This window comes from Nothobranchius furzeri, chromosome 17 (genome assembly GCF_043380555.1).
Source record: "Nothobranchius furzeri strain GRZ-AD chromosome 17, NfurGRZ-RIMD1, whole genome shotgun sequence".
Lineage (NCBI taxonomy): Eukaryota > Metazoa > Chordata > Actinopteri > Cyprinodontiformes > Nothobranchiidae > Nothobranchius > Nothobranchius furzeri.
Genome location: NC_091757.1, coordinates 33936759 through 34060244, shown reverse-complemented (window position 1 = coordinate 34060244; position 123486 = coordinate 33936759). Strand labels below are relative to the sequence as shown.

The 123486-nt window shown below is 41.5% G+C and overlaps 4 protein-coding genes across 7 annotated transcripts; 2 read left to right on the top strand and 2 right to left on the bottom strand.

Annotated features, from left to right (window-relative positions):
• Positions 1–3929: 3929 nt before the first annotated feature.
• neflb (neurofilament light chain b) lies at positions 3930–6416 on the top strand. The gene is made up of 4 exons (XM_015972068.3): positions 3930–5056; positions 5198–5322; positions 5427–5833; positions 5907–6416. The coding sequence occupies exons 1-4, from the start codon at positions 3995–3997 to the stop codon at positions 6095–6097; spliced, it is 1785 nt and encodes a 594-aa protein (XP_015827554.3). The 5' UTR covers positions 3930–3994; the 3' UTR covers positions 6098–6416.
• Positions 6417–17515: 11099 nt separating this feature from the next.
• On the top strand, positions 17516–101486 carry dock5 (dedicator of cytokinesis 5). 3 transcript variants are annotated; one of them, XM_070546521.1, is made up of 51 exons: positions 17516–17684; positions 48037–48120; positions 48326–48366; positions 48451–48506; positions 48775–48871; positions 49031–49179; positions 49298–49433; positions 49539–49696; positions 52863–52944; positions 53387–53516; positions 54110–54182; positions 68759–68838; positions 69006–69131; positions 69266–69390; positions 72442–72540; positions 72708–72780; positions 72870–72973; positions 73187–73367; positions 73682–73779; positions 77441–77530; positions 78318–78418; positions 78540–78674; positions 78764–78875; positions 81112–81182; positions 81390–81496; positions 81673–81809; positions 82916–83011; positions 83154–83252; positions 83575–83745; positions 85316–85416; positions 85502–85560; positions 85787–85941; positions 86013–86098; positions 86344–86500; positions 86891–86931; positions 87008–87098; positions 87199–87318; positions 90583–90672; positions 90953–91057; positions 91353–91494; positions 91734–91815; positions 91982–92066; positions 92238–92324; positions 92411–92587; positions 98881–98964; positions 99044–99181; positions 99411–99571; positions 99733–99868; positions 100695–100854; positions 101061–101179; positions 101308–101486. In XM_070546521.1, exons 1-51 carry the CDS (start codon positions 17642–17644, stop codon positions 101392–101394), a joined length of 5517 nt encoding a protein of 1838 aa, XP_070402622.1. In that variant the 5' UTR covers positions 17516–17641; the 3' UTR covers positions 101395–101486. The 3 variants fall into 3 exon arrangements, with proteins under 3 accessions (XP_070402622.1, XP_070402621.1, XP_054587287.2); XM_070546520.1 differs by having other exon boundaries at positions 68696–68838; XM_054731312.2 differs by having other exon boundaries at positions 68696–68838; positions 99733–99856; positions 101308–101485.
• A 5447-nt stretch (positions 101487–106933) lies between these two features.
• Positions 106934–108551, bottom strand: tas2r202 (taste receptor, type 2, member 202). Its single transcript, XM_015972066.3, has 2 exons — positions 107578–108551; positions 106934–107171 (listed from the first exon to the last, which is right to left on the bottom strand). Exons 1-2 carry the CDS (start codon positions 108549–108551, stop codon positions 106934–106936), a joined length of 1212 nt encoding a protein of 403 aa, XP_015827552.3.
• Positions 108552–115993: 7442 nt separating this feature from the next.
• vsig8b (V-set and immunoglobulin domain containing 8b) lies at positions 115994–120265 on the bottom strand. 2 transcript variants are annotated; one of them, XM_015972065.3, is made up of 8 exons: positions 120180–120265; positions 119842–119921; positions 118287–118453; positions 117901–118099; positions 117567–117719; positions 117371–117493; positions 117138–117276; positions 115994–117006 (listed from the first exon to the last, which is right to left on the bottom strand). In XM_015972065.3, exons 2-8 carry the CDS (start codon positions 119912–119914, stop codon positions 116781–116783), a joined length of 1080 nt encoding a protein of 359 aa, XP_015827551.3. In that variant the 5' UTR covers positions 119915–119921; positions 120180–120265; the 3' UTR covers positions 115994–116780. The 2 variants fall into 2 exon arrangements, with proteins under 2 accessions (XP_015827551.3, XP_015827550.3); XM_015972064.3 differs by having other exon boundaries at positions 120083–120228.
• Positions 120266–123486: the final 3221 nt, after the last annotated feature.

The window sequence follows — 123486 nt, the reverse complement described above, 5'->3', positions numbered from 1 at the left end:
ACAACGTCAATAACTCAGACCAATGTAGGAGAAACTTGACTATATAATACTGCTACAGCTTTGGCAACCTTCTCCTTTATATAACTTATATGTGATTTCCAAGTGAGTCTCTCATCAGTCGTGACTCCAAGAAATTTGGTTTCTTTTACTCTTTGAATTTCCATTCCATCTATCGTTAAAGATACATCACAGCTTCTTTTGTTGTTAAACCATGGACGTAATTTTGGGGGGGGGACAGGGGGGACATCCCCCCCCCCCACACTTTTTCCAAAGTCAAGTTTTGACCCCTGCACTTTTTACCATCCAAAATCAACATTATGCTATATTAAATTGACACTGGTTGAGCTCTAGGACCAAGCGGAAAACAAACGTTTGTGTTGAAGCCCGTTTCCCATTAGAGCATACTGTAAAGATTACCCCCCCCCCCCCGTGTCCCCCTCACTTCTAAAGGGAAAATTATGTCCATGTGTTAAACAGTATAAAGTTTGTTTTATTCAGGTTCAATGACTATAGTTTATTAATATCAAACCATTTTTTAACTTTAATCAGTTCACTGTTCATTACTTGAGTTACTTCATGTATGTTTAATCCTGAATAAAACAATGTGGTATCATCTGCAAATAAAACTGTACCAAGTAGATGAGATACATTTACAAGGTCATTAATAGACAATATGAACAGTTTAGGTCCACTCTTTTCATGTGTTTTTCCTTGAGTGTGTGTTTGTGTGTGTGTTGTGTGTGTGTGTGTTTCTTTTTTCTTTGTAGTTAGGATTATATTAGATCTGTTATTTAGTTGGAAATAATTATTGTGTTCTGTTTCTGTGATTGTTTTGTTTTTATGAAGCGAAACACTTTGGGCTTAATAAATCTACTCTTCTACGAAGGGTTGTGGCTATAGGTGGGCTTGGGAGGGCTAGGGCCCACTCAATCAAAGAGCTTCCTTAAAAACTATATGTACATTTGTTTTGTTTTTGAGAGGTTTCATTCCAGCTCATCATAAAGGGAAATGAAACATAATAAATTTTAAATTAACAGTATTTCTGATATATATAGAGATGTATAAGTTGAAACAAAAGTGGAATTTCCAAATCAACATTGTTTTCAATGACATTTATTTGGCCCACCCATTTTTACATCTGGCCCAGCCAAAAAGCTGTTTCTGGCTACGCTGCTGCCCCACACAACCATCGTGTTTACCTCTTTCGCATACATATAATTTGATTTGTGTTTTTAGCTAACTGCAAAGAGAAAAAGACTGTTAGAGCAAGACCCTGTTGCTAACGCCAAATCGCTGTAGTTTTTTATTTTGAAAGACTTACAGGAAGTGTTTCTACTACCCATTGTATTTTTATAAGCATAGTTCCCAATTCTCCATCTCCTTTAATCCTCCTCCTCCTCATTCTTCTCCTTATTAATATTCATAAGAGGACAAAACAGTAGGATTTTTTCCTGCTTCGTTTTGACAAAGAGGATAAAAAAATCTCTAAAGCTTTAAATAGGACCAGAGTGCAGTTCTAGCTTAGCTCCACTAGAGGACATCAACTCTGCATCAATTAAAACTGCTGTTGCCAGGGGAGTGTGAACAGTGGCCTGACGCAGTGGCGTGAGAAATTTAGATTGTGAATTATATTTTATGTCTTTGTCTATTTGATTATTTCAAATAGTAAATTTTGGCAAAAAATATGTTGCAAACAAGTTTATATAGTGTTGAATCGTTAGTGGATATTTTTTATTTGCACCTAATAAACATTTTCTCCTCCAAGAGCTCCAGCTTCCTTGTTGTAGCAAGAGTTTCGTTTATTTTGTTGGCATCATAGTAGTGCATGGAAGTAATGAGAGTAATATCTCTGTAGGTGAAGCAAAGAACTAAAACCAGAGTGAACATCGGCATGGCTTATGCTAGTTTTAAGGAGCTGAAGGAGGCCACAAAATCATGGACAGATTGTGTCTTGGACCCTCATTCATCAGCCGTACTTACGCACAGATCCGTGTGATTTCCATGCACAGGAATTATTTTATGCATTGTGTGGCATTTTGTACTTAAGCATAAAAATGTTTCTGACCATGCCGGGTCGTACAACGGGGGAACCACAGTACTCAAGGTCTCAGACGTGGGTTCCTCATCCACAAATTATTTTTTACCCTCAGTCATTATGTCGGTGGAGAAAGAGCTTTTGCTGCATAACTGGTGTTAGAACATATGACACACACCGTGACTAATGGAAGCCGGACTTTGTAACATGGCTGATCTTGCTTTAGTGGAGGATTTGGAAGGGCGGGAGGGAACGCATCTTCCCAGATCACACTGGTGAGAATACAAAGTTAGGCTTTTTTTTATTGTTGCATTCCAGTGAAAAGATGACATTTGCAAAACATTTATGGATCCTTTATGAATGAATGAACATCAAACACATCTCTTCCAGAGTAACTCGAGCTATAGGTGACTGTGAGCTCCCTCTTTGGCGAACGACATTTTCTCAGAATATTCTGTCATTCCAGGGCTCGAATGTTTGGAACAGCATTCCTACTCAAGTGAGAGGAAGCTCGTTTTGTTACTTTCAAAAGATAATTGAAACTGTGGCTACAGGAAACTCAAAGATGCAATCATGATGACACTTTAATTTGTTTTTACTCTTGTCTTTTTTGTAAAATATGTTCCTAACTGTTTTTTCTAAATGTATATTGTTGTCTGTCTTACCTCTTTTAACATGAACCTGCCAGAGGACTACAGATGGAAATTAGCCTAAAGCTACAATCTGGCATATTTGCAGTTGTATTACTGTTCATAAATATGCATTGTCCTCTCTTTAAACAATTTAAGTAAAAAAAAAAACATCACACATGATGTTCATGTATTTCAATATAAGCTCAACCAAAATCAACAAAGGTTTAATGAAAATGTATGTTAACACTTTCCATAAAGGGTCCCTTTCATTAATGTTAGTGCATTATTAAGCATTAATAAACCATTAAATAAAGTAAGTATTACATTTCTAAGCAGACCTCCCCTCCTCCCACCCTTTGTTCTTACCTAATAGACACTTAATATTTAACATTATTGGAACATTAATAAAGGAATCATAATAATCCACTAAGAAACGTTAATAAAGGGAAAGTGTTACTAGATTTGTTAACTTTAACAAACCCAGTTCAAGAAATAAACACCGTTTTTGAAGAAAACACTAGTCGGATTATGTAGATAAGATAAAGCTGTTCTTCCACAAAATGTAGCTACGAGGACAGGATTGCAACCACCAAGATAAAACTAGATTTGTTTTTATGCTTTAATGAAATTTAATGAAATGTACTAAATGCAGAATATCAGGCCTTTGAATGATGCTTATTTTCAGTCTTTCTGAATGTGCCACTTGCAAAGAAAAGGGACAACCACCAGAGAGCAATTTTTTATCTTCTTACAAGATATTTCCATGATGTTGGAAAAAGGGCTCTTAACACATTTTTCATAATGTATTTTTTCTTCTCTTTGTTTGTTTGCTTTTACTGTTTCATTCATCTTAAAGTGCAGTTCTCAAGAACATTTTCTCCAACCCATCTGTCAAATGCAAAGAGTTGCAAAGCTGCATCATTTCAAAGCAAATATGTCCTTCACCTTCTATCGAGCAGTGCTACACCCACGTGACAAACACACTCTGCCTTTATGCATTGATGGTGACAAATTGTATTCCTCCCTGCAGCTTTTAGCGGTAGTAAGCTGTGTTGTCCTTGTTGACCCTGTCTGTTGCAGCCCCTTTTTGCTCCATGGCTGCTTATCCCCGCCTCCTTCACCCCCACACTCACCCACAACCCTCCCCATCCCTTCTTGGCTGAGACTGGCTGGGACCATAATCAATCCTTTCTGTCAGCAAAGGTTGCAAAAAAAAAAGGCTTACGTCACGGTCATTACTGGCTCTATAAAAACCAGAGTAATGCAGATTCACTGTGCAGTCAGCCCAGCTACAATCCCTGAAACAAAGCAGCCCATCTCTCAACTCATGGCTTCGACAGGCTTCAGCCCTTTCCTGCCGTCTTCCTACAAGAGGAGAGTAGTTGTGCGCAGTGCAGGATATGGAGCAGGAGGAAGTATTGGATCCAGGTCTGCCTACTCCACCCACTCTGCCCCAGTAACTTCTTATGTGTCTTCACGCAGAAGTTATCCTGCATCCACCCGAGCCGCTTCAAGCTACTCCACCCTACTTTCTGCTGCAGCAGCTCCTGAGCTCCGCCTTGACCAAGCCACCCAAGTTAGCGCTGAGTTTAAAGTCTTAAGGACACAAGAAAAGGCTGAGCTCCAGGACCTGAATGATCGCTTCGTGAGTTTCATTGAGAGGGTTCATGAGTTGGAACAGCAGAACAAGTTGCTGGAGACGGAGCTGCTGCTGCTCAGGCAAAAGCAGACAGAGCCGTCAAACTTCCGGGCACTGTACGAGCATGAGATCCGTCAGCTCCGTGCTGTTGTTGAAGAGGCCCGCCATGAGAAGCAAGCGGCCCAGGACCACAGGGATGAGATGGAGGATGTGCTGAAGAACCTTCAAAAACACTATGAGGATGAAGTTCTAGGCAGAGAGGGAGCAGAGGGACGTCTGATGGAGGCCAGAAAAGGAAGGGATAAAGCCGCACTGGGCCAAGCTGAGCTTGAGAAAAGAATCGGGAGCCTTCTGGATGAGCTGGCCTTCCTGAAGCGCATCTGTGAGAGTGAGATTGCAGAGCTGCAGGCCCAAGTCCAGTACAGTGTAGAGGTGTCAGTGGAGATGGAGGTCTCCAAACCTGACCTTTCCACGGCTCTTCGAGAAATCCGAGGGCAGTATGAGAATCTGGCTCAACGCAACCTTCAAGCAGCTGAAGAATGGTTCTGCAACAAGATGAGTGTGATGACCGTGAGCGCTCCTCGCAGCACAGAGAGCACTCGCAGCGCCAAAGATGAAGCTGGAGAGCATCGACGACTGCTTAAAGCCAGAACGCTGGACATAGAAGCCGGCCGTGAGACCATCCAAGCTCTGGAAAACCAACTACAGGAAGTGGAGGAGAAACAGAGTGCCGAGATCTCAGCGTTGCAGGTAAACACAATAAAGATACAACAAGAAAGGGTCAATTTTCAAATATTAGTGAGAAGCAGAGAAACCGGGTTGGAGTCTGTCAGAGAGAAATCAACTGTTTTTGCATTTTTTATTGTGTCACTTTGCTTTCTCTTTATTCAGGACACAATAGGCCAACTGGAGGATGAATTAAGGGCCAGTAAGAACGACATGGCTCGCTACTTAAAGGACTACCAGGACCTTCTGAATGTAAAGATGGCTCTGGATATAGAAATTGCAGCTTACAGGTCCTTATTTACTAAGATCCATCTTAGTGGGTTTTTTATTTTATTTTTATAATTGTTGGATTTAAAAGATTAATTTTCTTGCAATGTGCATTTCATTCCACCAGGAAACTCCTTGAAGGAGAGGAGGATCGTTTGAATGTTGAAAGACCGAGTTCTTTCATGGTTTACTCCCAAGCCATGGGCATTGCTCCGGGCTACGGGAGAGCACAGATCTCCACTCTCCCTCAAATGAGTGCCGCTGCTCCGTACCTGCTGAGCTCTCGCTTCTATTCATCATCGGTTTCCACAGAGCAGCCAATATCTGCAAGCCATGCACAGCAGGCCGAAGCCAGCCCCCCTCAGGAGGAGGATGAAGAAGAGGGAGAACAGGTAGAAGAGGAAGAGAAGGAGCAGGAAGAGGAAGAAGGTGAGAAGGAGGATGTAGAGGAGGAGGAGGGGGATCAGGGGGAGGAAGAGGAAGAAAAGGAGGAGGAAAAACAGGAAGAGGAGGCGGAAGAAGCAAACGAAGAGGGTCAGTAGTGTTACTTCAGGGACGTTTGGGCTTAATGAAAAACGTGTCTCTAACCAGTCCTGCTTTTCCACAGATGAAGCAGTTCAAGCAGAAGATGGAAGCAAAGAGGACGAGGAAGAATGTGAAGAGGACAACCAACCTCAAAAGGAAGAGGAGCAAATAGGAGAAGATGATGATGGAGGTAAGAAGGAGGATGAAGCTGCAAAAGAAGAAGAGGAGAAAACTGAAGAGAAACCTGGAAAAACAGTTGATGAAAAAGTTTAAATGAACTTGTCAAAGTTCTCTGGTGCTCAGTATGCAGAAATGCCTAATTAAACCCAAATGAAAACCTCGTGAAGTCAGTAATGTTTGACTCACTTGACTAACTAACAGCATGTTTGCTCCTGTGCACACGGCAAAAGCAAGAAATGGAAATGATCTGGAGAATTGTTTGTGGATGCTTCACTGTCACCAGATTGTGCTGATACAGATGTTTTATGTGCAATACACAGTTTAAAATAACTTACTTCTTCAAGTCCCCACTGAGAGCTTTAAGTCCCGTCATGTGCTGCATCCAACGCTAATAAAGTCTTGTCAACCTAAAGCTGGCTTTACTGTGTGTGTTTATTTAGACAACCTGCTACAACACAGTCAAATCAAATCATTTTAATACACACACACACACACACACACACACACACGCACGCACGCACGCACGCGCACGCACGCACGCACGCACACACACACACACACACACAATGCAAAACAGAAAATTACATTTAATGTCCAGTTTGTGTGACTCATAAACAAAGAAAATGACTTTCTGTGCTTTTAGCCCGGAGCTCCTTTTTTATTCAGAACTTGACGCAACGAGCTTCTTCCTCAACCGGATGTCAATGGAGGTTAATGGAAAAAGAGTGTAAGACCTTCCTTTGGATCCATTATGATAAGCTGCTGACAGGAAGGGAATGCTGCAGCTTACCGACACAGTCAGCAAGTCAGTCAAAAGAGATGAGACAAAAAAACAACGCTGGTTTATCGGACATGACAGAGCTTCATGGTTTCTCCTCTGACACCAAAAACCCCACAAATTTATTCAGTTTTTCAGAGAATCGACGTCCAGCGTCAGAGGAGAGTTACAGTAGCCATGTTTTCATCTTTATCTGAAGTCAGCAGATATTCTCCAACTTGACATGTGTCTCAGTGATCAGCAAGCTGATGCCAGTGTTTCTCCCCCTGCTCCACCCACCCCCACCCACATCACTGTCCATAAATCTGGGCACTGAAACCTTTATGACTCAGCTTCTGCTGCACCGTTGAATCTGGCCAAGTGTCGATTCAGGCAGACGAAGAGAGGGAGGGCGGGGTGTCGTTATTTCATTAGGGAAGGATAGAGAGGGGAAGTGAAGATGTAGCTCACCGCTCTAAACCTTGACAGAGGACGGACTGTTTATTATTCAGAGGCGAGGAAGGAGAACCAGGGGCATCTTGGAGAGGTTTGCAGAGATGCAGTTTCAATCACTTAAGAGAACCAGAGGCTCGTGCACCCTGACCATCTGTCCTTTCTTCTCACATACAAACTTTATACAAACATACACATTTTAATGGGGGGAACCTCTGTTTTAAATGCCCTGTGAAATACTGAAGGAACATAAACACAATATTGCACCTTTGACACATGCAAGATAGGTTTTTGCATGTTGTATTTGCACACAACACCTGTCCCCTCCCTCTCTCAGTGCCCGTGGCTCACAGAGCTACAAACCAACGCCAGTCCAAAAGACCACTCACTTTAATTGTTGCACATCAGTACTTTGCTCTGTGCACACAATTCACCACTCAAACAGACAGTGGTACTGTAAATGCTTTCTTACTGGATTAAAAAAGCAACAATGATGGTGATGAAGCTCCTCACAAAAGGGACAGTAAACCACCCTCCCACTTGTCTGGTAAACAGAAGCAGCGTGTGAATGCTTGTCTAGCAGGGCAGAATGGGAACCAAATCCCTGTAAATGCAGCATATCAAAGCACTGCTGTAGTACGATTTTTTTTCATCATATTTCATCCTTCAGATGTTACTTTTCCACCCGTGTTTCACCTGCCACGTTTGGGCCGTCAGCTGACTGCAACACAAACCTGATGGCTCTTCGCCTCCTCAGGGCATTCACTGTGTTGGAGGAAGGGGGCCCCATCTGTGGAGGTCCTTGGCGATCTCAAAAACGTAGAACGGTTTAATGAATAACAAAACAAAACAAACAAACAAGCAAATAAAACAGAAGGTGCATCAGGAGACATCAAGAGAAACAGGATTTACTGTGAAACAGGAAGGTAGACCTGTTTGTGCTGCACAGTCACCCAAAAACAGAAAGAAAAAAGTTGCGGTGAATTTTGTTTCAGAGGTAAACTTCATTTTGTTCATGTCAGTCTTAAAAAGGCAAAAGAGAAAAGGACATCAGACAGGAGTATGCAGACAGGAGGAGGACAAAAGAAAACTTGTCACCCTCAAACTTTACTGTAGTTTGAGAAACGATGCAGTTGTACATGTTTTTGTTGTTTTGGTAAAATGTGACCTCACAAGTATATATGTATACACACATGCACACACACACACACACACACACACAGACACAAACACACATGCATGCACACACATGCACGCACACACGCACACTCACACACTCACTCACACACACACACACACACACACACACACACACGCACACACGCATGCAATGGTGCATGCACACACACGCACACGCACACACACACACACACACACACACACACACACACACACACACACACACACACACACACACACACACACACACACACACACACACACACACACACACACACACACACACGCACACACGCATGCAATGGTGCATGCACACACACGCACACGCACACACACACACACACACACACACACACACACACACACACACACACACACACACACACACACACACACACACACACACACACACACACACACGCACACTCACATCAAATCAAATCGCTTTTATTGTCAGATGCATCAATTAATTGCACACACATGCATGCACACACGCACACTCACACACTCATTCACTCACTCACACACACACACACACACACACACACACACACACACACACACACACACACACACACACACACACACGCACGCACGCACACACACATGCAATGGTGCACACACACACATGCATGCACACTCACACACTCACACACTCACTCACACACACACAGACACACACACACGCACACATGCATGCAATGGTGCACGCACACACATGCATGCACACTCACACACTCACACACTCTCTCACACACACAGGCACACACACACACACGCACGCACGCACGCACGCACACACGCATGCAATGGTGCACGCACGCACACACACACACACACACACGCACACACGCACACACACACACACACACACACACACACACACACACACACACACACACACACACACACACACACACACACACACACACACACACATTTTCCAGTGGGTCCTTTTTCAAATACATCAAAAAAGAGAAGATAAAGTACAAACCAGGTGTAGGTAACTTAGTGTTACTCACACATTCCATCATTCACACAATGCTCTAACTGCTAACCTAAGAAAATATTCCAGTTATGTTCAGCACATATCACTGAAACATTCAGTAACAGCTGAACAATCAGAAAGCTGTGGCTGTCCCTTTATTCATGGGAGATTATTCCAGTGGGGCTTTAACGTTACTGGAAAACCAGTTCCCACCATCTTTCCTGAACCGAGGAACAACAAAGGAATGCTGGTCCCTTAGCTGAATTTTGTAATGAGACCTAAAGGACACCAATTACATTTTTAAATAAGCTGGGAATTCAAAGTGTACACGTATAAAAACATTTGCTTAAAGTTTCTGAAGTCAGATTTGATCTTTTTAATTATTCTCTTCAATCTTAAACTGATGTAGAGTTTTGCAGAGATTTTTACTTATTAGCTTTAAATTAACCGCAAAGATTTTTGGCCTGGCTGGCCTCAGTAATGTCTTCATAAATACGTTTCACAACAAACTCGACACAGATCACAGCAGTGCATAAAGAACGTCGACACATTAACTCAAACAGCTAAAAAGACAAATCTACGAAGCAGACAACCAGTCCCACTAGCTGTTAAAACTGCAGTAAAATGCACCACCTAAATGCATGCAAGCTAAGTATGGCTTGTATTCTGTTACGTAATAAACATTAGCAACAGGAAAGGTTAAAAACTGCAGGTGATCTTTAGTTTTTGAATAGACAGTGAGTGAAAGAAGTGGTTCTCATTCAGATAATGGTGTTTAAATTCTGAGCGGTAGTGTGCAGCTCTCTCTGAGGCTCGTACCCAGACAGTGATTGCAGTCATGCTGCAGTCTGACGTTTTAGATATCACTCAGCTACTCTTGGTCTGCACCAAGAAAAGGAAATCTAGATAAGAGCTGGGGCTCCGTCTGCTGAGCTGAGGCAATCACCTAATTAAAACCCTCAGAAAGAGCCGTTGCCTTAACCTGGAGGACAGAGAACTTTCACTTTATACTTAAAACATGATGTTTCTTGTGCTGGTGTGAATAAATGTTCAAACTTCATGCACTCATCATCATCGTGCTGAGACTTGTGGCCTCAGGGTGAAATCCTTTGTCTGGTAATGATACAACCTGGAAATGAGACATGGATTAAATAGTGCTAAAACTTCTGTGTGCCTGTGTGAGTGCATGTGTGCTGAAATTGTGCAATCACGTGCATTCGTCTTTATGTTTCTGCTGTCACCTCACTTTTCCTTCACACTAGTTGGCACTTTAAACCTCACTGTGCTAAATACCACCATTATGCTTGCATCATTACGCAATAATCGTAATGACACACACATCCTACCTCACACGGTTATTACGGGAAACAGACACTTTTGAAGATGCCGCGGAGATCCTTTCAATAACAGCTAACGTCAGGACCAACCTCTCCCCCGGGATGGTGGGTTCTAGCGCACGATCCTGAAAAAACTGCCGGGTTGAGCTTTTACCTGAATCTGCAGCTAGACACCCAGGATGCTTGACCCCTCTTTGCTTCTGGTCAGGCGGTTCTGACTGTGGACCCGTAAATCCATTAAGCCTTTGTGTATGTGTGTGTGTGTGTGTGTGTGTGTGAGCCTGCGACTCAGGAGCAGAACTCCCCTGAGTGGAGGCTGTACTGCTGTGTGTTTAGAGTCTTCTCTGATCCCGCTGCCTGTCTCCCAGGCTTTGTGGTTCTGCGCTCCATAAAGGAAATTACAGCTCACTGGGTTTAGTAATGTCAGCCACTGATGGAGTCAAGTCAGGTCAAGCTTTATTTATGCTCTACATTTCATACATATGGATGCTTTATGTCCTTCATCTCTATGCGGCCCATGAAAATAAAACACTTGCGCAGGCACAGGCACTCAAGCAAATGTGCACACAAATAAAATGCAGTGGAATGCAGGGAAGAGGACGGTAGACGGAGAGCATATTTATTAGTCTGTCCGTCGCTGTAGATTTTCATTCATCTGCTTGGTAACACACAGAGAAGGCCATAGGCAAAGTAAACAGACAGTACATACCAATGTGAGGACAAAAACAGTACCTCCATCTCTGCGTTCAATCTACAGTGACTACAGCCTGTGCCCACCGAGTTTTCCTCCAGTCTTTTCATGCTGAAAATGAGCACAAGCAGTCTTTTCATGTTCCGCCCTCCAGTCACAAGTACACCTGTTTCCATTTACCACATGTGGTCATGGGAGGACAGCAGATTTAGATATATTAAACTCACTTGGGGAATTTGTGGCACCTCGTTTAGAGAGCAAGTCAAAAACATACATTTAACTTATTTTAATCTGGTTTACTCTTAATTTATATAGCATATAATGCCAAATAAGCAACTGTGTCTCAGCCTGTTGCTAGTAAAGAGTCCAGTTCAGCTCTGTTTACCAATGTGTTGATTCTCTTGGTCAGACGCAGTTTGCAGCAGCGTGCAATAACATTAAACAAACAGGGGATGGCAATGTTGCATTCCCTTTTGAAACTTTGACCTTTTTCCTAAATGTATTATTTTAATAGTCTCAAAGCATCACTTCCTTGTTTTTGCTAAACATGTTAGGATGAATGAAAGGTGAGATGTGCATGAGCAAAAATGAGCCCTGACCCCCTCCCCATTGCACTAGGCTCAGGTAGATATAGGTCAACAAACACTTTCCCTTTTACTTGATTCATTAAAACCGAATCATTTACCTGCTTAAGACAGCAACGAAAAGGAAAACGTGAATCACAAGTTAACACCTTTGTGCAACTTTGCTTCATGCAGTGATTAAAAAGGCGGCGGTTTGAAAAGGAAGAAGAAGCGAGAGCTCCCATTTTATACTGTAAAAGAGCTTCAAGCAAAGCTGTTAATGCTGTTTATTGTTCAGTAGCCCTGCGTGGTGTTTGCAAAATTAAAACATTCAATAAAAACTTCCAGTCAGATGGTGGTGTTAGTTGAAAACCACCAGAAGCTGTCTTGAAGCAGCCATATCACAATAGATGGGGGAGATATCGATTATCCCTGAATGACAAAGGCAGCGAGAGGGCGGCTAAACACTACTGACAGCACCATTTGGTTGACTGGTGGCAGCAGGAATATAAACACACATGATGGGCAAACAAAAGGCTGAGTGGACTACCAAATCTCTGAGCCAACAGCTGTAAATGACTTTGCTGGGATGCTGTTTTTGTGAGTCGCGTCGCATTGATGGACAAGCCACCAGATGCATCAATTAATTGCAAGGCTTGTGTGAAACACTCGGTTGCGTTAAATCAAATGAAACCCGTGTGAGGATGTCTGGTCCATTTATGCTCACCCAGAATAGAGAAGGTCTCATTTTAAGGACTCAGCGAGAGTCGCAGCATCACAATTCATCCAGCTTTAATTAAAAACAATAACCGGGTAATCATTTATTTATGTCACATCGGTGATTTATAAGACAGTTTCGATTAATTATTCTCCCCGCGGAAAGCCAAATTGTGTGCAGATAAAGACTAAAACAAAACTACTGACAGTAAAAAGAGTCCTTGAGGCAAAACAATGTAATGTGTTTCATTCAATCTGAGCTCATTATGAGGAACAGTTGCAGTTATTGAGTGATGGATGTCTGGAGAAGAGTGGAGCAGGAAAAATGCTGCAACTTCCAACCAGGGGGTCTAAAATCTGCCGATCTGAGGGCCACAAGTGACTCCTCGGTTCTTCTGCAGAGGCTCTTTTATTTTCAACTGAAATTATAACAGAAAGGAGTAATTCCTTTTTCATGACCACCACATAAAGGCTAGTTTCACCCTTTTTCCTGTCAGTGCTTTATGCAAATTTAAATCTCCGTGACAGCTAGATACTGATCACAGGCATGGATGTAATTTTCACTTTAGAAGTGTGTGTGTGTGTGTGTGTGTGTGTGTGTGTGTGGGGGGGGGGGGGTGATCTTTACAGTATGCTCTAATGGGAAACAGGCTTCAACACAAATGGTTGTTTTCTGCTTGGTCCTAGAGCTCAACTAGTGTCAATTTAATATAGCGTAATATTGTTTTTGGATGGTAAAAAGTGCAGGGGTCAAACCTTGACTTTGGAAAAAGTGGGGGGAACATGTCCCCCCTGTCCCCCCCAAAATTACGTTCATGATCACAGGAAGTGGTTAAATTAATTGATTTGTTAAACTGTTTGCTAATAAAACTTCTGGCCAGGTGGAATGATCATTATCTCAGATCCATCTCATGAATTAAGCTTTTTAAACATAAACAGGGATAATCACATCCACAGAGAAGGCAAAGCGTGAGAGAGGCCATTTTTCCGAAGAGGCCACTGTGCTTGAACTGCTGCTTTTGTCTTATAGATCTTGAGTGGCTGCTACCTTTGTCAGGTTTTCTGATGTCAAGGAAACTTCCTGGTTTAATACACATATTAAACAAAGTTGGTAGAGGAACTAATGAGCAGTTTTGCTCACAAATGAATGAGCAATCTGACACAAAATAGTAGGGATGTCCAACTTTTCACTTCCGATACAATACCGATATTGCAGCCTTCAGTATTGACTGATACGATATCAATCCGATACGATATCGGCACAAATCATACATACTTTTACCTATTTTGTACTTTGGCGGGATGGATGGAAGGCTTGACCAAGCGATTTTACTCAACTGGAGAACAAGAGCCAGCATAGGCATCATTTTAACCGGGGACGCCGGGGACATGTCCCCGGCAAAATTTGTGATTGGCAGCTGTGTCCCCCCCACTTTCAAAAAAGCCTGCTGCTGAGGATTTTTGTTTTACCAGCTCAGATCTTATACCAGGGGTCGGCAACCTGTTCCCATTAAAGAGCCATTATTACCCGTTTCCCACAGTAAAGAAAACACTGGGAGCCGCAGCGTTGTGGGCGGGGCCTACCCTCAGACAGCAGAGAGCTGCTCACAACCAGGTGACAGCAGCCGGTACCGCATGGGCGTCGCACCCGTGGGGGATTCAACACCCACACTTTTCCAGCTGTTTCGCTCACCTCCACACCAGTCTGGTTTCTTTAGTCGCACTCACTCTGTTTGCCTCATCTCCTTCTTCACCTCCCGCTTCTGACAGCCGATGTCGGGTTTCCAGGAGAGCAGGAGAGGGAGGGACGGAAGAGCTCGACTGAATTCATAATTTTACATCTTGACATTAGCTGTACAAAGTCTGAGTTTGATAAAGTGAAGAACAATAATTTGCAGAGGTTTATAACTGGCGCAGCGCCAGGTTTTCATTTTTGGGTGGGCCACGGTAATTCTGGACGGACCTTAATAAGCAGTGACTAAAGTGAAGCAGGCAGGACGCGCTAGAAAATTTAGTTTAAAAAGACGTCATGAATGTGTTCCCCGTCATTTTTATTTCTAAAATATGAAGTAAAAACTCCCAATTTAATTTTCATTCATTTGTCATTAATATGTAGTCTACACCCGTGCGTTAAGTGGACCATCTTCCAGTAAAAGCAAAGCATCCGGCCCACCTCTCCAAATGCGTAAAATGTGCACCACAGCCGTTTTGGCGCGCAGCGCGCACCGTCAGCTACATCAGTCCAGACAAGAGCAGAGCATATAGAGAAAGAATAGAGGATAATTCTGTCTGGATGTGGATGGAGATTACATTTTACAGCAGCCTGATCATCATTTAAATACGTAAACCATCACCTGTCTTCTAGTCCACGCTTGGTGTGTGTGTGTGTGTGTGTGTGTTTTCCACTTCAAACACTGGTCTAACCAACCAGACCAGCGTGTCCAGTAACATATTACTGTTACAATTAAACAGTTTCACTTCATGTAGGCTAGGAATATTTCACCTGCCGTGGCCCGACCGCTTCTGCTCCACATAAACTTTGTGTCTAATCAAATGTCTCTACAGGTGCTTTCTGAGCTGCTGTTCTGCCTCAGACTGGATGCGTCATGCGTCTCCATATTAGAGACGGGAACAAGCGCGGTTCAGCCAAAGTTTCATAATTTCATAAAAAGAACATTTTTCCAAGTGACACATCCCTCAGAGAGACCGGGTTTCCAGATCGCTTTAGTGGGAGGAAATCTCATTGCATGCACCGTGGTTCTGCGCTGCGCTGCGCTGCAAACCCCTCTACAGATCTTCAGCTCACTGTCCACCGTGGGCACTCCGAGCCGCGCTGAACACAGTGTCCAGTATAAAGCTCTGATGTTCTGATGGGAATCAAGTTACCTCTGCGATGTGCGTATTAAAATGTCAGCTCATCCATGCGCATCAGTGTGCGTCGGGGTAATTCTTTCAAAACAGCCAAATCCTTGAGTTTATCTGTCAAAATAAACAGTCAAATGGAAATATCTGTAACCTGCCATTTAACTGTTTTGCCTTCTTGTGAAGATTGTTGCAAAGAGAAACAATTAAACTTGATTAACCCCAGAGCCACGCGCACTGCGCTGTACTTTGTGACTGTAAATGAGGGGGAAACGATTTAATCGGATCCTTTTCTTTTCAACATGGTTTAATGTAAAGTTTCATTCAGTACAAACTTTAGTTACACCAATCTAACGAGACAGAGCCTGGATTTGTATTCTGAACAGTTTAAACATGTTTAAAACGGAGACATGCGTGACGCGTCTAAAATTCGCACCTGCTCCGCTATTATGGAAATTAAACTAACAAGATGAATAACATGAACTTATTTTAGGCACAGAAGACATCCCCCACACTTTTGAAAATCTTGCAACGCGCCTGGTCGCTCGTGTACGTCAAAGTTATCTTTCATAAGACGATAATCAATAAAACGATTTATATAAAATGGATCCAGAAGTTGTAGCCCGTCTCTGCCTACAATATTTTGATATTTTTCACCCTGTTGGTGGTTTTACTGAGCAGGTGCCACTTTTGTCACACGTTTCTTTTAAAAATATGTTTAGACTGTTCAGAATACAAATCCAGGCTCTCAGAACCAGAGCGCATGTGGAAGGTTCCTCCCATTGAAGCGAGTGTTTTCCAAACCCTGTCTCTCAGAGACTTGTCACTTAGAAAATGCTCCCTGATTATGAAACTTTGGCTGAATAGTGCTTGTTCCTGTCTTCAATGTGGCGACGCATCCAGGAGCCGTCTGAGGAGAATCCCAGAATGCGGTATCTCGGTCAGAAACCTCACATCCTCCAGCTCAGGAAGCGCATATGATTACGCACAAGCGTGACGCGTCAACCCGGTCTCACAGTAAGACCGGGTTGGAACTGTTCAGGTTTACGCAGACAATCAGTAAAATATAAAGCATTTTATTTAAATATCAATTCATTATTTTACAAGCACAGAGAGCCGCATCAGATGGATGGAAGAGCCGCATGCGGCTACCTAGCCGCCGACCCCTGTGCTAGCCTACTTTATTGTCCCCAGCAATTTTTAAACCCCACTCAAGTGTATGGTTATTGTCCCCAGCAATTCTGAAAACAAACTGAGGCCCTTGAGAGCCAGTAACAGTAAGTATGAAAAAAAAAAGACAATTATTTTTCAACCATTGGTTGCAAAAATGTGAACTTTGACAGACTGCTTATATCGGAGATTTTGATGCAGTCCGATATAATCCGATACCGTGTTTTGGGCCGATATCGAATAACTTCCGACATCAGAACGAGACAACCCTACAAAATAGCATTAATTCATTTTGAAAACAGAACTAAAAATATTTTTAGATAAAAACTTTAAATTAATGCATGTACATGACTGCATCTCAGTACAATTAAATGATCAGCAATGTGGTTTACTGTTAACGTTCATCTGAGTTGGTAGATGTAGGAGGATTAGTTTCCCACAAAATAGAAAGGATGAAAGGCGTTTACATCTTCTAAAAAGGATGTTCAACAAGATTTTCGGAGCTCCTTTCAACAAGTTTGTCCATTTACTTTGTTTTGACATGAAGATACGAAGGTAATATTCAGGTGATAAATTCTGAAAAATAATGCGGAAATTAAAAAAAAAGGGGGAAACAAGGTTTCCAAGAGTTTTAGAAAGACGAGTAGGACTCCTAGTGAGTTTTATTTGAACTTTTATGACATTTTAGTGAGAGGAAGGAGGACATAAAGGTCGCAGACCCCTGGAGTTGTGCCCTCTGACCTCCTCCCCCGTACTCTCCCCGTCGCGCGCAGGGACCCCTCCCCTCCCTCCCCGTTTACAAGTCATGATGGCGGAACTGTGGTAGACTTCAGAGCGAGCTAGAGAGCACCGCCCGTGTTCGCCGAGCAAGTGTACAAAGTAATTTATTTATTCAGACAACTTTACGCGCTTCCCCCGCCATGACCCGCTGGATTCCCACTAAAAAGGAGAAGTACGGAGTCGGTAAGTAGCGGCTCTTGCTCGTTAGCGTGTGTTTGTTTTGGTAAATCTGGAGACCTCGCCTAGCCAACAACTCCCCAACAGCTTCAAAAGAAACAAACGGGACTCCTCAAAAGTTCTGGGAACCAGTGTTTCCCACCTCGAGGCAGCGGGTCCTAAAGTTTGTGTCTCCAGCATTTTTTTATTTCACACAAGAAACTTCGTCTTTCAGCCTCCTGGTTTTTATGTGTGGGTTTTTATCAAGGAGGGCACTGTGGAAAAATGGAAGAGAGCCAAAGTTTCTCTGAGCATACCAGTCATTCTTCAGCTAAAGCACACAGAGAAGACTTTTGAAGTTAAAGTAAACCGAAATTATTTGGTCAAAGGTCGTTTATTGTCCCCCTGGAGGACTCCTGCAGAGAGAATGCAGCACTTGGGGGTTTGTAGTGTATGAGACGTAAAAGATAAATGCATTTAAACACCTGGAAAGCTGTTTTCAGGTGTGTAAACACGTGTATTTAGCTTACATGTTAACCGTGTCTAAGTTGTGAGCCATAACCATGTAGTTGTCCCTTGCACAAAAGGTCATTTGGACCTATGTTTTACAACAAGGTGTGGCTCAATTACCTGGTTTCTGAGTGATTATTTCCAGTCTACTATCTGAGACTCATCCACACCCACAAAGTAAATCTGCACAACATTCTCTAGAAGAGAAATCTCTTGTCTGCTGTTCTGTAATGATTTTATAACTTCACACTTTGGCTGATCTGGTGGCTCTTTCATCTTGGTCTACAGAAAAAGTGTTTCTTGTGAACAGAACGTGAACAAATGATTGTCACCTAAATAACCTTTAACCTTGTGCTCAGTTGTGGTTGTGACTGAGAATATTTCAGTCGACAATCTCATTTTGGAGCTTCGCAGAACAAATCGTCTCGTCTTGGCTCTGTGTGACCTTGTTCCTGCTTTGGAGATTCAGGGATTCTTTTATGATAATCCCATCGATCTCAGCGGGGTGTTTGAACCTATCGGCCTACTTGATTGTGTGATTGTGCCCTTCCCTTGCTGTCCACCTCTGAAACAGAGCAGAAGTCACTGACACTGTACTTAATCCTTAAAATGCCATCAAACCCCGTACAAGGGCTTACATTTTTAATCCGATTAGGTAACCTTGACTGCGCTTAAGTACAGGCAGGGACATTTTTCTGTGAAAGAAGAACGTTCAAGTTTTCTGATAATATCAGTCATATATCATGCTTGCTAACAGGGACGTGTTGATAATGGGGTGCTTAAAATATCACAGTCTTGTACGGCGAATGTGTGACAAAATCATAATAGGATAGATTTCTAATTTTACATCCTGAAAAGAAGCTTTGCACTGGAGGCTCCTTTATAAACTATTGAAATCATCCTGTCTTGGAACAGGAAATTCACATGCAGCAACAGAAGGAGCTCGGTTAAGACATATGAATCACCTCAGGTGATGTCAGTGTAGTTGGCTGCAGCTGGCTTTTTAGGTCGGTAAAAGAAATGCCTCTGGAGCTGTGGACCAGGAAGGAATCAGGTTTATTATGTTTGTGCTCCTCATTTGTGCCAGAAGTTAAATGTTTGTGACCACATTACTCACATAACATAACCAGTGTACACTATGTAAGCATTTCACAACTGTACACACGCCTGAACCCATTACACACACCTGAGTGGAAGACTTCAGTAGTTTTTCAGACCTTTTCTATAATTGTTGTTTGACTCAATTCTGCAGTCCATGCAGATTAGAGTTCAATATAATAAATTGCAAATGAACCACAAGTGATACATTCTCTCTAACCTTTTGAACTTTTTAATGGTGGATGCATGAATTAATCACATTAATGTGATAAGATTGTTTTTTATGGGATTTATTTTTTTTTATTATTGGGTCGTATACATTTCTAACTCTTGTACAGATGTGACTTGCTAAATCAAATTTATTTCAAATAAAGAACAGAACCTGTCCATCCATCCGTTTTTGTCCCCTTACCTTATTCTGGGTTGATGGGGTAACAGCCCCAGCAGAGACGCCCAAACTCCTTTCCCCTTTTCAACATCCACCGGCTCTACTGGTGGGATCCCCAGAACTTCCCAGGATAGCATGATGATATAATCCCTTCATACGTCCTGGGTTGACCCACAGGCCTTGGACCCAATGGGACATGCTTAGAACACCTTTCCTGGGAGGCCTCCAAGGAGGCTTTTTAACCAAAAGCGAAACCACCTCAGCTGGCTCCTCTCAATGTGGAGGAGCAGCGGCTCAACTTTTGGCAAGTTTGCGCGTACAAGTAAAGAAGTTTTCCTTTTAAACGTCTCCCTTTCTGTGCAAGTGTTGTAAAGCAATTATCTTCCAGGACAGCAGAGACCGTAGCGCTTTTCTGGGCTATCCTGCCATCAATGCAGTCATGTTTCTAGTGTATTTACAGTGGGGCAAAAACGTATTTAGTCAGCCACCGATTGTGCAAGTTCTCCCACTTAAAATGATGACAGAGGTCAGTAATTTACATCATAGGTACACTTCAACTGTGAGAGACAGAATGTGAAAAAATAATCCATGAATTCACATGGTAGGATTTTTAAAGAATTTATTTGTAAATCAGGGTGGAAAATAAGTATTTGGTCACTTCAAACAAGGAAAATCTCTGGCTCTCACAGACCTGTAACGTCTTCTTTAAGAAGCTTTTCTGTCCTCCACTCGTTACCTGTATTAATGGCACCTATTTGAACTCATTATCTGTATAAAAGACACCTGTCCACAGCCTCAAACAGTCAGACTCCAAACTCCACTATGGCCAAGACCAAAGAGCTTTCGAAGGACACCAGGAAAAGAATTGTAGAACTGCACCAGACTGGGAAGAGTAAATCTACAATAGGCAAGCAGCTTGGTGTAAAAAAATCAACTGTGGGAGCAATTATCAGAAAATGGAAGACATACAAGACCGCTGATAATCTCCCTCGATCTGGGGCTCCACACAAGATCTCATCCCGTGGGGTCAAATTGATCATGAGAATGGTGAGCAAGAATCCCAGAACCACACGGGGGTACCTGGTGAATGACCTGCAGAGAGCTGGGGCCACAGTAACAAAGGTCACCATCAGTAACACACTACAACGGCAGGGAATCAAATCCTGCAGTGCCAGACGTGTTCCGCTGCTGAAGCCAGTGCATGTCCAGGCCCGTCTGAAGTTTGCCAGAGAGCACATGGATGATACAGCAGAGGATTGGGAGAATGTCATGTGGTCAGATGAAACCAAAGTAGAACTTTTTGGTATAAACTCAACTCGTCGTGTTTGGAGGAAGAAGAATACTGAGTTGCATCCCAAGAACACCATACCTACTGTGAAGCATGGGGGTGGGAACATCATGCTTTGGGGCTGTTTTTCTGCTAAGGGGACAGGACGACTGATCCGTGTTAAGGAAAGAATGAATGGGGCCATGTATCGTGAGATTCTGAACCAAAACCTCCTTCCATCAGTGAGAGCTTTGAAGATGAAACGTGGCTGGGTCTTCCAACACGACAATGATCCCAAATAGGGCTGCAACTAACAATTATTTTCATAATCGATTAATCTGTCGATTATTTTTTCGATTAATCGATTAATCGTTTTGTTATTGTTTAGCTATTTAACCTATACAAGTGATGAATACATTTCAGTTAAGAAAAAGAAAAACATAAGAGAATTGTGCAGTTGACTGCAATCTATTTTATTGCACATGAACACAGTCAGCGGTGTAAAATGAGCTAAACAGTGCAAAATATCAGTCCAGAATAATTTTTTGGCATCAAAATATAAGAGGTAAATTCCATAAAAAATAATGTAGAATCTAGAATAGAGTTTGTAAGTGGTATGCATTGCTGGGGGTGAGTGTCTTGTTCCCCATGTAGTTGTCCATCGTTGCTTGTTTTTTTCTGCATAAGAAACACAAATAAACTGAATTAAGTACACATATAAAATAAAGCAGCACACACACTACAACACTAAGTCAATATCACATTATTTGAATTAATTAACAATATACAGTGATCATTTATTTTGACAAAAATGTGTTGTGAGGCGTTTTACAGCGTTAGATAGTAAAACAGCCTTTTAATAGTTAAAAAAATGACTTTCTGAATTTCTCCTGTATTTAAAAATTGAAAGCGTACAACTATGCCGCGTTATATTCACCTGGACACAGCTCGTCTGTATATTTTTCTCAGCGGAGTTGTCCTTTTTTGAATGAGGAACACAGTTATGTGTTTGTGCCGTTTTTCTCTTAACGAGAACATTCTTATAAACAGACGTGCTAAATTTGGCAAGCGCATGATTCACAACACGGAGGAGATTCACGATTGCATCTAGTCAATCAGAAGTAGAACACCGTAAACTGACGCGGCAAAAAACATGTTTAACATCCACTATAACGAACTCAGCTAACACTAAGTCCCAAATGTGATCTGCGTTAGCTTGTTTATTTTCTGTTACTTACCGGACATTCCTCTGCTGCATCAGCCCCCACGTTTTCGTCTCAAATGTTCACTTAGGGACGTCGTGCTTCCGTCGTGCCATGGTTTTTGCATATTTTGCAGGTCACCGGTCTTTTCAAGGCATCTAGTGAAGTGCTCCCATACTCGTGAGGATTTTGTCCGGGGTTTCTCTTGTTTTGTCGCTTCTATTTTTCTTCCTTATTTCTTGTTGATCCGCCATCTCTCACAGCAAGATGAGCGTCAGTAACGTGATACGTCATGAAAACCGAGGGCACTTATTGGCTCATTTCTTCTCCTACGGCTCCACTGGTAGATCAGTGGCTCATTACTGCCACACACTGGCGGCAAATTTAACAGATTGTAAGCGATGTCAGATTGGGGTAAAAAATAGACTTTATGCGGTAAAATATGATTATTAAACAACTAATCGATGACTAAAAAAGTTGTTAACTATTTTAATAATCGATTATAATCGATTAAATCGATTAGTTGTTTCAGCTCTAATCCCAAACACACCGCCCGGGCAACAAAGGAGTGGCTCCGTAAGAAGCATTTGAAAGTCCTGGAGTGGCCTAGCCAGTCTCTAGACCTCAACCCCATAGAAAATCTGTGGAGGGAATTGAAAGTCCGTGTTGCTCGGCGACAGCCCCAAAACATCACTGCTCTCGAGAAGATCTGCATGGAGGAATGGGCCAAAATACCAGCTACTGTGTGTGCAAACCTGGTAAAGACCTATAGTAATCGTTTGACCTCTGTTATTGCCAACAAAGGTTATGTTACAAAGTATTGAGTTGAATTTTTGTTATTGACAAAATACTTATTTTCCACCCTGATTTACAAATAAATTCTTTAAAAATCCTGCCATGTGAATTCATGGATTTTTTTTCACATTCTGTCTCTCACAGTTGAAGTGTACCTATGATGAAAATTACTGACCTCTGTCATCATTTTAAGTGGGAGGACTTGCACAATCGGTGGCTGACTAAATACTTTTTTGCCCCACTGTATATATGACGCTTACACATTAGCGTCGATTTGGTCCCTTACGGTCTGGGTTGGCCTACTTCTGGGACCGGAATTTGGTTTCACACACAGGTCAGATTTGCGTTTTTGGTTCCGAGGAGAGTCTTTTTAAAAATGTCTTTTTTTTCACCGACTATTGAAATGATTAGTCGACTAATCAGATAATTATTAAATTTTTCTAGCATGAGATTGCTTTAATTGTGTGAAAAATGATAATAAACACAAGAAAGATGGGTACGTCAATGGAAAATGCATACTTTATTGCACTTTGCTGCTGATAGGCCAATTCATACTAAAAGTAAATGAAAATGCCCTGTCTAACTACCAATTAGGCACAGTGCCCAGTCAGTACAGACATAAATAGTCAGGCACAGTCGGGCATAACATTAAATCTCTCTTTTTTTAAAGCAAAAATACGTTTAAAAAATGTACAATGTAGATCCAAAGCAAAACATATTGGCTTTTGTGTTATTTAAATCTTACTGAGGAGAGTCAGACTCTGTTTCATTCAACTGTCCGACGTGCTTTCTCGCTAAGTGTTCATACATCATTGAGGTGCTGCCGTGATACGCAAGGACTGCTTTGCAAATAAAGCAGGTAATCTTTCTATTCGCTGAATCCAGGCTAGAATGCTCTCAAACTTTAGATGTTTTGGTACGTGTAGTTGCTGTGTTGGACGCCGCCATTTCTGTTAGCTGGCACTCAGCAGAGAAGCTATTGCGCGTGTGCAACTCTCGGCAGAAATTGTATTGAAGTGAGAGGCTATACTCGGTCGGAAAAAACACGTCTGGCGACAACGTCGACAATGAAATTCATAGAGAAGAAGGGATGATGATATGTATTTTTTCTGTTTGTGGTATTTAAAAAAAAATTATGTATGTTTTCTTTGTTTGAAATAAACTAAACTAATTTTAAAACTAATTGTCGACTTTTTATTGCCGATATTTGTCGACAACGTCGACTAATTGTTGCAGCCCTATTTAATATTCATCAGGCAAAATACATGAGTTTGCTTTATGTTCACAATAAAACCCCAACAAGTTCACAAATGATCATTAAATGAACTTGTTCAAGTACAACACCACTGTGTTTTCCCTTCTCAAATGTACCTTGGTTTGGTGCAGGTTGTGTTTTTGTTTCTTCTTGTTCATTAGGCCCGAGCAGCGAAAGCGCTGCGAAGGCCTCTTGTTTTTGCTCTGATTATTATTAGGCCCGAGCAGCGAAAGCGCTGCGAAGGCCTCTTGTTTTTGCTCTGATTATTATTATTTTTTGTTATTCCGTGCCCCCTTTGAACAGCTTTTTGGGGACCTTAACATACCCCAAAACTCACAATATTTTGCACACTTGTCAGGCCTGGTGAAAAATTTGATATTTTAAAGGTCCCAAAAAAATCGCAAAGAAAATGGCTGAACAGCGCCCCCTACAAAGTGAAAAAAAACCCTCTCCATAAAGCTTAGTTTATCGTACAGTTATGAAATTTGGTACACTTGTAGTACTCAACAGTCCGCACAGAAAAGTCTCTTGCAACCATGGTCAATATCAAACAGGAAGTCGGCCATTTTGGGTTGAAATGGCGATTTTTTGCCGTTTTTGCCGTTTTTAGGGTCCGTTTCTGATTGGATTGCTCGATCATTTTTCGCACGATCGTCTCAAAAATTGTGTAAAATTGCTCAGAAGGGATGGGCGAACAAAATGAGATAAGGATTCTGAGTTTTCGTATATGTTGAAGGGGCGGAGCCAGGCCTCGAAGTTTGACTACTCGCCAAAAATATTTAAATTGCTATAACTTCATAACTGAATGGAATAGAGTTACCAAACTTTCTGTGGTCATTCGTCATCCACCCATAAAGTAAATTGAAAGGTCGGATGATGACATCACACAAGCCCCGCCCCCTCAGGACCAAAAAGATCAAGTTTTACTGTGAAAGGTCCCAAATTGCCCCATTTCACTTAATCACCACAAATTTGTAGCTGGTAACTCAAGACAAGTGGGGGTTGCTTGGCGTCACTTTATGGGAGTTTTCGGCAGAGGGCGGGGCTGTGGTGGCGCGGCGAATTCAGGCGTACCGCCTTGGCCTTACGTTTGCCTCCCATTTCGTCATTTCCAAAGATATCGTCACGAAACTTCTTGTGAGTGATCCTAGTCCGGCCCCCCAAAAGATCTGATGTGAACATCTGGTGGGCGTGGCCTATTTTCTGAAATAGCGCCCCCTAGGACCATTAAAACTATTAGCCCCAAGCCATGCTTTGACTGAGGATTACGAAATTTGGTACACTAATGTGGTGTCTCAGGACCTACAAAAAAGTCTCTTGGAGTCAAGTTCAAAGTCGCACAGGAAGTCGGCCATTTTGGATCAAGTACGCGATTTAGTGGTTTTCGCACACGTTGTTTGGAGAGTGATGCTCCGTCGCCCTTTTCACCAATCTCCTTCAAACTTCTGCTATATACCCTTAAGACATAGGGGAAAAAATTCAACCGTCGGATTTTTCAAAAGTTGAAAGGTGTGGGCGTGGCTAAGCCTCAAACTTTGACCTGTCGCTACGCTACTCTTTTTTTCACAGCTCCCTACTGGACTCCTTTTACCCAATCACCAGGATTCTGTGGCAAACAGCAGTAGACAAGTTGAGGTTACTTGGTCTCCAGTACTGGCAGGTTTTGAAAAAAGGCGGGGCTTTGGGACCATGGCGAAAATCGCCATCACGCCATGGAAATACGTTTGTCTCTCATTTCTTCAGTTATCGTGATATTGCTACGAAACTTCTGGTGAGTGATCCTAGTCTGAGCTCCAAGAGAAATAGACAGCTGAATTTTGTGGGCGTGGCCTATGTTTTGAAATAGCGCCCCCTAGGACCATTTAAACTATTAGCCCCAAGCCATGCTTTGACTGAGGATTACGAAATTTGGTACACTAATGTGGTGTCTCAGGACCTACAAAAAAGTCTCTTGGAGTCAAGTTCAAAGTCGCACAGGAAGTCGGCCATTTTGGATCAAGTACGCGATTTAGTGGTTTTCGCACACGTTGTTTGGAGAGTGATGCTCCGTCGCCCTTTTCACCAATCTCCTTCAAACTTCTGCTATATACCCTTAAGACATAGGGGAAAAAATTTAACCGTCGGATTTTTCAAAAGTTGAAAGGTGTGGGCGTGGCTAAGCCTCAAACTTTGACCTGTCGCCACGCTACTCTTTTTTTCACAGCTCCCTACTGGACTCCTTTTACCCAATCACCAGGATTCTGTGGCAAACAGCAGTAGACAAGTTGAGGTTACTTGGTCTCCAGTACTGGCAGGTTTTGAAAAAAGGCGGGGCTTTGGGACCATGGCGAAAATCGCCATCACGCCATGGAAATACGTTTGTCTCATTTCTTCAGTTATCGTGATATTGCTACGAAACTTCTGGTGAGTGATCCTAGTCTGAGCTCCAAGAGAAATAGACAGCTGAAGTTTGTGGGCGTGGCCTATATTTTTAAATAGCGCCCCCTAGAGCCATTAAAACTTTCAGCCCCAAGCCATGCTTTGACTGAGGATTACGAAATTTGGTACACTAATGTGGGGTCTCAGGACCTACAAAAAAGTCTCTTGGAGCCAAGCGTAAAGTCGCACAGGAAGTCGGCCATTTTGGTGCAAGTACGTGATTTAGTGGTTTTCGCACACATTGTTTGGAGAGTGATGCTCCGTCGCCCTTTTCACCAATCACCTTCAAACTTCTGCAATACACTCTTAAGACATAGGGGAAAAAATTCAACCGTCGGATTTTTCAAAAGTTGAAAGGTGTGGGCGTGGCTAAGCCTCAAACGTTGACCTTTCGCCATTACTTTACTTGACTTAATAACTCCCATGTGCATGATCAGATCTTTTTCGAACTTTGTCTGTGTGATCATTGACCATATCTGTAAACAATGACAATGTGGACAGCTGACATCACCTAAGCCCCGCCCCCTGACTACAGGAATTTATTTTTTATGCTGAAATGCCCATATTTGTCCCCTCTAATTTAGTCAACATGACCCTAAGGTCATGCACTGTCTTCATGATGCTGTAATGACCATTCAGATCTGATAGCTTTCCAGAAAGGGAGGGGCTTTGATGCCATGGCGAATTCTGGCGTAACGCCGTAATCTTAATATTCAATTTAATGGTGAGCTCAGAGGGGATGCTGAGTCAGGGTGAGGTGCAGACTAGGAGGCCATTCGCGGTTTCTGGTGTCGGGGTGGTTGACGTTTCTGTTCTGTCAGACGTGCACTGGTGCGACGGCAGACCGGAGCGGCGCGGAGCTGCGAGGGCCGAACGACGCTGCTTGCAGCTTTAATTATTTTTTGTTATTCCGTGCCCCCTTTGAACAGCTTTTTGGGGACCTTAACATACCCCAAAACTCACAATATTTTGCACACTTGTCAGGCCTGGTGAAAAATTTGATATTTTAAAGGTCCCAAAAAAATCGCAAAGAAAATGGCTGAACAGCGCCCCCTACAAAGTGAAAAAAAACCCTCTCCATAAAGCTTAGTTTATCGTACAGTTATGAAATTTGGTACACTTGTAGTACTCAACAGTCCGCACAGAAAAGTCTCTTGCAACCATGGTCAATATCAAACAGGAAGTCGGCCATTTTGGGTTGAAATGGCAATTTTTTGCCGTTTTTGCCGTTTTTAGGGTCCGTCTCTGATTGGATTGCTCGATCATTTTTCGCACGATCGTCTCAAAAATTGTGTAAAATTGCTCAGAAGGGATGGGCGAACAAAATGAGATAAGGATTCTGAGTTTTCGTATATGTTGAAGGGGCGGAGCCAGGCCTCAAAGTTTGACTACTCGCCAAAAAAATTTAAATTGCTATAACTTCATAATTGAATGGAATAGAGTTACCAAACTTTCTGTGGTCATTTGTTATCGACCCACAAAGTAAATTGAATGGTCGGTTGATGACATCACACAAGCCCCGCCCCCTCAGGACCAAAAAGGTCAAGTTTTACTGTGAAAGATCCCAAATTGCCCCATTTCACTTAATCACCACAAATTTGGAGCTGGTAATTCAAGGCAAGTGGGGGTTGCTTGGCGTCACTTTATGGGAGTTTTCGGCAGAGGGCGGGGCTGTGGCGGCGCGGCGAAGTAAGGCGTACCGCCGTGGCCTTACGTTTGCCTCCCATTTCTTTATTTCTAAAGATGTCGTCACGAAACTTCTTGTGAGTGATCCTAGTCTGGCCCCCCAAAAAATCTGACGTGAACATCCGGTGGGCGTGGCCAATTTTCTGAAATAGCGCCCCCTAGGACCATTAAAACTGTCAGCCCCAAGCCATGCTTTGACTGAGGATTACGAAATTTGGTACACTAATGTGGTGTCTCAGGACCTACAAAAAAGTCTCTTGGAGCCAAGTGCAAAGTCGCACAGGAAGTCGGCCATTTTGGTCCAAGTGCGCGATTTAGTGGTTTTCACACACGTTGTTTGGAGAGTGATACTCCGTCACCCTTTTCACCAATCACTTTCAAACTTCTGCTATATAGTCTTAAGACATAGAGGAAAAAATTCAACCGTCGGATTTTAAATAAGTATAAAGGTGTGGGCGTGGCTAAGCCTCAAACTTTGACCTTTCGCCACGCCACTCTTTTTTTCACAGCTCCTTATTGGACTCCTTTTACCCAATCACCAGGAATCTCTGGTAAATAGCAGCAGGCAAGTTGAGGTCACTTGGTCTCCAGTACTGGAAGGTTTTGAAAAAAGGCGGGGCTTTGGGAGCATGGCGAAATTCGCCATCACGCCATGGATATACGTTTGCCTCTCATTTCTTCATTTATCGTGATATCACCTCGACCATTGTTGTGAGTGATCCTAGTCTGACCCCCAATAGAAAAGGTCAGCTTAAGTTTGTGGGCGTGGCCTATTTTCTGTATTAGCACCCCCTAGGACCATTAAAACTGTCAGCCCCAAGCCATGCTTTGACTGAGGATTACGAAATTTGGTACAATAATGTGGTGTCTCAGGACCTACAAAAAAGTCTCTTGGAGCCAAGTGCAAAGTCGCACAGGAAGTCGGCCATTTTGGTCCAAGTGCGCGATTTAGTGGTTTTCACACACGTTGTTTGGAGAGTGATGCTCCGTCGCCCTTTTCACCAATCGCCTTCGAGCTTCTGCTATATACTCTTAAGACATAGAGGAAAAAATTCAACCGTCGGATTTTAAATAAGTATAAAGGTGTGGGTGTGGCTAAGCCTCAAACTTTGACCTTTCGCCACGCCACTCTTTTTTTCACAGCTCCCTATTGGACTCCTTTTACCCAATCACCTGGAATCTCTGGTAAATAGCAGCTGACAAGTTGAGGTCACTTGGTCTACAGTACTGGCAGGTTTTGAAAAAAGGCGAGGCTTTGGGAGCATGGCGAAATTCGCCATCACGTCATGGCAATACGTTTGCCTCTCATTTCTTCAATTATCGTGACATCGCCACAAAATGTCTGGTGAGTGATCCTAGTCTAACCCCCAATAGAAATGGGCATCTGAGATTTGTGGGCGTGGCCTATATTCTGAAATAGCGCCCCCTAGGACCATTAAAACTGTCAGCCCAAAGACAAGGTTTGACTGAGGATTACGAAAATTGGTACACTCATGTAGGGTCTCTGGCCCTACAAAAAAGTCTCTTGGAGCCAAGCGCAATTTCGCACAGGAGGTCGGCCATTTTGGTCCAAGTACTCGATTTAGTGGTTTTCGCACACGTTGTTTGGACATTGATGGCCCGTTGCCCTTTACACCGATCACCTTCAAACTTATGCTATGTACTTTTAAGTCAAAGGGGAAAAAATTCAACCGTCGGATTTTAAATAAGTATAAAGGTGTGGGCGTGGCTAAGCCTCAAACTTTGACCTTTCGCCATGACATTACTTGACTTAATAACTCCCATGTGCATGATCAGATCTAATTCAAACTTTGTCTGTGTGATCACTGACCACATCTCAAGATAACGACAATGTGGACAGCTGACATCACCTAAGCCCCGCCCCCTGACAACAGGAAGTCTATTGTTTTATGGTGAAATGCCTATATTTGTCCCCTCTAATTTAATGAAAATGACACTCAGGTCATACAGTGTCTTCATGATGTTTTAAAGACCATTCAGATCTGATAGCTTTCCAGAAAGGGAGGGGCTTTGATGCCATGGTGAATGCTGGCGTGACGCCATGACCTTACATTTGACTGTAACTTCCACAAACGGCCTCCGATTTGCCCGAAACTGAATATGGCAATGAACAATCATGCCCTTTAGCCAATGAGGCACAAACGGTTGGTGAATGTTATATAATGTCACCAAAGCTGACCTCAATGGGACTTTTCTGTAGTTGGTCACAGCGCCACCTAGATAACGTTATCCTTCGATAACTTTAAAAAACATGGTCAGAATAGCATTAAAGTTGGTCACTGTCATCACACCACCAGTGTGGTAAAGATAGAGGATTCCCTAGTGGTGAGACATAAAATATAATGGTGGGCTCAAAGGGGATGCTGAGTCAGGGTGAGTTGCGGACAAGGTGGCCGTTAGCAGTTTCTGGTGTTGGGGTGGTCGACGTTTGTGTTCTGCGGACGTGCCCTGGTGCCCCGGGCTGCCGGCCAGGCCGGAGCGGCGCGGAGCTGCGAGGGCCGAACGACGCTGCTTGCAGCTTTAATTTGTTTTTCTTTTCTGTTAAAGGTTAAAAATAGGACTGCAGCTATTGGATATTTTGGCATTTGAATATTCTATTGAATCTTACGATGAATCGAGTATTCCTTTTGACAATGTTTCAAGTGAGATGAGCCCGTGGTCTGCTGCTAAAAATATGAAGTAAAACAACACAATTATGAGGCCTTGCAGGGTTTCCCCCAGAAAATGAGTAAAGCCTGGCGGCTTCGGCCGTCGGGGGGTCGTGCGAGATCCGTCCCGCAGTGCTCCTTCGTGAGAGCGGGGGTGGGGGTGGGGGTGTTGCACACGTTCCGCTGCTGTTTCTCACCAGTATCAGCTGATGAGGGCCTCTGGTTTCGCTGCGCCGTTCTGTCAGCGGACATGGTAGGGTCGGGGAGGGGGGCAGGGCATGATGCTTAGCCTGGCGGGTGGCCAAGCAAAGCCTGGCGGGCCGCCAGGCTTATGAAGCGCTAGGGGAAACCCTGCCTTGGTTCTAAACCCACGTTTTCTGTTGTTTCCTGACAAGAATAAAACGTTTGCTGCACATATCTGTACACCTTCAGTCACGGGTATATTAACGTTTTATATTTGTTTACTTTTTCCGGAAGACGTTCTTCAATCCTCTCTGTGACTATAGCTAAATATGTTCGACTCGTTTTGTTTTTTTTGAGGAGGAATAGCGGTGCTGTTGACGAAGGTCACGGAAGCGACTTCCTGACCAATTACAGGCTTGCGGTCACTTTCAGCTGATATTTAGAAAAATGGACTCCACTCATCCATCCGTGCAAGCCTCTTGGAGAGCCCTTGCAATGACAGATAATGGAGTTGCGTATCTCCGTACTGATGCAGACGATGAAGTATAAATTAGCCTTAAAGGTATATTTCGTCCAAAAATAAAAATTTGCCTGACATTTTTCCCAGAGTAAGATAAGTGGGAAAAAAATAATTTGTAACCAGCCCAGTCATTCTCCTGACCCGGCTGTACTCCTTTCACTTTAGCTTAGCATAACACACAGTAAGTGAATTGATCCAACTAGCATTGTGAGAAAGAAAAGTCCTTAACATCACCCAGTAGTGATCCTAATTCTGCTTGGTGACCTAAATAATCATACTGACTGCAAGTAAAAATAATTAGTAACAGAAAGGACTCACAGGCAACATTTTAGACATGGGACTACTTTATGACAAAGCACAGCTGTAAATCTCTGCCAAAAGGTACAAGGCAGCCCCAAAGACACCTCCTTCTGTAAACACAGATGCACATGTATTTTATGAACAACTATAAAAACACACAGAAAAGCTCGTTGTCCTCACTGCAAATAGCCATGTGTAGCTAGACAGCTAGCAGACCACTAAGACAAAAACAGGAGTCTTCACTCAAAGCTTGCTTTTCTTATCTAAAGATCTTTATAAATGTTTTATCACCATTGCTTTAATATAGAGAAAAGAAGAGCATCAAAGAGCATTTGCAAGGATTATCCCAGGGAGAACGTGATTCTGCTGCTATAGGAGACAAATGACACTTTTTCCTATTTACTAACTTAAAGAGACTTTTCGGAGTTTTGAATTTTTATGCTTGCGATTGCCCCCTCAGGCCAACAGCATAACGGCAGCTTCAATAGTAGGCTCGTGCACGAGGCGCGCATGCTGTACGTGCACACTCCTTTATGAAATTAACAGCTGACACAGTCCCTTGTGTGTCTGTGTGCGTGTGTGTGCGTGTGCGTGTGCGCGTGTGTGTGTGTGTGTGTGTGTCCCAGAGGACAGGAGAACGCACAGCTAATTAATGAAATAATTTGGTTCTGTACCTTTCTCTTCAGCACAGCCGACAAAGGTTTATGATGGGTCAGTCCTCCTGCATGCTCAGATCATTCCCTTCCCTTGCTTGAAAAATTGTTCCAAAATGAAAGTTGAACCCACATTTTTTTTATCTGTGAATTCAATGCCGTTCGGCGAGTCTCAAATAAAAATGTGGGCATCTTACTGTAAAAAAATATACCATTAATGTAGAAAATAAATTCTAAAACAACCATGTTCACATTCAGAATCGAACCCGGACTTCCACACGAAAGTCCGACGTCTTACTAGGCGAGCTAAAGCGCCAGTGACGTCCTTTGTGTCTGTACCATTTATATCCTTGATGACAGCTGACACAATGTTCAAAGAACGGTTCGGAGCGAAAATAGCTATTTTGTTTCTAATTTGCAGGAAATATCTAGAAGAAAGTTCCACAGAAAGTAGCTAAGGGTCATCAGAAATGTAGCTAGTTTTGTCACTAGGCATTAGGAACAGCGACAAAGTGGCAATGCCTCTCTCTCTGCTGCTAAAGCTACGGATAGCAAATGCTACGGGCTATGCCTGAGTGTGAATGCGCATGAAGCAGCCTGCTCGACCCGAGCAGCTCAGCTCAACTCTCTTTTTCTGTGATTTTACAGAAAAACAGGCAATTACAGTAACAATGCCAGAGCTCATTCTACAGGACCAGGGCATTGCAGGAGAATGTATGAAGAAGAAATTTATTATTTCTATATGTTTTGGCTGTCAAATTTCCATAATGCCCCTTTAAATTGAAGTAGTCATTTTACACAGATAATGTTTAAGTGTGTATGATAGGAAAAATGTTATGTTAGCAACCAAAAATTATTTAGTTTATTAGTGTGTGTGTGTGTGTGTGTGTGTGTGTGTGTGCGTGTGTGTTATGTTAGGATTCTTTAGTGCAAAAAGACAAGACTTTTTCTGTTTGCTTATTTTCCGTGAACTATCAAAGAAGGTGACAATCATGCAATAATAACCCTGTTATTATAATTGAATAACAGGGACATCACCAAGTTGGCTGAAAGCATTAAAGGTGTGGTTGACTGTAAAAACGTTGTTTAAAATGTTTTTTTCTAAATACCATCAGTCACTCAGAGTTTTTCATACAGGCTAAACATGAAACTAGTCTCTTACACCTATCTCCTGCATTAGCTTCTGACAGAAAATAGATGGTGGAAATGTAGGATTTGAAAATCCAGACAGATCTACGCCACACTGTGAATTAGCATTTAGGGACTCGCCAATTTTATCTAAAGTTGAAGAATGCTGTTGTTGTTTAAGGTCTGGTAATCATTTCATTACCTGTCCAATCTGAGCTCAGCCTAGTGTTTACTGTGGTCTTTTAATGTGTTATGTGGACAAGTGTGTGAGTGTGCGTGCGTGCGTGTGTGTGTGTGTGTGTGTGTGTGTGTGTGTGTGTGTGTGTGTGTGTGTGTGTGCGTGCGTGCGTGTGTGTGTGTGCCTGGGAATGTTTTGTGGATTGGGGGTGAAACTGTCAGAATTGTTTTAAGTGTGGGAAAGGGAGGGAATGTGGGTTCTATGGGTCATTTTAATCTGTTAAGCACTTTGTGTTGCATCTAGGGCTGAAATGATTCCTCGAGTACCTCGAATAATTCAAGTACAAAAAAGCCTTGAGTCAAATTCTCTGCCTCGAGGATTCGTTTAATTTATGTTTAATTAATTCATGGCTTTGCAATCGCCCGGGGTCATGTTTCACCCGGACCAAAATAAGTGACGCACATACACACTGCACTGAATGCACACGCAAGTAGCGAACAGTGGCGGATTTAGCAATTTGGGGGCCCAAGGCGAACACGGACATGGGGCCCCTTTACACTAAATTTTCAACAATCTTATCTTTAACTGGATTTGTGAAACTCTACCCTCTTCTGACATAAGTTATTTTCACTTTTTATTAGTCCTCCTCTTTTTTCCTGTCTTTCTCTCTCTTTGAGTGCTTTCAACATTTGCTCTGCTTTCTTCTCCTGTGCTTTTGCCTTTCTTTTTTCTTCTATTTTCCATTTTGGTCTATGTTTTCCTCCCTTTAAACATTTTCCATTTTCTTTCCTTTTCTGCTTCATTTTGAGGTTTACATTGAAAACGATGTCACTTTTGGAAGTGAAGATAAAAGCTTTTTTAAAGCAAGCTGCTTCTTTCTCTTATTGGAGCCACTAGAGTAACTCCATTTCATGCTTAATGTTTTGACTATTGCTTCGAGTTTGTTACGAACGCACCTGCCTATCTTCTGCTTTTTCTGCTTTCTCTTCTTCTTATTTGTGGTCTTATGGCACTTGGCAAACAACAATTTGGTGCATTACTGCCACCAACTGGATTGGACTGGAATGACTACCATTCACTTCCTGTTTGTGCATTGGCGTCTTAAAGGAATAGTCCATTGTGGCATTGACAGAGGGGTGCCATCGTCTTAGTTGTTCCTCTCCATCGCCTCATCCCGCCCACCAAACCGATAAAGCGCTGTGATTGGCATAATAGCAAACTACTCAGGCCAATGACACAGGCCTGCTGAGGCTCCCATGAAGCGTGGCTCGACTGACATGCAGGGAAAAATCATTTTGGTTTTGCTATTGTTTAAAGTTAAAGTGTCAGTACCAATCACCAATATAGTGTGATACCAGCTGAATATTCACCAAGCCCCCACAATGCTGCTCAAAAATTGAGGCCAACCCGGAAGTACCAAAAATTGCAGTTCCACCCTCATCCACTGGGGGCTGGTATCAAGCAAATCCTCATTGACTCCCATGTTAAAAATACCAATTTCACCGCAGAAATAAACATGTTTACAGCCTGGTACCAAAACATGTTTTTGGTTTAAATGATCTAGTTTACACTCATGACAGCTCTGAGGGGGATGGATTTTTTTTCTCACTCTTCTGTTTAAGTGTAATAAAAGCCTAAAATTCTGTATAATTACTGAGCATCCTACCCACGTGACCGCCGCCTCAGATCCACGTGACCACAGAGCTAGCTCCATGGAAAGGCCTCAGTAGAGCCTCGGTCTGGCTTGGAAACTGCTCCGGCATTTTGAGTCTCTGTGTTTGTGTATTCTTTTTTTGATATTATTTGTGCAATTGTTGGACAAAATGACTTGCTGTGGCATTAATTGCACTAATAGAGCGCCCAATGAGTCTCCACTTCATTTTTTTCAGTAAGTAAAATTATATTTATGTATTTTAGGTCACTGCCAGCTGAGCTTATATTTTAACATGTACTGTTTAACCATGAAATTTAAATGTAATAGGGTAAAACCCAGTGCATTTAACATAATGCTGCACTTTAGAAAATGGGTTGAAATATAACATGTTGGTGGAGCTGGGTTCCGACTATCGGCTTGTGGAGCTCTCGGACGACCTCTGTTTTTCACCTGTTTCTCCCCTCCCCGCATCTCTGTCTGATCGCGGCTTCTGTCTGCTGCGCGGGGCTGCCTGCTTTCAGCAGCTTTCCTCTGTGTTCCACCCGGTTTTACCCAGCGGTCAGCCCAGCATATCTCTGACTCAGAAGTTCCGGTGTTGTGCACAGTTAACTCCGGTTGTAGCTAGGTTGCTACCTCCATTAGCTTAGCTCCCACCTCTGCTTTAGCTTTGGGTTAGCTTTAGGTTAGCTTGTAGCTAGTTCGACCGGGTGTCATCAGTTGATCCCAGCCTTACAGCCCCACCCTCAGCTCCACCTCTCTTCCCTTTTGTGGAATTGTCTGGGCTTGACGGAACCTGTGACACGGCCAAAATGGCGGTGGTGGCCACCTCCCATTTTGGCACAAAAACGTGTTATTGGAGCCTATGGAAATGAATTCCAGTATATATGTTGATTATATTCACATATATTCTTACAATTTTGTGTCAAATGAGTTGGCAACAAAATGAGATTCTGGCTAATATTACCTTTTACCAATAAATATGTAACAGTACCAGTTATCCAGTCATACTGCAAGTGCTTGGTCTGGTTAAGTTTCAGGCATTTATTTGTCTTTAGGATGCATATAACATTTATACTAAAACGTTTTTTTGGAAACAGTTTTACAGAAAGATATAATTATTTTGTGTTCAAAATGTAATTTCAAGGTAAGAGCTGAAGAATTTTCTCAGACAGCTAAGAGTCTTAAGTATAATAATTCATTAGCAAATAATTGGTTTGTTCTTGAGGCGATCTCACCTGTAACTGTGTGGGTGTAGGACATATCTGATACATTGCCAGTTAGATGTTTTAAAGGAATAAAAAACAAAAAATGATCACATACATTACTTTCTAATTTAACGTGTTAAAAATAAATGTAATTCTCTGGAGATTATCATCTCATCAATTAATCACATCTCTAATTGTTCACTTTCCAATGTCATATCTGATTGCTGGAGGCGATTCAGAGATAATTGCCATGCTTGTTCCCAATATTGATGGGATCTGTAGAAGGGATCACTCATGACTTTTGTAACACAAAATCAGATGAACTGTTGTAACTCGTCACCATCCTGCTGCAGTGTTCTCTTTAGATTCTGTAATCTTCTCTCTGCTAAATGTCATAGCACGATTTTAAACCCGAATTACGAGAGGAAGCTCACACAGATCTAATTTTGTTCCTTTTTGCACTATTAGCTCTGAACTTTAGAGTTAACTCTCTGATTTATTGGTAACTTATGAGAACTTATCTGGAGCACAGTTTTAAGAGTCACAGATCATTTCTGGCTGTCTTGCCAGAAAGTGGGAGGCACAAATCTTTTCAACTGAGCCCTTTATTTTTTGAGACACATTGCATGTGGAGAATTGGCTCAAGCACAAATTTATGTTTACCAGCAGATTTCAGTACTCTTTACAAGGGGTGCAAACCAGGTACTCTGCGATATTATATAGTGGTGTGTCATATAGCAGAAATATTATATTGCAATAATTTTCACACTAAAATCACAATCACAGTTTTAGCATAGTTTTTACTATGAATTAACCATGTTGCAAGTTATCAGACAGCACAGCTAAACATACTACAATTTCCTATATAAAAACATTGCCCTAAAATAAGTACAGAGAACAATATCTTTAGGTAAAAAGGATTTAATCAGTTTTGCAATGGAATATTGGATAGAGTGGTCCTTTAGACACATTCGCTATCTTGAATGTAACTGGTCCATGAATCATAACAAAGGTTTGGGGGGCATTCCCATAGGTGAGGTAGTCACTGTGAGGTGTCATCAGGGATTTATAAAGCTTGGAACGCTGCACTTCTCCGTTGGAATTGAAATGTTTTCCCTATAAGAAGCAAAAGTTCTTCAAATACAAAAGTAAAAGTCCAGTCACCTGTTACAGAAGGTTAGTAAGTACTTTTTAAAATGCATATCTCTCTGCTTTGGCATACTGGAAAGATATTTAAATTCTTTGGCATCTTAATGTCGTGTTTATTGTTTGATAATAATATCACAAATAAAATGCTATTGCAGTAGCTTAATGATAAGGTTAACAACAGTGTTGGATGAACTGTAACCTTAAACACAAGACCAAAGTGAATTAAAGTTGGTCTTGGTTTGGTGGGAAAGGCCAGTGGGTTTTTGCTTTTGTCTGTCTGTTTGTTAGCAAATGTTGAAAGAACCATTGGACATTTTTAATGAAACTCTCAGAAAGTAATTATTAGATGTTCATCTAGAACTGATTCATCTTTGAAGTCAACACCATTACCATTGACCTTCACATTGGCAAGCACAAAAAGGACTTTTAATTAAGTTCACTTTTGTATTTATTGAGCTGAAGTTCAGTGTTCGTAGCACAGTCACCCATCACAGACTATTTGTGTGACATAATGTGAAACACCTTTAGACAAATTAGATTCGATTTAAATGAAAATCTCACAAAGTAATCTTTGAATGCACGACTGCCATTTAGGTTTGCCACCACAGTTTTAGGAAACACAAACATGGTTAAAACCCAGTCAGTTTAATTCCCTTTAGCCACCATCTCACGTGTTAGCTGAGCCTAATCCACTACACATACCCTGATTGCTAAATGATGGTGTGAAATGTAGTGAAATTGTACGAGATCTTACAAAACCTGCTATACCTCCCAACATTTCACAACATTGGAGGAACTTTGTTTAAAACTGGCATGAATGGGCATCTGAATGGCTTGAGAGAATGCCTGTCATGTATTCTTAAACGTTAAACACATATTGTCAAGATTTACTTTATTTATAGGTCCAGCAGAACTGTAAAAAGCATATAACATATAATTAGATAAATGATTTCTTATTTAATAGATTCATTCAAGTGAAAATAGGGCATAGCACTTCAAATAGTTATACGGTTGACAATGGTACACCTCAAGGTAGTGTAATTAGTCCAGTGTTGTTTTCTGTTATGATTAATGATGTGTTTGATGATTTAGGATTAGATATTGGTAAAGCTTTGTTTGCGGATGATGGTGTTATATGGAAAAGGGGACGAAATATTAAATACGTACAGAAGAAACTACAGGAGGCAATAATGAGGGTAGAAAATTGGTCTTTTGACTGGGACTTTAAATTTTCAGTTGATAAGTCTAAAAGTATGGTTTTTACAAATAAAAGGTATGTCAAAATTGAACTCAAATTGTATGAAACTTTACTAGAGCAGGTTCATAGTTTCAAGTATTTGGGAGTCATATTTGATGAGAAATTAATTTGGAAAGAGCATATAAATAAAATTGAAGAAAAATGTAAGAAAGTGCTTAATTAATGAGATGTTTGAAGGGGAATCATTGGGGAGCTAGTTCTAACGCCGGGGACACACCAGCCGCGGAAGCGCCGAGAAGCGAATCGCTCACGAAATTCGGCCGCTGCTCGCCGCTCCTCAGTTCAGATCAGACGCGCTCCAGTCGAGGTGCGCCTCGGCTCAGCTGTAGTTTTTCTTTTAAACACTTGGTGTCCTCCATTTCCTCTCTGCCTTTTCTCAGCTATTTTCCTCTACGTGTGTGTGTGTGCGCGCGTGTGTGTGAGTGAACCTATGGTATGAGTTGTTTCTGCCAGTTGAATCTCTTGGAACCCGCTCCAATTCTGCAGCTGTATCCTAGCAGTTTCTTCCGACATGGGTACGTAAATAACCAGGTTTTTCGGGGGTCGTACAGCTCCTTGTGTTTCTCAACTTTCATAGTTAATTTAAAGTCATCCATCCTAACTGCTTGCCTCAGACTTTCTACCTCTCTGTCCTGTTTGCTCCGGTGAAAAGACACCCAAAACCACACACCCCTTCACGTGGTCACACACGCACACAAGTTCGATGTGTGTGTGCGTGTTCGTGCGGTTTTTCTGCAGTGTCTGATTACGAACACATTTGACTATTGCGGAATTTTATTTTGAAATGCTTTATTTTGTTAACTTTACCGGCCTGCCTCTTATGTCTAGGTTTGACTTCCTGCAAGAATTGATGCGATTCACCCGCGGCTCGCGAAAAAAATAGAGCCGACGCCGAAATGATCGCTGCACGGCGCGGGCTGGGGCGCCGGCGCGCGCAGGCGCGAGGCGATTCGCAGCGCTTCAGCGGCCCATGTGGTCTATAGAATAGCTTAACAAGGGTGCCGAATGAAGGCGGCCCCATTTTCGCGGCGCTTCCGCGGCCGGTGTGTCCCCGGCATCAGGCATTAAAGAAAATATATGTGGTAATGATTAGGTCAATTATTGATTATGGCAGCATAGTTTATGGTTCAGCGAGTAAAACTTTACTTGGAAAGATAGAAGTAATGCAGAATCAGGCTTTAAGATTATGCTGTGGTGCAATGAAAACTACTCCGATAGTTTCTTTACAGGTTGAAATTTGGGAGATGCCTTTACAATTAAGATTGAATTGTTGAAACTTAATTATTGGGCGAGTGTGTAGGGAAGTGAAGGGAATGAACATATGTTAAAAGAAGAGATGATACTAGGTGGACCTTATGGTACTAGGAAATATGAGAGTGCAATAGGGAAATTGTGTACATTAGTGGAGGAACTGAAGTTGTATGATAAAGTAATGGTTAATAAATTCTTATACTCAGTTACTCCTGTTTGGCTGTTTCCGAAAGTTTATGTAGATTTCTTTATTCTGAATGAATATTTCTAATTTCAAGACTGAGAATGGGGCATACGGGTTTAAACAGTACACTCTTCATTAGGGCTGCACGATATTAGGAAAACCTGCGATTTTCGATAATAATGATTAATATTGCGATGACGATGCTACTTGCGATAAATAAAAACTTAACTCGGGAACAAAAATAATCAAAAACAAAAAATCATAAAAATGAGACAAGCAAAAAGTAGTGAGGAAAGGCAAAAAGAAAATGAACAAGAAAAGGCTATCAGTGGATCCCGGGAAAAGCAGAATCAGCAAAAAGAGCAGAACAGAGCTAACTCAGATGTTTGCTAACCATCAAAATTAAGTTCCATCTGCTGCAGGGGCGGGCATCTAAGCTATGAGAACCAACCCATTTGGCCAAATGGGTGAAGAGCTCTGTTTGATTTGTTAAAAAAATCATGTTTCCGTTTGACAGAATGAATTATGTGTAGCAAACATTTGAGCTGACCATTCATTGCGATATTTATCTGTTCTTTGCGATATGCGAATTGTGCATGCTGATATCGCGATAACGATATATTTACGATATACTGTGCAGCCCTACTCTTTATGATAGGAAAACACAATACAGGAATGTGTGGTTGTGGAAAGGATAGAGAAACGGTTGAACATGTATTGTGTAAATGTGGCAAATATATAAAGAATAGGAAAATATTATCTAGACAATTAAAGATGAAAGATAATGAAAAGTTGAATTTGAGGAATATATTGGCTGTGTCTCAATTCAGGGTCTGCATCCTTCGAAGGACCCAGCCCACCCGTCCGACGTGGGCTGCGTCCTCCGTCGGCCGGGTAGACCGGATGTTAACGGCTGTGAATTTGGACAGGCCTAGCCTTCACGAACTCCCTCGGCGAACGTTCCGTCGCCTAGCAACCGTGGAACCGCTGGGCAGAAGGGAGACGGAACTTTAAATGATGGAGCTCGACGTTTTATTTAGCTTTTTAACCCCCAGAAACCCAAATTTAGAAAACAACTGCAAAATCTTTTTTTAACCTTTCACATGTTGTTCTAGGAGGCCAGATAAACGGGCGTATTTACACATTTTAACAGCCAATAGTGTTGCAGAACTGAACAATAGGACCTATTAGCAATGTAAATGTGGTTTTAAAAAGAAAAAAATGGGGAAGGTTTATTTTTGTAGACTTAAATCTGATGTTGTAATATTACAACCGTGGGTCTCTGGGGGTTAATCATTTCCTTGACTGTTGGAGAGCTAATTCAGAGAAAATACTTTAGACAAGCTGAGCCTGAGCAAAGATGTGATAATAGTTTTTAATACTTTCTAAGGGTCTTAATTTGACCAAAACCGATTTATCACCTTTTAAGACTTTTCAAGACCCAGCGGATACCCTCTAGTAAACAATTCTCATTTGTAAACAAAAATAAAATCCAAGAGTTTAATGCAGAACTGATTTTATTTAGATATTTTTTATATGTACATGTTTAATCTTCCTTAACCATTTCTTTCTAGCAAAGTAAAAAGCTGTCAAAAGTTCTTCCTTCTCTCCTGTGCCCCCTGCAGCCTCATGTCCTCCCAGATCAGCTCCAGGAGCTGGTCATCGCTGGCACCTTCCCCTGGATGCCCATTTTCTCCAGAATAGTCCTAACAAACATGTACGAAAAAAAAAACAGATAGAGAAAAGAGGACAACGGGTTATTCCTTTCATGTTTTCGCAGAAAAAAATAAACTCAAACGAGTTTTTTAAAAGATGAGATGTTATTGTACCTCCATGCCACAGCCGCCGAATACTTTGCTCCGGTGATGATGTGGTCCATCTCCACCCTAAGCTTAATAAATTCCCTGGTTTTCTCTTTTGTTCCTAAAATACAAACTTCTATTAAAATCAGGGGGGAAAACGTAGCGGGAGAAGTACGACACCGAGCGGCCGAACATACGAGCCGAGACCGCAATACAAGCACTTTTACTGTAACATTTCTAACTAAAATAACATTTGTGTATCACCAAAAGTCCTTAACCTAACAGTTTTCAAGTTTATACTGACATTTATATGCGCAATCCTCTCCGACAGCTCCCGCTTCACTGTCCGCCATTGTTTTTAAGTTTTTCTGCCGGCCGGCCCGCAAGGCATCTTGGGAAATGCTACCTATTGAAGGATACACCGGACCCATCCTTCATTCAGGCGAAAAGAAGGCCGCATTCGTCGACCGCATTTGAAGGAGTCTTCGAATTGGGACAGGCCTAGTCGCGGCGCTGTGACGTAACCGGCCGACGAATCCGGCCGACGTCAAGTGGTGCTCGCTGCAGAACCACAAAGGCGGAGCTGCACCAGAAGGTGGAGCTGCACCAGAGTCAGCCCCGCCCATTCCAGAATCAGCCCCGTCCATTCCATCAGAGTCAGTACAATTCCTTCCAGTTGTCAGACTTAATAGCATTCTGGAACCAAAGAGGGTTTTATAGCTAAAAATGCAAGATTGAGGACGGAAGTGAGAAGTTAACTGAACAGTTTTTGTAAAGGTTCCATATAATAAAAAATCTAACTTTTGGAACTTTTAATCATGTTATATTGTCATTTCCTCATAAGAAACACGCCAAAGCCATTTTTGGCCTCATTCATGCATTTTTCTCCCATCTCAGCTTCAATTTGGTCTCCTCCCCTGAAGTGGGTCTGGTCTTGGTTCTCAAATCTGGATATTCTGTGAATTTTCTGACAAATTATTTCTGAAATGACTTCTACTGAGACACCGCCAATAAACCATACATCTTATCTCCAAAGACACACTGGATAGCACAATTAGATGTAACGCCACTTACTTTATATCAGATGTGGTAGGGTAGAGGCTATAGAGGCAGGTTTGTATGTAGTTTTGCGCAGGTTCGCCTCCCAGTAGCAGAAATGTTAGGTAGTTTACAACCCCTTTTCTTAATTTCTAGCTACACTTGCCAGTACTATGTTTACAACAATTTACTGGTATACCGTTTACAATATAATGACTAATGTGTTTATTTATTTATTTATTCGTTTATTTAGCCAGTGTGAGTCCATTTGTGAGCAGAGTTTCAACTAAAATGCTGTTTAGGAACGACCAAATTCAAAGAAATTTTAGAGACATAAATATTTTGCTGAAAATAAACATTACAACTATAATATAAACAAATTAAATGTTTCAGCTGGCTAAAAGATTGATGCCGACCCCACCGAGAATCGAACCAGCATCAGCTGAGGGGAAAGCAAAATTTAATTCCGACAATCTTACCACTGGACTACCAGAGTACATTTGATAGTCACTCATGCTGTTGTACCACATTTTTGCTAGAGCGGCTGTGGGCAGATATCTGCTAAAAGAAATCATTTCATTTCAAGATATATTCAGGCTTTGTCATGTAGCAAGTTATATTTATCTTGTTTAATTGGAGCATAGAACATAGCATTAACATTTGTAAAGTAGTAACAGCCATAATTCATGTGGGTCAGGTTAGTTTGCGATGAAGTTGGAAAACAAAAACGGAAGTCAGTGGGCTAGGCTGAGTTTGCGTGAATGGGCGGGGCTGACCCTGGTGCAGCTCCACCTTATGGTGCAGCTCCGCCTTTGTGGTTCTGCAGCGAGCACCCTCTCGCCGACGTAGGATGCAGACCCTGAATTGAGACACAGCCATTAATTGGAGGATTAGATGTTTATAAATTGCTAATTTAATTTTTAAAGACTAGTAATTTAATAAATAGAATTTAATTAGCACAGTTTCTCCCTATTGTGACTCCTACTCCCACACAGAAGGTGGCGGAAATGCACCTAGAAGTTGGTTGCCACCCGCCAATAAACAAGAAGAAGAAGAAGCTTAGAACCAGGAGAATGGGAGAAATGTTGTTTCATTGAATTGATATGGATTGTACTCTTCACAAGTATGTGCATTTTACACAGGATGAAACAACTGATCACTGAAGGCAAAGCTTTATTTAATTTTCAACTCCCTTTTACGTATGGTTTAGTCAAAACTGGTCTTTTCACCAGGATTATTTTTATTTTCCAGATAAATCAGAACATTCGGCTTTGCACAAAAACGTACCGTTTCTAATTTTTGTACATCAGACACGCGCTGCAGCCAAACTTAAGCCCGTCTCATTACCAACTTTACCTCCCCCATCCAAAAAAGTTTAACTTAAGGTTTTAAGCAGATGATGAGCTGGAATGTAGATGGAGTATAGTTGAATGCACATGGATTTGCTAAAGTATTTAGCAGCATTTTGGTTGGGCCTTTTGGCTCAAGTTTAATTTTTAATTTATTATTTATTTTTTATATAAAGTTTAGAAGATGGACTCCATATTGCGTATTTTTCTTTGTCTCTGAGTAAAGGCTGAGAACAATAGAGTCTCATTGTGCTGTGTTAACTTTGATGGACTGCCAGCTGCTGCTCAAATTGCTCAGTCACGGTGTTCTTTAATTGTCTTGTAATCTACTTTATGCTAAATCATTTAGATTGAACCAGGCTGACTTTGATGTAAAATTAGTATGCACACAGACTTGAACTTGAGCCAATAAAGCTTTATACGAATTTAAAGGCGCAGCTACAAGCACTGTTTTTGAAGTTTCTGAGGGCGTGTGTGTGTGTGTGTGTGTGTGTGTGTGTGTGTGTGACTAGTGTTACAGACGAGCTGTGCTGCCGAAAGCTCAGAGTGATGTCTTTTTGTTTAAACTGTGTGGCATCGCAGCTTGTTTTTCTGGGCTCCTCCCACTGGCTCACTGCCCTGCTGTCGTCAGGCCCAGGCGCTGTGTCAAGTCGGTAAATGGACCATTGTCACTTCTGGCGTGACTAGAGGCAGATGTCTTTTCTCCAGTCCTTGTGATTCATACGATTGTCTGTCTTTGAGAGAATCGTTTCTGGCACTCATCTCTTTTCATTACAAGTGGAAAAAGCAAGAAATATGCAATTATTTTAATCTAATTTATAGAATGTGTTTATCTTTTCTTGATGACTTCTGAGGAGATTTCACAATTACACACACACGCACACACACACACACACTGCTGAAGATCAATGTAATAAGGTAAAAAATAACAGTGAATTAAGTGGGGAGCAGTAACTGCACAAATTTTATTTTATTTCTAGCTAGTTCAAAACTTTAATTTCAAAAAATTTTGTTCGTCAGCATACAGATGGTCTGCATATTTCCAGAAACTTTGATTTCATGTGTTTTCCTGTCATTTCTTGTGATCAAATTTCTTAAATTATTTTGTTTTTTATCATAAAACTATGGCTTCACATTATTTCTTACCTAACTTTACTTGATTAGTTGGTTGAATGGGACCCATTTCTGTGGTCTTCTTCCTGACTGTTGCTGTTTTTACCCTGGATGAATGGCCACCACAAATTCAGACCGCAAGCCAACAGACCCTTGTATGTTGAAGTCCCCAAGTACGTGAGAAAGGTTGAATGGTAAATGTAGCAAGGAGGAACTGTAAAGTAGAGCTGGCAGAAAATTACACACAGAAATTCACATTTAGCAATGCCAAAGAGCTGCCTGCAGGGAATGGACCAGTTTAGCACTTAACTCACTCGGTGCGTTTACATGCACATGTAAGTCCATCTAAAGTAATAGACTGGGACCCTTTATCCTAGTTTACATGCACTTTAGAAAACCAAACTCTCTAATGAAGTGTGTTTCACTCCTGTACAGTAGGAGGTGACATGCGCCCTTTGCATTCCTCCGGTTAGCTTATGGCTACACAGATAGTGAACATACACGCTGGCGGGAGTGAATCAGAAACATTTAGAACAGGATATGCACAATGGCTGAAGGAAATGGCAACAACAACGCTGCAGCTTGTTTGGTACGTACTGTACTGTTTGATGGTGTTAAACGTGTTACTTTGCGGCGATGATATCAGAAGACCGCTTCTGCGGTTTCGTCACTTCTGGAAGTTACCGGTATCATCTCGACTGAGCCGTTTACATGTAGCTGAAGTCAGGTACCCACTCCATTTTCTGGGTGCTTCAGCATGATTAGAACCAGTTCACCCTCTGCCAGACTAACACGCACATTTACATGCATTTAAAAAAATAGTAATGTCAGTCTACAAAGGGCAAAGTTCATTTTTCTGATGCACATGTAAATGCACTGACTGAGATTAGGCAAGGCACAGCCAGCCAGTATTTTTTAGGACCTAAACGTACATTTGATCCAAACTTAAATGTTTCAGGAAATGATAAAACATTTGAATGCTGAAACCAGACTTTTCTCGTAACTAGCTTACAGTAAGGTCTAGCCTGTTGCAGGCATGTTCTATTACAGAATAATCTGTTCATCCATAATAGATAGTCCCTTAAGAACATGTAAATCAAACACAGTCTTAGGTAGAAAACTGTTCCTGTAGGGAGATTTTTGATCAGTTTATTTTAGAATGCATACTTGCATTTAATGAAAACCCTCTTCTGAGAGGAAAGTCGTGGAGAGGGACATGAAGTCACATTCAGTGATCTGTCAAGTTTTCGTATTCAGTGAGGTGCTATAAGCTGAGCCAGTTGAAGCGTGCTGTGAAATCTGGCCTCCAGTAACGAGCATTATCACCATGCAAGTCAGGGCAGAGCTCCGCTCATAGTTTCTTTATCTCCCTGCCAGAGTAAGTGGCTCCGTGTGCTCTTGCAGCTTCCTCAAGTCATGACAAAGACCTGTGATATAGTACTGTTGGCCAATGTTCTTCTTTTGCAACATCTCTTTGATATGTGTTTGTATGCTTTTGTTAACATCAAATGGCTCTGCCCATAAATAAGTAAGCCAAAAATAGGTGTCACTTTGAAAGTGAAGGTTGAAGTGGCACAAGGAAGAAACAGCACAGGTGTGCCATTTGGCTGAAACAGATCCTAAACTGTAACTATTGATGTAATTCCACACGTGTGTGATGACAGAGGATCAGATCCCAGCAAGTTACAGCAGTGCAGCTGCCTGCTCCATCGCAGCACCTTCAGTGGAGCTCTAAACACAGCCTCCAGGCATCAGATTCAATTAAAAACAGGTAAAATGCTTCTGAGGTCTGACTCACACAGGCTTGCTGCACCAGCACTCAGCCTGCTGTAGAAACCAGCAGTAAGATGAGGGATAAATCAAAGCTCAAGATCCTCTGTGGTGTAAGTTTTAAGTCCTGCAACAACAAGACAGAATCAGCTCTATTTTCACAGGAGAAACTGCTAACCTCTCACGCAGAACGTTTCTCAAGCAGACTTGTAGGAAGTGACTGGGAAGGGATTTTATTTTTTAACTCCAGTGGTTCTTAAGAAGGAGCAAAGCTTGTCAATCACTGTCAACTGAAACTATTTTTGCTAACATATTCTCCTTCTCACATAATGAGACAGCTTTGTTTTGCTCCTCAGCAATATACAATTATGATCCCCGGGGTGAGCAGGAGCTGTGTCTACAGGTGGGGGACACGGTGCACATACTTGAGCGATTGGAAGGTGAGTTTGAGCACACAACAGGCTGTGATGCATCCCCTTCCTTCCTCTGAAGCATGCAAACACAGCAGCTTTAAAAAGATGAGCTAACTGGTGTGTGATGTGCATATTAATGTATGTGTGTCCACCACCTTTTCCTTCCTTCTGTCTTGTCCAATTTTCTCATCCTCTCTGCATTGCCCCTACTCCTATCAATTTCTATCCTCAGGCTGGTATAGGGGCTACACTCTCAGAAAGAAATCACAGAAGGTACGGGCATCGTCTCAGCTTTATTATGCTATAACTAACACTGATGTGTATGTATGTACTAATGCTTCTTGATTGTCTCTCCAGGGCTTATTCCCTGCTTCCTACATCCACTTAAAGGAGGCTACGGTTGAGGGAATTGGGTGAGATCACATATCAGTAAACATTTCATTTTGATGATAATCCACTTTGCTTTTGGGTTTCGGCTCTGCCCCGTCATTTGCCAATAGCACAGCACTACACTTATAATTATAAGTAAGAATCAGTATTGCGATTCCTGACTGCAAGGCAACCATCCAGCTACTTCTAATGTATAGAAATACACTTGAGTCATTCCAGATTATGTGACATGATCTGTGAGTGATGAGCCACTTTTCCAATATCTCATTACTCTCTCCTTCTGACTCATAGCCAACAGGAAATAATTATTCCAGCAGATTTACCCCTAGTGCAGGAGATAGGGGCCACCCTGAGGGAATGGGTGCAGATATGGCAGAAGCTCTATGTGGTACGTGCAGATTACCTTTCTTTATTTACCGCTCTGTTACTAGAACACTCAGTTCTGAACTCCTCTCACTGCTTAGATGGAGTTTTGTTAAGAAGTTGCACTGCTGTTGCGTTCCTCTGAAGGTACAATAATTTATAACAAAGCATGTTTATCTGACAGGCGAACAAGATAAGCCTGTTCAGGAGTGTGCAGCAGATGGCCTACAGCCTCATCGAATATCGATCTCAGATAGTGTCAGGAACACTGCCCAAAGATGACCTTGTGGAACTTAAAAAGAAAGTCACAGCGAAGATTGATTATGGAAACCGGTAGGCATCCCCGACTGCAATGAAAACCCTCCATTGTAAAAACATGACTGTAAAATTTCATATGCTTGAGTCACATCTCCGAGATTGCCTTCTCTGATGCTGCTGCTGTGTTTATCAGGATCCTGGGATTGGACCTGGTGGTGCGAGATGAAGCAGGGAACATGCTGGATCCCGACCGGACCAGTACAGTCACTCTGTTTCGGGCGCACGAGACAGCTTCTCGCAGTGTTGATGACAGGATACAAGAAGAAAAGGCATGATTCTCATGTGTTGAAGCTAATTATTTAAAAAAAAATTTTATGTTTTGGTTGCAAGATAAATTTCTTCTTTACCTCAGTTTGTTTCCTTTTGTCTTGCAGACGCGGCTTCAAAACCTAGAAATGAGGCGTCAGACCCTCTTCAGCTCTGTGCATACATACAGCCTCCTCATGAACCTGAAAAACTTTGTGTGCAACATTGGAGAAGATGCTGAGCTGCTCATGTCTCTGTATGACCCTGAGCAGTCAGAGTTTATCAGGTCTGTAAACAGAAAAATATATCCTAATAGAAGCAGTTGCCCTGCGTAAGGTATTTACTATACATCTGTTTAATTAACACTTAACTGTTCTAAAACTTTGTGCTACAACCCAGAGGTCGCACTATACATTTTTGTTGTTTTTCATTTTGACCAAAAGGATAAAAAAAAACTACTGTTATTGGAGATGTGTATTTGTGAAATTTTGGCGATACGATGCATATCACGATACAGGGGAGATGATACGATATATATTGCGATACATTCAGGCAGACAATATTAGCGATTATTTTTTGACTGAATTTATTGTAGAAAAGTTCGTTAAACAGTCCAAACTGATACTTAACATGTTTAAAATGAGGTATCTGAACCATATTAGAGGGATTTACATTTCAGTGGTGGAAAAAAACAGTGCACACTGCTGCCAACTAGGGTTGTGGTAACCGGTGTAGCGGTAAACCCCGGTAAAAAAGTTGACAATAATAATAACCATCTTGTTTAAAAAAAAAACTATACTATCTCGGTGGATTACCGTGGCTGCGGTGTAGGCGCGGTGACCCTTACCAGCCACCGTATCATCTGCTGAAGTTGCCGGCGGCACATGCGCACTTTGTTGTTTACAACCAAAACTTTCTTGAAGCTAAAGCTGAAATAATGGCCAAAGGAGGAGATGACAGCGCACAGGACATTTATTATCCCTCCAAGAAAACAAAGTCGGAAGTACGGGCATTTTTGGGATATTTGAAGAATGCCGAGGGACAATTGATAGAAGACGGCTATCCTGTTTGCAGCACGTGCAGAAAAAGTGTCTGTGAAAGGCAGCAACGCTTCAAATCTCATGACACATCTGCGTGACCATCACCCACAACTCTACAGTCAACGCAAGGCAAGTTAACGTTAGCGTTTTAGCAAAAATGCGTGATCCGAGGATTTGGGTTGAGGGAGAATGCAACGAGTCGCTATATAAAGCAGCTGCAGCGCCGCTACCTGCATATAAACCGTGTCGCGGACACCCCCATGTTGAAATGACGCTATGCATTACGGGGCTCCCAGGGGCAGATAAGAGTTGGTCTCTCTCCGAGAATAATTATGAATTTAACAATTATTACTGCCTGATGACATTTTCCCAGATCTGCAAAGCTCACTGGAAGGACACAAACCGAGGACAATATTTTCCTGATATAGGGTTTATTACTCAAGTAAGGGTAAAAAAAAGTATCTGATTAGAAGGTTACTTGAGTACTGAGTATCATCTGATCTAATATGTTTAAAATGATGACACCAAACAGACAAAAAATAAGAAGTTATGGGCAAATATTGGTATTTTAAAGACTAAAGGGGAAAAATATAAACAAATAAACAACATAATTACAAAATAACACATTTTAGGCAAAATTTAGACACAAACTGAGGACAATATTTTCCTGATATACAGGGTTTATTTAGTTGTCTGAAAATGTAACACGTTTAAAAAATACCGCGATTTTACCAAAAACCGTGATAATTTTGGTCACAATAACCGTGAGGTAAAATTTTCACACCGTGACAACCCTACTGCCAACTAGCAGTTGGCGTTTGAATTGCACCAAAAGAAAAGAAAATACACAAATGTTTGCATGTAAATCCTTCAAAAAGTTCGATACACTGCTTTTGAATATGGATATAATATCGCAGTGAAAAAAAATCACGATATATTGCCATATTGATATTTTCTTACGCCCCTAATCATTATTTTTTCCCCATCACCTTCATTTTTAAAATAAATATTCATCATTTTATTTTCTTTCATTTTTAATCCATATTTTGTCCAAACAAGCTGACCAGAGTGCCCCAGCATCAAATTAACTTTACAATTCAATAATTTAATCTAAAGTAGGACCATTTCACCTGCTGTGCCCCGAACGATAAGTCTCACACACATTCCTTCTGCTCTGTGTAAACCTAAGTTGTGCACCTGTTTGTGCATAATCAAACGCTCTAGGGGGCTTGCTGAAGAGGCTGTAGTCATGAGGTTCTGGACTTTTGCCTCAGACAGACTCGTGTTGTTCTGGATGAATTTGTCCCACTTCAGATGGGAATAACAAGCTCTACTTCTGCCATGGTTTTAAAAATCGGGGAACATTTCTCCAAATTAAATTACCTGAAGTCTACAAGACTCTCTGAAAGACGGGTTTCCAGAGCTGGAAATCACTCGCCTCAATGGGAGGAAATCTTCCTACAAGCGCTGTTGTGGTTCTGCTGGAATGGTCTGTGAGCCAAGCTCAAAGATGCAGTCTGAGCTCCTGTCCACAGCATTTCAGCGTGCTTCCACTTGCACAGGTGCATTCAACAGTGAAATGCATTGAGAATGATGTCAAAGTGTGAGATGATGCTCTGATGGGAATCTGTTCACAATTGATTTAGTTAATGTGACCCCTGCTAGAACCTCACATAAAAAGCCAGTTATATAAACCTCTACTTATAAAGAACTGGCCATGTGATTATTAGTTTATAAGAACTCGAGGTTTTGCATTAGTGCTTTAAACTGCAAAACAAAATTAGCTTTAAAAGCACAGCCCCCACCCCCACCCCCACCCCCGTCCACGTTCTCCTGATATGGGAATGCGAATTGCCACAGCGCAAAACATTAGGCGCCGTTTTCCCAGGTCCAAAACTTTTGTGTTTTTTCTGCAAATTCAAATGGTGTTTTACTTTTTGGAACCCTGGTAGTTTGTCCTAAAGTACAAGTGGTAGCAGCCAGCTGTTTCTCCTTCTCTGATGTTACTGAGTGGAGAAGCTTTCATACCAGTGGTTTTCTGTTGCTAAATGCGCAAAACCGCACTTAACGGTTTTGCGAGTGTACAGCAGGTAAAGATCTCTCCACACTGAGCACCTACCTGCTCCAGAAAACTACTAAGTGTGGTTTTTGGTCAGCAAAGGGCTGCAGAGTGGTGTCAGATAGGAAACTGGTCAAGTTTCTAACTTAACAATCCCCGAGATCAATGTTAAAGCTCACTGCAGCAATGCTTGTGATTTGATTTTCAGTAGTGTGTCAGCCCTAATCGCAATATACAATCACACCAGGCTCATTTTTACACTGATTCTCTGAAAGGAACAAAAATGATGCAGCATTTACTTGATTTACCCCAGCTTTTATATTTCTCTTGATGTCTGTCTCCTGTTTGAACAGTGAGAACTTCCTGGTGCGTTGGGACAGTATGGGAATGCCTAAGGAAATTGAAAAACTCAACAACCTGCCAGCCTTGTTCACGGTAACAGGATCCTGATTTGCTAAATTGTACTCATTCTGTTCTAGCTTTCACAAGCACTGCGTGTAATCTCTTATTATGAAGAAAATTGCCTCTTATTTACTAAAATTTTCACTGAATGTTTCCCTTTCATGGCACATCACTGAATGGATTTTCCGTCATTATGCCATTTGTTTTAAAAATCAGCCATCTCCCAAACAACTCAAAAACAATTAGTGATTTTTTCCTGTGGCAGATATTTTGTTTTTATAACCAAACACAGAATAAAAAAACATAATTGTGATGTTTTTTGACACTCGCAGCTGCTTTTATCCTAATATTTGCTGTCTGCACTGCATCTGTTGCCTTGTGAATGATAATAAACTGCTGATGACAGAAAAAGGTCACTGCCTTTTGTGTCTAATGTCTCATGTCATTTCAACTAATCTTTGTTTTCTATATCCAGGACTTGAGCAGCAGTGACTTGATGAGGCAGCGGCTTTACCTGGTGTGTCAGATCATCCGAGTGGGTAGCATGGAGCTGAAAGAGGGCAAGAAACAAACCTTTGGGTTGAGGAGACCTTTTGGTGTGGCTGGTGAGCAGCTTCTCTGATGTCCCAACATTTATGTAGCAAAATACAAACTAATTCCAACAAAAGCCCTTCTGTGGTGGCACCATTCATTTTGTTCAGGTGCTAAAATGAAGGATCCATGTGTCAAACAAACTAGGAACACCTGCTTCCCGACCCAGAAAATTTCCTCTGTCTTCCTTGGCAGAAGGAGTTTGTGGAAATTGATTAAGAAGCAGTCGTTTTGATTTTGGCAGATTTGTGGGGAAAATGAAAAATGGTTTCCCCTAGTGCCAATACACTAAAACCAGAGTCTGAAACAATACTGAAGTCACATTATTCTTAGCCAGGAGAAACACACACACGCACAGACATGCACACTCATTCTGGCAAAAGAACAATGTGGAGTTTATTAGCTGGAGATCAAGAACCTTCAGTCTGTGAAAATATGCTGGTTGTTGCAGCAGTTGAGTCTTGCCTAAGTTCCTTTAGTAAAAGTTAGAAAATCTCATTTCTAGAGAGATTTAGAATTTTGAGCCAGTAAAAAGAAGAAAATCCTAATTTTCTTTTAGAATTTGGAAATCAGAGCTGTCTTAATTCCACTGTATTCATTATTGCAGCTATGGACATCACAGATATCGCCCACGGCAAAATCGATGATGAGGACAAACAGCATTTCATTCCCTTTCATCAGTGAGTCTTTTGATGCTCTGATACTTCAGCTCATAACAGACTTGATTGTACTTTTTATGCCACCCAAAGTGAGAATGACTCAAGTCTGACTTAAGCTTTGTCCACATGAAAATGCAGTTTTCTCCAAATAGTCTTTTATTTTTCAATTCTATAAATGTTCACACAAAAATACAGAAAACTTCTAAAATTATTTTTCAGGGCTGAGCGATATCGACCAAAACTTTTTAATATATTTTAGCTGAAGTCAGGTATGCGATATACAACTTGAAAATTTTCATCCACTGAAGTACCGTAAATCCTCTAATACAGGCCCGGGCCTGTATTTGACTCAAGCTCATCAAGATCCAGGCCTTTATTGGAAGGAGGGCCAGTATTAGAGGCAGGCCTCTATTTCTATTTGAGCAAAATGAACTAATGGTTTGCTGGAGTTTTTGACAATTAAAATTGCGCCCACATTTTCAAAGTTAAACACATTTCTTTTAACAACGGTAGTTTCTGCTTCAACCCTCTCCCCCCTCCCCCTGCACAGCAGCCGCAAACTCACTGATGCGCCTGCAGCCTCTCGGAGTTCCTGCTGCTCTAAACATTAAAATAATTATTTCATTTTCTGTTCCTCACTTCTAATTACCTTCAATGGTGTCTGTTTGTTGCAACCACCAGGTACAAAAACTAACTTGTTTATATTTGACTGTTTTTCTGTCCTGCCTGTTTATTATCTTTCTGCATCTCCTCTCAATCCTAAAGAAAAGCTGCTGCCTGGGTTCATATATATTCACCTTATGAGTTACCTTTGAACTGCAGTTCTAAAAGATCTACCGACCGCAAAAACAGCGGAGCGCTTGCTGTTTGGCGGCCATATCAGTGATCAGTGCGTCGGAGAACAAGGTGATGCCCGCAGCGCCCCGCTCCACAGCATGCAGCGAAACGCATCAGGCGCAAATAAAAGACAGAAAACATTAAAGGAAATGAACTGACATGAACGATCGCGTGTTAAATTAGTTTTTGAGGTGGTGACACCTGATTGTTACTGTGGCCGTGCTCAGGAGGCAGATCTACCGACGGCGAAAACAGCTGAGCGCTCCCTGCTTGCCGGCCGCATCAGTGATCTGTGCGTCGGAGGACAAGTTGATGCGCCCCGCTCCACAGCAGCGATACACATCAGGCGCAAATAAAAGACAGAAAACATTAAAGGAAATGAACCGACATGAACGATCGCGTGTCAGTACCTACGGGAGCGTGGTTTCACAGACGCGGAAGTGATAGCGTCGGTGAAACGCCGGCTGCTCTAGGAAACCCCCGAGCGTTCGAGCGTCAACGAAGTGACACGGAAATGCCGGGCTTTCCAGAAGTAAGTAAGATAACCTACTATGAGCTGATAGTTCGTTGGATTGATCGGTAGGTTGGAAACTCTGATCGTGAATCTGAAGAAACGATGACTGAGCTGTAAAGGCGACTTCCGTTTATAGCCGCGGTTTGTGACGTAGGTGCGACGTGGAGGGAATCCCCGCGAGGGGCATGCTGGGAGTCCCTACTTCGCGGATTTTCACCTATCGCGGCCAGGTCTGGAACGCATCTACCGCGATAAACGAGGGATTACTGTAGTTCATACACCCCCTACTGCTGCTCTCCAGAGTGTTCTGCAGCATAATCAGCACGTTCTCTTTGAACTTGATAGTGTAATGACCTGGCTGGGGTTGTAAGCCAGGTGCATTCTGGGTATTGTGTTATATGTGTTTCCTATCGTTCTGCTAGTTCCTATGTGCTGATTTGCGTGTTGTGCGAGTGTTATGTAAGCCACAGGGAAGGTGATGTGTGTTCTGTGGAGCGGGTTGAATTAGCATGGTTAACTGACACCGTGACTCTGTGTGGTAGGAGCGTGATAGAGGATCGTGTCTGAAGCGTTACAAAGCTTGAAGAAAAAGCCTAATAAAGGTCTGCGCGAACCCCTACTGCCTCCTGCTGGTTGATTTGGGGACTATAACCCTGCCGCTGGGACTCTCGTACTTGCTTGTTACCACATTCCATCCGGCCACAATAAGAGACCGGCCATTATTTACCTCCGCTGACTCCGACACCGGCCAAAATTGGAGACCCGGCCTTTAATTGAACAGGGTGTCCGCGGGGTTTTAAAAAGTATTAAAAAGTGATAAATAAAAATAGTCAAATTTAAGGCCATTAAAAGTGTTAAATTTGGTCTCAGAGGTATTTTTTCCAAATTAGGTATTATTTTTTTCAGACTATCAGATGTCGTATTCTGAACATCGACATAGAACTATATTCCGAATGAAATGTTTTGAACGATTATAAAAACAAAACAAGCCGATTATTTGCTCCTCCCACTTGCGCTGCCTTGAGTTGCAAATGAAGCGCTCCTCCCAGTGTTGCCAAGTTAACTTAGCTACTTTGACGCTATTTCTAACAGCTTCTCAGACCCGCTTCTTGACTTTTTAAATCTTAAAAGTACCTGGCGAACACCTCAGAAACATCTCTGGTAACCCTTAGCTTCTTTCTGGATAACTGTCGTCAACATTTCTTGCAGGTTAGCTAAACACTCCGCCTGCACTCCGGACCGTTCTTCAGGACATTATAGGAAAGGGAATGATGTAGTGATGTGTCAGTTGCTAAAGACAGCTCTCGGAGCCGACTCCCTGTTGGATTAACCAGAGTGAGTGACACACACACAACGCACCTGCGGACTCCTGAGCCGCTAAAAACGGCTAAATGTGCGCGTGCGGCGTGCTAAACACGTGCAGCTTGCTCCTGATTGCTGTGAGACCGGGTTGGGGGTGGGGGTGCAGCTGTGGTTGGGGCAATTATTACATTAACGGATGGACTTGTAAATAAATAGTTTATAAATAAGGTAGAAATAAGTTCCTCACGCTGATAAATAATAACTAATCTCTCTGAGGACACGGTGCTAGTGCACTCTCCTACAGCACCTGTACATGACTAAATAAATGCTACGCAACATTTAGTGAACATCAATTTGCATGTATTTGTTATAAATGCCACTGTATAATTCTTGCTGTCAGTATTTGCAAGATGTTGGTATTTGGGTCTGTACTGGTTAGACTTAAATGAGTTAAACCAAGGTCTATAGCCCTTGGGTCATAAACTATGAGCTATAAGTATATTGGTCTTTTTATACTGGAAATCAGGAGTTATTTTAGTGATCATCTTGTTTCTTGTTTATTTTTGCCCTGATTGTTCCCTGAGCAGTTTTATGACTGAATAAAAAAAAAATCTACATAAATTGAAAAATCGTCTTAAATAATCGAGATCTCAATTTCAGTCAAAATAATCATGATTATTGTTTTTGCCATAATCGAGCAGCCCTACTTTAGCATATCCGGTCACATAATGATGACGTCATATTCAGTGGTCGTTGTGCATCATTTCAGGCCTCGTGGTCAACTGTCTGAACCGCTGAACAGAAGTGCCTGGCTTATTTTCTAAGTAAAATAAATACGTGCAATACGTTGTCAACATCAGTGAGTCTCTAAGTATTCTTTTTGTATGTTATATATGTTAAAATATGTGTAAATAGGTCGCTGATTAACACTTGCAATTTAGTGTTGTGATGGTTTTAAAAAAAATTCTGAAGGTAGTAAAAAAAAGTATTAAAAAGTAGTAAATTTTACTTAAGGATTGCTGTATATACCCTGTTGAATACCGGCCTGTATTAGAGGATTTACGGTATTTACACTTTTTATTTTGAATATATTTCTAATCTTTAACAATAAAATATGTTTGATTATTTAAATCCCATATTTAGCAACTAGGGGTGGGTCATAACAGTGATATACAAATTTTTTCTTGCTTGTAGGGCTTGGCAATATAGAAAATACTCCTAACACGATATACATTGTCATATCAGTCATTATTACTATATATATATAAAAATATATATATTTATATATTAGGGTTGTCACGGTGTTAAAATTTAACCTCACAGTTATTGTGACCAAAATTAGCACGGTTTTCGGTATTAACGCGGTATTTTTTTAAAGTGTTACATTTTCAGACAACTAAATAAACCCTGTATATGAGTTAAATTTTGTCCTCAGTTTGTGTCTAAATTTTGCCTAAAATTTGTTATTTAGTAATTATGTTTATTTGTTTACATTTTTCCCTTTTAGTCTTTAAAATACCAATATTTGCCCATAACTTCTTATTTTTTGTCTGTTTAATGTCATCATTTTAAAAATATTAGATCAGATGATACTCAGTACTCAAGTCGCCTTCTAATCAGATACTTTTTTTTACCCTTACTTGAGTAATAAACCCTATATCAGGAAAATATCGTCCTCGGTTTGTGTCCTTCCAGTGAGCTTTGCAGATGTGGGAAAATGTCATCAGGCAGTAATCATTGTTAAATTCATAATGATTCTCGGAGAGAGACCAACTCTTATCTGCCCCTGGGAGCCCCATAATGCATAGCGTCATTTCAACATGGGGGTGTCCACGACACGGTTTATATGCAGGTAGTGGCGCTGCGGCTGCTTCATATAGCGACTCGTTGCATTCTCCCTCAACCCAAATCCTCGGATCACGCATTTTAGCTAAAACGCTAAAGCTAACTTGCCTTGCGTTGACTGTAGAGTTGTGGGTGATGGTCACTTAGATGTGTCATGAGATTTGAAGCGTTGCTGCCTTTCACAAACACTTTTTCTGCATGTGCTGCAAACAGGATAGTCGTCTTCTATCAACTGTCCCTCGGCATTCTTCAAATATCAAAAAAAAAAAGCCCGTATTTCCCACTTTGTCTTCTTTGAGGGATAAAAAAATGTCCTCCTGAGTGCTGCCGTCTCCTCCTTTGACCATTATTTCAGCTTTAGCTTCAAGACTACATACCCTTGTGGAGACCTCCGTTGCAGATCCTGAATGCCAGGTTCTCGAACCCCCTTTTGGTACCAAAGCCGGTGAAATAGCGTACGGTATGACAGACTAGTCTTGGAATGTTTCCAGGTAAGCGGCAGTTGGTTGACAGCGTCAGCGGGACTCTGAAGGGTCAGTGAGTTCAGCTTTTACTCTGAAGGAGCGTTGTGTCAGGAGGAGCTTGCAACAGGTTTTATTATCCAGCTTGTCGAGGTTCTTTATGGTTAAAACGTTACGAGTGGCTGGCTCGCAACTCTAGAACATTTGAACTGAGTTAAGGGTGACGTGGGAGTTAGTTTTATAATTCAGATGTTTTGATTATGGTCGAATCAAAATTGGACACAAATATAAACACTGCACATATCATGCCACGCATCAGAAAGGAAAGCTCTGATCGGAGAGACAAAGAAATGTGTCATGTGATTTAACATTACGTGTGATCAGTCTAGTGTGTAGTTTAAAAGTTATATTACTTATTAAAATACTATCATAGGATTATAATATCAAGTAATTAATATTCTCATTTCACAGATTGATTTAACATTGAGCTTTACATGATTATTTGGACTAACACAGGTATTTGGCCATTATTTAATACAAAAGAGTTCTGATCTTTCTTTTGAGCTGTAGGGGGAGGCAAATAGCTAGTTAAAACAGTTTAGATGCAAAGACATCAAAAGGCCTTGAGCATATATATATGAAGAAGATCAGTTCTTCCTCAGGAGAAAGGAAAACAGTCCCTTCATGATGCTACAGACCCCCCTTTTCAAGGGCACGGTGGTCCAATCAGAGACCACCTGGCATTGAACAACTAGAGTCCTGAAGGACCCCCTCGAGATATCAATGTATAATATCCCAGGCAGAGTTTAATTTCCCTTAAAAGCACACAATTCATCAGCCGATCATTAATATATCCACGTGGAGGGAATAATTTGAAGCAGAAGTAGTAGCACTTTGTATATCCATGGGTAGAATAATTCCAAAGTATTTTGATCTTTGTAATTGCACTTAGCGTAATCCAAAGTGGCAGGAAAACGAGCAGCAACAGGTCAGATCCCAGCGAGCGAAGCATCCCAGCAGCCAAAACCGGAACCCACAGACGCCCAGGTCCAACGAGCCGGAACACCAAGCAGCAGTAGAATCCAAAGACAAATCATAGGCCAACCCCAGGAATCGAGGATCATCGATGAAACTCAGCAGAGGAGAGAAAGCACAACACAGGGCACTTCAATGTAGACACAACAAGATGGCGCCTGATGCAAATCAATAAAGAAAAAGAAACCTGTCAATATGTGTACCTGTATGTACTATGTGAAGCAAATTATGTGAACAGAGTTCAAGTGAAGAAATGAATGCAATACACTACGTGTACTGGAAAAAGTGGTGTAAAAAGAATAAAGTAACAAAACCCAGTACTATATGTATGGGAGAAATAGAATCACACTACTAAGCAAAAATTTTATCGAAATAACGGCAAAAAATGGTTGTAGCCCATTACTGGTAAATTAACAATGTCAATCATAAAGTTTCAAAACTTAATCAACTGTAAGTAAAATAATATAAAAAGATAGACAAATGAGTGTCAAAGAACACTAAAAATGTAAATCAGTGAAGTTAGTAATCAACCTATATGTGAATGTACCCATAAGGAATTAAGATTAGTGAAAATAAAAACAAATTTGGATAACAGCAATATGTGGAATAAACCCTTTTACTGTTAACTTACTGATTACCTGACTTCAGGAACCCACAGCATGACCATCTCAAATCGCCCAAGTCTGCACGTCATGCATAAACAGGAAAGACAACCATGCACACACACAAACATAGACAAACTTGTGTAACTCGAAATAGAGAACTATGGAACCGACGAGTCTGGGCAATAGAAATCACTCCACTTTCGAAGTTCTAACTGAAGGCGCAGGAGGTGCAAGTGGAGGAACAGGACCGGTCGGCACAGGCGGTGCGAGGGCCCGAGATAGGTGGCTCCCGACGCTGCGGACCGAGTCCCCTAGAAAGGTCAACCATGCGGAGAAGTGACGGAACAGGAAAAATGACAAACCCCACGACAGGCAGAGGTTTAGGCATGCAGTGAATATCACGACAGAATCAGCGGAGGACCAGGAGTAAGACACTGGTTGAAACCTGAGACCGGGATCTGCCGACAACTCATGCAGCACCCTGTTCACCACACCAACCTGAACCATGGTCGGACCATTGAATGTAACATGCTCCACTGTAGCTGGAGAAAGAGAAAAGGAGATGTTATCATAAAAAGGAGAAAACTCCACTTTAGACGTATGCTCACCAGGATCCAAGTAATATAGAGAGGCCTCACCCACATGGACCGTAGTACTACGTGGAACTGTCACCCAAAGAGTTTGAGAAGGAAGCACAACACGTGTGGACACACCATGACGCTCATAGAAAACATCAGCATCACGGGCAGGGGTATTAACTAACCAACGGTCACCAGCAACAACAGCAGTAGTTTGAACAACATGCGCCCAATGGGGTCACAGTCATAGGGCATTTTGAATCACCTGACAACTCATCAATGCCACACACACCAGTGGCATCGCCATGCAGAAAAGGTGTACCTGGACACAAGATGTGTAGGCCACATGTGAGAGAACACACGCGCAGGTCTGGGACTAACCAGTCACTTTCAGTGAAACCATTATGAATGGCTTATTTTGAAAAAAAAAAAAATCTTAATTTTTGGCCTGCTAATGTTAGAATTAATGCATTAGTACTAAGCTCTTAATAAGAGCTTAATAATGACTAGCGCAGACTTAGCAGTCCACCAATATGCATATTAATGGCCAGCTAATTAATGGTTAATTTGTGTTCCCTAAAGTGTTACCAAAAAGAAATAAGAAAACAGTATTTTTCCGTCAGTGAAAATTTAAGCAGCTTTCAAAGAAAAAAATCAAAACAATAAAATAGACATTGTCTATGCTCAGAAAGAAACTACGTTTAAATTATTTGACTCTAGTGTGTTGCTGTAGCAATCTATTGTGCTGGGATTGATTAGTTTAAAATGCGTGTGTGTGTTTGGTCTTGACATTCTCTTGGTTGTGAAGCACGTCATGTAGAGAAGATGTGAAATGTATGTGGCGTGCACGGTGCTTAAAGTAAATCTCTTCAAATTTGCTCTCATCTGGGATTATAAAGTTTTACTTCTAGCTGTAGAACGCTTCTACCAGCGGGTGGAGCTGGTTCAGGAGCTCAAAAAGATCTGTGTTGTTCCCTTGCAGCGCCGGCCCAGCTACAGCGTTAATGAGCCAAACTGCCCTTATTTTCAGCATCATTTTCCGTGTCTTCTGTCCTTTTTTCCAGTTTGGGACGTTCATTTTTTTCTATTTTTACCAGTCATGTCCTACCTGTTACCTGCAGAAAGAGGCTGGAGCTACACAAGCAATATCTGCCTGGCTATAACTGAGCTGAGTGGCTTTATTCTTTATATCGAGGTGCTATTGACTCGTTCTCACGTCCAAAGAGGAAAATTTATTTAAAAAAATATGTATATTGCTATTGTTCACGATGTGAAAAAATCCACTACGCAGCTGATGATGGTCACATGAGTCATGTAGCACAGGTATTAAGGTTGAAAAGGCAGTATTCACCCATATACGCAAATAGTGAAAGATACACTGTAGTTTCTGAGTCATTTTGGCTGTTGCAGCCAAAATATACTGGATACCTGTTACCTGGTTACATGGGGTGTTCAGCTTGCAAAGTGAGATGGAGAAGCAGCAAGCTAGCAGGAGCCAGGCGCACCTGCTAACTCTAGAAGTCCGTTTGTCATCATATATTTATATCGATGTGAAATTTACTGGGTCATCTTGTGTCTAGTTAGAAAATATCTTGAGATTTTTAAAATCTCAAGATATTATCCAGTTCTACATTCCTCTCATAAAACCACCAAAGAGTGTGTTTATGGCCCAGAGAACGTCTGTGCTATTGGAGTCAGACCATTAAATCTACAGTAAGAAAATCAACCTGAGACCGATATAGTCAAAATCTCTACTGTTGGCTAAATTTGTAATATTTCTACTGTGTACTCTTAATGCCCCCCACTACCATTGCTGTAGCCATATTGCCAGGCCTGTGTGTGGTGCGGTAATGCTGCCATGGCTCATAGGTTAAGTTATTAAAAGGCTAAATACAACATCATTGTTTTCTAAAGATTCTGTTTTGGCTGTCTGCACAAAAACACAATGATAGGGTCTGAGAAATGTGAAACTCAACTTGTTTTTAAAAATTATCTTCTTGGGACTCCTTAAGTGTGCTGACATGAAAAAACAAAAACTTTGACATTCTCTCAAAATGCCTTTCCCGTGTGGACGATACCTTAAGTCAGACAGGACCTTCTCTGTTTATCAGTATCTTTTTTTCATGGGAGCAATGTGACTTTGCCTTTGTTGCATTTCAAGGACTTATAAATGAAGAGAAAAATCCTCTACAAACTTGTGCTGTTCTCAAAGGCAGGCATCAAGACCATGCTTTCATTGCATCTGCACGGTAGGGGGGATCAGGATGTTGAATTTTCTTGGATGGAAGAGCCTCAAATATCCCTACTGATCCTTGTTATGTAAACCCTTACTTTGCTTGTGTAAGAGCATGTTTCTCTTCACTGGTTCATAAACTGTTGTCCTCTTGAGGACCAACGGATAAACAAACAACATATTATAAAGACTCAATAGTAATTGGGATGCATGTGATGTTTGCAGGATTATTTTAAGTATTAAATCACACCTCTGAACTCTTTCTGTCCTGACTAATGAATTCAGTTTCAGTAACACCAAATTACCTTTTTGGCTCTTCTAACAATGCATAGGATAAATGGAAAATAGGAAAACAAAAGATCAACCTATAAGAATTTTAAAAGAGCTAAAGATGAAAGTAACAGCAGCAGAACATAGATATTTACTACGTTCAGCTGCTCCAGCATCCTGGAACACTGTTGTGGATATTCAGTGCTCCAAACAGCAGGGAATCTCGTTTCTCTTGCCAATCGGGTGGCTGTTTACTGCTTGTTATGCTGCCAGTCTTTCCACAAAGACTGTATAGATATTTTTAGTATTATAAATCTACCCTCTGGATCTGAAACTGTGTCCAATACTGTGAAATTGATGTTTTTGTGTATTAAAATAGCTACATCTCTTTGCCTAGAGTTATAGCAGGCAGAGAACATGCTGGGAAACTCAGATGTTTTAAGTTCATTTGCAGATGTGGCAGATCTATGGGTCTCTTGTTATAATATTACGTCTGCTTGCACTGTTTTTAAATGATCAAATTTTTTAATCTCTTCTCTCTGGAGCCAGCTCCATGTATGTTCCATGAGACAAACCTTAGTGCACCCATAGATGTGTGTGTGAGTAGCTAGAATATGACGCCTTCATGTGTAGGAGATAAAATAAGTAATTAAACGCATACATTAATCTGATAGTAAATAATAGAGAGTAAGTAATAAGGGCATCATTATAATCATTATCATTTGCAATATTAACAGATGTTGAAAGAGTACTAAAATTTCCTACTCAAGTACGAGTACCAATACTTTGATAATTTTTTACTCAAGTACAAGTACTTGCTTACATTTTTACTCAAGTAAAAGTAAAAGTAATCGTAAATAAAATGTACTCAAAGTAAAAGTTACTTAGTTACATTTTTGTCGGCGTAAAGATGGCTACATCAGTGCAAAACCACAACACCAGTTCACAACACGCTCGCATGTGCACGCGCACACACAGTTTGATGGAGGGATTTCTATCCAATCAGTGAGAACAGGACGTGCACATTGATTGGACGAGGTTTTTCTAGGATTGTAGGTTTCAATTGTGATTAAAATTGTTCTTTATTTTGAGAAAAAAATTGTTAATTTTTAGATGCCATCAGTGTGTGAGGTATCTCAATGTTCTCTTGACAAAACTCTAACATGGGACTGTGCTCTAACCTGTCGCATAACAAGCTAAATGAAAGTCAAACATTTCTAATGTACCATATGACAGCTGTTAACGCTGGCCTTGCCCTGCTTTACCTCTACATTACAGTTCCTTTATCCATGTCCATCCTAGAGCTCCTCTCTGACCTTCATGCTTATTTAGAGCAGCTGATTTTTAAAGTTAGCAGAGTTCATCCTTGGTAGTGGGTTCACTCACTCATTTAACCCTTCACCACTGAAATCAGTTTGTTCATTCCAATCCTCCTAAATAATCCTCCAATCACCCAACTGGAATCCTTAAGGGTCCCGTAACGTCCATCCTGTCAGAACAGGCCTTGGGAGCCCAGGTGTTACTAGAACTAATGGTGTCTCCTCACCAGCGTGAGCCTCCAAACTGTGAAGGTTGGTCTCCAAACATGTACTTCAAATTCATCCATCTCTTCTTGTAACACTTTAACATGTTTTAAAAGGCTTGTATCATGATAAGTTCCACCTCCCAGACCAAAGATAGGTACAATATAAAATAAAATATCATCATAAACACTGCAGAGACGTCATTATTTATGAAGTTTATGTTATTTTCCTGAGCCATTACTTCAGCCAAGATATAGGATGCATGGATTTGATGAAACCATGCTGTCTCATTCAGTCCTACATGTGTAGCACACACACACACACACACACACACACACACACACACACACACACACGTCATGACTAATTTAACTACATTGAACTGCTTTTGTAATAATTTAATTTCTTATTCTGGAGTAAAATAAAGAAACAAGCTAAATCATCACATATCTGTGAAATCAAGAAGCATCTTCTGAGTTCAAACACAGGGATGGAGCACAATGTTTACACCTGAAACAGTATTAGGATGTTTTGACTCACAGAGGCCTGCAGGTCTTCTGTTTTATGAGCAAAGCGCTGGAAATCCGCTTGTTATGAGTGCTAAACGTTATTTTGCCGCTTCCGTGCGGAGCGGTGAAACACATTTCAAACACGGAACCGAGTCTGGCTACCGAACCGAGCAGAATTCTGATGACGTAACACCAGTGCGCGAAGGTGCATCTTCCAACCCAGGAGAGGAGGTAAACAGCGAGTGGATCACTGGGACTGATGTTTTTGAGCAAAAGTGTACACCCACACCCCCCACGGTTTAGACGCGGTGCTCATGCAGGTGTCTCTTTCTGTTCCGACGCTGCTACATGCAATATTTTTTATTTATTAAGTCAACAATTTATTTTTACTCAGTTACAGATATGATTTAAAATGTAGCAAATTACAATTATTTTTTAAAAACTTACTCAAGTAAAAGTAAAAGTACAGCTTTTAAAAACGACTTAAAAAGTAGAAATATACAAAAAAGCTACTCAATTACAGTAACGTGAGTAAATGTAATTCGTTACTTTCCACCTCTGAATATTAATAATAAATAATAGTAGCAGCAATATTGAAAATAATGATCATATTTTAACAATATTAATATAAAGATATTAATGCTGATAATGATTAAGTATAAATAATAAGAAGAATAATAAGACAAGCCCAACAGTGTTTTTAAAACGCCTTATGCTACTTATCGTGTGTGACTGTGCATATGGATTCTATATATGTATGTGTGTGTGTCTGCGAGCACGCACGTGTGCGTGTTGCTGCAGTGTAGAAAAAAGAAAAAAGCTAATTGTGCCATGCAGATGTAAAGATCCAGAAGCAGATAAAACAGGGAAAGAGAGGAATTATAAAGGTTAAGAAAAGGAAAAAAGAAGAAAGAACAAAAAGTGGTGTGGGTGTGAGGTGGTGAGGGAACAGGTGAACATATCTAAACAGATCTAGCAGCTATAAATCCTGACGTGTTCAAACCCAGTGAATGCTGTCAATAATAATAATAAAGTTGTACCTGATATTTGTGTAATAAAGCCAGTCTGTTACTCCTCGTTCTTTGTAGATCTTACTGTCCACAGTTTATCTACGGAGATCTCAGCCCTATTTTTAAACGTAGCACTGGTGCAACATCTTTGAATTACTATTTTCTCCAGAACTTTATTGAACAAAAGTAAGTTACGTGTAAGAAAAATGCTTTTTACTGGCGCACAGTGTGGTAATCTGGATGCAGTGGAGGAAAATAAAGGAACCAGCAAAGGCACAAAGGCAGAACCGGTCCAAAGTTTGGGATCAAAAGTGCAGCTACACGCAGATTGGCTAATGCTAAAGCTAACGGTTAGCAGTCTCACGATCAAGTGGCTCACAGAAAAATATAACTCACAAACGCTTCTATATTTGAACATAATTTTAACCGAATTATTGCCAACCCGTACATAATTGACATGCCACCATTACATTGTTAGCAGCAGAAATTAAATGTTATTAGCATTTCCAACACAAATGCATGTTAATGAAATGCATTATATTTTACTGGATATATTTATATGTTATTTTTACTAAGATGAGTGTTATTAATACAAACCTAAAATGTTACTGAAATGTAGGTCAAATATTTAAAAATATTTTAACTGTAAATATCAGATGGGAAAAAGGGAACTAAACACCAATCTAATGCATATTATTGAGTCTTTCATAATAAGAGTGTGTTATTTCAGTCTGATAATTTTGTTGTTTTATTTCATATTTTTTAGCAGCAAACCAGTTTTGTTTCACTTGAAACGTTGTCAAATGGAATATTCTATTAATCAACAGAAGCTTAGATTAGAACACTTAATGAAAAAATATGTTGCCTTTAAAAAAGTGAGGCAGTTGAATGCACAGAGTATGCATGTGCTGGCGCATGGTCGGGATGGTACCACCTCTGTCTCAATTTGAGCCAGGAAAAACCCTGTGATAGGATGGGACACACCTTCTAGAACATTCTAAAATACCACTAAATGATTTCTAAAAATCTATTGATCATCAGTGTGTCTTTGATTAATGTGAGATGGGCTGTTATGTTGTTTTTGGTCTACAGTTTGACCTTAGAACTTTCCCATGGATGTAAGTTTGATCCCTGCATTTTACAGCTGAACCACCTTTGACTTTAACCTGAACCAAGTGAGGTCTGTGGTGCTTCAGATTTAGTTCCAGGATCTTTTGTTCTTGAATCTTCTTAGACTAGAGCATGAAGTGTTGCTTTTTTTTAGATCTTTTAGCCTATTTCATGTTGTCAGACAACATCTTTTGAGGTGATTTGTTAAATCTACCGGTGTGGTAATAATCAGGCCTGTAGATTTAAGAAATCCCCTCAATAGATATTGTCTGACACATAAAACATTGTAAACATAGCAGTTTTTAAATATTTAAAATGTGCAAATTCACTCAAAGACACTTTGTTCAACAGCTGATTAGACAACTTGCAGACAAAATAATAAACTGCAGGATTGCAAAAAGGTATTTGAGCTGCTGTGAAAATTGTGATTTTTGTCCTGAAAATTTAGATATATTATTTTAATCATTTAATAGTGTATTTCAAATAATCTTCTTTATTCTTATACCTTAGTGGGACTCAAGGTGTTTAGCGTTTCTCTTTTGTAGCCACCCAAAGTAAGTGACACGTTCTGAGGGATAATGGTACATCTTGCCAATAATTCTTGAGCTCCTCACGTTGCCTCTGCAGATCTTCCATCCATTTATTTGTCACCTGTCAGAGATGGTGGCAGCTGATATTTCTTATTCCTTATGTCTCCCTCAGGATAGCTATGGAAACCTACATCCGCCAGAGGCAGCTCATCATGTCTCCTCTCATTCCTTCTAGAGTTATAGGAGAGAATGAGCCGCTCATGGCTGTCTTCAACAAAGTCATTGCCACGCGGGAGGTCAATCACAAAGGCCAGGGTACGATGAAGTGTTCACAGACAGAGCTCTCCCCTGTGATTTTTGAGGGCTGCTCTAAATTAACCTATTTGTTTTGTAGTGTGTGTGTGTGTGTGTGTGAGAGGGATCTGCATGACGTACCCTTTTAGTGCCTGCCTCATTGAATTTCTTAACATGTCTGCCGGCAGGGCTGTTTGTGACCCTGAAGCTTCTCCCAGGGGACCTCATTCAAGTCAGGAAGGACTTCCCTCACTTTGTAGACCGCAGCACAGCGATCGTCAGGAAAATGGGCTTCCCAGAGATCATCCTCCCAGGTGGATTAAAGACTTTGTTGCTGGGCATTGCCCTACACTGTCTGTGATCATGTTCATTTCAATTGTGCACAGAGCCATGAGAGGCGTGTGGATTCTGAGCCCATCCACCTGATGATCTCCTGTTCTTTCTCCAGGAAACGTGAGGAATGATATTTACGTAACCTTGCTTCAGGGAGAGTTTGACCGTGGCAAAAAGAAGACCCCCAAAAATGTAGAGGTCATTCTGAGTGTGCATGATGATGAAGGCAATCCAATTGAGGTAAAATAGCTGAGTCACGGCCACAAATAGTCGATTTTTCATTTATAATTAAACTATTTGTGCTATCACACAGGTATGGTTAAGATGTAACTTCCCTCTCTTTGAATGTTGATGTTTTATGACTCAGGGCTGAATAAACGACATTATCTGGGTAGAATCATTTCTAAAAAACACGGTAAATTAAAGACCTTGTAGGACCGCATATCGCCCACTGCCTTTCACACCAGAATTTCAAACTTGAGATCATCTAAAGTTGACAAATGGAATCATGGCTGTTCGGATCCAAGTCAGGAAATAATGTTATATTGTATTTCAAGGCCTGTTGGCACTCAAAGGGTGTGTTATGAATGATTATCAGGTCCATCCACATCTCTCTCTAACTCAATTCCTGTAATTTATTATTATGCCACCAACACTGGTGATCTCTGATAATGGCTAGAGATACTAGCTGAAACATGTCTGGTAAAAATATATTTTTTACACAACTGTGTAAGAAAAACACAAGAAGTGGATTATGAATGTGAAAATAGTCTTCTTCCCTATTTCCTGCATTAGTCGCTGATAGAAAATAGACAAGGAAACACTTGGATTAGAAAAGCCAGTTAGATCTGTGTCACATTGAAAATAAGCATTCAATGACTCACCCATCTTAGTTTGTGATGGGGAAGGCTGTTGCTTTAGTGCCCAGGAGAGAGCAGAGCGAGTCTTGTCTAGTAGAAGCTAACCATTAGCAATAGCATCTCCAAAATATGGCAGAATTCCTTCAGGCTTGTTACTTTGAGATAAGCAGCATTATTACAGAGCAAACTGAGTCAGTGGTAGAGTCACATTGCTGTTAGCCAGTGAGAGACCAGAGGTGTAAATATCAGGAAGTAAGAATCCAAAACCTCTTGTCTTCTGCTCACCACTCCTCTGGCATCCCAAATCAGGTGCACCCCCCTCACAGAGGTCGAGTCACAAGGCATTCATTCATACTAGTGACCTCTGAAAAAGTACCCAAAAAAATTATTGAACTTGGTCTTTAAAGAGCAAATTGCAGGTAAAATTTTTTTTCTAATTCATATAAAATGCTGTCCAAAAATACTTATAAAATATACTAGGCCACTCATATAAATAAAAAGTGGCCTTTCTCAGCAAAGCTTCTAAAAAGGCTCTTTTTTTCTAAATCTGAACCTCTGACGTAACCAAAGGCAGTTCGAAGCTAGGCTGCCTCAGCTCACTGAGAGTGGGTAGTTTTAGGGTAGAGAGGTCATGTTATCCAGTCAGTGTGTGTAACTAATTTTGGATTGTGTTCGTGTTGATAAACTATCATTTGTGAAGGCTGTACCAACTCCAGCCTGTCTGGACATCGAGTCCACAGGTTTCCAGATAAGAGGAACAATGCCTCTATCTCCGTGCCTTTGGGCGTTTTGTGCAGCTGAAAAGACGGGACATCTGTAGCCCACATCGGTTGGTACCGGGACAGGGAGGTCCACGCTGGGCTCCGGAGACCCGTGGCAGAGTTTAAAAAGTTAAATGCAGATTTTTGGAGTTCGGATCACAGTCAGAACCAGGTCAGAACTGACCACCAGAAGAGACGTGTGGCTCAGTGGGCCAGTCGAGCTGGTTTCTGCGTCGGAACCAGATCAGAACTGCTGCAGACCTCCAGGAGAGGATCATGCACAGCTTTTAAAAATACCAGCTGGACTGGCTCGCTGGTGTCTGGGCCAGATCCAGCTCACAGAAGCCTGCATGAGCTCCAGAACCGGATAACAGGCGTCTCTCTCCCTCTCTCTAAGCACTAAAGTACGTTACGTGAATGGATATTAACGAGTATGAGACAGCTGACAGACGCTCGTTAGTATTAGTATTATATTAACTGACCAATACTATTGTAATTGTCTGGTACATGATAGTAATCTGTTCAATAATGTGATGTTGGCACTCGAGTTTAAGCTAGCTAGCATCGTTAACTCACCTGCTGCTCCCCCGCTGCTTCCCCTCAATCTCTCTGCTTTGGCCGATTGCTTCTCCCTCTGGTTTGTCTCTGCTCTCTGGGATGTGCAGCAAACTCATAACTTAATGGTTTTGATCCATTATAAGTAGAATTGTAAACATTAAAGGTTTCCTTTGTGTCAGAGCTGCATTAGAATCCATATTTTTTCTCTGGATTAAGCTAACAGGACTCCCTCAGCTGACGTCACTTGGTTTGGCAAAAAAATAAAAAATAATTACTTTCTCACAAAAAAGACTCTAAAAGCCTAAATAATATATGTATGTGTAAAAAGAAAGGTTTTAAACAAGTTTCTGTTATGTTTCTCTAAACATTGGTTCATGGGAGTCTCTAACCTGCAATTTGTTTAACAATACTGGCGAAAACCATTATCACCTGCCTTTTTCTTTTGGGTGTTGATAAAAATCTCAGGTCATCAAATATTTGATTAATTAAATTGATTATAAAACATGAAATAATGCACAACATTATTATAGAATATAAACACAAATAATAATGCAGTGAGACAAATTTTTCATTGTGTTTTTTAGTTGTTTCTAAAACCAGGTTAGTCTGTTGCTTAAATTGTTTGTTTCTAACGTTAGAATGAAGAGGAGTTGGTCCATGGTTTTGTGACTATAAGCCATAACTCCTGTGGCATGCCCTTAATAGATAGCGTGTCAGGTGGTTCACGTTTTATGTGGGTCCATCAACATGTGAGAGCCCTGATTTATTTACTTTTCATGGCCAAATAACAGGAAAATTAATGAGTCTGACATCAGCCTTAGCTATCCTTAGTTACTTTTGCGGCAGCATGCTGACATGTCAGAATAAGATGGAGAGTGACATAAATTATCTGATAAAACAGCAGCATCTATTTCAGCACAGTCTCAAAAGACCTGCTCACACGGCTCCTGTTTTAATCATTTTCTTAGCAGGTTTACGTCTCCAGCTATGCTTCCATTATTTTATATTTCAGCTGTAAATATTTTTCTTGTTGCCAAAGTGGGTTTGAAGCTCAGCACGAAGAAAATGAATATTGTTGTCGTGTAAAACTAATCTCCTTTCATTTTGTGCAGAAAGCAATATTTCCTGGCGCTGGCTATGATGGCATAACGGAGTACAGGTCCGTCATTTACTACCAGGTGAAGCAGCCTTGTTGGAATGAAACGGTAAAGGTAAGCTCATGTTATGGATCCACCACTCTGCACATGTCATATCTCATGTTGTCTAATTATTTTCCATAGATTTTCTGTAGCTCAACATAATCGTTTAGGAAAATTATAGGTATAATATTCTGCTCATACAAATTTCCTTCCTTTTGTGTACATTATTCCCCTTAAAGGTTACAATTCCAATTGAAGACGTGTGCCGCTGCCATCTCAGGGTGATGTTTCGACACAGATCCTCCCAAGACTGTGAGTTATGGTTATTTCCCTGGAAGAGCATGTTTATAAACAACTAGTGTTGGATTTACTCCCAATTTATGCCCCTGTGTGTCCTTCAGCCAGGGACAAATCAGAGAAGCCTTTCGGTATGGCCTTCGTCAGGCTAATGAGAGGAGATGGGACCACGCTAAAAGATGGCAAGCACGAACTTATCGTCTACAAGGTAGTGTCACAGGATAATATTTCAGTATTTGTATTACAGGTTGAATTGAATTCACTGAAGGTTGGTGATCCAATTATGCAAAAATCTGTTGTGAACCTCAGACTGTGGACAGCTGGCTTATACATCAATCTCTGGCCAGTCGATAAATATGAGGTTACATCTCCATCAATCAATGTGCTCCATGATTTATTCTATGTGCTATAAATTTCTCAGGTTGATGTGAAAAAGGTGGAAGATGCAAAGGTTTACCTCACTTTGCCGGCAACCTGGGCTGAGGTGGAGGAAAAGGAGAAGCAGACGGGGAAGCAGTTCCACCATTCGGGGGCTATTCCTATGACTAAAGACAGCTTCCAGATAGCAATGCTCACCTGCTCCACTAAGCTGACCCAGAACGGTACTGCCAGGCTCATTTCTAGTTTACCCAACCCCCCAGTCAGGAAGTCAATGATAATTAAAATGCATCTTGTCAGGAGTCATCTTTAGGAATCCAGTGAAGGACGAATTTGCAGCCCCTCAACAGATCGCTTTAAATTTAATTAAGCTGATCTGTGTTGCTAATACTTTGCTGATGTTTCCAGACATGGGACTAATTATGTTGTTATTGAAATTTTAAGCTCTTAACTCAGTTACCTTCGCTTGTGTTCTAACACAAGCTAGGTTGCCCTTATAGGATCTGTTGTTGGGTGTTGATGTATTTTCTCTCTTTAGTGGATCTGCTTGGTCTGTTGAACTGGAGATCTAATCCTGAGGATCTTCAGCAGATTTTACAAAGACTCATGGAGGTGGAAGGAGGCGAGATTGTCAAAGTAAGTCCACACATTGGTCAAAGTTGAGGACAAAAGCATGAGACCAGGACTCAACTGCTAGTAAAACAGCCCTAGAACAATTGCTTTTTCAATTGGAAACTTGTTTGAGCCTCTAAGATACAAAATAAACTTTGTTATAGCCCAAAATGTCTCAGTAGCCTAGCCTGGCAAGCCAGACTAAATAAATGTATTATTTAGCAACGCTCCGTTGATGGCTCTCGGTTGTGAGGCGGGTTCTACCGTTGTCTTTCAAATGATCTCCGCATGATACTGGACAATGAATGTGACATACTCACCGCGACAGCCATCGGTAAATGAGGTGGTCCGCAGTTGAAGAAGGAGAAAACATATTTTTTTCTTTAAGAAAAAAGCACTTAAATACATCTATCTGCTCCTGATTCTAATGAAGCCCAAGTTCTAATAGTCCAAAATTGATGTAAAAGCCGTTTCAAACGAGCTGTCGCCATCTTGTTTCACTAAGTTGCATCATCCCACCCACCAGGCATGCAGAGTGCCCTGATTGGCCCACAAAGCAGATAAAGCTCTGTGATTTGTTCATTAAGCAGATAGGGCACTATGATTGGCCCACCATTATGGACCAATCACAGCTCTTTGTGTTTGAAACCCCTCTAGAGAGCTGTGATTGGCCAGCCTGAGTGCTGTTAGGAGCTGCAGAAGTTCCAGTGGAGTGTTCCTAGACCAAACTTTGCAAAGCAAGAATTTGGTCTAGTTCACTAGGCTACCAGTAGCCCTGATAAATGGTCAAACAGAACCCTTAAAAAAAGCGTTACAATAGAAAGACTGTTTTCCCAGTAAATGAGCTTCCTGCTGATTGGTTGGTTTACCTTGATGGCTCTATGAAGCAGCCTGAAGCTAGAAACTGAGTACAGCTGTGTACATCACTCAATAGGCAGCTGTGGATCCATCTGGCATTCATTCAAAGTCTGGATATTCCCAATATATCTTGAAATGTTACACATGTGCTCCCAAAATTCTTGTTTGTTTTCCTCTCATCCAACAAAGACGCTAACAGTAGATCATGCTGGCAGTAAACATGGCATGGGCTTGCGTTGTTTTGCGGCTAGCAGCACTGTAACATCATTTACATTTTGCCGATGTTGAAGTGGGTTGGGCAATGCAAATGTAAGGAGGTGTGTCTAAGCCTATGATGTGTTATTCCAGCCTTTCTCAGAAGTGATCGTTTCTCAGTGGCCGTTACTACATTAGTCCTTTAGATTGGAAAGCAGCTCAGCAACGGCACAGACTTGTTTATATGCTACACTAAACTCCCCAAGCTGCCTTTATTCAAAAACAACAACAACATAAATGCGGTTCTGAATTCTAGGACTGCTTTATACAGTATCACAAAAAAAAAAAAGACTTGTTACTACGTCTCACCCATAGGGACTTAAGATTTTGGGGTCTTATGAACAATCCATGTTATGAAATCAGAATTTGAATCAAGCTCGTTAGTGATCCACAGACCAGTAGATGAACACGGTTTCTTACATGATTCTGTACTAAGGTGTAAGTATAGCAGCTGCATGTGATGAATCATGTTTACTACATCACAGCACCAATAAAATAGAATCTATTTACTTGTTAGATGAAAAGTAGGTTCATTTTCTTTTAAGCATCCAATAAAAAATAGAAGAAAAGTCAAAGGTTTAGTCATTTTTGTGTGTTTGGATCTCCAGTAGACTTTTATTTTGGTAAAATGCTTTTGTCTTTCCTGCTGTTTAGTGGAATTATTTTCTCTTTAGAATTTGGAAAAGAGTTCTGCAGCAGCGTCTGCTTTTAAACACCAACACTCGAGTTTCACCTCGGGCAGCGTCATATTAGAAATAGCATTGTTTTTCTTGAATGTTGCTAAAACAATATGGCAAAACTCACATTTTCCTCAGGCCTCTTACGGAGTTCTGTCACGACAAAAGCCACCATCATCTAAAGCAGGTGTGGACATCAGGGGCAGACTCCATCAGATCAGCATGCACATGCATGTCACTTGGAATAAATACCAGACTGGTTTATTGTGAAGCTAGCAGTTAGAAATATTATTCACATTGTTATTTTAATGACAGTTTTGTTGCAATATATTGTGCAGCCTTAACTTTACTTCCATCATGTGGATCAACTGATATCCCAGAAGAAAAAAACATGTTAATTTATATCTAAGTATTTATAGAATATAAAAACATTGTGATGCTAATTTGCAGAAGTTTCTTCTGCTTGACAAATGTTCCTAAAATTTGCTCTAGATTTAGTTCTTGTGTTTGATGCTGATTATGCTACAGCACTTGGCATCCAGGGAATATATCGACTCATTCACTGCCAGCCGTTTTCTGAATAGGAAAAGCCATTCGCTGCCAGCGTTGTTCAGCTTTTTCACTGTTTTTTAAGAGTCACAGAACGTTGTGCACTAGGATGATGTCCACACCAAAACTAACAAAATAAAGAGGAGGCTCACCTCTTACATCAGGGAGAATCTGCGCGTTTCAAGCGTTATCCGTTCTTTCATAATCCGTTGTCAAATTCTTATCGGCAGAAGCTTTTCCGGTTTGCATCTCCCTTTTTTTACAACAACGGCCCAAAACGATCTCCTATCACATTGATTTTCTGATTGCTGATCACATCACCTGTGACGTATGCGGATGAAGATCGACTTCAGAACTGAGATGTTTGCTCACACGATGCGAGGGCTTGTTCCGACGCCCACTTAAGTAAAAAATGCAAATGACGACTTAAGTCATCATTGGCAGTGAACGGTTGGATTTAAAATAGCGACTTATTGTCAGTGGCAGTTAATGAGTTAAATTAATAATATGCAGTAATACTTGAACTTTAGTTTAGAAGAGCATCTGGCCACGATGTCTGAAGAGAAAAACTCTGGCCCCTCAACATATTTAGTTGGAGACCCCGGGTGTAGAGGCTGAAAGAACACGTTTCCAATTGTAGAAAAGTTATTCTAGAGCACCTTTATATTAGCCTGGCCTGCCAGACTCATCCTCTGTTTAATTATACATAGAGAACTAGATCGGTTACCTGCTGGCAGAGAGGCACATGAGGGGCGGGACCAGCCGGCTCAAAAATAACCAATCAGAAAAACAGTGGAAATGCCGACTGTAACGCTTGACTCTGCAGTTTTTTAGCTGTAGTCCAAAATGGCATCTGGTGATGGCACAAACATCTTCCTTTAGAAGAAAGGCTGTTAGCGCGTCTACTTGTTGAGGTTTTAAAGACATGTCCAAGTCATTTAGAACAGAGGTAAGAGCTGCTGTGAACTTTGCTTCAAACGCCATGTTTATGAAAAACTGAGCGTTGTGCTGTGCGACGTACACTGCTCAGCGCTGATTGGCTCAGTTAGAATTCTCAGGAGGTGGGGTTATTGGAATAGGAAAGTTCCCAGACCCAATGCTTCCCATAAGGAAGCAGGGGGCTGGCTGGTCAGGCTACTTTTAAATGCATATATTGAATAATTTGCTAGTTACAAAGTGTAATCTCACCAAAATCACCTCTGCTACCACTTCAGCTGATTACACAGATGCTTCGAACTCAGAGTGGTGCGTGGTTTTATGCAGAGTTGGTCGTGGGCATCTGTTGTGAGAATATCTATTTGAACCAAAAAGAATGCTGGTTTTACTGGTTTGTGTTTCGTCCACAGTTCCTTCAGGACACTCTCGATGCTCTGTTCAACATCATGATGGAGACTTCAGAAAAGGACACTTATGACACTCTGGTGTTCAATGCCCTGGTTAGTCTTTGGTAAAACCATTGTTGGTATAATTGTCAGTCAAGGAAAGTTACAAATATTTAGCTTCATTCACATGGAATGCAAATAAAAACACTTATATGGTGGACGCATACACAGAGAAGGAGGCTGTCAGTGTTGCCTACTGTGATAAAAGCATTTCCTTTGACTGCTTTTTAGTAGCAGCCTTCAAGTGTTAAGACATTTAAGGTCATGGTTTAGGCCATTACAAAAAGCTTGACAGAGGATTGAAATGCATCAATCTCACAAAATATAACTCTTATGCCTCAGAAATGGATTGTCTGGGTCCTACTTTTTCTGTGGCGTCTGCAAAACTGATGAAAGGAAAGAAACTTTTGTTTCTGCATTATTTTTTAAAATGTTTCATAACTCTTTGTGGCACTTTGCATATGAGGAGCCTAATGCATCACCGTGCTTTCAAATAGAACTGAAATATGGGGACCGTCAGCTCCATACTTAAATGACATTGTGTCTCTCGCCTTCATGTGAATTTCATGCCTTCATGTGATTTATTTAAAACAATAATCATGTTGCTTCTTGATGTTGTCTGACACTTTGTCTTTAGCACTTCTCTTGCAAAACAACCAAATCCGCAGTTGCAGAAAGTTATTAGTATTAGGGAACCCCTGATGCAGCGCAGATACATCATCAGCAGCAGAGGACAAACCTCTTAACTGTAACACTGGTTTTCTGTGAATCCTGTTTGCTCATGCGGTCAAACTGTTTTACATAAAGCTCTGAATTTGTTTCCCATTTTTGTGTTTAACAGGTTTTCATTATCAACCTTATTGGTGACATTAAATTCCAGCATTTTAATCCAGTCCTGGAAACTTATATCAACAAACACTTCAGTGCCACTCTGGCTTACATGTGAGTACAGCGCTCTTGGTCGCCTACACTTGTTGGCTTTTATTTTTAGTACTTTTTTGCTCCGTTGCTCCTCTCCTCCGCCTGCTCCCAAATTACCAGTCTGACTTATTCACTCTCTCAGGAAACTAACCAAGGTGCTTAACTACTATGTGGGTCACGCTGAGGAGCCCACCCTGACAGAGAGGCTCTACGCAGCACTTAAAGCTCTCAAGTACCTTTTCAGGTTTATTGTACAGTCAAGAGTCCTGTCTTTCAGGTATCAGGAGTCCCGTCACACATGCATGCACTCAGAATTTTAATATTTTAGAGATGATTTTTGTGAAGTTTTTTTGCTTCCTTACTTAGATGTTGTGTGAACAGTGAAGATGGAGATGCTTTCTTTAACTCCATTCATACGCTTTTCCTCTCGTTCAACACTCTAATGGACAGACCTCTGGAAGAGGCAGTGAAGATAAAGGTAAGTTGTGTGTTTATGTGTTTATTTTAACTTTGTAGAACTGAAAATGTTTTAAAATAACAAATTTGGATTGAACTACATGAATTTATACTTTTGAACAAATCTGGTGCATTTGGTTGAATGCTGCGGCCACACACTACACAATGTGATGACAGTAATTGTGAATAAGTTCTTTACTTTTATCTGTTGTCATTACAACATGCACAACAATTTTTGTGTTTAATTCCTATTCAGATCAACTCAATTAGGTTTATTTATAAAGCTCCAGATCATGACCCAAGTCAACTCACAGCTCTGTACAAAGCAGCATATCTAAATCATACCAGGAACAGATTCATGCTGATTGGATGCAGCAAGCGTAATTACATTTGAATAAAACTAGATTTTCATCAATTAAAAATGCCCTATAGAAAGAAACCAGGAGCCTAGATTGAAGGATTGTTTTAGTGCAGTCTCCATTCTGAGCAGCACAGTATGAGGGTGACAGTGGAAAAGAAAACGTTAGGTTATGCATATAACCACTGCTCCCTGAAGGAGAGGAACGCGGTACAACGAAGGTACAATGGGACATATAAATACTGGGGCAGCAGTAGCTCAGGTGGTAGAGCGGGTTTCCTCATGATCGGAGGGTCATGGGTTCGATTCCAGCTCCCGCTAGGGGTATCCTGCTGTTGTGTCCTTGGGCAAGACACTTCACCAAACTTGCCTGTGTTAGTGGTGGTCAGAGGGGCCGACGGCGCCAAACGGCAGCCTCGCCTCTGTCAGACCTCCCCAGGGCGGCTGTGGCTACAAGTAGCTTACCATCACTAGCAGTGTGTGAATGTGAGAGTGTGTGAAAGCATCTTTGGGTGTCTAGAAAAGCGCTATATAAGTTCAATGCATTATTATTATAAATACGCCCCATGAGCAGCTATCAAACCTGTGCCGACAACGCCATCTAAGATGGCAACTCAGACCCAGCAGAAAGTACTTCATGAGCCACCAAAAGGGCCATCAAATCCAGATGATAAAACACAGATTAGTCACTTCTGGATACCAAGGTTTTGTGTGCCACTGAAGAGCCACCAAAATCAGAGACATGCTCATCCTGTGCACCGTCTTCAGCACAACTGAAATCAGCTGAACCAGAGGTGGATGATCTTCTGCCTCTACCTACTGTCGTGCGCATATTTGTCACAATGACAGTAAATTTCTGATATGTTGTTTATATTGTTTATATTTAAATAGACAAGCAGCAGAAATACCACAGTTTTATAGTATTGCAGTATGACAAAACTTGATGCTTTTTTATGAAATGCCTCCACATAAAATAAAAGTCTTTCTTGAACACATTGCTATTTACTTTGAAAGAAAAATTTTACTGTTTCAAGTAGGGATGCACGATATATCAGCTTCAGTAATGGTATCGGCCGATGTTAGTCATTTTTTTAACATATCGTATCAGTTCGATAAATAAAACTGGGCCGATATTAACAATTGATAGTTTTTCCATCTTTTTGTCATTTGTTTATCTGTTTCATAGGGTGACGGGGGGTTAATGTGTATTTGTTTATTCATGTGACAGTGGTTGGAATCGTCTAATGTAAAGATGTCCAAATGTCAGGAAATAAGACTCCAAATCCTCCATCTGAAGCTCAGCTGTGATGTAGCTCATGACTGTAAAATTAAATTAACGTGTTACCTCCTTTAGCAGCTACTCTTTGCATGAAGTTCTTCAACTTTAAGGGTCTTCATTTCTCCAAGCCATGGCAGCTAGTCTATTTTTCAATATTCAGATAATTTCCAAAACTGACTTCATCCTTTTAGACAGGATAAAAGATGCACGTCCTTCAGCCGTGTGGCCTGCCTGTGTAACTGCTAACGTATTAGCATCACAGATGGAACAGGAACAGGAGAATAATGGTAAACTTAGCCTGGCACTGCATAACGTTTCTTATGCTGCCTTAATAAGAGGCATTTCTGCATTGGACCTTTCTGCGGTATACCTTGAAACCCACCAGCCCGTGCTTACTACTAAATTCATCAAATGCATTTAGATAATGTTATTGAATAGGCAATGAAAAATTACACTGTCAGCAACATCAAGTGACATCCTTGTTTGCAGTTTCAGTAAAGTGAGGGCTAAAGCTGGTGAAACACTTGTTTTAATAGAAAGAAGAAAGAAAAAACACCCCTGAGATTCGGTCTGATGAGAACAGATTTAAAATTTTTTATTTTATGTTTTATATATTTTTAGGGGGCGATATTGAAATACCTCCCCAGCATCATTAATGACATCCAGACAGTGTTTGATCCCATAAAGCTCAGGTAAGTCACCAGAGGGTTTGCACAACAGAAAATGATAATTGCCTGTCTCAGTGCAAATTATTAGACTTGCTTCTGAGTAAAGGTGTTGTTCCTGCTGCTGTAAAATCAATCTGCTGCTTATTAGCTCTCTGTGACAATAATTACAAGTTATGAAAAAAATTTGCATTAGAGTTGTCTAGACAGCTGTTTCTTTGTGTTTTCTTTTAGTGTTCTCCTTGCAAAGTTCATTGGTAGCATTCCAGATTCGCAGCTCGTGCGTCAGAAGCTGGGCTGCATGTGCAAAATTGTTGAGAGTGACCTTTTCAGGCAGCCAGGTAGGAACGTTTGTGGCCCCAAAACTACGTCATGACATTTCAGTCATGAAGAAAAACAAATTAAAAAGCTTCTTCCATGCATTACTTGTGTATATTATTCACCAGGTAAGATTAATTAGAAGGGAATGGGATTTGAGATCTAATGTGGATTCAGCTTTTCTTGTTTGTTGCTGCAGAATGTCGAGATGTTCTTCTGCCACTCATCACTGACCAGCTGAGTGGGCAGCTAGACGACCACTCTTGTAAACCGGACTACGAGGCTTGTGTCCAACTACTCAGCACTGTGCTGGACAACCTGGGCCGCAAAGACGTGGTAAAGAGTTTACCTTAATGCACACAAAAGGGAGATTGATTGTTGGAAATCAGCTGCAGCATTGATTCATTCTGGCACTTGGAACCAAGATCTGAGGTCCACACTCAGTCATCTGTAGGGAGTTCACAGTAAAACGGCAGCTTTTTGGATCCTGCAGAGATCATTTGGCTTCTCTTAAGAGGGTATGTCCAGGAAAGTTTGGCTTGGAGGGAAGCCTGTGGGCAGACCCTGAGCATGCTGGAGGGACTACACTTCCAATCTGGTCTGGGAAAATCTTCCTGTGAAGTAGAATAGTCTTTTTTTTTTTGTTCAGTGTTAAATGATCCAGAAGATTTTAACTGGTGTAATAGGCCCATAGGTAGAAAGGAGAATTGCATCATAGTTATACTGATATATTTAGCACAGATGAAATGGACTTGCAGCGATGGGGAAAAAAGATGAATAAAAAAATAAAAATAAGAATATTTTGTCCAACATTTGTCCAACAATGCTAAATAATATCAATAATGATCAAATAATAATTAATAAAGATCTCAGATGATCAACAATGTAAGACATGACTCATCTTGATATCCATTCAGCTCTGACGGTGAAAACCCAGAACCTGTGTTCTCAGCATCAGGTAAGCTTTTGGACAGCCTGCTAGTCTGTAACACTCAGGGGCACAAGGACACAAACTCAACGGGCAAAAACATCTTCAGGATTTTAGAGAAGCATTTATCACAGCCCATCACTCTGAGAATAACTAGTACCAACAGTCCACCCCCCACACACATGTGAGATGGTTGTCAGTCTTCAGAAGAATCAGCATCTGAGAAAGTCCCTCCACTGACTGGTCCACATCACCCAAGAGCCTCTTCCCGCTGTGATCTGTTGATGTTTATGACAGAAAAACAAAAGCCTCTTATTCTAACTAATGAAGGGCCCGGTTCTGGCCATGATTATATCAGTCAGTTTACCTAAAAACAAACCATCCAACTAGTTTTAGTTAAAACATATTGCAAGATTTTGCACTTCAGTGTGAATCAGCCCCATTTAATCTGATGTTAGAGTCCACAGGTTGTGTTTATCTGATAGCTGTTCCTGGGTCTGTTCTTTATTCTCAGGGTCCAACCAGAGGTCACATTCAGCTGATAATGGAGCGTCTCCTCCGTAGGGTTAACCGCACTGTCATCAACATGGACAGATCCTCTCCTCTCATTGTAAGACTCAACACATCAACAGATCGGATGTGTCCCAACATCAACGCGGCCTCAGCAAAATGAGTTTGACGTGTGCTTCATCATGCATGTGCATCTGCTTTTTGTGAACTCTCTTGAGTAATGGCCATCACCTCTTTGGCAGGGCCACTATCTTGCCTGCATGACGGCCATCCTGAAGCAAATGGATGACATGCATTACACCCACTACATCAGCACCTTCAAAACGAGACAGGATATCATTGTAAGTGTCTCGGTTCCTTCTCTGTTGGCTACATCTTGTCCCGAAGCCTCCCATCAATAATGCGCTATAAACCACCCTGACCACTTACTGCTCCTTAAGAGAATATTGATTACAGACATTTCATACAGCTGATTGCACTGACAGGATGAGGAGGTTAGTGGGCCTCCATTAAGCTAAAGGGCATCATGTGTGACTGACATGTGAGGGCAGTGATGCACATTCACCTGTGTGTGTGTGTTTTCAGCTTTTGGTTGCTACTGCATTTCCTAAACGATGCTGAGATGATGCATTTGCTATAAAGGTTTTATTTTTCTGGTTTTAGGACTTCCTTATGGAGACCTTCATCATGTTTAAGTACCTCATGGGAAACGTCTTTCCTGCTGATTGGATGGTCATGAACCTGGTGCAGATGCAGGTCTTCCTGAGAGCCATTAACCAGTACTCAAATGTGCTCAACAGGCTTTTCCTGGACCAGACTCACTTTGAACTACAGGTGAGGCTTGTTCTCCCTGCCTCAAAGGGACTCCATAGCCATTTTAAAATGTGTTTCAGTGTAAAATTTATAAATAACTACTTGCTCACCCACTTTAGAGGGCTTCATGAATGACCTCTTTTGGGGGAAATCGTGTTTGTATGAAAAGCTAGCAGTCACTTGGATCTTGCCTAACTCTGTCTAGGAATGAGACACAGCAGACTTTGTTTTTGTTGTTACAAGGTAAATCTTGACTAAGGTGAATAGGAGAATTATTGGTAATGTTGTGTTTGGTCTGCCCGGACACAACAGTTATGCCCTTAGAAAAAAAATAACAAACATTTTCCTGGTGTTCTTGTTAAGAAATATTTTGATGCTTAATCAGTTTGAAAGCAGGTCAGTTCCTCCTCATCAAAGTGATTTTCTAAGTCTCTTATGCTGGAAATGCACAAGATTCCTTTATTTATAATCCAAGCATGACGATGTTTAAAAGGCAGATTAAAGAGATGAGTTTTACTCGGTATGAAGAGGAAGAAGGTCCCCTAGCAGAATGTGCTTCAACGCGCTGAATGTTTATTTAGAGCTTCATAGTAGTTGTAATGATCCCATGTGTGTTTGTTTGTTATGCAATTATGTAAATAAATTGCAAGCACTTAATTGTTCACGACTAATCTTTAGACAAAGTGCAACATAGAATACATTAACTAATTATTAGTTATTGGATGTCGAGAAGGGGTGAGATTAAATAAACAGTTGTTTCTTCCTACTCCTTTTGAACATGTATTCTGATAAATACTGTATAATATTATATGTACTATATGATATTCAGAATATTATAAGGGTCAGCAGTGTATTTCTTTTTTTTGTAGTCCTATTAATTATGTGTATATTCTAACTTAACACTGCATCATATACACACGTTCAACTAAACCGCCACAAACAAACCAAAAATCATAAATGTGTAAATTTTAGTAAAACTCGCATGATTTTACTTTGAAGAACACAAACTAGGGCTGAATGATATAGAAATAAAAGTATATCGATAACAAATTTTTATATTGATCAATATTGATAATTATAAAAAATATTTTAAAAATTGTAGAAAATATATTTTACTTGCAGCCCTGGCCATTTAGTTTTTCCTCCGCCTCTTCTCGCTGAGACATCTCGGTGCCTCATGCTTTGTTTTGGCTTGAGAAGTGGGCCTTGTGAGGTAGCGTGCTCGAGTCAGTGGTTTTGATTGTTTAGGAGTAAGTAGAGTCTAGTATGCTGCTACCTGATAGGTTATAATGAAAAAAGGAAACTTTTTTAATCAAAATTTTATCCACCCATTTTTTTTCTGTTGCACCACATGTCTATCGACAGATATATTGAACTATTGAATTATCTTCCAGCCCCAAACTAAAGAAACACATTTTCCTTGTTATTGTGTTTTTTCCCATTCGCCTGTTTATGAATGATTTAGTCAATCACAGGATTATAGTTATTTATAACTTTTACACAGATTAAAATCCTTTTGTCAGATACTAAACTGAGATTCACAAGAAGCTAAATAAAATATCATTATTTAGAAATCCTGATTTTCTTGCAGCTTTGGAACAACTACTTCCATTTGACCGTGGCGTTCCTCACTCACAAATCTCTACAGCTGGAGTCCTTCTCACAAGAGAAACGAAACAAGATACTAAACAAGTGAGATCTCCTACAGTTCATCTCAAAAAGTCAATTAATTGATGGGATCTTAATTAAACTGTCGTTTGATTCACATTGGTTGCAGATATGGAGACATGAGGAAGACCATTGGGTTTAAGATCAGAGACATGTGGTACAACCTCGGTGAGCTGATAACGCTGCTGTTATCGTAGCGTTTGTGGAGCTGTTTATTCGGCTCCTGCTGGTAATGCAGAGGCAATAACAACACAATATGTTTTATTGTCCAGTTTCGTTGTGTGTTGTTTTTCTTTGGCACATTATTAGATTTCTCTTCTGTTTGTTGAGAAGTGAAGAGGCGGCATATTGGCGTCTGAAGCCATGCTGCGTGATAATGTTTGTTGTCCCTCAGGCCCCCACAAAATGAAGTTCATCCCAGCCATGGTCGGGCCCATTCTGGAGGTCACTCTGGTTCCTGAGCCAGAACTCAGGAAGGCTACCATTCCCATCTTCTTTGATATGATGCAGTGCGAGCACAACTTCAGTCCTGCACACAATTTTAGAAAGGTATAAGCTTCTTTGGGATAAATGTGGTGTTTAACTTTAGGATCAAACTTTTTCTGCTTTTATGTTTGCAGTTTGAAAATGAACTGATTAAAAAATTGGATCAAGAGGTAGAAGGAGGCCGAGGAGATGAGCAGTACAAAGTCCTTCTGGAAAAAACGTAAGGCGGCAGAGCAGATCAAACACAAATCATTTGTAAACTTGTTTATGAAGTGAAACACATTAGGCTAACTTTTAAAGCCATCTTGTGTGGGATACAGATAGAAATTCAAAAGATTTCATAACATCTGCAGTAAACCAGGTTATCAAGGTGGTTTGATTAAATTATAAGCCGCTTCTTATCAAAGTCTTTAGCTTGCCAGATATGAATTTGAAGACTGGAAGGAAATGTGTGTGCCCTGGCAGATTACTGGATCACTGCAGACGCCACCGATACCTGTCCCAGTCAGGAGAGGAGCTGGCTCTGCTGCTGAGCAGCCTGCTGGAGAACCTTCTAGCGTACCGCACCATCACTCAAGATGGAAGTCCAGAGCACCGCATGAGCTGCACTGTCAATGTTCTGGTGGGGTTTTCTCCTGCAGGCTGTGTTTACTAACGTTGAGGCTCGTCAATGCTCGCTTTACATTTTCGCTGCCCAAACACATCTTGTGCATGCTTTAGGAGGGTAGTTGAGACTTCAGACCAAACAATTCGATCCAGCACATACCTCCATTCATACTGATCTGTCCCCACCTCTCTCTTTGCCCAGACAATGTCACGGCATACACGTGTTAATAATTACGTGCACAGTTTCTCTAGAAAGCTCTAACATTTCTGTGTCTCTCTTGTATTTGACATTGAACATAATTGGGCCTTTAGCCCTTCGCGTGCATGTATTAGAGTAAATACACGCCCGGTGATTAGAAAAGGTTGTTTGCTGTTATGTGATATTAAAACGTTCTCTTGTCTGCAGAATTTCTACAAAGAAAAAAAGAGGGAGGACATTTACATCCGGTGAGTCAGGAGAAGGCCTGCACTGTCTGGACTTTGGACTGGTGTCTGTGTCTAACTGCTGGCTTTTTGTAACCAGATATTTGTATAAACTGCGGGATTTGCACCTGGACTGTGAGAACTACACAGAGGCTGCTTATACGCTGCTATTACATGCCGAGTTACTCGAGGTCTCCTTCACATAAAACTTTTTTTTAACTGAAACAAAGATCATTTGAGTTTGACTTTGCCTCTTAAATAATTCATCTTTATGTCTGCTTCCTTCTTCAGTGGTCTGATAAGCCTTGTGCGCCTCATCTGATACCTCGAGATGGGGAGTACATGTGGACACAGCAGGAACTGAAAGAGAGGCTCTTCCAGGAGATCATAGGCTACTTGGACAAGGGCAAGGTGCTAATAACTGCTTTGCATTGCCAACTTGACATGAAGCATAGTTTTCCCTGTGGTATCATTTCAAAACTCATCAGGAAGTTGCTTCATCTTAGTCGCCAACCACAGAGCTCTGTGTTGTAAATGGGGTCAGACTCGAAATAATCAGGGGCTTCGTAATTAATTCATCTGGATAATTCACCTTTTAATTGTTTGAGAAAATTTGCCCCAAAGCAATTTTTTTAATTAAAAATAATTTTAGTGAGGCCAAGAGTCAAACAACAGACATGGGCATTAATATTGTAAACTCAAGCTCTTTTAATTTCCAAAAAAATGCTTTTATATATCAAAAGTGTATCGTTATCGAAATTTCTGACTCTTATCGGGATTATTTTTCCCGTGTCAATAAATTTTATAATAAAATAATGAGTGTGTAGGTTGGTAGGTTGGCAACATTCATGTCTGTTTAAGAAGCTGTAACACCTTGAGTCACATAAAAATGTGACAGCCCCATCTAGTGGACAACTTTGGTTTCTGTGCACACCTGTAGTTATCGTCCATTTATCGTTATTGAGGTGAAATTCTCAATGTATCGTGATATTGATTTTAGGCCATATCGCCCAGCCCTATGGTGTTGTCTTTTAAAGGTGTGGTTCATTCATTCATACATTTGCAGTGGTCTCTGGTAGGAATTAATGCCTTGCCAGTCGTACTGGGGGGGGGGGGGGGGGGGGGGCAAAAAAATGCCCAGAAACGCTTGGATCAGCACTAAAAACTCTGCTGCACAGAGTGGCAGAATGCTTCAGGATTTTGAGTCTTATTTCCTGATGTTTGGACGTCTTGTCTCGGATTGGACAACAGTGGCTCCACCACTGACTTGCAACATTGATGTTTTATCTCCACAAATAACACAAGCCTGGAGGAGTGAGGTGGTGGCTAATGCTAATGGTTAGCTTCTACTAGCCGAGACGTTCTCTGCCAATTCCTGTTAAATCAAAAACAGCCTTCCCCGTCACGAGTCAAGGCTGGTGAGTCCATGAATATTAAATTACACTGTGACGTAGATCTGTCAGGCTTTTGAAATCCTAGAGTTTCATTGTCCATTTTCTATCAGAAGCTAATGCGGGAGATAGTTGTAGGAGACTATTTTCATATTCAGCCTGCATGAAAAACTCAGAGTGATGGATTATGATCATAAATAATCATTAAAATTAGTTTTTCTGAGTTCCACACCTTTAAATAATAACAGTGTTCACAAAAAGTGTTTGAGCAACACCTGCCAGACATGCAGATGTGGGAGTAACTCACACGGAACAATTTATTATTTACTTATACATATTTTTATTGTGACAATAATCTGTTGACATAAAAAAATTATTTCAGCAAATTTCAAACCGTTTTCGACCATAAGGATTAAACTATCACTGTTCACAAAAATCTAATAAACCGAGAGAATTGATCAGAAAATTATCTAATTTTTTGGGGATTATTATATAATTATTAGGACTTATTTTGAAACACTGGAAGACATCTGAATGTTTCAAAATATTGTAATGATCCATAAAGGGTTTTTGTGAGTGCTGTTGCACTGTTACTGTTCCTTGAAAGCAAATTTGCTGCATCATCATCATCAGGGAGCCAATGGTTGTCCATGAGTAGTCGGACTGTGCCGGTAATGTGGCGAGATCATGTGCTTTTCAGAAAAGATCACAAACTTCCTTTTAGCTTTGACATAACTAGCTTGTTATTGTGACAGAAGGGTTAGGGTGATTTATGATTGAAACTGCGCTCCTTAAGTTGTTTTGACAAGCCGGTGGCTGTCCCTCACAGTCTCTGTGAACTGTCTGGTGATCTGAGCTTCAGCTCTAATGGAGAGAAGCTCCCGGAGCTCTGCATCGCTCCAGTTTGCCATCTCAGCTGATTCTGGTTACAAAGCGAAACGTATGCCTGTGCTAAATTTTCAGTATAGTTGCAGATGGGCTCGGCTCACTTTCCACACGTGATCATGACCCTACTCTCTGTTGTGCCAAGGTGTAATCTTCATTCACAAGTCCGCTGTTGCAGTAATATTACTACTAGGGATCGATATTCAAAAGCTGTGCATCAAAAATATTGATATCACAATATATTGTGATATATTTTCCTGCGATATTATATCAATATGCAACAGCTGTGTATCTAATTTTTGGAATGATTTCCATGCAAACATTTGTGTATTTTCTTTTCTTTTTGTGCAATTCAACTGCCAACCGCTAGATGGCAGCAATGGGTTTTGTTTTCACCATTGAAATGTAAATCCCTCTATTATGGTTCAGATACCTCATGTTAAACATGTTATGTATCAGTTTGGACTGTTTATTGAACTTTTCCTGTAAATAATTCAGTCTAAAAATCGCTAATACCGTCTGACTGAATGTATCACAATAAATCGTGATGTGTTGTATCTCCCCTGTATAGTGATGCCTAACGTATCACCATCATTTCACCAATACTCATCCCTAATTACTACTAAGCTTGGCTGCATGAAGCTGCCAAATTCCCGCATCACCAATTGCCATGGCAACATAAGACACATTGTGGCGGAAGTAATTGATTACAGGCATGGTGTGTCTTACGAAAGCAACTTGAGAGACAAGTTGGTTGTGACTGGATGTTAGCCAGAGAGTTAGAGAAGGCTGCAGCTTTTATCCCAGCTGTTTTTTGAACTGTTTTAATAAACCACTGTTTAGAGCATCTTTAATGCTTCCAGTAATCAGATCAATAAATAAAATGTGCTGCCTACAGGCAGCATCAGAGATCAGAGGAGATCCATGATGGATGATAAAAAAAATGTCTGTGTTACGAGCTCTGGGTACATTTTCATCAGACAGTCTGCAGTTTCTGGTTTTCAGGAAGTTTATTTTATTTTTTATCTTTACTAGAAGAGACACATCAGTCAATGTGTCTGACAATTTAAAGTTTTTGTTTTGTCAGACAATATTAAAACGTGTCTGTAATGTTTGACTGTTTCACAAAAACATCATCAGTCAAAGTAAATCGCTTTCTTCTAATTCTTCCGTTTTGGCCCTTGGTTGGAAATCGTGCACTGACATGTGCTGGGATGCAAACTGTGATTAAATGCATTAATTTTTAACACGTTATTTTATTCTAATGAATTTATCATAATCAACGCATTAAATTCCCCCCTAGTTGTAAAGGTTTCATTGAAAGTGGCAGCGAGACACGAATTTGTGTTCCGGTTTTCATATCCTCTTTTAAATGAGCTCTTTTCACATGTCTTCCCAGATGTGGGAGAAGGCCATAGAGCTGGACAAACAGCTGGCTAAGATGCACGAGACCCACATGTTTGACTTCATGGAGCTGAGCCAGCTGCTGGTGAGAGGAGACATTCACTTCTAAAACGTCAGAATAAACCAGCCTCATAAAAAACTAACTTAAATGCACTAGAGAAGTAAAACTCTGGAGCCTCAGTGTTTATTTTGAAGCTGATAATTGATCTGAAAGTGCATTTTTAAAACCACGCTTGCTGGAAATGTTTCTTTTTTTGTATGAACACCATTGTTTGTTTCAGTTTGTAACCACTGACAGACTGCTTACAACATGCTGCACCGTGCAAGGCCTTCTGACCACAGCTATTTTTTGTTGTCTGCATCAGAAAAACCAAGCCAAGTTCTTTGAAAACATCATGCATGCCATGCGGCCACAGCCAGAGTACTTTGCTGTTGGATATTACGGCCTCGGATTCCCCTCTTTCCTCAGGGTAAGACAATTATTACCTGTTTCAGTAAATTGAGACTCAGAGAAACACTCCTATTGCTGCGCTTATGCAATGAGCTGGCATTTTGAAATATTTCTTTGGGCAAAGTACAATAATTCCAATAAAGGTTATTGGCTGTTTGATGTCACGAGAGCAGCGTGTGAATGCCATTCTGTCCAAGCATTAATCATGCCTCTCGTTTTGCACACAAACTAAACTTTAATGATAAATATTAGTTTATAAGGCCTTTGATATTTGATGTATTACACAGTGTTATTACTCTTTTTGTTTACTGCAGAACAAGAGGTTTATCTATCGAGGTAAAGAGTATGAGTGGCTGGAAGACTTTACCCAAAAGCTGCTTTCTCAGTTCCCAAATGCAGTCAGGATGACCAGCACAGCGCCCCCTGGAGACAACATCTGCAACTCACCTGGACAGTGTATCCTTCACAGAAATGCTTTTGGTCTTTCCCCTACATTAGTGTAGCATGATCTGGTGCAGATAAAGAGTACAATTCCTGCAGACTTTATTTCTGATCTTTAATTAGTAAAGGTTATGACCCCATAGTTAACGGTGGCCTCAGGTTTAGACATTTTCAATACGAAGTAAATGATTCAGTGCTCTGTCTTGTCTGCTCCTCTGACGATGTGTCGTTTTATCTTGAGCTGAAGTCAACAGACATCCAGTCTTTTACTGTCAAGCCTGTTCTGGAAGTGCCACCCCAGTTTAAAGACAAGGGGGTTCCAGAGCAGATATTAAAGTACGTAACAAAACAGTTAAGAGCTGATTTACTAGTGAATATCCAGGTGGTGGTGGTGGTGGTGGTGGTGGTGGTGGTGGTGGGGGGGGGGGGGGGGGGGGGGATGGGGGGGATTTATAGCTCTCTGGGCAAAGTGTGTACTCATTCTTGTTCTGTTCTCCTGCAGCTATTATAGAACCAATGAGGTGGACCAGTTCCAGTACTCCAGGCCATTTCGGAAAGGTGAAAAGGACCCAGACAATGAATTTGCAGTGAGCACTTTTTAAAATTCACTTTTCGAAGCACTAAACTCACGTGTAGGCACACACGCAGAGATTAGAATTAATGAATAACAGCGCTGTGTGTGCACAAACGGCACTCTGAAGATTAATAAAGACATGAAAATTTCCCCTTAAGTAATTTATTGATATTCTGGCCCACAGACTATGTGGATTGAGAGAACAACGTATGTTTGCGCCTATCACTTCCCAGGGATTCTCAAGTGGTTTGAAGTCAAATCCGTCTCGGTGGTGAGAAGCAGCCTTGATGCCGTTTACTGCACTACTGAATTTGAACAAATTCGTGAATTAATTAGGAGTTTCTGTGTGCTGGACAGGAGGAGATCAGTCCTTTGGAGAACGCCATAGAGACGATGGAGAAGACCAATGAAAAGCTGAGCAACCTTGTGCAGCAGCAAGCCTACGATCGCTCGCTGTCCGTCAACCCGCTGTCCATGATGCTCAACGGCATTGTTGACCCCGCCGTCATGGGTGGCTTCTCTAACTACGAGAAGGTTGGAGTTTGTAATTTATTATGACACTTTTGCTCCAGGATGCACTTGAAGTGCCTCCAGCGACTGGACACTTAAATGTTTCATGTTGCCCAAACAAAAGGGAGCTCAAAATCTCAGGAGCAAACTAGAGGGATTCCTCCATATTTACCTGTATTTATTATTCTCTCATCACTTTGACCTTTTCAAACATTTTTCTGTCTTTGAATTAAATAATAATTTTAATAATGCGATTTCAGCTACAGTCTCACAGTGTAAAATTACAATGTGATGCCATTTTGTACCCAAAAGGTCAGATTGACTTAGGCGAGTTGTGAATAGCAGCTTCCATGTTTGGCAGAGACAGAATTTTAGTTTAAACTCCATCAGATGAGCTCATTTGTTAAACTCTTGTGTAAATGACAAATGAAGACATGTCATTAATTAATCAGTGAATAATTTATAAATTATTAATAAGTGTTTATTCTACATTTAGAGTGAGAAAGAGAAAAAACAGAGTCACGCCTGTTTTATTTATTTAATCTATGAAAACATTTCAGAATAAGCTACTAACTTGTAAACACAGTGAGATTTGTAAACATCGTTTTTACACAGCATTAGAAATGTCCACAACTGTCAAATGGAGCCTTATAGTAAACTATCTCTTTATAACATTAAACATTTATAAATGCCAGTTTTACATTTTAAGGCTCCCTGCATGCTCGTTCCATGCAAAGAAGGTCCCATTTGAGATTTAAACCAGCAACCATCCCACTGGGAGGTGACCATGCTAGCCACCGCAGCAGCTTGCAGCCACATCATTTTCAAATAAAGCCAATCATTTGCATTGGCTGCTTTACAACCAGAAATCAAAACAAATGTGAGTTGTGTTCATCCAGTGGAGGTTCTAGCATGAAAGGCGACCCACGAATATTCCTGATAAGCATTGGTTCTGCTCCTCTATGCTGTTTCTGTTCTTTTTCAATTCAATTCAGTTCAATTCAAATTCAAAAATACTTTATTAATCCCAGAGGGAAATTGATTGTTGTAGTAGCTCAGAATAATAATAATAATCAAGTCATCAAAGAGTTATTGTATATTACAATGGCTGTTGGCAGGAAGGATCTCCAGTAGCGGTCAGTGTTGCAGCGAAACTGAAGAAGCCTCTGACTGAAGACACTCTTCCGTTGTCGGACAGTCTTGTGAAGAGAATGCTCAGGGTTGTCCATAATTTTCTTGATTCTCTGGAGAATCTTTGCATTATCTCCTTCAGTGGTTCGAAACTGCCGGAATTCTGGCTAAGTCCTTGAAAGGGCTTGGAGTTCCTCCATCTTGTTGGCCAGTGATCTCACATTGCCATCATCATGTGACACTCTCTTCCCTGGCCTTGACCAGTCTGACTGTGCCAATTATCGCCCAATCTCAAAACTTCCATTCATATCAAAAGTAGTTGAGAAACTGGCTCTCACGCAGCTTACTTCTCACCTAGATGACAATGGGCTTCTTGACCCATTCCAATCAGGTTTTAGACGTAATTGCAGCACAGAATCTGCACACATTAGGGTACTCAATGACATCTGGCTCCCATGTGTTGTTACTCTTACTCGACCTGACTGCAGCATTCGACACTGTAGACCTCACCATCCTACTTCACAGACTTGAATTTTGGGTGGGCGTGACCGGTACTGCCCTAGAATGGTTTAAGTCATACCTTAATGGTCGGTGTTTTAGTGTTCATGTTGGAGACTGCTCTTCTCCCAATGTCCCACTTCCATGGGGAGTACCACAGGGCTCCATCCTGGGTCCTCTCCTCTTTTCAATTTACATGCTACCACTTGGTAAGATTTTAGCAAGTCTCGGGGCTAACTACCACATTTATGCTGATGATTGCCAGATCTACCTTCAAATCAACCAACAGCACTCATTTTCTATAATGTCAGAATGCCTCTCCCAGGTCAGATCCTGGCTTTCTCAAAACTGCCTACGGTTAAATGACAGCAAATCAGATGCCATACTTTTTAGCCCCACTAACATGAATGGTGCTTTAGATGTCTGAACTCTCCCACTCAATCTCAAATCATGTGCCACTAGCCTAGGTGTGAAACTGGACTCTGACCTTTCAATGTCTTCACAAGTCAACGCTACTGTCAAGTCCTGCTTTTTCCAACTCCGCCGCATCACTCGTCTTAAGTCAATCCTCAAACGCCCGGATCTTTAGACAGTCATTCATGCTTTTATTACTTCACGTCTAGATTACGCAAATTCTGTCCTGACTGGGATTAATGCTTCAGCCCTAAGCAAACTGCAGAAGGTTCAAAATGCCGCGGCCAGATTTTTAACCAACACCGACAGACGCATGCACATCACACCCATCCTCGCAGATTTACACTGGCTCCCAGTCAAATTTAGGATTAACTTCAAGGTCCTGTTATATGTTTACAAGGTTTTGTACTGCCCATCCCCATCCTATCTGACGGACCTGCTAACCCCGTATGTTCCCACCCGTGCCCTTCGGTCAGCAGATCATCTGCTGCTTGTTGTTCCGTAGGTTCGGTACAAATCACGGGGGGGGAGTGCCTTCTCTTGTGCAGCCCCAAAACTATGGAACTCTCTGCCCCTCCGTGTGCATCTGGCTCCCTCTGTTAGCAGTTTCAAGTCGGCCCTGAAAACGCACTTCTTAAGCATTGCCTTCCCTCCTTGACACTTTTCATGACAATCTAGCACCGGATTTGAGTTTGTAATTCCGTTTTTATGATTCAGTTGCTCACTTTTGGCACCTCGCACCATCTGGTATTTTATTTCGTTTTATTTGTGCCATTTCAAATGTTTTTATCATTCGTCGCATTATTTTATTTTTATAGTGCTGTTAACTGTTCTCCTATTTTATTGTATTTAGTAGGAATTTTTATCTCCGACTATTTATGCTTTGTTCTTATGTATTTTGCCTGTTCTTATTGTGTTTCTTGATCAAGCATTTGGCTTTTTTATGTTTAGCACTTTGGCTAGCTGCCATGTTATTTTGAAATGGTGCTTTATAAATAAATATGGTATGGTATGGTATGGTATTGCCCATTATGATCAATGGAATAGATGTTTTGAATTTCCTCTTCCTCTGTCTCTGTTTTGCTCCCGCTCTGCACCCACGCTTCTTGCGTTTTAGCTCATTTGGGATTTGTGGCTTCAGTTGAGGTATTGTTTCAGCCTTTCCAATGTTAATCAGCTGCTCCCGATTGTAAACAGCATGTTGCCATGGTTACACATCATAACAAATGCTCAAAAAGTGAAAAAAGCTAAGAAATAGCAGTAAAAATCCTCCAAGCTTCACAGTACCAGAAACAGAAAAGTAAAATGTCCAAAAAAATACAGTTTTTCTTGAGAAACTAGAAGAAAAAATTCCCAAGAAAAGGCAAAACTTACATAAAGTCAACAGAGCTACTCCAACATGCAGCCACCCAGAGCAGCACAGTTCTGGGGGAAAAAAAAGTTGGTTAGCTAAAGTTTCTCTGCTTTTGCCTGAATTATACTGGAGAGCTTGACTGAGAGCCTTCGCTGCTTTCTGCACAGATAAAAAAAAACAATATTTAATTAAAGTATTTTTGCTCTAAGTAAACCAGATCCAAAAATTACACGCTAATGAAAAAAAAATTGTCCATATATGCCTCACAGAATACTACCGCACACCAAGTTCTGATTAAAAAAGGTTTAGTTGTGATCTAATAGGTTAGCTTCTGCTTTGCATTTCCATTTTTGGCTGTTTTAAGTTATAGCTGGTAATATTTTCAGCATTTTTATTCTAATGAATATTTTTGTGGGCTTTTTCAGTTATCGGCTGGTTTTCTTTTCAGTTTCTCCAACAAAACATTTTTCCAGGTTGAGACAAAATCAGCCTATCTATAATGAGCAGCTGTATTTATTTAGACAAGTCTGCCTTGGAAACAACCGTCTTTATAAAATAAATGAGTCGCCGAGTCTGACTAGCTGGATAAAGATTCCTCCTCCTCCTGACCACATGGGTTTGTCCAAGAAGCAGCTGAGGAAACATCTTCATCTCCTGCAGCTTCAGCTTGACCTTCTTCCCTGAAACTATCCTTTTAATATCAGAGACCCAGCAGAGCTCCTGCTTCATGCCAGTAATTTTCGGCTCAGTGGACACGTTCTCCCTCTCATTCTGCTGCAGTGCACACAGCGGATCCATGCCAGATACTGCTAAGTGAATGCAGCTTGTATAAAATAAATGCTTTATTTTTCTCCCAAGCAAGCCTGTAATTTTTCTATAATGGACTGTTTCAGCTTCTTTAAATAAGGAAAGGAACCGAGAAAACTGTTATGGTATGAGCATCTCAGAAAACTCAAGATTTAATTCAAAATTGTTTTTGTCAGATGCTGGAAAGTCTCTGAATTTAGAAAATGATTAAAAAAAAAACATCCATAATTGTAGCATTTAAAAATAACCGAATAAAATAATTTATGGACAGGATTTCTGGGTGCAGCCGTGGTGTTGAGGGTTTGGAGTATGGTGGCAGGAGAATCTCATCTCTACTTTATGCGGATGATGTGGTCCTCCTAGCTTCACCAGGCTCTGACCTACAGCTCTTGCTGGGGAGGTTCGCAGCTGAGTGTAAAGTAGCTGGGATGAGGACCAGCACCTCAAAATCTGAGATCACGGTTCTCGACCGGAAAAGAGCGGCTTGCCAACTCCGGGTCAGGAGAGGGGTCCTGCCTCAAGTGGAGGAGTTCAAGTATCTCGGGCTCTTGTTCCCGAGTGAGGGAAGGAGGGAGTAGGAGATCGACAGGCAGATTGGGGCAGCATCTGCTGTGATGCGGATGCTGAACCGGTCTGTTGTGGTGAGGAAGGAGCTCAGTCGGAAAGCAAGGCTCTCCATCTACCGCCCAGTCCTCCGCTATGGTCATGAGCTTTGGGTAATGACAAAAGAACAAGATTGCAGATACAAGCGGCCAAAATGAGTTTTCTCCACGGGGTGGGTGGGCTCAGCCTTAGGGATGGGTCGGACATTCGGGAGAGACTCGAAGTAGAGCTGCTGCTCTTCCATATCGAGAGGTGTCAGTTGAGGTGGTTTCTTTATAGGATGCCTCCTGGACAACTCCCCAGGGAGGTGTTTCAGGCATGTCCTGACGGCAGGAGGCCCCCTGGTCGACCCAGGACACGTTGGAGAAAGTATATCTCCGAACTGGCCCAGGAATGCCTTGGGGTCCTGCCAGAGGAGCTGGTGGAGAAGGCCAGGGAGAGGACAGTCTGGAACTCAGTAGTTGGGATGCTGCCCCCACGACCCAGACCCGGATAGGCGGAAGAAGACGAGAATAAAATATTTTCCTTCATTGGAAATTCTTGGATTTGCTAAAAAACTATTCTGGATAAAGTTCTAAACATATCCCCGATGACTGAAAAAAGAGTAACAACCCCCAAATTTACAGAAAGTTCATCTGGATGTTCTCAAACATGTCAGAGGCACAGTTATGGAAGAAATAAAAACAAACTAATTAATGCAAATGTGCTTCAAAAGAAGGCTCACCAACTCTTTTTGGCATTTGAGTTTAAAATTTAAAGTTTACAATCTCAGTCGTTTATTATGCTTTTCTCTGGTAAAAGTGACGGTGTCTGTTTTTCCCGGTGATGGGGGCAGTAGATACCTAAATTGTTGCGAGCAAACTGTATTTTTGTGTTGGAGTAAGACCTTACCAACGGATGCCCATTAGGGTCAAAAAGCCCCGGGGATATTTACAGAGATTAACAGTGACAACTACACATTGTCACTTTAATCAAAGAAACCTTTTCGTTTAAACTCACGACTTACGTTTATAAATTTGGGTTTGTATTTCTGATTTTTTGTTTTGCAAAGTAAAAATTTTCCTACTTCTTAAAATGCATAAAAATACGAGTTTGTTGGATTTTCCCCATCTCTTTTTGAAATAAATATTTATTTTAAAGGTAAAGCTTTAGTTTTTCTGACCTAACACTTTTTTCCACATGAGAAAAGAGGAGCTCAGAAATGGTTTCCCCTCGCTGACAGCACAGTTTTTCAGAAATTGTAGGTTTTTACTGGTATTTAGAGTCTCATAATGTGATCAAACATGAGCAGCTACTCTAATAAAAGTTGGATCTAACTCTGAAAACATCTTTAGTAAGCCTCTTTGTCATCCTCCTTTTTCTTGGATGTGTTTTCGGGCTTTTGTTGTTTTCTCAGGGGAGCCACGCTGGCCTCTTTGTAACAAGCCTGTTTACCGACGCCTGCAGCTATGTTTCTAATGAGTAGGACTGAAACACTGCCCAGTTGTCACCTAGTTTCCATCCTCCACAGGCATTCTTCACTGACACCTACATCCAGGATCACCCCGGTGACCACGAACTCATCGAGGCCCTCAAACATCTCATTGCCCTGCAGGTAGAATTGTTCCACCGTTGCTGATTCTGAAACGGATCTTAGCAAAACACGCGGGCTTGACTTGTGTTCTCCCTGACAGATTCCTCTGTTGGAAGAAGGAATCCGGATCCACGGGGAGAAAGCTACGGAGCAGCTGAAGCCTTTGCACAATCATCTGGTTACTTGCTTCCAGGACCTTCGGGAGAAAGTGGAGGCACTTTATGGCGTCATAACCTTGGTGCGTTGCCAACTGCTAATTCAATTTTATGCAAGACGGTGCCAACTTTAGCTATCGGCCCTTTTGCCTTCCTATCAAATGCTTCTCATTCAAAACGGAGTGTACATTATATTAGCACAAGACCATAAATCTTCCTTTAGCCAGACCATTGCAACCTGTGCTTTGCCTGTCACTCTGCATTTTCCCTGCCAAGATCCCCTGATGGTACTTAATCCCATTTGTGTCCCAGCCCTGCTCGCTGACTGAGAAGAAGAAGAGTCGCGTGGGCTCGGTAGTGATGCCCTACATCCTGTCTTCCACTCTGAGACGCATGTCCACTGCTTCAACCCTATCAAGTGCCTCCTCGGGGCTCTCCAGTGGCTCTGCATCCTCCGATGGACACTCCCTAGAGTTAGTCTCAGTCCATCTGCTGCTCTGACTCATTTTCTAGCATTGATTTTGTTCCCCTTTCGTGCTCAAAACAGAACAATTTGTCTCTTTTATTGTACATTTTTGCATCAGTTTCTGCGCCTCGGGTCATTCACAAATTGTTCCTCCTTGTCCTGATCTAGTGATCGCAGGGCTTCTGTTCTGTCCCGTTCTGAGGACGACAACAGAATCGACAGAAAGAACAGGAAGGAGTGGAGTGTGAGCAAATCACAAGTCCTACTGGAGAGGCTGTCGGACACAGAGGAGGTGAAGCCGCAGGTGCAGCGTGTGTGATCTGATGCTTTCACGCAGCTCATTAACGGCCTGGCAGCCAGCTTTAGAGTTATGTCATAACTAACATCTGAAATATTGGCTTAAAATGCCAAATCCTTCACAACAAAGAAATAAGTACAGTAAAATAAAACCTTTATTTATCGTGTATTTTAAATTAACAAAGCCTGGATATTCAGAACACTATGGCCTTCTGCTAGAAATGAGATGAAACTAGTAATGAAACAGGTTTTTATTTATAATTTCCATATATTAATTCATTTGACTGTATTATATTCATCCAATTTAAATGTTCTTTAACAGGCTTACCAAAAGCTGCATGCTAGTGCCTGTAGGCGAGCATTAATTAAATGTGGTCAAAGATTCTGGTCTAAAGGTTTCCTCATATTTATTTAGTATAAAAAGGAAGCAACAAGCTGTTTACTCTGGTAGAGAACACGAAGCAGCAGGTGGCCTCCTTCAGACCACCTTTTAGGAGTCCCATACGTTAGAGCTCTGCCTCTACTTAGGCTCCGTTTATCTGATGCGATCTTCTAGAAACTAAAGCAGATGGAGCCAAACTCCACTGTCATCTAAAAGTGTTGATGCCATTCACATCCAAAGATGGTGAGAAGAGAAAGCCACAGACAAAACATTAGTTCCTACTTTTTGCCCAAATAAGCGTTTTACAAGGTTAAACAAAAATTTAGCCAACTTTTCCTTGTTTAATATTTATTATTATTATATATGTATTATTTTTGTTAAGAGTATTTATTTTTGCACCATTGTGCTCTCTTTGGAAATCTTCACTCTTTATCTGCTTTCTTCCACCCAGAATTCTCCAGATAAGCAGCAGAGACCCAAAAGTTTACAGCTGGGAGACCGACGGCTCACCCTCTCCCTTTTTCACGGTGTTTCATCGCAGCTCAGCCTGTCTAACCCACTCAGCCCGCTCCCTGCCTCTCCAAACACTCCTCACACACCGCGCAGTTCCAGTACGTAGCAAAGAACTCTTCTGACAAGCGCCACACCGCATGCCAGCATTTTAGTATTTTTTTTCATAAAGTTAGACTTCTCACAGAAAAAAGGAGGCTTTTCTTGCAGCCTATCTTTGTGTAAGCACATTCAGGTCTGTAGACCTAATCAGGTCACACATATTGCGTGTGGTCTGAAAAGCTTTTATTCTTCTCTCCTGCACTAGGTTATTCATCACTACTCGGTGACAATGGTGCTAATACTATTGACACCCCTGGGACCCCCCCGCCCATGCCTCCAAAGAAACATCTGCACGAGATTGACAACCCTGGGATCGCTTCAGAGGTGCATCTGCTCACAGAAAAGATCAGCGCCTCTCTAATGCATGTTTGATGGAGAGTAAATGTTAAAATATTCTGTTATTATTTTTATTTAAAGTCCTAACACAAACTCTTCTCCTGTTTTTCCACTAGCATTTCACTCCTCCATTACCCATGAAAATTGAGAGCAAGCCTCCTCCACCTCCGCCAAAGACTCGAAAATCGATGTTCCCCTCATAAGAGACTCCCCCCCCCCCCCTCCCCCGTAAGGTTGCACCTACGCACGGGCCTCCCAAGTTTCACTAATTCTCTGATTGGATGAAAGCTCTGTTTCCTTTGTGGCTCCGTGGAAACGCCACAGTAGGAATCAGGCAGCAGGGACGCGTGACATATGCAAGATTTTCTTCAGCTACATTTCCACTTACATTTCTAAGCTCTCCTCTGTTCTCAGATTTGAACAATTATTTGGGTCTAAAGCTTAAAGGGAGGATTCATTGCTGTCATGTCAGAGAATAGCGATACAGTCATGGCTTTGGGGTACAGTCTCTGAGCTTATTACGTAATGAAAGAGTAGCTCTTCACTATGATGTATTTGAATCATTTGCAGGGAAAATGAATGAATAATGGTACATTGTTGTGTTTTATCTGTATGCTTGTGTGGTGTGACACTGGATGAGTCATCCTCTCCCAGGAGCTGTTTAACAGCATTCCATGTGTGATTGGGAAAAGCTGCATTAGGTTAATATCATACTCCATGGCAGGGAATAGAGTGTTTTAGACGGTAACTGTTTGTGTGACGTGTAGTTAGTTGTTCTTGTGTTTCAGACACTGGATGACATTATTGAATGTGGTGCAGACTATGCGTCCTTTTTATTGAACTCAAAACGGCTCCTGATGCCTCCGAAACCCGCTACGATGCTGAGGGTGGCGCTGAATGCCGATTCTCTGGCTAGAAGATGCTTCGGTGTCAAACCTGTTGGTTAAACGTGGATCTGGGGCCAGTAGCTTTCATTAGTGGAGCCCAGTTTAGCTGGAAATTGGTGAGAAACCTGATGTTTTAGTGGCCGTTTGTGGTTGCCTGGCAACTGCAGGTAAGCCACTGCTCCTGACCAAGAGCTACACCATTCCGTAGTCTTTTATGCAGTATGAGTAGAAACATGCAGTACGAGTAGAAACATGTTTGGTTAGTTAGAAGCTCCAAACCGACGGTGTGGTTGGTTGTCCTGACTCCAGTTCCTCCATTTCTGTGCACAGCGGGGGCGAAACATGAAAACTGTAATGTAAACCCGTGTTTTTGTGCTAGTTGGTGTTTCTTCTTTGTCAGAACTCATTTTATTTTTGATGGTTTAATCTTTCCTGCTGCATGTTAGCCGTAGCAGCTTAAGGAGATCTCGTCATACGTGCTTCACAGGACAATCAAAACTCATCTGTTCAGTTTACACAGAAAATCCAGGCATTTCTTTGTTAAATCACGTTATAATGAAACATTTTTCAAAGATTTACGCGTGCAACTGTAAATGAGGGCCTCTCCAAAGGAAAATAACCAAAAGAGAAGACATTTTGTTTAATTCTTCAGGAAAAAAGTCCTTAAAATATCTTAAATTGTGTTTCTGATTTTGACAACGTTACTCAGACTTTTTTCACGTCACTTAAGTTTCTCACAGAAAATATTTCACATTTTATTCCTACAGACATTAAAATCTTTTATCTTGACATTTATTCTGGAAGTAGCTTTTAGGTTTTTGCTTCTCAGCATGAAATTAGGAAACCAAAAGCATCTTTTGGGACGCTAATGCTGCTGTTCACACCCCCTGATGACTGAAGTGGTTTTGTCTGAATGCAGAATAGTTTTAGAGCATTTTCTACAAACTATGTAGCGTTGCACTTGTCTCACAAACATCGTCCCTTTGGAGTTTTAAATCTACGTTTTAAACGATCAAATGAAACTGATAATTAAGTTTTTCTATTTCTAGGGTTTTTTGTACAAGGGGTTAATAAGATTGTACAGTATGTACGTTTCTCAACAAGCATCACATAGTTTACAATGTTTCAAGAGATATATGTGTATAGTACTATTTTTTTAAAGACCAAGCTGTTGGATGAACCAAAATAAAGACTTTTAAGACCAACGAAGTGTCGTTTTGTTTGGTAATATTTAGAAAGATGTGATCCTCATGACTTGAGCTGCAGTTGTGTAATTACAGAGAACACCGATTGATTACTCTCCACGCTCTCACAGGGAACCCTGCTCTTTCACAGACAGTGACTCGGATGCTGATAGAATGACAAATGACACATTTAAGCTCAACGCATCTAACAAGCTGGCATAAAACCCGTGATTTATGTGTTTCAGATACAACGGGCTAGGTCTGGTAAGTGATGCTGCTGCAGCTCACGGTGATTCACAGAGAGTCATTACGTGTGGAAGGGTTTTATAAGATGTTTATGGTGGCTGGGTGATGGGTTCTGGTCTCGCTAATCGGAAATGTTAATGACCTGTACCCTCCTGTCAGTTTCTGATGTACGGGAGATAACTCTGCCCAGAAATCCCAGGAGCAATCGACATTTATAGTGATGCTCGCTCCACGGAAACCGCCTCCCGATGGTGAGAGGTTTACTTATTCATAAACTGACGATGGAGAATTTAAGTTGTTTAAGTATTGTTCCTTTATTTTCTGTAAGACGTCTTTACAGCCAGCTTTCAGCTGTCCAACCTTGAGCTCTTGTGAAATGTGAGGACGCACGGCTGCCGTTACCTTGAGAGGACACCGTGAAAAGCCTGGAACAGTTTTCCTGGATATTGTTTGCAAGCTTAAACAAAACCTCAAATCAGAGAAGATTGAGGCAGTTTTTGAGACTAAGAATATGTTCATCCATAGGATACAAATGCTGTTCTGTTCCATGATTCCTGCAAACTTGATCAAAACTGTGCAACATAATCGATCTTTAATCTTTTAGTTTGGGTTCATAAATCCTCTTGTATCGTTTGCTGAGCGTGTTTTTGTGCTGTCTGGTTTAATTATTAACGCCTATTCACTGAGAAGAGGAAGTCTTGAAGGCAGCATATGCTGCTCTAAAACCTGCTTTATGCATCATCACTGTTAAATACTTCTGCCATGAACACTGGATGGCCTCCACGTTATCTCAGGACCTGACCTGCAGCCTGTTGCTCTTTGTCTCTGGAGCACACATTCCCTTTCAAAAATAAATCAGAAATGCAGATTTGCCCGACCGTCATTTATAAATCTTGAATTTTAAAAGGTTTTATTATCCATTGTCTACACCCGCTTCTCCATGCATGGTCGCGGGGGGCTGGTGTCCATCTTCAGCAACCACTGGGCAAGCAGGTGGGGTTCACCCTGGACATGTTGCCAGTCCATCGCAGGGCAACACAGACACACACGTGATAAACAACCATGCACACACTCCTATTTGGAGAAACCAGTCACACTGATTGTCAGGGGAACACAGGGAGAACACGCAAACTCCATGCAGAGAGCAGGCTGGAATTCAAACTCACGCCTTCTTGCTGAATGGAAACAGCACTATCCACTGATCCACTGTGCAGCCCCAGGTTTTTGTTAATGTTCCCTCTCTGAGAACTGAGTGAGTCTCAGTTTGTAAAAATACTATAAAAACGCTCTACTTTGCATTTTTTTAATCTTTAAGGGAACCAACCAATAATATAAATAATTTCTTTATTGTAGAAAATGTCCCATGGCCGGTGACGGTAAACAAAGTTCAACCTCACTTAGGGTTTAGCAGCACATGATTAGCTGAGTGCATCAATGCAAACTCCTTTCAGCTCAGGGCAGGTCTACCTGCTGGGTTTCTGTTCCGTAGCTTTGCTCAGAGACAGGAGGCTCAGCTCGGTGCGTTGTTTGTCCTTGCAACATGCTGCTGTCTCTCTGGAGCAAAATGTGTTTTTCAAAGCAACACGGCTGCATGTGTTGCATAAAAAAATCCACCCTTTTTCTAGTGTTCCCGGGAAAAACAAACAGGAAGCACATTAAGAAAAACCCTGCACGGCGAGAGAAGGAAATCCACATTACAATGAAGACTTTGAAACATTTGAAGGCATGAAGGTGTGCAATAGTTTAGATCTGGAAACAAATAAAGATGTTTATTTTTAAAAAATATATGCACATGACTAAAATTTCCTTAAATGTTATTTTAATAACCAAAAAGGCTCTAAGAGTTAAATCACTTCCTAAAATGTAATTAATCTGAAACATTCACATTATTCCAGCTCTTATTAAATCATATTTAATTTTATAGTTTTATACGACTTAACTTAAAGGATATTTTCTCAAAGACGACAAAATCAGACGAATATATCTTCAACACTTTTAAATGATTGACGTTTTGAAACCAACAAAGTCCCTGTGACTTGTGACAGTGTATTTATGAGTCTATTTAAAGTGGAGTGTGTAGATCCACCACGTTTCTGTCTCCATTAGGAAGTGATATACATTTAACATTTATAGGTTCACCTTTTGAAAACCTGAGAAATAATTCATGCAAAAATTTTACATCTTACTCTTGGCCTGTGAAAATAAATGTAATGTTATGAATAATTTACCAGTAGTTGTAATATTTAAAATCTCCCATATAGATTCAAAGAAAACTAAACTGATTGAAGTATGAAAAAAGTCAAAACGGAGTCAGAATGAAGATGATTTCTTTTGTGTGGTTATTTAAACATCACCTAACCGGCCACATCAGAGGATATTTAAAAGATTCAAGTCATATTTTGTTGCAAATTATTTAAATGCAGTAAATAATCATAATTCTTTCCATAAACTTTATTTTCAAACAAATGAATTGAAATCTTACATCCTCGTGCGTAGACCGTTGTCCTCTTGACCCCTAATGTCTCTGTCCTGTTAGGTTTGACTCCTGTAAGCAGTTCGAGAGTAGTGATGTGTCGGTCGCGAACGAACCGGCTCCAAGAGTTTGAAGTGAACGACGGGAGCCGGCTCGTCATTGGGAGTCCCCCCCCCCCCCCCCCTTTTGCTTTGGTGAAAGCCACAGGCGATTGGTCAGCATGTGTAACTGCGTGTCCAGACTGTCCACACACAGAGCAGTAGGGGCGGGGAAGAGGGAGGATAAGACTCAGACAGACACACAGCAGAGCACATGCGAGCGGAGGGAGATGAGAGGGAATGAGGAGGAGGAAAAAGGCGAGAGAGAGAGAGAGAGAAAGAGGAAAGTGCGATGAAGACAGTGAGAAAATGAGCGCCAGCAGGCGGAAAGTGGAGATTTCTGAAAGTGTTCAGTTATTAAATCCATAGAAATGATAAATATTTGATATATAGCATTTTTTTACATTAGTAAATCATTTTACATTTAGTTTTGCATTATTTTGGTTATAAATGTACTCTACGCAACAGAAAATCTGAGGAGCCACTTGGGAGCCGAAAGAGCCGACTCTTTTTGGTGAGCTGAGCCAAAAGAACCGGCTCTCTAAAAAGAGCCGGAATTCCCATCACTATTCGAGAGCCGCAGGCGTTATGAAAACAGGTCTGGCTCAACTTAATTCCCCTGCATCAAAGGAAGATGTGCCCTTTCTCACTTTGTCCACTTACGGCTGGAGACGTCCCACCGCCAGCATGTAGACGGATTAACTCTAGCTTTGTATCTCTGCTTTGAACCTCACTAGGTGGTGCCAGAGGGTGTGAACTAATGCAGCGTTGCAAAGACGGCTGCTGCTGTATTATTTATTTATTTTTACACAGTTTGCTCTGGGAAGGTTTGTTGGGCATGAGTTAGAGCGCTTTTAAGTAACACCCAGCTTTGCAGGCACACGCACGGCTGCAGCTACACAGTCACGCCTACGAGCTGTCAGGCGCAGGGACACACGTTCCCGCTGGGAAGCAACAAACACACATCGGAGGAGGTGCTTCTCTTCATCAAGTTTGGGTTTTCTCACTCTGAAGCATTTTGGCCTGGCATCCTTCCAGTTACAAGCAGGCGGCTGTGATCCCCACCAACAGCCTCTACAACCCCGAACCTGGCTGAGGAAAGCACACAGAAAAAGTCTTCTCATCAAAAAAAAAAAAGTCAGGTTTTGTGTTGTCTTGTTTTATTAATACGCTCTGTACTCCTACCACAGTCGCATGCATTTTTTAACATTTTAGATGGGCACAGACTTGCATCCTGTCCAGGCAAGAATGCTTGGAGATGCATTCTGCAGCCCTTACTATTATTTGTTCCACTAAAACATTAATTTTCTTCTGGTAAGGTTGTGATCCGCTGGTCACCTGGTGGCTGTGTGCATCACGCAGACTAACAAGCTAACAGAAGCGTGTTTCACAGGTGCAGCAGGTTATCGGAAACATCAAACATTAAATAAGTAAATAGGAAATTTTCTATCACAAAATCTAATAAATGAAAACGGCACAGAAGAATGTGACTTTTTACTTTTGAAGTTTTGCAGAAGTGCTGTTTTTTGTTTTGTGTTCGGACAACTTCAGACAAGACAGACATGGACATCCTTCCAGACAAACGCTGAAATCATGTATCAGAGCTTTCCAAAGAGTCTTTTTACCATATATGAGAACCATGGCTGTGACGGTCGTGTAGATGGACGTGACAAAGAATGTGAAGGCGATAGAATTGTCGTGGTTGACCACTATCTGGTAGTTCGCGTACAGATCCACCACTAGGAAAATAATAAAATTGGTCACAAGGAACAACGACATCTGGATCACCCTCATCTGAGTGCCCAGCTTCGGGGGGTGGGCGCCGTTGTTACTGGCCTTCATGTGACGGAGGTGGATGACCAAGTGGATGGAGATGGAGATGCAGCACTTCAGCATGATCATCCCTGGCAGAATGTCAGAGAGGAGCAGATAAATCATGTCGTAAGCCTTGCCAGAGCTGGTTATTGGCAGCAACACGCCACAGTTCTCATTCACTAGTTCTGCTCTGGTGTGGTTGTCGGGGTGAAACACCACGAGCATGGGCATGCATGTGACCAGACCACACAGGGGGATGAGGAAGACCGTGAGGGTTACGTGCTTGAAGATGGCAGCTTGGATCTGGGTGTAGCAGTGGTTGGGTGTGCTGACCAGCTTGGTGCTGTAGTAGAACGTCAGAAAGCTCATGTCCCAGCTGATGGTGAACTTAAAGCTGAAGATGAACAGCAGCAGGATGAGGTAGACAATCTGGGCAATGTAGCACTTATTGTCCACTTCATTCATGGTCATCCAGAAGTAACACACCAGCTGGTGGGTCACATCGGCCACCGCCAGAGCCATGATGATAGTTTCACTGGGGCTTCTCATCTTCTTGTTCAACAGACTCATCAAGAACATGTAGACGTTAAAGAAGACAGTTGTGACGGCTATCGGACCTGTCAGGACCCAGAGGGTCAGTTTACTCACTCCAAACATCACAGCGATCTTCACCCCAAACACATCTCAGCCAAGAGGAATCCGTCTGTGTGCGGCTTGGAGGAGGATCGTTTCTGCTGAGTTCAAAGAGATGACAGAACAGCAGAAAAATGAAGAAAACACGCTTCAAACAAGACGGTTAATCACTGGTGTGACATAATGAAATCTGTCACAGTTTGTCAGAAGGACCCGAGGAAACGGTTCTCACATTTAGCTTTTGAAATGCAGAAAACAGACACCAATTAGTGTAATTAATGTCTTCTGTTATGGATAAAAAAATGTGAAATATGAATTTTAGGTTAATTTAAGCTTAAAAAAGAAGCTTGGAGCTGTTAGGTCTAGAATCCTTTTTCATTTTCACCTGATTACAAGCTCCTGTCGGACAGACGAGTCCTTTGCTTCCACTCGAAGAGGTCTGATGAGCCTGCCAGCTGGTCTTTTGCTTTGTGAAGTATCAATCACCTGCTGGGATGCATCTGGAGAGGGGAAGCCCTTGGGTGTGAGCGTGTCCCAACGGGGATTTATATGTAAGTGTTTGGTTTGCACCGTGTCCGACCACAGGTGGTGGTAAAGCAGTGTTTGCATGAACACAGGTTGGGCAGGGTGGATGCAGCTCGTGGGTTCTCAGTTGCTTTACTGTGTGCGTGTTAGTGCTGCGTAACAGCTCACCCAGTCACACAGAAAACAATTGTACCCTATGCCACATGCAAATAGTGATTCCTGCAGCAGTGCCGCATATTTACAAACACCAGACCCACGGCACATCCATTTGCCTGAGAAAAGCAAACCTCCTTGAAATCACCTTTGGGATCCTGGCAGCACTTCATGCTGCTAACTTGGTGGAAAGACTTAAGATGTTGGCTGAAAATTTAGCTAAATTTAGAAATCTTGTTTTCTTGCATTGATGTGAACTGTGTTCAACTAAAAAAAACTGTCAAAGAAATTTGGGGAAGTGGTTTGCTTTCAGAACTCAAGACAAGAGAGGATGCAAGTCGGCGGTAAACATGTCGCTGTTCCAGCTTATTTGTTCCCACATTGAATTTAACAAGCATGTGGAGCATTGCTCTAAATTACCAACACGTTTGGATTTTAACATTGTCACTGCAATCCAAAGTGCCTTAATGTTTTTATATTCAGTAGTTTATAGTTAGCATTGCTTCCAGGATTCTTAGTGGCCATTTCCTTCATGTTAAAAACCCTAATTTGTCTAAAACCATACATTTTTGGCCCAGAAGCTCATGTTGAGTCGAACACTTTCTGAACCAAAAAAATAAAAATAAAATCTGCTAAATGAGCTGTTTTCGTCAGAATCGGGGAAGTGTTTAGTATTATCGAGGAATTTTAAATTAGCCTTTTTGTTTGGTCATTGATTGCTTCATAGATGGTTGAGGTGTTTTCAAGTGGGTTTCCATAAAAATGTCATTAAATACACCTTACCTGTTTTCAGAAGACCCTGGGAAGAGCCTCAGTTTAGAAAGACAGAGATTAGTTCTGATGGATCGACGAGCTAACAGCTAGTCACGGTGGAGTTTGATTTCTGCCATCTTACAATAGGGATGCACCGATGGATCGGCATTTGATCGTAATCGGCCGATAGCGCCCCTATCGGTTTTGATCGGAATTTTCAAAATAGATCAAAGCAAACTGATCAGGTAGGGTTGTCACTGTAACCAGTGTAGCGGGAAACCCCGGTAAAAAAATAAAAAGTTGACAATAATAATAACCGTCTTGTTTTTTAAAAAACTATATTATCTTGGTGGGTTTACCGTGGCTGCGGTGTAGGCGTGATGACCCTTACCAGCCACCGTATCATCGGCTGAAGTTGCCGGCGGCACATGCACGCTTTGTTTACAACAAAACTTTCTTGAAGCTAAAGCTGAAATAATGGTCAAAGGAGGAGACGGCAGCGCTCAGGAGGACATTTATTATCCCTCAAAGTCGGAAGTACGGGCATATTTTAGATATTTGAAGAATGCCGAGGGAGTTTATAGAAGACGGACGGACGGCTATCCTGTTTGCAGCACGAGCAGAAAAAGTGTCTGTGAAAGGCAGCAGCGCTTCAAATCTCATGACACATCTGCGTGACCATCACCCACAACTCTACAGTCAACGCAAGGCAAGCTAACGTTAGCGTTTTAGCTAAAATGCGTGATCCGAGGATTTGGGTTGAGGGAAAACGCAACGAGTCGCTATATAAAGCAGCCGCAGCGCCGCTACCTGCATATAAACCGTGTCGCGGACACCCCCATGTTGAAATGGCGCTATGCATTACGGGGCTCCCAGGGGCAGATAAGAGTTGGTCTCTCTCTGAGAATAATTATGAATTTAACAATGATTACTGCCTGATGACATTTTCCCACATCTGCAAAGCTCACTGGAAGGACACAAACCGAGGACAATATTTTCCTGATATACGGATTGCTCAAGTAAGGGTAAAAAAGTATCTGATTAGAAGGCTACTTGAGTACTGAGTATCATCTGATCTAATATTTTTAAAATGATGACATCAAACAGACATAAAATAAGAAGTTATGGGCAAATATTGGTATTTTAAAGACTAAAGGGGAAAAATGTAAACAAATAAACAACATAATTACAAAACAACACATTTTAGGCTAAATTTAGACACAAACTGAGGACAATATTTCCTGACATACAGGGTTTATTTAATTGTGTGAAAATGTAGCACGTTTAAAAAAATACTGCGATAATACCGAAAACCGTGGTAATTTTGGTCACAATAACCGTGAGGTTAAATTTTCACACCGTGACAACCCTAATACAGACCATTTTAGATTAGGTTATATTTCCTTTATTCCCAGATTATGTAGTTTGTAGCACTCATTATGATGTTGTAGAAAATTTCTGGCCAATCCACGTGATCGGTATCGGTGATCGGTATCGGTGATCAGCATTCTTTGATATCGGTATCGGTGATCGGCAGCAAAAAACCTGATCGGTGCATCCCTATCTTACAACTCCAATACTATAAATGGAATTGTCTTTTAGGTAAAAACAAATTATAAATCTTAACACTGTTATCAGTTTTGCTCAGTTAGGAGTTTCAGAATACTGACTGTGTGTGTGTGTGTGTGTGTGTGTGTGTGTGTGTGTGTGTGTGTGTGTGTGTGTGTGTGTGTGTGTGTGTGTGAATCTCTCTTTTTTTCTGTGTCCTGTCTGGCTGTGAAGCAAACAGAATTGATGTCTGAATGCTGGTGACAAGCCTTACAGATTTACTCTCAGGTGGAGCATCAAAGCGTTTGCTTTTAATGTCACGCCTGATACTTAAAACTTTATTGTTATTGTTTTCGAATGCTTTTTAATTCCGACCAGACACGGAGACAGAGGTGAAAGAGAAAGGAAGAGACAAAAGGTGGGTGTGTGGGGGTGGGGGTTCCACAAAAATAAACAATAATGAACAAGAGATTGCTTCTAGACCTGCAGAAAGAGGGAAGAGAACAAAAACAAAAAACAAAAAAAAAGGGATACAACAACAATACAACAGCAGCAAGCCATCACTGCGCCAACTTGAAGAAATATACAATCAACATTGTTTAACTGAACAATCACACGATAATAAATCACAGTGCATTAAGTGCCGACCACAGTCTGAAGACGCGTTGAACGTGCCCAAGCCCATGAGAGCACCATGTGAGCACCTGTGTGTGTACACACACTTGTTTATGTAAGGTTTCTCTATAGGAGCGTCCAATAGAGAGTGTGAGGGGCCACAGATGAGACGGAGGAAGCTCCAAGTCCCAGAGATCCAGGAGCTGCCCCAGAGCACAGGAACCCCAAGGAGACTGCAACCAGAAAAGCCCCCGTTCCCCTCGAGAGGTGCAGAGGATCGCCACAGGAAATGTTTACTTTAGGATTTTATTTCATGCATTTAGTTTATTCTATCTGAAAACAAACAACACACATGAAACAACATCTAACTGAGTGTTTATTATGAAAGAGGATTGAGGCCACAGAAAAGAAAAAAAAATTAAAAAAGAAAGAGAATTTACACTTCTTTTGTCAGAATTCTGTCTTTAATAATTCTTTAAAAAAATGGCAGAATTCTGAGATTGAAGTCAGAAATTTCTTTCTTTTCATATTTGTTTTCTTTCAGTGGCCCTAATCCTTTTCCTATCTGTGATATTTAATGATTTACTTGTTTTGATGCTTATTAAACAAGGTTCTTTAAGCTTCGGGCATAAAGGTGTTTCGAGTTATCTTTACATGTTTCAACCATCTTCTGCAGTCTTCATCAAGACGACAATTGAAACATTTAAAGGTAACTCGAAACACCTTCATGTCCGAAGCTTAAAGAACCTTGTTCAATATTTAAAAAGAGGACATAGTGAACATTGTAAAGCATGTTTTGATGCTTGTTTACTTACCTTACTGTTTTTACACCAGTTTGCTTAAAAATCAAACTAAACATGATGCAAAAAATAATTACAAAATAGTTTACATAAATCTGTTACTAATACTTAAATCTGTCCTGATTTTGCAGTTTCTTGCTGCCAATGAATATATATTAGATAGGGATGATCACCTTTTTTGAGCATTTATGTTTATAGTTCACCTATCAAGATTTATAGTCATGGGAGATGGAACCAAATACATGAAAAACTGCTTTAGTTACGTTCCATTAAGAGGTTATAATCTGCAACATTTGAGTGCTTTTACTGGGCGGCGTCTCCCCTCCCAATGTGCTGAGGTGAAACTAACACGGAGTCTAAGTAATTAGTCTCTGCTTGAAATGCTCACTGCTGGTTTGGTTGGCACAGCGCTGTGCAGGAAAAACTAGATCCCTCACTAAAGTCTTCTATTTTTACTTGCTTTGCACATTAAGATCTTACAGATCAACAAACACATTTCATTATAGGACAGATATAACCTGAATAAAGTGTGTATTAATGCTAAAACATGTAATAACCAGCTCATCTGTGAAAAGATAATCACACTTCTTGTTAAATCATGCATAATGTGATTGATCTGTGATCATCTGCAAAGCTGAGTTTCACCAACCACACCCAGAGCTGGTTAGTACCAGACCTGTAGCATTAACAAATCACTTCAGTGGAAGCCGTCTGACCGCCTGAAAAAGGCCAAAAGATCTAAAGGACAGTGCATCTCTGGAAAAGAAGATTAGACCTGATCAGATCAATCATGGTGGTGGGGTGTGATGGTCTGGGGCTGCTTTGCTGTAACCATAAAATCCTGAAGGAGAAAGTCTGACCATCAGACCTTAAGCTTCAGCACACTTGACTTCTGCAGCAAGGTCTGAAGCACACCAGCAACCCTCCAAATAGCTCAATAAAGAAAAAAAAACCATCAAATGAAGATTTTGTTGCAGCCTAGTGAAAGTCTGGACCTAAATCTAATTTTTGATGCTGCGTGTCACTCCAGAACCACCATTTCTTCACAGAGAAACCCACTTAAAAAGACCTGAATGACCACTCTAACCTGTTTAACGTGTCTGTCAAAAGGCAGGTTCGTTTAATGCTCCAAGTGCACTTGTTGAAACATTCAGTTTGAGCAAACATGATGATGGTAAAATTAACCAACATGGATCAATTTGTATTGAAGTGAAGCAAAAAGGACAAACAGAGCAGAGGTGCACTGACGGTTACGAGAGTCTAGAAAAGGGAGAACGATGTTGCAGATTAGAATTTTTATTAGCTGCTGACATCGTAGCAGCTTTTCACCACTCCTAGCCAGGGCCGGATTATCATTGCAGGGGCCCCTGGGCACAATGTGCTTATGTTGTGCTTATGTTGAAAATGTTGTCAATCTGTGGGACAGTGGGGGCGAGTGAGTCTGCTGTAAAAGACCCCACTGTCACACTACAACATAAAGTAATGCAGGATTATTTAAAAAAATTCTACAGTTAAAAGTTTGCAAAGAAGAAATATCTGCATGTTTTTTGTTTGTCTCCTGTCTCCTTCCTCTTCTTGTCTCCTGTCTGATTCCTCCTCTAGACTCCTGTCTCCTTCCTCCTCTAGACTCCTGTCTCCTTCCTCCTCTTGTCTCCTGTCTCCTTCCTTCTCTTGACTCCTGGCTTCTTCCTCCTCTTTTTGTCTCCTCTTGTTGGTCTCCTCTCTTGTCTTCAGAAAAACTGCATTCTGGCCTTTCTATTAGTAAATTCATTTACGATGTCATCTAAATCCAGATTCCTGACAAGCTGAGATTCAATAGCCATCAGTGACAGTGCACTGGGGTTCTGTTGACTTTGTGTTGTTCTCAGTTCATTTTTTATTCTTGCCATTTGAGAAAATGATCGTTCCCCTTCACAATTTGTAACTGGTAGCGTTAGAAAAATCCGCAGGGTCACAAACACATAAGGGAAGATGGACTGTAGACTGTTTTTTTAGCCTGAAAACGATCCTGGTACTGCTTATATTAAATTATGTGGACTCTCTGGGGGATTATTTTGAGCGGAGAGGTGCAGAGCTCTGATCGTTGACGCGCTCCAGACAGATGCGTCCTGAGCACGGCCGCAGTAACATTCTCAAAGTATCGCCACCTCAAAAACAAATTTGACAGGCGATCATTCATGTCGGCTCATATCCTTTCATGCTTTCTGTCTTTTATTTGTGCCTGATGCGTTTCGCTGCTGCGGAGTGAGCGCATCACCTGCTTCATCCTCCGGTGACTTCACCGCACCGGTGTGGCCGGCGCGTAGCACACACTCCGCTATTTTTGCAGTCGGTAGATCTTTTAGAACTTCAGTTCAAAGGTAACTCATGAGGTGAATATATGAAGCCAGGTAGCAGTTTTTCTGCAGGATTGAGAGAAGATGCAGGAAGATAATAAACAGACAGGACAGAAACATAGTCAAATAAAAACAAGTTCGTTTTTGTACCTGGTGGTTTCAACAAACAGACACCACTGAAGGTAATCAGAAGTGAGGAACAGAAAATGAAATGATTCTTTCAATGTTTAGATCAGCAGGAACTCTGAGAGGCTGCAGGATCGTCAGTGAGTTTGCGGCAGCTGAGCAGAGGGAGGGGGGAGAGGGCTGAAGCAGACAGTAAAGATGCAAAAACTACCGTTGTTAAAAGAAATGTGTGTTAACTTAGAAAATGCGGGCGCAAGTTTAATTACTTGTTAAGTTTTTTCTCCAACGTTAAGACTGCTGCGCACAAAAACAAAAACAAAACAAGACTGCTGCTCGCGTGGGCCCCCTTGTGGCTGTGGGCCCCTGGGCCTGTGCCCAGTTTGCACATATTATAATCCAGCCTTGCTCCTAGCTGCTGTTATTAATTCAGCACACGTTCTGAAGATGGGCAGAGGGCGTCATGTGGTGTTTTAAAAGAGGCTTGACTGCGGGCGTAGTGCTGACTCTACCTGCTGAGGGTGTCAGCCACAGGTTAGAACCTTGGCTGTTTGTAGTCAACTTAGAACTAGTTTAAGGCTGCAAACACTGGAGAAAAAAACACACAAAAAGGCAATTTTTCAGCTCTTTAATCTGCAAAAGAAAAACGTTCCACTGGAGGACCGCAGAAAAGAGTCAACAGACCTTTTATTTTGTTATTTTCTGACACATGACCATCTGACAGTTTAAATATTAAACTGGTGCACTTAGAGTCTCTCCACTCACTCCCCGAATGTGAAAACAGATTTTCTTCGTTGACCTTGTGCTCTAAGGTCAGAGATTCCAACCTGGCTCTAGTTTTCCTCACTTACTCCTCCTTTATCAACTTTTCTAATTAAATTGACTTTGAACCCATGAACACGTGCACGGAGTGATTAATCATACCTCGTTTTACTGCAGTGCAAACATACCCACTTTCGTATTAGTGCCAACTCATTTCAGTTTTAATAGAGATGTGATTAAATGTCATTCTGTTGCTCAGACGTTGATGAGAAATAAAAAAATAAAACAGATAAATGTGCCTGAATGAGCCTAGAATAGACTCTCACTGACTTCACTTGAAAAAAATTTATTCAGTAGATAATTTTAAAACGTTCAACTCATTTACATGTTAGAAAATAGAATGCAGCTTCACAAAATATACATTTGTTAGATCTATTTACATAAAGTTTAAGATCACCCTGTTACTAGAACCTGTTCTTGTTACAACAGCACTGGCGGCGTGCGTCATGGGCACTCCCATTGTTCTCTGGACAAATAAATGATTCCACCTGCGGTAGTTTACCTATTCGACAGTCCATTTGTTACAAAAATGTCGCACAGTAAAAATGTCATTAGAAGCTGTAGATCCCGGCTCTCTCCTACACCGGGTACCCGTATTTAGGGTCGTATCTACCAGAAGCAGCTCTCGCTGCGCTGGCTGCTCCATTATCACTTCCTGTCAAAGTGGGCCCAGATTCATTGATGCTGGGTAAAGGACTTTTCACAGAACTGTATTGCACCCCTTGGTGAGTGCAGTACCCCAATATCGAGCGCATACTGGAGTTCCGGCTGGCTGGTCGGCTCTCTGGAGCTGTAACGTCCTCCCTGAGGCGGAGGAGAAAAGGTAAAACAAGTAGCTGTTAGCTGATGTTCTGATGTGATGTTTGAATTTTTGTTTTCTTTTCCTCCCCTCTGAGCCTCGAAACACCCTCCCCCTCCCGACTCTGATGCAATACCTGATTTCATTTGAGGACTCCTTCTGGTGGCGCTTCTTACAGCAGCAGAAGTACAGGAGCAAGATGAGGAGGAGGAGGAGGAGAAACAGCAGCAGAGCTCCTATCACTGCACCAACAATGACACCCACTCTATTGGTTGCTGGAAGAAGAAGAAGACGACACAAAGACATTACAACATATCTCTTATATCCCATCTGCATTTTACACAAAGCTGCTGAGGGCTTTAGACTTACGGTTGTATGCATGCAGTGTGTATCTGCACTGAGCTTGACCAACAGAATTTTTAGCGTTACACACATAAACTCCAACGTTGCTGTCGGTGTGGTTCTTTATCAAAAGCTCTCCACTCTCTGGGTCTTAAAGACAGCAGGGCAGCATTAGGACAAGTACAGTGAATGTAATGGACATGTTTGCATTGAGCTGCTTTACTTTGTGTTGCAGTGGCTGGCATTGCAGCTCCGCCTTCTCTAGTCCACACATAGGTGATGGGAATGGAGCCGTACTGGGATTTACAGCGCAGGGAGACCGGACCACCTTTCTCCTCACCACCTTCAACCCAGCACCTTGGCGGAGAGGGGGGAGCTAATGAGAGAAAATAAATCTGGTTCATTTAATAAATTCATTCTGGGAGTTTAAACACCTAGATATGGCAATAAAGACTGAGACGGGCTCTCACATTCCGTGTGAGTGACGGGAACATTCGAAGAATGGGAAGGCTGAGATAATGAACTGGTAAAACAGGTGTCAAAAATTCACTCCTCACCCAGCACGACCAGAGTGACTTTCCTCATGTCGACGCCTGGTGCCTTTTTGACCTTACACTGGTAGGTGCCGGTGTCTGGGGCCTTCACGTTAGAGATACTGACAGAGGCGTCTCCCTGCGACGGGTCTGAGAGGAACTTCATCTTCTGAGAAAAGCCGGGGCTGTAGTAGTGAACCCGGCCGCCTGTAAACGACAAGATCTGAGATGCAAAATTTGCAAAGAGTGATGAGAATTCAATCTTAAAGCAAGCAGAGCTGAAAATGAAATATGAAATACAAAATAGCCCTCCTGCGTGCACGAACAGTGCACTGTTACGTCATGAATCGCACACTCAGACAGGTTTGTTTTCCACATTCCTCTCACTCACAGGCATGAGGGCAACGTACCAGCCTGTCCTTCTGCGTCATATCCGGGCTGACGTTGGACCATTCGATGTCCAGGTCCCCCGTGTCTGCTGCAGCCGGTGTGTAGGTGCATCCAAGGGTGACCGTCTCCCCCTCGGGCTGCTGAATGGTCTGTGGCCCCGAAGAAGTTATCTGCATCGCCTCGGCCACTAAAATAACACAAAAATCCAAATACATCCAGTACACTTCTCTCTCTCTCAGACTCTTGAAGGCACTGAAACACAGAAGTACACCAGAGAACTAAAACTAATGAATTTACATGTTTTATGCTTGATGATATTCAAGCTCTGGGTCTAAGCAGGCTCAGGGTGGAAAAGGATTTCCAACGTGAAACTAATTGGCCTCTTAAGTCAGCTGAAGATTTAAGGGTTTTAGAGCTGGAACACAAAAAAATCTCAGACTGATTTATATCCCAAAATGAGCTGCATCCTAATTTAATTGTGGAGGTTTGTTAACTGTGAGAAATAAATGAGCAAATGATTAAAACTGAGTGGACGGGCAAAAATGAAAAACCCACTCGACAAGATTCACTTTCGAGCCTTGCGAGTTGACACACACCCTGGTGACTCACTGTTTGTGACCGGGGATTTTAATTATTGCCGATAGTTTGGCGCTGGTGAAAAGACTCTTGTGCAGATTAATTATGAACAGCAACAGATCTAAACAGATGCAGGATTTTTATCTTAGTTCAGCATTCAGAGCTTCTAACAGCCTTTCCTCCAGATAAATACCGTTAACTAAATACCAAAGAGGAGCAGAAATCATCCACCTCTCCTCTGAAAAATCTGGCATTACACTCTGAAAGCACTTTGGTGTCGCTGCGACAAAAACAAAGTGTGTCGCAGGTATTTATAAAAGCATGTAAATGCCAGATGTGATGAAAGGAAGCAGGAGAACGTCTGAATCTAGTCAATCAAATGTTTACATTGTGAAAGCCCCTCTGGGCACAACACTGTTGTGAGGAAGATGCGTTTTCTGTCTGCTTGCCAGTGAGCTCGGTCGCTAAACTTGATACAAAGAGCTGAGAATATTCAAATCCTCTGCACTCTTTCACCAGATTACGCCTTCTCGCTGTGATACAGAGGGCTTGCATCAGAAATTAAGAAATCAATAAGGCAGCCAAATGTTCTGATGGGAAATGTGAAGACTTTTGTGGCTTTAAGGGATTTCATGTGGATGAAAACGAGTGTCTGATCACTGTTCACCTGCTGCATGAATCTGATTTCCTTTTCTCTGTCAATGTGTTGTTTGTATATGAAAATAGACGACTTGGAAGGAGGCCCGGAGCCAATTTCCCTCCTTAGGGACAAAAAAAATAAATGAGGTCTCTCAAGGGTTTTCACTTTAAACGCTCAGTCCGATCCTTAGCAACAGCACAAATAATACAATATAAGGTATGAATGTTATGTGGTAATCAGAGGGTAGATCTGTGTGTGCTTCTCTGAATGCCTGCATTGTGGTTCACCAGTGAGAATGTCACTATCGCCATGAGAGAAGCATCTTTTTATAAAAACTGGAAACACAAAATGAAACTCACCTGAGCTCCACAGACTTGTTATCAGTAACAACACAGTCATCTTCAGCCACACACTCCTAAACGTAGGATCCATCGTAATACTGACACCAGGTAAAAGCAAAAAAACACCGTAAGAATTTCATTTCAGTCGCAGCTTGTCATCTGAGTGTTTTGATGCTCTGATGCAAACTCCAGACCAAAACAACAAGCTCTTTATGTCATTTTTTAGCTTTCTATTTGCAGAAAAAGAATCATCATTTACCGGGAGGCAAGCAAATCGTGTCTGTCGGTTCAAACCACCAACAAAATCAATGTCCGCTGATCAGCAAAGGCGGAGAAACAGAAAAGTTCTGATGCACCTGGATGAGTCCAGAACAAGCGTGTGTCCCTGGAGACCCGTCGTCGTGTGGGAGCAGCTTATTAGTTCTCAGGTGAAACTCAGCAGCAGTAACTATGGTCACACCCTCTCTGGCCATAGTGCACCTGGTAGCCACTCCCCCGCTCAGAACATGCCAGACCTCCTCTAACTGGTTTTCTGTGTAGAAGCTCTAATCATAGAAACTGGGGGTTCACTTCATTCATTAGATTTCTAATAGAAATGTAGAAATTTACAGGAGTTGTGTACCTGATCCTGTTTTTAGTTTTGGTTTGGAGGTAAATCAGCTGAAGGCAGATTAATGATTACAGGTCTGCGTGGTGCTGTTCTGCTTTTATGATGTTTATCACCTACAGCCATTTGTCACTCATCAGCAGCGTGCACGCTAGTTCCCTTTGCACAGGAGCACGACTGTACTTCCTACTTAGTGTTTTTAAAGCAGAGATAGGTAAATGTGTGAGTTCCCAGGTGGCGTTTCTCAGCCCGTTCCTTTTATTTTTAGCAAGAACGTCATGACGTGTCAACAAACAACTGAAACCCAAACCATTTATGGGTGAGGTTACTCATAGACAGACAGACACGCAGACATACAGACAGACAGACAGACAGACAGACAGACAGACAGACACACAGACATACAGACAGACAGACAGACATACAGACAGACAGACAGGCATACGGTCAGACAGACAGGCAGACAGACAGACAGACATACGGTCAGACAGACAGACAGACATACAGACAGACAGACAGACATACATACAGACAGACAGACAGACATACGGTCAGACAGACAGACAGACAGACAGACACACAGACAGACAGACAGACAGACAGACAGACACACAGACACACAGACAGACAGACAGACAGACAGACATACGGTCAGACAGACAGACATACGGTCAGACAGACAGACATACGGTCAGACAGACAGACAGACAGACATACGGTCAGACAGACAGACATACGGTCAGACAGACAGACATACGGTCAGACAGACAGACAGACAGACAGACAGACAGACAGACATACGGTCAGACAGACAGACATACGGTCAGACAGACAGACAGACAGACAGACAGACAGACAGACAGACATACGGTCAGACAGACATACGGTCAGACAGACAGACAGACATACGGTCAGACAGACAGACAGACATACGGTCAGACAGACAGACAGACAGACAGACAGACAGACAGACAGACAGACAGACAGACATGCAACCTGCAGAATGACAGCTGCTCCCACCCCAAACAAAGCTTAATTCACTCTCCAGCTTACCAGAGGAGATCCAGACAGCTCAAACCTCCTATTAACTCTGAGGGACTGATTTACCAGAAGCGATGGGGTTAATTAATGGGCCTTTTTATCACCATTTATAAAGCACCAACTCTCACTGTGTTGATTCTAAAAATGGAAAGAGACATTTTGAACGAAGTTGGACGGACTGGTGAAATGATCCAGTATTGATTGCAGCTGAGGTACAGTATGATGTGAGCACGGAGCGTGACGCTATAGCCATTAGGAAACTCAAGTGCTGGGTTAATGCAGTCCTGCCAATGATGTTCATTAAGGAGATGAACAAATTAGTAGCGCTCGGCATGAAACATGACCAGAAAGCTAATTTCAAATCAGCGCTGCTCCCCTCCCTTCTTGCTGCAACCTGTGCATTTTCACACAGTGCACCTGAGCTCCAGGCCAGACTCACCACACCCACAGAAATCTGTGCTGCAGGGCGTACCTGAGCCATCCTGCACATATCAGGGCTTGTGAGGTACAAGGTATTGCTGTTAAATCAGCAAGAAGTCAATTCCCCCACTTCCTCCCCCCCGGTGTTGAAGCAGTGAGCTGAACAGACTGTGTGATAAGACAAGGTGGGCTCTAACAGACAGTACTGGGACACTGGCTAGCACTAAGAATAACAGGCGGGAACAGGACGAGCATGATGCATGGATGTGGAATCAGTGACCCAAATGTGCTGAACTTGTTGCTCCTCTGCACCCTTGTTGCTTTCTTAATTATCCCAGTGAACCTGGTAGATGAGAAACAGCCAGACGTTGCCTGTCTTCACAGCCAGGACTTTCCTCCGTCCTCATATGTCTTCTCAGCTTTGGCAAAGGAGGCCTAATCCCACGACAGGGTAGCAGGCAAACAACCTTGACAGATGTCCAAATTACATGTAAACAGCATAGCAGGGGAGGGAAACAAATGAGCAAAAACAGGGAGGGGAGAGGCTGGAGGAAATCTGGGCTGGCTAGCAGTCGCACCTAAATAGCAGAGCAGAGTGACTCACGATGTTTCAATGTCAGGGAGCCTGTTAGACACATTTATTCATCTTCTAAAGGTAGAAAGACTTCAGTGTGAGGATGTCGCCTCCAGCAGGAAGGAGGACAATCACTCAGCCCTTCAAAGAGCAACATGAGAGGAGTACAGGCAGCAAATTACACACAGACTACCCTCATCTGAGCGGTTAGCTCCACAATAAACCCTTTGTTGTCCATAATTACATACAGGTTATAATAACATTAGCCAACTTCCTCTTCAGCTTTTGTCTGATTATTCTTTCATGAATCAAGATTTAAAGGGTTAATTGTAAATAAATTATACTCCACAGCTGAAACATCTGCTTCAGTCTGAAGGTATTTTAGCGGATCTGGAGTAAAATCAGTAAAAGGTCAGCAGGGTTACCACCCTGAACAGAACCCAATGACACAAATTAGGATTGGGCCAGAAAGTCCCCCCTGTGCTAAATCTCTGCTTCTGCATCATTTATACACAAGCAGAGTCCAGTCAGCCAGGAGTGTCTGCCAAAAACTTATACTGTCCTTGCAGACGCATCGCTTCCTCAAGGGTGAAGTTAGACAACAGCTGCTAAATCCGTGTGAAACAAGCCTCAGAAAGCCTCCAAGATTTAAATTTCTAACCTCTGGACCTGAAAACAGGCTCTGTGAAGGAATTCTAAATAAAAAATGGGTGGGTAAATAGAATTTTACCATCAAACCACACACACACACACACACACACACACACACACACACACACACACACACACACACACACACACACACACACACACACACACACACACACACACACACACACACACACACACACACACACACACACACTCCAGCAACATGAGCATAGTCGGTGGACTCCATAATCCAATAAGATGTGCTTCTTGAGCTGAAGTCCAGTGAAGTCTGGCACACAGGGGGATGCTGTGGAGAGGATGGGTCCTTAAACATCACATGAGTTGGATGGAAAAGAGTTTCTTTAAAGAA

Coding starts and splice junctions, on each gene's coding strand:
- neflb (XM_015972068.3), top strand. CDS start 3,995: ATGGCTTCGACAGGCTTCAGCCCTTTCCTGCCGTCTTCCTACAAGAGG. Junction 5,057..5,197: donor CCGAGATCTCAGCGTTGCAG/GTAAACACAATA, acceptor CTCTTTATTCAG/GACACAATAGGCCAACTGGA. Junction 5,323..5,426: donor ATAGAAATTGCAGCTTACAG/GTCCTTATTTAC, acceptor TCATTCCACCAG/GAAACTCCTTGAAGGAGAGG.
- dock5 (XM_070546520.1), top strand. CDS start 17,642: ATGACCCGCTGGATTCCCACTAAAAAGGAGAAGTACGGAGTCG. Junction 73,780..77,440: donor AAGGAGGCGAGATTGTCAAA/GTAAGTCCACAC, acceptor TTTCGTCCACAG/TTCCTTCAGGACACTCTCGA. Junction 85,417..85,501: donor CGAAACAAGATACTAAACAA/GTGAGATCTCCT, acceptor CATTGGTTGCAG/ATATGGAGACATGAGGAAGA.
- tas2r202 (XM_015972066.3), bottom strand. CDS start 108,551: ATGTTTGGAGTGAGTAAACTGACCCTCTGGGTCCTGACAGGTCCGATA. Junction 107,172..107,577: donor ACTTCTGCAAAACTTCAAAA/GTAAAAAGTCAC, acceptor TGCTTTCCTCAG/CCAGGTTCGGGGTTGTAGAG.
- vsig8b (XM_015972065.3), bottom strand. CDS start 119,914: ATGGATCCTACGTTTAGGAGTGTGTGGCTGAAGATGACTGTGTTGTTA. Junction 117,494..117,566: donor GCCAGCCACTGCAACACAAA/GTAAAGCAGCTC, acceptor GCTGTCTTTAAG/ACCCAGAGAGTGGAGAGCTT. Junction 117,277..117,370: donor CACACTGCATGCATACAACC/GTAAGTCTAAAG, acceptor TTCTTCTTCCAG/CAACCAATAGAGTGGGTGTC.